General features: G+C 57.2%; 4 protein-coding genes and 2 long non-coding RNA genes across 20 annotated transcripts; all 6 read right to left on the bottom strand.

Annotated features, from left to right (window-relative positions):
• Window positions 1-5039: 5039 nt before the first annotated feature.
• Window positions 5040-6249, bottom strand: LOC130156251 (corticoliberin-like). The gene is made up of 2 exons (XM_056354573.1): window positions 6070-6249; window positions 5040-5656 (listed from the first exon to the last, which is right to left on the bottom strand). Exon 2 carries the CDS (start codon window positions 5630-5632, stop codon window positions 5240-5242), a length of 393 nt encoding a protein of 130 aa, XP_056210548.1. The 5' UTR covers window positions 5633-5656; window positions 6070-6249; the 3' UTR covers window positions 5040-5239.
• Window positions 6250-9430: 3181 nt separating this feature from the next.
• LOC130156568 (uncharacterized) lies at window positions 9431-13093 on the bottom strand. The gene is made up of 2 exons (XR_008824468.1): window positions 12880-13093; window positions 9431-9709 (listed from the first exon to the last, which is right to left on the bottom strand). It is a non-coding gene; the product is annotated as an uncharacterized LOC130156568 (long non-coding RNA).
• A 7653-nt stretch (window positions 13094-20746) lies between these two features.
• UCKL1 (uridine-cytidine kinase 1 like 1) lies at window positions 20747-43837 on the bottom strand. Of its 6 annotated transcripts, none has more exons than XM_056354061.1 (15): window positions 38903-39106; window positions 34889-35082; window positions 34161-34267; window positions 33774-33944; window positions 33462-33533; window positions 32074-32263; window positions 31532-31593; window positions 30149-30165; window positions 24173-24271; window positions 23698-23791; window positions 23161-23223; window positions 22673-22795; window positions 22220-22327; window positions 21685-21841; window positions 20747-21115 (listed from the first exon to the last, which is right to left on the bottom strand). In XM_056354061.1, the coding sequence occupies exons 1-15, from the start codon at window positions 38968-38970 to the stop codon at window positions 21039-21041; spliced, it is 1602 nt and encodes a 533-aa protein (XP_056210036.1). In that variant the 5' UTR covers window positions 38971-39106; the 3' UTR covers window positions 20747-21038. The 6 variants fall into 6 exon arrangements, with proteins under 6 accessions (XP_056210036.1, XP_056210035.1, XP_056210037.1 ...); XM_056354060.1 differs by lacking the exon at window positions 30149-30165 and adding an exon at window positions 26602-26621; XM_056354062.1 differs by lacking the exons at window positions 20747-21115; window positions 30149-30165; window positions 38903-39106 and adding exons at window positions 21122-21574; window positions 26602-26621; window positions 43747-43837.
• Window positions 39553-43389, bottom strand: LOC130156000 (uncharacterized). The gene is made up of 3 exons (XR_008824289.1): window positions 42406-43389; window positions 41940-42320; window positions 39553-41907 (listed from the first exon to the last, which is right to left on the bottom strand). It is a non-coding gene; the product is annotated as an uncharacterized LOC130156000 (long non-coding RNA).
• A 1887-nt stretch (window positions 43838-45724) lies between the features above and the next one.
• Window positions 45725-81427, bottom strand: ZNF512B (zinc finger protein 512B). Of its 8 annotated transcripts, none has more exons than XM_056353958.1 (17): window positions 81223-81423; window positions 76708-76830; window positions 72777-72856; window positions 71872-72000; window positions 71381-71553; window positions 70960-71213; window positions 70110-70181; window positions 67724-67858; window positions 66288-66412; window positions 63751-63843; window positions 62786-62884; window positions 61800-62087; window positions 60978-61169; window positions 54139-54240; window positions 53062-53124; window positions 50632-50730; window positions 45725-50300 (listed from the first exon to the last, which is right to left on the bottom strand). In XM_056353958.1, exons 2-17 carry the CDS (start codon window positions 76826-76828, stop codon window positions 50007-50009), a joined length of 2319 nt encoding a protein of 772 aa, XP_056209933.1. In that variant the 5' UTR covers window positions 76829-76830; window positions 81223-81423; the 3' UTR covers window positions 45725-50006. The 8 variants fall into 8 exon arrangements, with proteins under 8 accessions (XP_056209933.1, XP_056209934.1, XP_056209935.1 ...); XM_056353959.1 differs by lacking the exon at window positions 81223-81423 and adding an exon at window positions 78294-81151; XM_056353960.1 differs by lacking the exon at window positions 81223-81423 and adding an exon at window positions 80563-81151.
• A 9015-nt stretch (window positions 81428-90442) lies between these two features.
• On the bottom strand, window positions 90443-103800 carry SAMD10 (sterile alpha motif domain containing 10). 3 transcript variants are annotated; one of them, XM_056355147.1, is made up of 5 exons: window positions 100243-103051; window positions 97780-97964; window positions 94003-94171; window positions 92691-92831; window positions 90443-91836 (listed from the first exon to the last, which is right to left on the bottom strand). In XM_056355147.1, exons 1-5 carry the CDS (start codon window positions 100310-100312, stop codon window positions 91814-91816), a joined length of 588 nt encoding a protein of 195 aa, XP_056211122.1. In that variant the 5' UTR covers window positions 100313-103051; the 3' UTR covers window positions 90443-91813. The 3 variants fall into 3 exon arrangements, with proteins under 3 accessions (XP_056211122.1, XP_056211120.1, XP_056211121.1); XM_056355145.1 differs by having other exon boundaries at window positions 90445-91793; window positions 100243-103052; XM_056355146.1 differs by lacking the exon at window positions 100243-103051 and adding an exon at window positions 103696-103800 and having other exon boundaries at window positions 90447-91793.
• Between the last annotated feature and the right edge of the window lie 7776 nt (window positions 103801-111576).

Genomic DNA, 111576 nt, shown 5'->3' with positions numbered 1-111576 from the left:
CGAAACGACCGGCGAAGGCATCGGTGGAAGGATCCTGTTGTATAAATACAGGGGTAGTACAGGGGGGAGAGCTGTGCTGTTTGAACAGGAGGAGCAACCTGCTGCCAGGGTCTTTCCCCCCGTGCAGCAGTGAGCTCGTGTGCACAGTGCGGCACGCTTGCGGCGTCTATGTTGGTCGCTCGACTTACGGTGCTCGTGGGTGGGGCTCAGGCAGATTTGGAGTTATTGCAAGTCTTAAAAGATGGAGTTAGGTGGTGGTGTGTGTAAAGGCACGACTGGCCGGCGCCTGTGTGAGCACCAAACCCCTTCAGTGCGAGGGGGAAGAGCCACCGCCGGCCCTGCCCGGGCTGTCCTGCGGGGCTGCTCCCCGACACACGGAACGGGGGTTCTGCTTCAGGGCGCAAACAGGGCAGCGCTGCACGCTTGAAGTTGTTGGTGTCCGTCAGGTGGATGAACTCTGAGGTTTGCACGTCCCAAACACCGGCTGTGTCCGAGCCCACCACCGTCATTCCTCCCTTCCGTGTGTCCCCACCTTCGCTCCCCCGCAGCTGGCTGGGGGCAGTTCAGTTTGTGTTACTGCCGCCATCTGAGGCGGTTTATGTTCATTTTGCATGTGAGCAAGGCCCTGAACTAAGTAATTCATCGTGGGGTTTGGCTGTGTTGGCCTTTTCACAAAGCTTGAGGGAGCTGAGGACGCCAGAAGAGAACGCGCTCTGTGTTTGCACTGCACTTCAACTCGGGGGGGGGGGGGGGGGGGGAGCCCATCTTTAAAAAAGAAAAAAAAAATTGTAAAAAAACCAAAACCAAACCCCACCACAATCGAAGTATAAATGCATCTGAAAAACAATTATAATATAGACATATATATATTTTGTTATGTTACTAAAGGACCATACTTTGACTTGTATGTAAGTAGATGTGGCTGTCTGAACTCTGTGGATTGTAACACTCGATACTACTGAACTCCTGTACATACACGCAGTTACGGCAGAAGGAATTATTTTATGTTTTAGCATGGTAATTTGTGTATTGTATGTCTGAATATAAACTAAAATAAAGATTGCTAAGTTATCTGAAACCACTGTTGTAAAATAAATGTTTTCAATGCAGAAAAGTGCATCGGCTTCTTTCCTTGTTACTAGAGGAGGGACCTGCGTGACCGAGGGACACGGGTAGGTGGGATGTGGGACAGGTCTTTCTCCTGCTGTCCCCGGACGGACACGTCATGGTGCGCGGTGGCTCCCCAGCCATGGATGGGTGCGGGGTCCCTGGGGCAGGGGCTGCACGGCTCCTGCTGCCCCCTCGCACCACCGCTGGCTCCCTGCTGTGTTTTGAATGTTAAAGGCCAAAGACCTTTATATGATGCCGGACCGTGGCAGGTATTTGGGGTGTAAGGACAAGTTCCGAGCTGCCAGGTGGCGCGAGGAACCATCCATCGCCCGGCCGCAGGGCAGGGGCTGGCTGCTCGGGCTGCCGTGGTTGCAGCAGGAATGGCCTTTCTTGCAGGTCGCGGTGTTGGGGATGGGGTGTTCTCCTGGTGTTGCTGGTGGGAGAGACAGAACAAAAGGAAAAGATGTGCGAAGGCTGCTACAAGACTCGTCCCCAAGCCCTGCTGGTCGCGGGTGGTGGCTGCCCTTCCTGCATGGTGGCACCAGCAGCTTCTGTCACCCACACTGGCTTCCCAGGGATCACGCATTCTGGGAAGGTAAATTCTGTGTTTGGTGGAAATCTGCCGGGAGGAGGGAAGGACAAACCCGGCGGTTCCAGCTTGGCCTCTGCTCCCTGGCGGGACTTGACGTGGGCACAGCTGTGGTTGTGCCCGGTCCCCCTCCAGCCCTTGCCCAGCAGGACGGGATCCCGGGGGAGCTGCCTCCCACCTCCCGCCCCTCGCACCAAAGCTGGGCCATGTCCCGGAGCCACCACGACAGGGCACCTCGGTGACCCTGGGCAGCTGTGCTGACAGCCGAGGACGGGCCCCCATCGCACCGTGCCCTGCGGTGGGTCACCTGTGGCTGGGAACACCCGGCACGGCGTGGGCAGGGCACAGAGGGCAACGCTCCCGCTGGCAGCCTGAGGTTGGACACATCAGCAGAGACCATTCCGGCTGCCTTCTGGGAAAAGGGGTCCCGTCATCGGGCACCTCGTGGCTGCACTGCCCTCGGGGTGCTGGGGGAGCAAGCTGGGGGCTGGCTCTTTAGATAAAATGCCATTTTCTTCTGGTTATGTATTTATTTTATTTTATTTATATTGGGACTTTTGGTTACTTTTCATTGATTGTTTCCCCCTTGTAACAAATTAAACCCCTTTACCTGTCGCTTCGGGGTTTGCATCATGGGCCACTTCATCTTCACCCCAACTCGGGACAAGACCTGGCACCCGCCCGTGGCCCTTCGCTGTGGGCAGGCTCCTGGCTCTCACCCGCAGCGCAGCGGGGCTGTTTGCTCCCACCGCTGGGACTGCTGCGGCCTGCGAACCTTCGATTTCCCGTCACTTTGAAATGCTAAAGGCAAACGGCGGTCCCTGGGCTGGCGGCTGAAGGATGCTCTGCCCGTGTGCCAGCAGCTGAGTGATGTCCTGCCTCTGCCTGCCTGCCAGCAGCGTGTCCTCGGCTCATCCCGTCCGGCACAACTTGGGAATCACACTCTTAGGGACTGTGGCAGTGAAGTTCGGCACACATAGGCCAGCCGGAGAGGCCAGGGAAGCACAGGGTCACCAGGGAGGGTGGCTGGGCAGGGGCGAGGACGCCACGATGTGGAGCCAGGGCTGGAGCGGTCTCTCACTGAAAGCCGGTGTTTGGCTCATGGACTGCCAGCTGCTGTGGCCTCACCTGGAAAAGGCACTGCCAGGCAAAGGAAAATTGCTGCTGGGGCAGAAAATCCCTGGGGAAAGCCAGGCCCGGGTGCAGGGCCTGGGCTGGGCTCACAAAGCCAAGGCAAAGCTGTTCCGTTTGGGGACGTGGCCCTCGCCGGCGTCACTCTGCCGTGGCACCTCTCCCCTGCGCCCATCTTGGCATGGTCCGATCTTTTGATTTCTGTCCTAACCAGTCACCAATCCCTTACTGTCCCCTCCCTCATGTCCCTGGGGTGCCAGAGGTCTTCTCTGTCTGTCCCCAACCCAGTCGGTCACCCAGGGATAGGCTGGCCGTGGGGAGGGGACACCGAGGACCCACAGTTTGCAGTGGGCTCTGTGCACCATCCCAGGACACTTTTCACCCTTCTCTCAGGGGATGTGGCAGAGCAAACACCCCACCACCATGGGCCATGCCCAGGAGCCTTCCCCAAGCCCAGCTCAGCTCCGTCTTGCCCCAGTGCTGTAGCACAGCCCACACCGGCAGCACGGGCACAGCCTGCCGTGGGAACGGCCGCTCTGGGCACGGGGCTGCGTTTGGGGAGGGGGACTGAGGTGCTGGGGGGGTCTGTGCCCCAGTGCACACAGTGTGAGGAGGGAGGGGGCCAGGACCCCTTGGTGGGGGCTGTGATGCTCTTGCTGCTTGATGCGGTCAGGAAATCTCTTAGACGGATGCTCATCTTCCTCCAGGAGCCACAGGCTCAGGCTTCTGTAAACCTTGTCCTGAGCCACCAGCTGTGGCTCCGAAAGGCGCAGATGTGCTGCGAGGCCAGGACGCGGCGGTTTTTGGAGCCATTCGCGGCAGAGCTGGAGGAGGAAAAGCCCTGGGAGGGCTCTGCGGCTGCAGGACATGTGGCTGCTCTGGCCCCAGCTGGCCGGCACCCAGGGATGGGGCCGGATCCCCCGGGCACTGGGAGCCACCAGCATCTGCCAAGCCACTGTCCCCATGCAGTGTCCCAGAGAGAAATGTCCCATACAGCCCCCCTGGGATGGACCCACACACCCAGCTGTCCCCCCACTCGTGTCCCAGGCTGCCCCCTGAGCGCTTGTCCTGCCTTAGGCTGCTGCTGGCAGCCAGCACCCTGCAAGCAGCAGAAATCATCCTCCTCATCTTCCTCCTGCCAGGTCAGGAGCCTCAGCTGACCCCCATCCTGCTCAGCGAGGTCCCAGCTTTCTGGAGAGGGTTAAAGGTGCTCCTGAGCCGCTCTGGCTGCCCCAGGCTGTGTGCGGTTGCCTCTGGTCTCCGTTACCTTTTTTTCATAATGAGAGAAAATGCACCTTGGCAGAAACCCCCACCAGCCCAGCCCAGCCCAAAATGCCACTGCAGTGCATCAGCAGTGCGAGGAGAAGCTCCATCCCATGTAACCACCAGCTTCAGGGAAGACTGAACCTGCTTTGAGACCCAAGGCTGCTCTCCAGGATACTTTGGTTGTCGGCATCAGAGCTGGTGCTAGCACAGCCCTGGGAGGAGGATGAGGGACCTTCAGGTCCCTGGGGGATGCTGGTGCCTGGCTACATGGGTGATGGCAATGGGCTTGTAGACGATGGCGATGGGCTCACGGGTGATGCCAATCACTCACGGGTGATGCCAACGGGCTGTGGTGGGACACAGTCACCAATGCCACAGCCCAACCAACTCGAGACCCTCCTGCAGCAATGACCACAAGCCCCTCCGCAGCACGCACGGCCCTGTTCTGGTGCAGAGAGCTGTTTGTGCAACCGCACTTCTTATTGTGCAGCTGATGGTGGGTTTTCACATGTTTTCATGTGAAATGCGTGTGTTTTCACATGCATGCATGTGCACACGTGTTCATCCTGTGCTCCCATGGCTGCCGAATGGCGCAGCTTCTGCTTCTCCCACCCGAGAGGCACGAGCTGCACACTCAGAGCACTTTGTGCTTGCACCTTTCATGTAGGGATGCATCTGGGATTGCTCCGGTGGTTTTGGGGAGACCTGGTTTGGGTCCAAGGGTGGTGCTAGGGACTGAGCAGCTCTGGGAGGGGAAGGGGTGCTCACTACCCATGACTGCTGCAACACTGATATGTCAAAGCATTCCCAAACCCTGTGTCTGCAAAGGGGACAGATCCAGAGGGCTCAAAATCAAGGATACCCCCCGCCCCCACCCCCCACCCCAAAAGGGAGCAGAGGAAAGGGTCACCTTTACCAGCCCCACGTAGGATGCAAGAGCACGGCAGGTGCGAGGGCGACTTTAATGCACAACAGCAAGAGCAACACGCAGGACGCAGCAATTGGAACCCCGCTGGGCAATGGGGGGCTCCCTGGGCACGGCTCCAGCCCCTGGTTGGGCAGCAGCATCCCCCCCTCTTCTCTGCTCTGCCATGGCTGCTCACTATGGGGTCGGTCTCCTTCATTCCCCCCCACGACCCTCCCTCATTTTCCTATACTCTGCAGCAAGAGCTTATTGCTGAGCGCCTTCTGGGCCAGTCTCTCCTCCCGGGACATCTCCAGGAACTCGCGCAGGAGGTGGAAGGTAAGATCCAGCGAGTTGGGTTTGCCATCTCGCCTCTTGCCGGTTTGCAGCCCCCGTGCGCTGCGGGGGGCCGGGGTGGGCTCTGCCCCACGGGGCTGGCACAGTCTTTGGGGCAGGGGGCCGGCAGCAGGGACCGGGGATGGTGGGGTTCCCGGCCAGGGCTCCCAGATGGGCTGGGGGACCAGGGTCAGCCTGCGGGACGGGCCGCGGGGCCACTGCAGGGGCGAGCAGGTCTCCGAGGGCAGGAAGAGCAGGACGAGGACGGAGGCAGCCGAAATCATCCTGATCCGCATCGCAGCCGCTCCGGGGCCAGATGCCTGCAAGAGCCCCCCCACCCCAGCCCCCCGCACCCCTCCGCTGCAGTCAGGGGGCACCCGACAGGCTTCACACCATGGGAGTCCCCCGCCCCAAGGGTAAGACCCCTGGGGATAGAACCTCCCCGGGACGGGACCCCTACCCCCCACAGATGGAGACCCCTCCCTCCCTCAAGTCCCTGGAACAGGACACCCGGGCGCTGGAACCCCCCCACCCAGGTATGGGACACCCCTGCTCCCGAGTGGGACAGCCCCCCCACCTTGGACCGGGTCTTCCCCCGAGCATGCGACACCCACAGAAGCTGGGACGGGACCCCCGGGACCTGGGACCCTCCAACCCCGTCATGAGACCCTCATACCCCCAGGACCGGACACCTCCCGGGGGTTCCCTGTCCTGGGTCCCCGGCCGCGCTCACCGCTCGCCGCCGCTCCGCCCGGCAAGACGCACCGCACCGCGCCGCCCGCCCGCCACCGCGCTATATAGGGGCGGCGGCGGGACTCACGTGACCGCGCTATACCGGGCGGCGCGGGGCCCCGTGACGCGGCGCGGGGTGGCGGGAGCTGTCCGCGGTGCTGAACGGCCGCGGGGGTGGGGGGAGCCCGGCGGACACCGGGACCGTGGGGGGAGGGTCTGGGGGACGGGGGGGATCAGGGGGAGTGTCTGGGGGACACGGGGGATAGTGGGGGGAGGGTCTGGGGGACACGGGGGATCAGGGGGAGTGTCTGGGGGACACGGGGGATAGTGGGGGGAGGGTCTGGGGGACACGGGGGATCAGGGGGAGTGTCTGGGGGACACGGGGGATAGTGGGGGGAGGGTCTGGGGGGACACGGGGGATCAGGGGGGAGTGTCTGGGGGACACGGGGGATAGTGGGGGGAGGGTCTGGGGGGACACGGGGGATCAGGGGGAGTGTCTGGGGGACACGGGGGACCTGGGGGGAGGGTCTGGGGGGACACGGGGGATCAGGGGGAGTGTCTGGGGGACACGGGGGACCTGGGGGGAGGGTCTGGGGGGACACGGGGGATCAGGGGGAGTGTCTGGGGGACACGGGGGATAGTGGGGGGAGGGTCTGGGGGGGACACGGGGGATCAGGGGGAGTGTCTGGGGGACACGGGGGACCTGGGGGGAGGGTCTGGGGGGACACGGGGGATCAGGGGGAGTGTCTGGGGGACACGGGGGGACCTGGGGGGAGAGTCTGGGATGACATGGAGGATCAGGGGGAGAGTCTGGGGTGGGACACGGGGATCGTGGGAAGGGTCTGGGGGACACAGGGGATGCTGGGGGGAGGGTCTGGGGGACACGGGGGATCGGGGGAGGGTCTGAGGGACACGGGGGACCTGGGGGGAGAGTCTGGGATGACATGGAGGATCAGGGGGAGAGTCTGGGGTGGGACACGGGGACTGTGGGGAGGGTCTGGGGGACACCGGGGGTCGTGAGGGGTGAGTCTGGGGGACACAGGGGATTGGGGGGGGAGTTTAGGGTGACATGGAGTACCAGGGGAGAGTCTAAGGGGAACATGGGGGATCGTGGGGCGTGGGTGTCTGGGGGGACATGGGGATCACAGGAGGAGAGTCTGGGGTGACACAGGGATCCGGGGGGTGCAAGGGTAGGAGTCTGGTGGGGGATGCGGGGTTCATGGGCATGTGGAGAGAATCTGGGGGTACACAGGGTATGGTGGGGTGAGGGAGGTGTTTTGGAGCTATCGGGGGGGACATGGGGGGTGGGAGGTGTGCAGGGTGTGTAAGCAAGTGGGCACAGATGGTTCAAGGGGATTTCTCTGTGTGTCAGAGGGGTGGGGGTGTTCAGGAGATAAGGGGGTTCCAGGAGGGGTCAGAGGGGGTGTGTGGGGGTGTGTGTGTGGGTGTGTGTGTGCATAACAGACCCACCGTGTACAACGATGGTGCAACAGGACCAAACCCTCGTTCCCGCATCCCACTGGGACGTGTTTCCAAGCACTCTGCCACAAATTCACACTCAGTCCCCTGGAAACCCCCACGGAGCCCCCCACCCCCCGCAGGGCCATGCATGCCGTGTGGGGTACACGCATGGGATCAGCCCGGAGCTCTGCACCACTTTGTTTCACAGGGAAGGTTTTCCCCACTGGTGACCGCAGCTCCTTTGGAAGTTGCCCAGCAAAGGCAGCCCCGACACCTTCCCCAGCTCCTCCGAGTGATTTCATCTAGTGTTGTGCAGATGAAAACTTCACTTCAGAAGCGTAAATGTGTTTCTGGAGCACCTTTGGTGAAGCAAAAAAGGCACGCTCCTTCCCTGGCCTGATCGCCCAGCAGACGCACACCTCTGGGTGCAAATCGGGGTCCAAGGGATTCATGCATGTGATTCATTTGCCTTTTCCTCCCTCCCTGCTGGAGCTTTCATTATTCGGCACTTGGAGCTCAGCAATCACTTCATCTTGCAAAAGTGCTGCTGTCTCTAAAACTAAAATTCCCTCATGAGAAATAAACATTTCAAGAGAAGGGGAAAAAAACAAAGCAACCCACATTAAATAGAACTTGAATGAATAGCAAGAACCCCACGTCCTCCCGCAGGTCAAGAGCCACCCAAAAAACATAGGCTTTGCTGCTTTCTGGAGGGTCACTGGAAAGGGTGAAGGGGATTTGGGGGGGAGGTGAGCTGGGGGTCCCCCCCACACCCTCTCAACTCCTAGCAGAAGCAAAGTGGCCTTCGGGCAGGCAGGAGCGGGTAGCATCTGCCTCCCACTTGCTTTGTGCGTGGTGTATTTTCTAAGTCCTTTTCTTTACTGAATCATCGAGAACAGCTGTAATTTCCAGCGCTCCACCTGAGCCTGCTTTTCCCTCTGTGCCCCAAAGCCTGACCCCGTGCCGCAGCTGTGCCAGGCACTGAGCCGGTCCCCGCCGCGCTGCAGGAGCCCTTGGATGCGGGCTCCTGCTGCCCTGCCCACAGTTCCCTGGGCATCTGCCCAACCTGCTGGGAGCTGTGGGCAAATGTGACCCCCCAAATCCCATCAGGAGAGGGGAATGGCTCCACCAGTGACAGGAGCCCTGGCCCCGGGGAGTGCCAGCACAGGGGAATGGAGCTGACTTGTGGGGGTCCTGGCATGGTTTTAAGTCTTCTTGAAGCTGGGTCAGGACTTAGCGCATGCTGGTGCTGCCCTGCCAACCCAGCTGCTCCCCTGCCTGCCTGGTGCTCCCCTGCCTGTCCAGCTGCTCTCTGTCATGGGGCAGCATTGGTATAACACATGCAAGTGAATCTGCAGCTTATTTTTACACAGGCCAAGCACGAGGATAAGTGACCCCAGATGTCTCAGAGCTGCGGGAGTTGAGGTGGCAGAGCCAGGCACCGACAGCCAGGGAGCCCTCGGTCTTAGGGGCAGCCCATGCCCGGGGGTCCCAACAGCAGCGATTTTGGCTGCCCCCTGCAAGTGGGGCTGGGCTCTCTCTGCAAAACTCTTTTTGCCCCATGTCCTAGGGCTGCTCTGCAGAAACAGCACTCAGGAGGGCCAGGGGCTGCAGGGGGAGAGCTGCAGCAGGAGGGGCTGATGCCTGGAACGTCACCTGTGGGGCTTTGGGGGCCACCCTGGCTCGGGAGAAGCGAGCCAGTGGCTCTGGGCAGAGAGAGCTGCTCCTGCACTGACAACCTCACAGCCAGGTGCAGACATGGGGAGATGCAGCTCCGTTCATCTGTGACCCCCACGGCCAGCACTAGGGCTGCTAATGCTTTAGACTGTTTTTTCTTTCAGTTCATGTGCTTTAGGATTAGTCATTTAATTGTAGAAAAGTCAGTGAATCCAACAAGTGCGTCTTGTCCTTGTGTTTTATTTAGGAAGCTCAACTTGGAAATTTTTTTAAAAAATAGTATCTTTTTTCCTGCTCCCTTCATAAATTACTGACACATTCAGCACTGAAGGGCCCCGCATGCTGCCTGGGGATTTATTATCGTCACTTTTAGGGATGTCACTGTCTCTTCCTTTAGTCAGGAGTGCGAGGAGCGACGTGTTAATGATGCTTTCAAGGATGCCAAATTCACCCCTCAGCTGCGCTTATTGGCTCGCAGAGGCATGGATCCGGCGGCCTCGCAGCTGGTGGGAGTCAGAGAGGTTCCTAATTAGGCGCTTTTAACTCTCAGAGCCTTCTGTCTCGTGAACAGCAAGTTGCACGCGGCAGCTGCTGTTTCACCGACCATGACAGCTTTGGAACTAAAGCGTGGCCGAACTTCCAGCAGCTTCTCCTAGGGAATGGGTAGGATTTGCCGGCCACTTTCCTCCCTTTGCTCCTTGGGGGCTGGCAGGCACCCACCCCAGTCCTTCCCCACCATCACAAACAGCCGTGCTAGGGCTCATGTGTGTATCGGGGAAAGGCGGCAGACCAAGCTGTGGTGCCCCTCTGCTCCCCGCCGTGCATCCCCATGTGGCAGGTGGAGGGGGTGGCTGTGGGGTGTTGGTGGGGGCCAGCGCTGCCCATCCTTGCTCTGGAGAAGACATCTCATGGGCTGACGAACCTGAGATTGACCCTTATGTTTCACCATTCTCAGGTTAGACAGTCCTCGAGGTGCCCCTCGCTTGGGCAGCCACTGAACCCCATGCCTTGTGCCCTGTACCCCATGCCCTGTGCCCCACACCATGTGCTCACCCAGACCCCCCAGCCTTTGAGCAATTTGGAAGACAAAGCAGAGAAGCAGCCCCTTGGTTCTGCCTTCCCACAGTGGCACTTCAGCTCCTTTCCAGCCCGGCTCAGCCCCTGGACTCTCCATGGAGCAGCCCCTTCCCAAAGGGATGCTGGTGGGAGTTTTTCCCCTGGAGCCACCTTGATGCACGGGGTCAAGGCTGTTGAAGAGGGAAAGGGGTGTCTGGCAGGGCTGAACCCCTGCCTGCACACTGCCTGAGCTGGGCTGGCAGCTTGCTCCCCATGCTTTCACCTTCATTTTTGTTCCTGCCATTGCACATTGCTGGGGTGGCTCACAGCAGCATCCAGGACTCCTTCTGGGCTCGGCATCCCAAAGCAGGTGCTAGAGGAGCAGCAGGAGGGATATGTCCCCAGGCTGGGGACATGCAGCCATGGGCCAGCTGAATGGTCGCGTCCATGGGTTTAACAGCCAGCAGTGGATATTCTTGTCTGTGTTCGCAGGCGGCATTGTGACTCTGATTTTATGGTGGGGTTGCCTGTGGGACCTACTTGATCCTCCTAACATCCCCAGCCAGCTGGCCCTGCATGCTCCCATGGGGGCTTTGAGTTACTTGATCAAGCCAAACTGCTGCAGCACATGGGCATCTCCTGATTCAGACTGAACCAGCCAAAGGCCTTTGCTCCTGTCAGGAACTGGTTGTGGCCCTGCAGGTTTTTGCAGCTGCAGAAGGCAGGCAGGAGGGCTCATGCCGTGCATACAAGACTCGGAGCCGGGCCCCTCTCCAGCCACCGATGCAAATGGCAGGAGGTGCCCAGGGCCTCTGGGAGTGTGAGTTGCATCATGCAGGGACCCAGGGAGAGTGGTCGGTGCGAACCAGCTCCAGTCAAGCCATATGCATGGGCTCAGCGAGGTTGGGAAGAAGCAGGGATAGTCACGGCCTTCACTGCTGAGCGTGGGACCCCGTGCCGTGCTCCTGAGCAGCCTGGGATGCACAGGGTCCCATGCTCAGCGGTGGAGGAAAACTTCCCCCTCTACCTTGATGGGAGCAGGGAGGAGGGTAGCCATGTGAGTGCAGGCCCTTTGAAATCCTGGCCCTACTTCTCTCCTGTGTAGATTTTTATTTTTTTTTTTCAAAGAAAGGAGGTGCATGCCTGGGTGCACTGCAGCCATTGGTAAGCACATGATGGGGGCTGTACAGAGCGGGAAAGCTGCACACCTGCTTGAACAGGCATCGGCTGCATTTCAACATGCGTAATGAGTTGGGAACAGCCCAGCTCGCCTGGTGCAGAGGTTTGCATCTGGCTGTGTGGGGCAGAGCACTGGGCTCCATGAGCTGAGCTGAAATCACCCAGTGCCACTGTTAAATGGGGACACGGCAGCTCAGGGCTGCAGTGCCCAGGGTTGGGAATGTGCAGAACCACATATGGGGCTGCAGGGGACCGAAAAGGTTGGGCTCAGGATGGGTCTGAGCTTGGCACGGGCTGTGTGGTTAACTCTGCCTTAACGATTTTTGAGAGCTGCCTGTTCCTGGGAACACCACCAATGGAGAGTCTGCCTGCACCCCAGGAAATTCTCTAGCACCTCATTATCTTCAAATAATCTTCACTCCTAATGCACTTCCCTTGCTGTGTTTCCTTGGGCCATCAGCATCCGAGAGAGGGAAGACAGCTGTCCTTCCCCTCCGCAGCAGCCGCTCCCGTGGTTGCAGACGGCAGCACCCATGCAAGCAGCAGGAGCGGCAGGGTGTGCTTCTGCAGGGTCTGCCCTGGATTTGGAATCTCAGTAACACAAAAATCTTCTGCCCATCTCTGCAGGTGACAGGGTGGGTTTTTTTGGTTTGGCTTCCTAATACTATGGGATGGAAAATTGCTTCTCTGATGATAGGGATGTCTGGCTGCTGTATCTGGCAGCCTCACGGCAGAGTGATTTGCCGTAAGTGTGGAAAAATGAATGTTAAAAGCTCATCAAGTAAGATGAGTGAACTAACTACAAAGACAAAGGGAAGGATTTTTTAAGATCGGCACTGACAAGCTCCGTGCAAGATGTGAGCGGGCCTAGAAAGCTGTCAGAAAAAGGCACAGAGCAATCTGTGATCCATTTTCAACCCCTTTCCGGATTTCTTGCTTTGTTTGGATCCTAACACATTCCCACGTGTATGGTATGGACTGAACCAGGTGCACCTCTAGGTACCCCATACACAGCCAAGACTATTTCAACAGAATGATTCTGGATTTGCCCAGGAGCAAAGGAAAGAAAAATCTTTCAGGCAAGAACGAAGGGAACTACAGAGCCACAGCACAGCTTTAGCTTCTCAAATGCCTGTGTTGGAAATCTGTGATGGGCTTTTTTTAGGGGTTTTTAGGGGTTTGGGGTTTTTTTAAGCTTTACACGATGGGCTTGCAAAGACAAAAAAAAAAGAGGAAAAGCCAAACAGAATTAGTTTCTCCAAGCAAGGTTAATTTTTAGTAAGTTTGGGACAGAGCAATGAAGCAGCGGTAAACTGCTCCCAGCATCCCCCATTGCAAGAGGGAGCTGAGCAGAAACGCAGTAAGGCCTTCCAAGAATAATTAGAAATCATTTCTGCAGAAGGGAGAAAAAGAAGACGCAGGGCAGCACCTGCCTTACCTGCAAACCCACGCTGTCCCCGGGGAGGCGAGGCAGAAGCCAGCTCCCCTGCGCCAGCTGCCTGGCCCCTCTCGCCTGCTCTCCTCCACCCTGCCACCCCCATGCCGGCTTTTATGGCCTTTCGTGTCACTCAGCTGAGTTGAGCCGGGCTACAGCGAATTGCCGCACTTTCTGCTGGCTTCCTGTTTGTTCATCGTGAGCGTCTGTGGTAAAATTTCCATTACACGATGGACAGACAGGGCGGCAAAGAGAAGTGAAGCAAAAAAAAACCCAACAAAAACCCAACCAAAAACCCAACCCAACTCTGCGTTTTAGTGGTTCTCTTGACTCATTTGAAAATGAGAAAGTGCCCGGCCCCTGTTAGATAGAGAGGGTGGTGAGGAGGGATGCTGTGGCTGCGGGAGCTGCAGAGCATCCTCCAGTGTCTGGGTCCAGCCTGGGCATGAAGCTACTCTGCTTTCCCCTCTCTGTGCCCCTGAGAGGATGGAGAGGTCTAATTCCTCAGTTCAACAAGCAGAAGACCCTCATTTCCACCCAACCCACCAAAAAAGTGTGTTTCCTAAATGCTGCCTCTGAATGAAGCCTGAGCACAGGCAAAGCTCTGTCCTGCTCTGACCAAGGGCTGTGGCATATGTCTACATCCCCCTCCACCCTAAAGCCACGCCAGCTGAGGCGGCAGAGGCCAAACCCAGAGTGGAGAGCAGCCTCTGCACCTCACAGCTTTAAAGAGAGCAGATCTGGAAGAGGAGTGATTTATTTTGATCTTTCATTTATCCTTGGTGTGCCCGAAAGAGCCATTTTGGTTGTAGAACAGAGGAGAGCAAAGGATAAGGCGGAACACTGCCTGCCATGAAAATGGGGGTGCTACCAAAGGGTGCAGGTGCACCTGAGGCAGTGTCCCTTGGTCTGGAGGGGCACAGCACATTTCTGTGGAGCTGGAGCAGTGCGTGTATAAGGCAGGACACACAGCTGTGGGGCAAGCTGCGCTCCTCGCTGCCTCTGCAAAGGGTGGTTTCCATCGGCCACTGCAGAGTCTCTGACAGCTCCTGGTGTGCTCCAGCCTGTGTTTCTCCCTCAGCCCCACCAGTGCCCTGGGCTGCCCCTGTCTCACTCTGCTCGGTGCTGAGCCCTGCTTTTGAGGGTGTAAAGAACCCCATGTCCTGGTTTCTGAGCTGAAATGGGGCTGCGCAGGTGAGCAATGGTGGTGGTGGAGGGGGTCAGTCTGGTGGCTCAAGGCCCTGGGTTGGGTTCACCATCTTCTTCAGTGCCCCTTTCCAGGAAACCCTGTGTGATGGCAGAGGGGTTGTGGAGCTGCAGCCCAGCTCTTTCCAAGCTCTGTGTGACAGTGCCATGTTACCCCTGGGAAAAGCTGCGACACTGGGAGCTCGCTGTAGCCTTGGTGTAGATATCTGCACAGGATCTCTTTGGTGGGAACCATCTGCAAAACCCCCTCTGCTGCAGCGTGCAGTGTGTGTGTCCCTCTGCACCAGCAAAGGCAACGATGAGTGCAGGAAGTGCCTCAGTACCAGCACCAGTGGTATTTGAAGGGTATATTTATAAATATGAATAAATAAATATATATATATTTATAAATATATATAAATATACCAGCTGGCCATTTGAAGGGTATATTTAGCCAACCAAGTCACATCCTTCAAACTGGGCTCAGAGTGGAGGTCCTGGTGCCAGAGTGGCTCCCAGGTGCAACAGGCCCAGGGTCCTGCTGCAACGAGTGGAGATCTCCTCCTTGTCCCTGGCTCCGGCTCGCCTGTTCCCGAGGGACGGATGCCTGCAGGGAGGCTGTGAGCCCATCTCCTTCCCTGCATGCTCTGCCTTTCCAGTCTCACTGCTCAGGGCTCTTGTTTTCCTCCCTGTTTGTGTCACAGGGGGTTACCTCAGCCCGGGCTGCTCAGGGACTAGGCGATACCTGTAATGAACTCATCAGTGTGGCCCAGTGAGCTTGGAGAGGCTGCACTGCTCAAACCCTCCTTGTCTCTTACCGCTGCTATTGTTTGCATGAGAAAAGAAGGAAGGGGGGCACTTGCACATTCTTCTGTTTTTTCTTGCACTTAATTAAAAGCAGAAAAGGAATACTCATGATCCAAGATGTCTTCCTCTGCTCTGACTGTGTGTGTTTTAACACCTGTGCTTTCCCCGGAGCACAGCTATTTAGTGCCCGAACTCAGCAGTGGTGGGATGCACAGCAGATCCTGGCAGGGCAGAGACCTCTGCCCTTGGTGTGAGCCGACCTGCTCCTACCCAGCAGGGAATCTTGCATCTGCAGCCCGCACCCATGGGTGCTCCATGCTAAACCTACCCTTCCCCAGCACAGCTTGTGGTGCTACAGAGAAAACATGACAGTCACTTAAATAGCGCGACTCTCAGTAGCTGTCTGTCTTCCCAGCTACGGTGTGCGAGTGTGCTGCTGTTTTTGTACCTAAGACTGCAAGTTGTCATTAGCACAACAATATTTTTTCCCATTAATTAATTAAAACAATTGTTTCAGCAAGGAAGACAGGCAAAATAGCACAATTTTGCAAATGTATTTGCTGAGCACTGGGAAATGAAACAGTATTTGATAAACTGCTGAAGCCCTTGCTGCTGCTTCTCAGGGATGTTGCACTGAGTTTCAAGGTGTATGTAATTTTACTGGCTAACGAGCCATGTAAGACACTAGGGATAAGGCTTAGAAAAGAAAGCCAGATGAGCTTGGACCAGCTGCTAAAAGCTACCAGATGCACGCTGCAAAACTCTTGTGCCTGCCGTTAACCAGACCCCTGCCCCACCCAGCCTGCTGCGGCCAGAGCCCCAGGCGTGTGGTGTGGGGCAGCCCCCGGCCAGCGGTCGGTATGGCTCTGCCATGGTGGCTTGGCCACAGCAGAAATGTAGTGCAGATCATTGCAGCCCCCAGATGTTGCTCTCCACCTGCACAAAGCCACTGAGAACAGCAGGGCAGCTGCAGAGCCCTGCTCCGACCAGGGCTGAGACATCTGTATCCCTGGGCTTGTGAAAGACTCCCAAAACAAGGAGAAGGTTCCCAAAGTGCTGCACTGTAAAATCCTGATGGCTGGAAGCTTGAGCTGCAGCCATTTTTTTCAAATCTTACATCGGAGATCTAGGGCATATTTTTTCAAAGAAACACAATTCCTAGTTTGACATCGCGGACAGTTGCATGTCGCGTCTTTCTCCTGCGCTTTGGATCATTTTATTGAACTCTTTCCCAGCCCTTTCTCTTCTTGTTGCAATTGTTCCGTTTGGCCAGAGGGGTCAAAAAAAAGCGTATGTTTTTTTGAGGTCAAATAAAGTCTTCTAAATGTCTCTGATTTTTATATATGTCTCTGTGGTGAGCGAGCTTGACCAAGGATTGCTTTCAGCAACAGGCAGTGTGAATTTAACTTAAGGTTTCGGTGAAAAATTTTCCAGTGGCCTCAGGTAAACACGTTAGCTATAACGTGTCAGATGTATTGTCTGATCGCCGGCCTCAAATACTCCTCATACAACATTTCCATTGCTGTTTTGATAAAAACTTCTGAAAGAACGCCTCTGTTAGCAGAGCAGTGTTTGCAATGCGAGCCTCACCAGCAGTTAGTTGCAACACATTTTCTCGTTTATAACACGCAGAAATTAAGCTTTTTTTTTTTATAGTTGGCCAAGATGGTACCCTGCAGAGCTGCAGGCTGGAGATGCCAGGTCCGGAGAGCTGTGGCACGCTGCTCTGCCCAGATCCAGGTGCTGCAGGGTAGCAGCAAGGCTGCTGCTTGTGCTCGTCAGTGCAGCCCACTCCTGCAATGAATGCCAAGTTCTCAGATGAGTGGTGGGGCAAGCATGCACGTTTCAGCCCACAAGTTCTGCCTCTTTCTGTACAAATAGGAAACAAACGGTAGCAAGCTCAAAAGGAAAATGAGTCGTTTGTTCTGACCCGATTGATCACAGCATTGCTTTCCAGCCCCAAGCCCTGGAGATGCCTCAGGCAGTTACCTTTGGCTGGTGACAATGACATATTTCATCTGTTTTCAAAGAAAACCAAGCCCATCTGCAGCAGAAAGAGAAAATACAACCTGAAAGCTCTCCTCTCAGGTGCTCCTGCCTCAAAATGAATGTGTTTTCTCTTTGATGGTCAAGCAGATATCATTCTCGGGTTTTTGTGTTTTTTGGTGTTTTTTTTTTAACCGCTTCCATCTATTTTTAGTGACAAGGAGGTGGTGTTGAAGAGCCTCTGCTGCTGGTCAGATCAGCTGTGGTTTGGTTGCTCTAGACGCTGGGCAGGAAGCACAGCAAAGCCGGCCCAGGCACTGTGGGCACTGCAGGCACTGCGGGCTCTGCTGGGGCTGGCGGTCCTGCAGCAGTGGGGAAGGACCCCCATGATGGCTGATGGCGGGGGGCTGCAGCCAGGTTTGCAGGCACCTTGCAACAGCAATAAATCAAACACCTTTGGGAAGTTTTTTCGGTTATTTTAACAGGGGAGCTGGAAGTGTGGCATTGCCCTGGTGTGTAATGAGAAAAAAGGGATTTTTCCCCCCCTTTTGCCCTGTATCCCTGTGTTTCAGAAGGCTGTGGCTGCTGCAGGGGTGGCCGTCCTGCAAGGTGTCCCTGCTGCTGGTCAACAGAGGCATGAGCTGGGGCTGCAGCAGTGCTTGCCTCTCCCAGCTGTGTCTGGGAAGCATGGTGCTTGCGGCTCAACAAACCACGACATTTTCTTCTTTTTCCGCTTAATTAAAATGGCGTGACCCTCACAGGGCTGTTTGGGCTGGCAAGGAGGGCTGCAGTGGTGGTGCGGGCAGCACTGGCTGCCCTGCTGTGGTGTAACCTCATGGTCGGGGCTGCCTAAGAAAGCCTTAGATCGGTATCTTGGCAAAAAAAAAGTGGTTTTTTTGTTCTCGCTCTCACAGCCCCGGCACGATTGGCCAGCATGGCCGGCACTGGGGTGCACGTGTGTGTCCCGGCCAGGAGGGCAGGGCGGCAGAGGCGGGGAGGGCAGCCACCTGCCTCCCACGCAGTGTTTCCGACGTGGGATGTGGCGTGTTTGCTGCCAGCAGTTTGTCACAAACAAAAGAAATTAAATTTTATAGTGCTGGTAATAACAGGGTGGGAGACAGGGGCCTGGAGGATGCTCCGGACCGTGGCCACGGAAGGCTGAGAGGATCCAAGATGGTGCCGTGACCTGGGGATGAGGGAAACGGCAGCGGTGATGAGGCCACCTCTGGTGGAGGCCACCAGCCACAGCTGTTTGCTGCTCAGTTTACCATTGTCACCTCAAGTAGGGCGCAGAGGAGGGGAGGGGAAGGCGCCATGTTTTCAAGTGGCGGGAGCAGCACAGTGTGGGCACATGGCTGGTTTGCTGAGGTAAAATATGGCTGTGGTGGCAAAACCTGGGTTAGCCAGTGTGAAATGTGGATGTGCTGAGGGAAATGTGGATCTACTGAGGGAAAATGTGGATCTGCTGTGGGAAAGTGTACATCTTCTGAGGCAAAATGGGCATCTACTAAGGAAAAATGCACATTTACTGAGGAAAAAATGCAATCTAGGACAAAAGTGGATGTACTGAGGAAAAATGTGGATCTGCAGAGGGAAAGTACAGGTCTTCTGAGGCAAAATAGGGATCTACTTGGGAAAGATGCAGATCTGCTGAGGGAAAATGTGGATCTGAGGAAAAATGTGAACCTGCTGAGGAAAAAAGCAGATGTTCTGGGGAAAATTATGGAAGTACTGGGTTAAAAGCAAGAGTTCCCCTGGATGCAAAGTCCCAGAGACGTGTGGGCTGCGTGGTCCCTGTGGCCATGCCTATGGGACAGGATATGGGTCACTTGGACCTTAATGTGGTGGCAAGGAGAGCCGTGCCATGCTCTGCCGTGCCAGCCACTGGCCATGGGTGCTGGGGACTGCCTGGGTACGTGGGTGGCATTCAGCAGCCTGGAAGTGCTGCAAAACAAGATGTGGCAGTCTGAGGTTCTGGTGATGCCTCCTCCTTCCCACACCCTTCACACCAGGTTTTGTCTTGCCCTCCTGTGGCTGAGTATCCCACGGCTGCTGTCTATGCCTGCCGCAGGCTCACTGAGGCCATGGGTGCAGAACACCCTCTGATGGTGGTGGGTCACAGCCCCATTGCACCCAGAGCTTCTCCACCCACACGCCTCCCTGGGCCACTTCCTACATGTTACCCATCAAAGGCTGTATCCACCGTGTTTCAGGGAGTCTGGGTGTGTGGATTGGGATGAAGGATGTTGGGAAAAAAGAGATGCTTTGCCCTCCCATCCCCCCCAGGAAGTGGTGTGGGATCTTCACTCCTATGGTGGACCCTGGGGGCAAACCCTGCTCAAGACACACACATGATCTCGTGTCCCTCAAGGAGGCCAAGAGACTAAACAAGGTCTGCTGGGGTTTTGTACATGAAGGATGACGGTTGCATTCATTCATGGGGTTGAGCATGGTCTAGAAAGAAGACATCAGGCTCCTCCAGCACCAAGCTCTTGTGCCAGCGGCTGCAGCCCAGGGGAAGGACTGTGGGTGCAGACATGCTCCTCCATGGGCCTGGTGATGCTGCTGTCCCTTGTCCCACCACTGCTCACCTGGTGCCCCAGCCAAAACCCCCTATGTCTGCCTATCCTGTGTTTGTGCTTATGAGCTCTCCTTCCACCTACGCAAGGAACTATTTTTAGCAGACACTAATCAAGTGTCAGTGCTGGCTCTGAGCGTGGCTTTCAAGCCGAGGGCTCATGCTTTTGCCAAGCACTTGCAGGAACTCGGGCATGTGTTTTCTTTTAAATTTAGTTGAGAATTTATACAACATGCCGCAGAGCAGTGGCAGTTATTTTGGGCTCATCACACCTGAGCCCACACTGAGTTATCACCAGGCGACTCTCCACTTCAGCAAGGGCCTGACAGAACACCCCCCTCCCAGCCCCACTCCCCTTGCTGCCGGCAGTGCCTGCCTGCCTTGCCTAACCCCTCAGAAGCCAGGTCCAAGCCAGGGATGCCCAGCTGAGGGGTAGGTTTGCTCCTCCTGGCCCATCTCCAGCACAAGGATGTTGCATTGGTACTTTGAATCATGCAGGAATGGAAAACACTCTGTGCTCATCCACAGGGATCACAGTCTCCCCTGACTAAATCCACCTCGTGGGACTGGCCAGCTCCCCTTCCGCTGAGGTTACTCTAGCCTGCTAACAGCTTCCTGGAGACGGTTACGAGCCCCGCTCCTCACCACATCTCAAGCCGCTCTGATTCAGCCAGAGCAAGCTGGTGTTTGGGTGAGCTATGTTTCACTTCAGCGCTGAACTGAAACAGTGGCTTGGTGCTTTTAAAGCTAAAGCATGGCATGATCTGAGCTGAACTTCAGCTTCTTTGCAGACATGAACTGCCTCTCCTGTGGTACCAACCTTCACCGGGATCTAGAGCATGGTATTGCCTCCGCAGCGCATGGCAGCAAGAGCAGGGAGCTGGGGAATGGAGGCAGTGTGTTTTTCTCCTGCTCACAGCCCTGTTGCAGGCAGGAGACTCTGGTTTGAGTGGCGTTATCCTAGCCTTGCAGAGAGGCTGCAGGCTGATCTCTGTCCCCACCAGCTCCCACGGGGTGAAGGCTCCCTCCCTGCCTCGGTAGCATTAGACAGAGCAAGCGCGTCCTGTAGGGTAGGCTCTCCCTGGGGTGTAAGAGCTTCAGTGTTCAGCAAAGAGAAACACGGACCAGCTGCCTGTAACCAGCACAAAGATGGAGCCATAAAAACTGCTCCATGGCTGTAGCATCAGCCGCTCCTCAACAGCAGGGTCTCGACCTCCCACCACCACTCACAGCATCTCCCTTCCCAGGGCAGCAATCCCAAAGGGTGGCAAAACCTTCTGGGCACCAGTGGGAAGTGACAAAAGAATGGCTCCATTCAAGAAAACCAGAGAAAAATTTATTATTTTCCTTTATAAAATATCTCCAATAAGTTATATAGGCAAATATTTAAATTAAAATAAATTAACTCCACTCTACGCTGGGACATGCGACTGTCCACAATGTCAAACTAGGATTTGTGTTTCTTTGAAAAAATATGCCCTAGATCTCCAATGTAAGATTTGAAAAAAATATCTATGCTTGGTGAGGAGGAAGAAGAAATCTGCAATGGACAGAAGGGGTTAAGGTGCGGTGCTGAAGCTGCCTGGTGCCAGCGGCATCTCCACATCTAAGTGCTAAGAGCGTCTTCATCATCGCTCCAGTCCGGAGGAGCATCTGTCCCGAAGTACCGATCACCAAAGTTCCCTGCGGGGAGAAAGAGAGAGAAGCAGTCACAGCTCTGCAGGGAGCCCTGGGACCGTTCTCCAGCCTGCCCTGGCCCCAGCAGGCACGGAAACCAAAGCAGGTTTATCCTGCATTGAACAGCACTAAAACTCATGTAGCAGCAGATCTGGAGCAGCCTGGAGGCTGTTTTAGCACCCTGTGGCAGGGGTGTCTCCTGGCACAGCAGAGGTGAAGACAGAAGAACATAGTGAGCTTGTTTGGGATGAGCTTGTTTAAGGTGGCAGCTTAGGGAATGAGGTGAGCACAGGTCTGCTCCAGATGTCCCAGCTCAGCTTGTCCAGGTGGGGCTGGAGGAGGCTCACGGCATGTGGCATGGCTCCCTCTGCCAACAAGGCTATGGCTGCCCGACAGCTCTCAGAGCGTGTGTGTTGATCCCAGCAACCATGCAGCAGCAGGACCCAAGAGAAAGGCACTGTGTCCCTGGGTGAAATAACAACAGACCTGACCTGCTGCTGACAACCAGGGCTGGTGTGTGGGCCAGAAGCACCAAAATTCCCCCTGCAACAGGTCCTTCCTACCCAGATACTCACCGATGCCAGGGATTATCCGGAAAAGGTCATTCACCTTCTTGTCCACAGCTGTGGTGATGATCTTCACCCGGGGGAAAGCATAGGCGACAGAGTGGACACCCATCTCCGCCATAAGCAAGGACAGGAGGAAGATCTTGTCTTCTGGGACATCATGATCCTGCAGGAAAGGCACAGAGACAGCCCGGGGTCAGGGTATCCAAGACTTGTTATGGCCCGTTCCTCCAGGGAGCAGCACTCCAAGCACTCCCTTCCTGGAGCCACTTTTTCTCCTCTCCTCTCTGTGGCCAGCTGGGGTTACTGGGCACAGGACCAAGACACCAACTAAATCCAGGCTGTTGCTACACAAGGAAGGGGTGACTTTATCAGTGCCTGGTTACAGAGTCACCCCAGCTTGTGCTGTCTCCCATGACGCTCTCTTTCACAAGGAGGAGCCGGTTTCAGCACAGAGCCTCTCATCATGGCTGTGGCTGGTGTTTGGCACGTTACTTGTGAGCAAACCACCCGTCCTCTGCAGCGTGCCCGACATCCTCCGTACCAGCAGCACCCTCACTGCCATCATGGCTGCCGCGCCTGTGGAGACCGTGCAGTCCATCAGGATGACGTGGTCTTCGCTGATGTCCTTCGGCAGCCGCAGGTAGTGGAGCTGGGCAGGGGAAGAGAGATCAGCTCAGAAGCTGCAGATTGAAGGTGAATGGAGCAACCAGCGCCTTTCTCTTAGAGAGGTGAAGGATCTTTCATGCATCTCTATCTCTGGGACCCCAGCTGTCAGCTTGGAGCCAGGCACTGGTGCAAACACTTGGACAGCAAACCAGCCCCTGCATGCACAAACATGCTGGCAAAGCCCACTTCAGAAGCTTTCAAAGCACTCACTCCCTGCCAAGACCAGCTCTCAGATCACTGAAGAGCTCTCAGGGAATACCTGAGTCACCCCCTGCATGCAGGCTAACACCAGGAGATGCCCTCAGCAGGCCAGGGCCCCGGGCTTTACCTCTGGCTCGCCTGTGTTGCAGTTGGTCTGGATGAGGATGGTCCCGATGCGGACGTCCTTGCACACTGCTCGCAGCGCTGGCTCCATGGTCTCCCCCGCTCGCAGGATGGACACCCCGGTGATCTGCAGCACACAGCAAGGGTGAATGGGAAGACACATGGCAGGAGGTACACGCCACCCCAGTATGGCACTGGGTCTCGACAGTGGCGGACTCTAATGGGCAACCCCAAAGTGCATCCCTTCCAGAAAGGTTGTGCTGCTCCCAGTCTGAGCTGTCTCCCTCAGTGGGAGGGCAACAGTGGCACATTGCTGAGGACACCCTTGGCTGCCTGTCCCCATGATATAGGGTGTCATATTCACGAGAGCAGGTGCCAAATCCAGGCCTGATGGAAACCCTGAGAAGCCAGGATGTCCTGCTCCTGCACCCACAGGGCTTTCAGTGTAACCCCATGGGGCAGGTCTGAATAGTACTTTTTGCTTCCACTTACTTGCTTCCCGCTGTATGTCCTCCCTTCGTAGTCCTGTCCCTGAGGGGTCTGCACTGTGCAACTCTACAATGTAGAACCATGGGAGAAGCATTACCAGGAGCTCTGACGCAGCTCTCAGAGGAGCCCTGGCACCAGGGAGCCAGCCAGCTGCGGGCTGCTCTGGACCATTGGAACATGAGGCTGGACAAAGAGCTGTCATGCAGGGCCAGGCCATTCCTCCATGGCCTCAGCGAGCCCTGCCCCTTTTTATAGAATCACAGAATCGTAGAATCATTAAGGTTGGAAAAGACTTTAAGATCACTGAGTCCAACTGTTAACCCAGGACTGCCAAGTCCACCATTAAACCATGTCCCTAAGCACCGCATCTACACATTTCTATGGAATCACAGGAGAATCTAGGAGGAAAGGGCTGATATGTGGGGAAGGTTGGAGGAGCAGCACCAGGACCGCGCTGGCTCCCTGGCAGTTACAGGTTAGCAATCGGAGAGGAAACACAGCGCCCACTGCCCACCCTCCCAGCTACATCCCTGAACCCACCTGGAACGGGAGCAAGGAGAGCGCGTGCTCAATCAGCAACCGCATCAGCCTCTTGGAGTAGAAAATGAACTCATCCCTACTGGTCTCCTTGTTTCTGGAGGGGAGGGAAAAGCAATGTAAGCTGTGGACCAAAATGTACCCCAGGAGATGCTAACAGAGGTCAGAGGTTGCATGCAGGAGGGCAGCCCCTGCCCCTGTCTGGCTCTCAGCACCTTGTTTGCACAGAGGCCACTGGCTGAACCTGGAATTGTGGTGGCAGTTTTAAGGTAAAAAGCAGAAAAAATCTGGCAAGACCAGGGAGCACTTACAGCACAGCTCCTCTGCACATGGCCCACTACTGTCTGCCCTCTCCCATGTCCCCAAGCCACGAGGACAGGCACAAGTAAGATTCGGGACTCCAAAGCAAGCTGAGCTCACCCCAGCCATCAGCCAAGCCCCATCCCACCCCAGGAGGCTGCAGCGATGGGGGCTTTACCTGATGATGGTGTGCATGCCCCTCACCTGAGGGGTGCTCTTCAGCACACTGAGGGTCTGAGGAAGGGGGTGGCACTGGTGCGCAGAGGCCAGGGCGGCCCTGAAAACCAAACACATGGTCAGCAGGTCTCTGGGCAATGCTGCCCAAAGGCTGGTGCACAGCACATGGCCGAAGCCATCCTCCCAGATGTCACCTCACACTGCAAACGCACACCAAGGCCATCCAGCCAAGCCCAACAAGCGGCCAGCCCTGCCCAGTCCCCTGCGATGGCAAAGGGACCTGCTCCCATGAACGGGGCAGGCAGCGGGTGGTCGGTAGAGCCAGCAGGACCTCGCAGCCCAAGGACAGGCGCTTCCCTTCCCAGGCAGCTGACCCATGGTTGGCTCATCTTGGTTTCCACTGGTTGGGAAGAAAGCGGAAAATAAAATCAAAACCTTCTCCAGAGTCTTGTGGTGGATCCTGAACTGATGGGGTGAGGAGGAGCTGTTGTGGTTGCCTCTGTCCTACAAGTCAGTCACTGTCCCCATTCAGGGATAGTCAGATCGACACCAAATTGGGAACAGCTTCAAGACTTTATGGCTGAACAGGACTGGCTTGTGTGACTCATCTCAACATAACTAATAGGGTTGGGAGCTATTCTTGGATCAAGGGAACACCATTCATGGGGAAGTGCACAATGGAGCCCCATTAGTCACCTCTCTCTTTGACAGCGGCAGTAATGAGATGAAGGTCACATCTATTTGGCTTCCATAAGGCTGGGCAGGATGGACAAGCAACTTTGTCTGGGAGGAGGGCTGGGGTCCGAAAGCCACACATCAGATCACACACATGCCAGCAGCTGCATCCCAGTCAGAGAGATGTTGGGGAGGAGGAGAAGAGAGCAAACAAACAAAAGCTCCAGGTGATTAAGATTTCAAATCAAGCAGAAACCTGCATTAATTGCACACACAGAGGCACACAAGCGGAGAAGACAGAAGATGACTGGGTAGGAATGGAGGAGGGCAGAGCTAGATGACTTGAGGCCTCCATCCATGTAGCCATCTCCTGGTCTTGGCTGACCAACACCAAACGAGACATTCCCAAGGCCTGTGGGTACTTAAGGGCTCCTTCTGGGTTTTGCCAGCTCCAGTCTGGCATAGCAGCAAAGGGAACACTCCTGAATCCGAGACAGCTGGCCACGTGGAGTGTGTGGGATGGGTTGTGCTCCCAGTGCAGGCTTGCCCGCTGCTGGCAGAGCCTGGCTGGGCTGGGGCCGAGCCCAGCGTGTCCCGCTGCCCGCAGACCCCACCGCCTGTTTGGGACAAGCAGCCCTCAAGGCCCTGGACCTGTTGTCAGTGAAGCGAGCTCACTCTGTTAGTCACTGCTGCTTGGGTTGGCTGCCTTTGGAGATGCTCCCACGCTGGGGCTGTGCTGCTGGCAGCCCCAGCAGCTCTGCCCCCACAGCCCCCCGCCTCCTTTCTCCTGCCAGACCTGGCCTGGGGACAGATCCTGGGGGCACAGCCCCACCTAAAACCCTCCTGGCCCCAGGGGTGCAGACCCACATGGTAGGTGAGCACCTGAGCCCTGCCTTTGGCAGACGCTGGTGCCCGCGCAGGGGCTCCCTGCTTGCCTGCTTCTCGGGGGGCAGAGATCAGCCCCCCAACACAGAGCCACACACCCTCTCACGGCCCCAGTTGGGTTTGCCAAGGTGACAAACTGCTGTTGCCCAAACCAGAGGAGCTGTGGTGGCCGCACAGTCGTAGCCCACAGGGCTGTCTCCTACACACCACAGCCCACCCAGGGGCACAGGCCTGAGCCTGGCACGGCACCTCTCCCCTCTGTCACCACCAGGTCTGCCTCACAGCATCCCACCATGCCAGAGGGATGGGCAGCCGCTCTCCTGCCCTGCTCTCCATGACGCTTCAGGTGAGATGAGGTGTGACCTGGCTCCCGCTCCCTGCCGCAGATGCCAGTGAGTGCTCCTACCTCTGAGAGCAGCCCTGTGTGCCTGGGAACACCACCCCTGCACCCCGAGCTGTCAACAGACCTCCGGGAAATGCTGTCAGCATTTTGTCACCGAGCTTTCCGCACCTTTCCTGTGACACCCGCGCAGGGGCTGGTGCTCAGCGCAGGGATGGGAAGGTCTGGATGCCACCCCACTCGGCCCCTGTTCCTGACAGCAGAGAAGCCACTGAATGCTGTCAGGTCCCCATGGTGCTTTCTGGGGGAACTGCGGCAAGTCCCATCTTTGGGATCGGTATGAACATGCTTTCCCAAGCCCCCTCACCCCGGTTGGGTATGCACAGCCCCAGCAAAGCAGGACCCTGTGAGCTGCCTGCTCAAAGGCCCCCAGTCTGGGTTAGTAACGCAGCTCACCCTGCGCAGCCCTCGCCCCCATTCCCCAGCGTTAGTGTCACAACCAAAACACTGCCATTAGCATGTCTCCTCACATATCCCAGCGCAGCTTCCTCTGGTCACCAGGTGGGAGGGATGTTCAGGGGAGACAAGACAAGGAAACATGAGAGTTTAAGGGGAGAGGGACAAACATGACATGAAACAAAGGAAAAAGTACTGTCATTAGTCAAAGGGGGAAAAAAAGCGCCCAAATTGATCTATGGCTCCGAGACGTGCCCAGTGTGTGGGCCATCACTACACAGACCCCAGCACACCTCCCTCGGGGACCAAGCCATGTCACTGCCACACTCCACAGCACCGGCTCCACTCCTGGCTCCACAGGGAGAAAGCTCCATCTGATCTCACCGCCCCAGAGCCACAGCAGAGACACTGTCCCATCTCTGTCCCAGGTGGTACCACGCTGCAACACCAGCTGCAGCCCTCATAGCCCAGAGGAAACGCGCAGCTCTCGCCCAGCGCTCTGCTGCAATCCCAGAGCAAGCACAAAGTGTTCAAGGTCAAGCTTGCAAAACCTTCATCCAACCTGCCCCGCATGCAAACCGCTTGTGGGCTCACAGGGGTGCCCACCTCCTGGCACACTGGAGGGATGATCTGCTCAAGCCTCGGAGAGCCTGGAAAGCCGAGAGCGCTGGGAACACGGGGAGAAACCCAGCTCTGAACTGAACATCACTGCCCGATGGGAAGAGCTTCCTTCCCCCCAGTTCACCTGGACCTGCCCTCAGATCACCATCCCTTGGAGAGGGGCTGCAGGCTGAAGACGAGTGAAGAGCTCAGCTTCTCCAGCAGCTGCTCGGCCACAGCCACGTCGCCTGCGGTGGAACCCCTTGCCCATCTCTGCCGGGAGGGACAGAGCGAGCAGGGCTCTGCTGGCTGCGAGCAAGGCTTCCTGTCCCTCCCCCTGCCAGGCAGGACCGCGATGGAAAATTCAGACAGGCAGCCATGAGCACGTCAAGAAAACGTCTCATTTTGGAAACTTATTTTTTTGCCCCCTAGAACAAAAGCGTTAAAGGAAAAAAAAAAAAAAAGAAGAAAAAAAAAAGAAGAAGAAAGAGAGAGAAAGAGAGAAAGGGGTGACCATCTCTCAGGAAGGCTTCAGGGAACATCCTCAGCTCTTTGTTGAGCATGCTATCAAGCAGGAAGCAGACAAGAAACATCCAGCTACAAAGGAGCTAATGCAGTCAAGGCATTTCAAACACGTACAGCAGCTGGCTTTCATGGCTGACATTTCAAACAAGGGCTATTAAACTGCGCCACGGGTTGATATTTAAAGACACAATTGGCAAAGGGCATGCCAAGATGATCGAGACCTTGGGGGTGGGGAATACTGATTAGTGAAGGGAATCAGCTGAAAAGAACACTGGCTCCAAGAGCTGGGCTGGCTTCTGAAATCGCATGGCAGAAGGGATGGAAACCAGGCTCAGCTGAGAGCACTGTGCCTCGGTGGGCACGGGCTCACCGGTCTGGCTCCTGCTGCTGGGCTCGAGGAGAAATACTCACCTGGGCACGCATGGGAAGGGAGTGCCTGTATGTAATTACATGCCCAGCACACACACCATTAAACGCGTGGAAAGCAGGACAGGAAATATTCCAACTGCAAGGACGATAAGGTCTGACCTGTGCTGAGGGAATACAGAGGAAGGCAATGATGCTCCTCAGCAGCCAGGAGGAAAACAAGGCTTGCAGGTCCAGGGAATGGCACCAATTTCTTTAAACTCCTCAGAATTCACCCATCTGATCAGCTGAGAATTGGGGAGAGGCACTCCTTGCCTGTCCCAGCCACCTGCTAGGTCAGGAAAGGCAGCCCAGGGCCAGCCTGGAGCACAAGAGCCAGAAAAGCATCTCGGACTGGGGCCAGATCTAAGCATCCAGGTTTTATTCTACCAGCTACAAAGGCCTCATTGCGTCCCTATGGCCGCCAAAAGGCAGTGACATCAGAACAACAACCGTGACATTTAGATGAAGCCATTCAAGACAAGCGCATAGGGAACTGTTTTAGATGAAAAGCTCCGTATTTGCCAAGCGCATCTCACTTGACATGTGTGTCTCTGTCCACCTCGCTCCTCTTGTGAGTGCAGAGCCACAGAGGAGCTGATGGGAAACCGCCGCAGCAGTAAGAAGCACTGGGACACCAGGAGCGTAAACAGATTTTTTTCCAGGAAACTTTTTCCAGACTTTCTGGCAAAGGCATAAATGGGAACCATGAGCCTTAAACAGAACATAAAAATGTCTGTGGCTGTGGTCATCATGGAGTTATTTCTGGAGGTCAGAGTTATCTTTCCAAACACGCTATCATAAAACTACTCACACTTTCCTGACGTGTTATTAAATACCTGATTTTTAAGGTTCACAAAAGGATCACCTGTACTGAGTACTACTTTGATTAAAGAGTGAGAATCACTGGAGAGAAAGGAAATTTTATACATGTGTATACTTATATACATACACATGGACATATATACACACACACAAACATTAGTCTACTCTCTAATGTTACTCCCGTAATTTTTTAAACCAACAGACTTCTCTCCATGCTAAAGAGCACCTTCCCACCTGGACCTCCAGACACACAGGAAAGCTTATGCTGTCTGTATGGAAATGTCAGGCCCCATGGTATTAAACAAGCAAATGGAAATAAAATAGAACATCCAGCGCCTAGTCTAGGAAATGAATGGCTTCAGCAGAAATAAGTAAAGCAGATCCTTTTCCCTGCTCATCTTAGGTATTTTAAAAGCTTGTTGTATGTCAAATGTAAATTTTAGGGTTGCTTGCATTAAGTGTCTCCACGCAATGATGGAGAACTAAATGGAAACCCATTTGCAGTAATGCATCCCTTCTGCTTCCTACAAAAACACCTAGAAACTTAGCTGGCTGCTTAATGGAAGCACCAGCGCTAAAGTCCCATCTGGATCCACATACTGGAGAGGTGAAGGTAATCAGCATACACTTTATAGCATCCACCTGCAGGTACTGAGAAATTAGAAATCCTGCTGGATTAGGGTATAAGTATTTTCTTGGTCCCCAGGCAGTTGCTGTGTGGCCTTTAGATACCACAGGAAGGCAGGCACCTCCTGCCACGCCAAAGCTGCTACGCTCCTGGGGGCCATCAGGCTTGCAGCCGAGAGCCTCTGCATGCCGCAAGAGATCCAGGGCTCCCAACACCCTCCAGCCACTTTGGTTAATCAAATAATAGGTGTTTAATGATGTTTCATCATCAGGGATGGAGAGTGGCTCTGAGCAACTGTTCACCTTAGAGGATGAAGGGATATAAACCCCAGGATGCAAAGCCTCCCCTCTTGCAGATATTGGAGGTCCCCAGCTAACAAACCTGGTCCTGCCCCAGCTTCAGGGGTCTGAGCTCAAGCTGGTGGTACCCTCACAGGATGAACACATCCCTGGGGAGCAGCAATGTCCCTGCTGGTCCCAGTGCCAAGGACAAGGTGGCCTTTTGTCAGCTTCAAGTGTGATGAGGCCATGTGCTCTGCGAGCTGTCGGTCTCAACTGCAGGTCAGGGTTAGGCCAAGCAGTGCCTGGCATTGGAAATGCCTCGGGCTGCACAGACAGGACAGAGTTAGGGGCTCTTACCTGACACTGAGTTCACGCTGCGGCAGCAACACAAAGACACAATGCAACCGGTATTAAGCATTGTCAACACCAGGGTCGTTTCAAGATAAAAAAAAAGGAAAAATAGGAATATTTTCCTGCATTCACATGTAGCCTTTTCCCCTTCTTCCCCTCCCCAGGTAAATGAAAGCCCACCCAAGCCAACCCCTCGCCTGGCTCTCAGTGATGCCCTGGGGAGGAGCTGCCGTGTTTGCTCACTGCAGCGTCCAGCTGTGAGCTCTCCTGGCCAGATCCCAAGGGCTGGGAGAAAGAGCCATCTCCCTCCTCCTGGCCTGTGCCCTGCGGCTGCATGCCCTCCTGAGCCCGGTGCTAGCGACAGTGCCAGGGCTCTGATCCGTTCTCCTGTGACCTAGGGGTTAGAAACCAACTTCCCGACCTGCCAGAGCTTGGGGCTGTAAATCCGGGCAGCAGGAAAGCCCTGACTGCCGCCTGCAGCCCTGCGGAGAGCGGGGTGTCTGGGAGGGGGAACCTGCCAAGTCACCTTTGCTTAAAAGCGGTCCCTCCTAAGCAAGCGTAGGTGGCACGATGCTATCGTGTGCCAGCTCATAGCCAGGGCTGAGTGGCTCCTGCCACCTGGGAGCTCAGAAAGGCCTGCAGGAATTGAGCCTTTTACTTTCAGGTGCATCCATCCCCAGGTCATGATCCTTCCACCTCCCAGGACATCACTCTGAGCATCTCCACAACTTAACCGTCAAAGCTACAAACGTGGGGCAGGAGGAGGCTGTGCTGCTCAAGGAGCAGCAACACACAACAGCATCATTTGGTCACTGGCTCAAACCACTGGTCAGGACTGGCCCAGGACACCCAGAAGACTTGTTAAAGCTGGTGATGGGGAAGGGATGGAGCATGTGCCTGGATTGGGGCTCAGCCTGTGCATCAAACATAAGACTTTGGTTTTTGAAACCCACGGGCTGCATCCAACACAGAAGTGGAAAAATGGGCTCTGGACAGAAAAGCCTGTGCAGCAGTGCCTGCAAAGGGGTGAAGAGGAGAAGCCAGAGCCAGAGAGCTGAAGTACTGCAGGGTCTGGAGCTGCAGGCAGGGAGGACACACCACAGATCACTGCAGGATGGTTGGTTTGTCCCCGGAAGACTTGCTCTCCCAGGGAGGGAAGGAAGCTGCTACTGGACCACAGCTTGCAGAGGAGCCTCGTGCTAACCTGAGCACAGGGATAAGGCAGTCTCCCTCACTGGAATGGAGGGAGAGCCCTGCAGCTCACACCCCTGGAGCACGGAGGGAAGCCAGGCTATTCCCACCTTGGCACCCAGAGCCTCCTGCAATGCCACCGCTGTGCAGGCAAGGCTCACCCCACCATTAACACCCAGGGGACCAGGGAGCTCTTACCTCTTCCAGCTGGCTGTGGACGTGCTGAACAATCAGGTCAATAGCCACTGTGTTTCCGCTCCCTGGAGTGAACCAGAAGTGAAAGACAGCCTGGTCAGGACCACAGTGCTAGCGGCGCCTGAAACAATCCTTCCCCACGCTCCCTGCCATGTTCAGAAACACACCGTACCCCTGCTTCCCCAAACAGCCCTTTCCTAGCAATGCAGGAGACATTCCCGCTTTTATTAAATTCTTATTTAGTATTCTATTATTGAGTATCTACAAGTTGCCTCTAGCTTTTAAATTGCTAAGCTGCAGGAGCCGGTAGGGCAGGAGATGGGTTAAGGGGAAGGGCAGACTTTCCCCTAGGAACCTGCTTTTGGCCCGTGTTTGCAGATACTCAGCTAGAGGGACCTTTGCTTCGGCACGGGACAGCCACTCTGTCCTCATCAGCTGGAGGGCGGTGGGAATGGCCAGCAGAGCTGAGGGTGGAGGGACAGGGTCTCTGAGGTCCCACTAAGGACTGAGCCCCGCGGCAGCTTGAGGCAGCCCTGGGCAGGTACCTCGGGGGACGACGATGTCGGCCAGTCGCATGGTGGGCTGGATGTACTGGTCGAAGGCGGGCTTGACGAACTTGTTATACTGCTTGATGACACCCTCAATGTCACGACCACGCTCACTGATGTCCCTGCGCAGGCGACGCACCAAGCGGATGTCCGAGTCTGTGTCCACAAATATCTTCAGATCAAGGAGCTGAAACGTGAGGGGAGGGCACAAACCCCACTGGGTCAGGTGTGTAACTCAAACCGACCTTCTCCAGCCACAAGAGAAGCTGAGCCCTGTGCACAGCACACCACCAGTTTAGCAGAGCTCGGCTCAGCTCTGCTGCGGCCTGGAGGGAGCTTTTCCTCCGCAGCCCCTGAACTTGAACCTGGCTGGCACTGCAGATGCTGCAGCCAGTCCCTTGCTGACACCATGCCCCTTACTCTCATGCCCCTGGAGGCCTGTCCGGCTCCAAACCCTGTCTCCACTTCTGTGCAGCTCCAACACTTTGTCTGGATGTTATTTAAGAGTGAGGAGGAGCCAAAGGAAGTTAATGCCACGACGCAGATGAACAGGTTTAACCCAGGAGCACCGGCTTGTTAACGCTGGAAGGGAGCCAAGCACAGCAGGTCAGCTCATGACACTGCCCTGAACTGCCCCAGACAAGAGCAGGGATGCTCAGGGAAACTCCAGGGGGATCTACCCAGCTGTCCACTGGAGGTCACCGTTGCTCCAGGAAAATGCAACCCAAATGCTCGCTTGGCAGGGAAAGAAACTTTCTAGACCAAGCTCGAAGTTTCTGCATGGCTCACTCCCTCCCATAGCATTTTTCGTGTATCCAAATAATTCCCAAGAAAGCCTCCACACTAGGAACACCAGGCTTTGCGCAGTCAAGTGACAGCAGACTTTCCTTCTGGCTGCGCGAGCTGTGGCATGCAGCGTGGAGGTGGCTATTTCTAGTCATATTTATGCAACGCGACTGCCAGGGACCAGGTCACCACTGGGCTCCTCGTTCCTGGGAATGAATGGCTGAGATCAAGGTCCCTCATGAAACGCCTGATCTCCGCCAGGGGCTCCTCCCTTGCTGCTACAAAAATCTGGACTATTTCTTCCACACGGCGAAGTGCTGCAGCAGCCACTGTAACCTGGAGAAGGTCACCTCCCTGCTGCTGAACCTCAGGAGAAAGCATGCTCCCACCATCTCCTCGCGCTGGCTATGGGGGTGGAGGGCTGGTTTGTAGAGGCGATGCTGAAGCACTGCTGGCGGACAGGGTCCCATCCAGCGCTGCACAGGAGCCCCAGGGCACCCAGGAGTCTCTCTGTGCTGTGACATAAGGCTGCAGAAGAGGGGATTGCAGCACTCGCACCTGTCGGGCTTCACCAGAACCGATTCTAAGCCCTTCCTCACCTTCAGGAGCTCCTTGTCTGCGAATGCCATGATGCCTTCAAAGATAATCACGTTGGCGCCATACAGGGTTTTCTGTGGAGTCAAAATGGATGGGGTTAGACACAGAACATGTTCATCTCGGGGAATCTCTCTGGGTTGTTAGTGACTGCAGCAGCTCAGCCAAAAAATGTGTCCTGAGCCAGTCACGGAGCAGAGGGCAACTGCATGAGTCTGACTGCAAAAGACAGAGGCTGCAGAGGTCTAACTGGCACCCTCCTCTCCTGCCTTGGCAGTCTCCCCACCCTGAGTCCCACCCTTCTCAGTGTCCCGTACCCATTCCTTCTTCCGGCTGTGGGTGGTAAAGTCATAGATGGGGATCTTCACGCTCTTGCCTTGCTTCAGCTTCTTCAAGGTGGCAATGATGAGGTCAAAGTCGAAGGCATCGGGGTGGTCAAAGTTGAAGTCATTGCTGGCTGCCTGCTCCTGCTGCTGCTTGGTCAACACCTGCCCACAGAGAAAAAGTTTGTGCACACAGCCGTCACCACCAGCAGCATTCCCTCGCCACTGCCCTGCTCAGCAACCTCTGCCCCTGCTCCAAGAACCATCTGAAGGGGAAACCATGAGGCCATCACTAGATCCACGCTGCGTTTTCCCATCAGGGGGTTATGCCAAGGACCATGGCAGCCCAAGGAGCCTGGCCAGGATGACACACAGCCTCACCTTGTAGAAGGAGTCCATGGACAGCAGAACCACCCAAGGGACATCAAGAGCCTCAATGATCATGGTGGCCACTGTGGTCTTCCCAGAAGCGCTGCCTCCTCCCAGGCCTGCCAGGGAAAAGGGGATGAAGTCACCAATCCCACAATCTGCCTTTCTAGCCACAGGCTAGAGCCCAGGTCCTGCTCCGTTACACTAAATTGGAGGGACCTCCCAAGAGGGAGATCGATAGGCACTACAAGAGCAAGATTACCCTTGAAAATGTCAAATGGCACGAACTGTAACTGCCAGCAATGCGCACAGCAAAAGTGGGAAACCCATCGTTAGATGGCTGTGTAACAAGGGGAGAGCTGACGTGAGAACCAGCCTAGACTAAATCCCTGGGAACTCGTGACAACACAGACAACAAGAGTTGAGGGAACAACAAGCAAAGACTGCGGTCTGCTCAGTGCCTGCTATAATCGATCACCCGCATCTGCAACCTCTGAGCTTCTGCCCGACCCTACAGCCTGCCCAGCATTGGTGACTCTCCCTGCTCCTGGCCAGGCTGAGCAACTCACAGCTTGGAGTCTGGAGCCAACCTCAAGTTTCCAAAGAGGCTGTGGGGCAGGATCCCCCCAGGATCCCCTGGAGAGCCATGGGGCAGGCAGCATCGACACTGCCTGCGCCAGCCTGCGCCAGCTGAAGTGCAGAGGTGGGACAGAGCCCGGACATGTGCTGCCTCTGCCTACCTATCACGAAGGCCTCTTTGGACTGCGTCCCATGCTCGTTGTACCATGGTGGCCGGCCAGCTGTGTAGATGGTCCTCTTGCTGGTCCGCAGCAGAGGTGGCTCAGACTTGCACTGGCTAGTGGTCCGTTTTCGGGGTGGCTTGGTGGAGCCCACTGCAGGGTACAGCCGGTCTAAGGATTCGGCACTGCTGTTGCTGGGGATGGGGAGAGGAAGGAGCTCCGTTACTGGTGGTGGGGAAGGGCCAGCATCCCTGGTGCGTGGGAGTGGGGCCTCTGGGGGATCCCACACTGTACAGGTGAGGGATGCAATGGAAAAGGGGGAGAGACAACCACAGCCCTGCTGCGGCACTACCAGCACCCACACCTCTGTGACCCCAGGCAGTGGCCAACATCGAGGAATTCTCCCACAGGACCAATTTTAATCTGGAAAAGGTGTAACACAGGCATCGCTTCCCACACACCTACTGCTTGGGGAATGTCTGCATTACACAAACACGCCAGTGAGCTCTGGAGCACTGAGGGGTATTACTACAGAGGGCAATAACCTGTCCTAACGTGCAGAGGGACCTTGCTGGTGGATGGAAGCCAAACACAGGGGCTACAGCTCAACCGCCCTTGTTCCCCCATGCACAATCCCCTTCCTCTCCCCACTCTGAGCGCTCTGCTCCCACCCAAACCTCTAGTTCTCCCACCCTTTAGGCCTGAAACCCCTGGGGACGAGCCAGGCCAGAGCCCAGCAGTCAAGCCATTTGCATCTGCTCTGTGGTGCAGCCGAGCGGAGCACGCCAGAGCCCCGGAGCTGCTAAACGCCTCTCTCTTATCTCCCCTCCTGCCGCAGCCCTGGGGAGGGAGAGGAACAAACCACCCTCTGGAGCCCTTTGCGAGCAGCGCTGGAGGTGATAAGTGGCCCCTGGCCAGGAGATAAGCCGCAGCCGCGCTGCTCGGCCAGCACAGGGATGGGGGAGGATTATTTATACCAGCTCCTGCTCCTCCCCGCTAGCTGTTTCGCTGCCTCGGGAGAGATGTCTCCTCCCTGTGAGAAGGTGCAAAGGGCTCTCCCTGCTCATTCTTGCTTCTCTCCCTAGCCGTGAACCAGGCTGGAAATGAAACCTCTGCAAGGTCAGAGAGCCCCCGGCACTGAACGCTCCAAACACGGCACCGTTTGGTACAGCCCAGCCGAGCTGGCGGGGCTTTCCTCCCTCTCTGTTATTTTTGCTCTTGAAAGGGCTTAAACTGCAGGGCTTTACAGATTTTGGTTTGATTTTAAGCTGTTTTGGTATGAAGACTAATTCCCTTCCTTCCCCTAGCCCTTTTTAGAACAATTTAGATAAAGATCAAAATATGAGGCCGACCATCTGTACGTAAAGTGTCCCAGCAAACCTCCCCCGAGCACAGCGGGATGCCCCTGGCACACCATCTCTACCTCCAGCACCGGCACATCCCTGTGGAGCCGGCAACAAGACAGCAATTTGCCTGGCTTTGCTGGACCCCTTAGCGAAAGGTGGGCTGCAGCCTCTGTCTGCCCCTGTGCCCGGTCATCTCACACCGATGCTGACCTACACGTGGGCACCTACAGAGCCACCCCGCAAGAGCCACTAACACGCCATCCCTTGCATGAGCCCATCGGCACGCAGGGCCGGCATCGAGCACCGCCGGCCTCCAGCTCACCCGAGAGCCATAAACACCCCAACCACTGCTTTTAAAAAGCAACATCAGGAGGTGAGACCCGTCGGGAAAGTCTTCTGGGGTTTCTTTCTGTGCAAGGATGGCTCCTTCCACCAGAGAGGCAGGAGAAGCAAACCCAGATGGGGTATTTCGGTCGCCTCTCCCACCAGTGATGCTGCAGCAATTAGCCACCGCGTGCTATTCCCAGAGCTAGGCTGACATCAGCCGACAGTGCCGGTGCATAAACAAAGTCATTTTGGCTTGATAAAAGCAGAGATGACAAAAACACAGTTGTTTACCAGAAAATAAAACGGTTCCTTTCATCTATGTCCCAGCCCCTCTCCCGGGACTGCGGTTACTTGCGAGCCATGCCGCTGGCGCTGCTGCTGAGGGCTGCTCAGCTGGCTTTCCTCTGGGGATGCACACCCATCTCCATGTGACAGGCAAGTTTTTCAGGATGCTCTGCTCCTTGGTGGAACGCAGTAACTTTGGTGTAACCAAGCTCTCCTGTGCCAGCCTCCGCCCACAGATCCGCGCACTGTGATGCTGACCGAGGCCACGATTCCCAAAGCGATTCAGAGTTGGGCAAAACTCTGGGTTTTGGAGCCGGAGCGAGATGCTGACCTCTGCAAGGTCCGCTTGCTGCTGCCTTCAATCAGCACCAACATGACCCAGCTCCTGGCAGGGACGGGGATGTTAGGACCATGATGACTCTGGCTGTGCCCAGAATTACAGGCTGTGGTCAGAGCTGACATCCCACTTTCCCATGTGTCACCCGTCCGTTCCCTGGGGTGCCTGCAGGACACCAAGTGTGCTGGCACAGAGGGAACCCACCCTGGGCACTGCCGTGGGATGCAGGGACACACACAGGGATGCAGCAGCAGTGCAGGGATGGCCCTTGGTGAGGAGAGCTGTCCCCTCCGCGCATCTGGGGCCACTCTTGGATGCAGCACTTGAATCCTGTTCCAAGAGTTGGCCTGCTTTGCCTCTTTTCATCCAAATACTTCTGGATTTTCACCTAAATCCTGTTTCTATAGATATCTATCTATACCGTCTGTATCTACACAAGAAGTAGATACTCTACACCTCCTAAATCAATGTTTCCCGTGATTTATTTCCAATAAGCACAGCCGTGGGGAGGGCTGTGGGGCTGTCCTGGAGTTCTGCAAAGGTCATGCATTTTCTCCTAATGTTACACTTCAAGATCTGTAGATGTTTTCCGTTGCTGCCTTTGCCAGGAAGGGCCTGTCCTCCCCTCTGAAGGAACAGCTGATCCCAGCCCTCTCACAGCCATCTCACTTGGCCATTTCTTCCTACCACTTTTTAAAAATTCCATGCAGCAGCAACAAAGCCCATGCAATGCCCCTACCCGCAAGGCAAGGCCCCCAGAGGAACGGGACTCTGTTTATTGCCAAAGTTAATGCCACTGCTCCAACCAAAGGATGTTCTTGCCCCACGCAGACCTGCCTCAGCCTTCCCAAGCACAGCGCACCCGCTGGGTTTCAGGGGCACGATGCCATGGTAAGGTGAATATGAAAAAAAACATTGCCCTGGGCTTGGTAACCCCTCTCCTGCAAAGCCTTCCTGGAGGGCTCGGCTGCCACCAGCTCCCCGCACACTGTCCCCAGCTTTTGGGGACGCGTTGCCTTCCCCACAGCCAGTGCTGGAGCCTGCCTGCGCCCCTCCACCAGGAGGAAGCCTGACACCGCAGGGATGCCCGGCGCTGGGGGCTGCTCCCCGAAGGAGCTCGCCAGCCCCGCAGATGCAGTGGCACAAATGAAGGAAGTGTTTTACTCCCACTTACCCCAAGCACAGATTTACTGGGGTGAGAGGGGGACCCCTCTCCCTTCCCCACCGCCGCTCCCATCCCTGTGCCCTCTGTGCTAAGGCTCTGCATCCTGCAGCCCTCTGGGACCCCCGACCATCCCGGATCCGTGCTGGGCTGGGAGGGGAAAAGCAGCAGGTCCCAACAGCTCCCACAGCCAGCAAGGAAAAACGGGAAAGCCCCAAACCTGAACCTGGAAGCAAAAAGGAGAGCACATCCTCAGCCCTGGCCCCGTAAACTACACGCCAACTAAGCACCCGCCCTGCACATCCCCACGCCAAGCCCCCTGCAGCCTGCCAAACGGCGCCAGGCTGGCTTCAGCCCATGGCCCAAGGGAAGCTGATCTTTCCCCCAGCTGCTCCCTGCACTTTTGAAGCCCTCAGCTGGCTGCGAGCTGGAGACTGGGACCGGGGGACCAGGACCAGGGCTAGTGAGGGCTTGCTCCAGCAAGCCCACGGACTGAAAGCAAACAGGTGAAAAAAAAGTAAAAACCCACCCAAAACCAAAGGAAAGGAGGAACTCACCTCCCATCCGGCCCGAGGGCCCAGCAGCCTGATATACGGACGCTGGAGAAGGCTGGGGGACTGCTCATGGCCACCCCGCCACGGAGCAGGAGGTGATGCCGGGTGTCACCCCCTGTCCCTGCCCGTGCGTCAGCTCCTGTCCCCCAACTTCCCAGTGCTACTGAGGCGAGGGGGCAGCTGTGCCAGCGGGGCTCCCTGGGCGAATCTCAGTGCCAGGAGCCATGCATGGGAGTGTGTCCCCTGGCACAGGGACGGTGGGCTCCCAGGGGGACAGGGAGATGCAGACCCCCTACCGCAGCAGATCCCGGGGGGCTCCGGGCTGGAAGCTGGAGGAAGGAGAAAAGAGCGCTGCCAAGGAAGCGTCTTTTGCTGGGAGCTGTGGAGCGGTCAGCACGCATAAGAGGATAGCTTAAGCTAGAGATTACGTTCATTACCTGATATTAATAGCACTGGCTTGATTAAAGAAAAAGCGGGGGGGCTGGGGGGGCGAAGTGACACCTCCCCTCACCGCCCCCTGTGCAGGCAATAAACACTGGCCCCCTGCGCCTCTGCTCCCTGGGACGGGGGCTTGCTCTGCTGCCTCGGAGGCGGGGGGCTCGCCAGGGCAGCAGGGAGGGCAGCTCTGCCGCCCACCCGGTAAGTGTGCGGCCGTGAGCACCGGTGAGCTCCAGCACCGGTGGGGAGGGGGCTTCAGGGGGGCAGGAGGGGACGGCCACGGGGCAGAGATGGAGGGGGTACCCAGCCAGAACGCTTTCAGCCGATGGAGCCGGCTGGGGCTTGGGGCTGGGGTGCTGCTGGCCGTGCCAGGGGTTTTGGTGTGGGACTCACCCCCTCCCTTAGCACCCAGCGGTGGGAGGTCTCGCCGCGAGCCCCCCGGTGCTCAGCTCCCCTGGGAAGAGTTGCCCCTTGCCGTCCCCTCAGCCCTGGAATAAACAAGTGGATGAAACTCAACACCCCGGGGCTGCGGGAGGCTAAGAATAACGTCCCTGCCTGCTCGGCCCTGCGATCTGCGCTCTCAGCCTTCCCCCTGCCAGCTGCCCGCTGCCCCCCCGGCCGTTCCCGCTCCTCTCCCAGTGCCAGGCTCGCCAGGGAGGGCAGGGAGCCCGGGCACCCAGCACCCCGCAGCCCTGTGAGGAAGCCAAGCAGCAGCCAAAGGGCAGGACACCTGGCGAGGGGTGGGAGATGGCCGGTAGGTTGGCAGAGGGGGTCCCAGGCGGCCCTGGAGCACAGAGGGCAGAGCGGCACCCACCGTGCAGCACGTGGCTGGTGTGGAAGGGAGGAGGTAGCAGAGGACACACCAAAATGCCAGGACTCTGCCAGGGATACGGCCCATCACAACCAGGTCCTGCTGCCACCGAACGAGCCCCCAGCCCAGCCCGGCACTGCAAGATGAGAGTTCAGCTTTGGTACACCCACCTCCGACGGGGTCCAGGGAGGATGCTCACCCCACGCTTAGCATCAAGCAGGGCTGAACGTCTGGCAGTGGGGCCAGAGATGGGGAGAAGATCCCTTCCTCCTCCTCCCTGAACACCAGGGCTATTCCAGGGACACGTGCTGCATCCTGGCGTCCTCAGCAAACCCCGGCTGAACACTGGGCATGGCCACAGCAGCCCCCTCCTGCTCCTGTCCAGCAACGGGACCCACAGGACAGCAACACCCTGGAACGTGTCTTGAGTGACTACAGCACTGATGGGAACCAGGGACAAGGGACTGGTCCCCAGACGGGGGCCACAAGAGGAGGGTTTCAGAGGTGACCCGTCCCCAGTTCGAGCCGCAGCTGCCGCCCCAGCAATGCCAGGGAAGTGAGCGATGATCAAAGGAACCGTTGCCATCCTGTGATTCCAGCACGGACTCCCCTTTCTCCACAAAAGCTCTTTCAGAAGTTTAAAAATAAAATTCTCTTCCGCAGCAATTTCTATTCTTTCTCATTAAAGAAGCAAAAAAGAAAAGGGACAAGGAACTTGGCAGTGAGGAGCCCTTGCCCTCGCCAAGGTGACGTTGCTCCTTATCGCACCCTCCCCGGTGCCTTTTTTCCTGCCTTTGTTTAAAACATCCAAGCGACGGGAGCAACTCTCCCAGCCGCTCACCCCACATCCCAGGTGGGACAGGAATCGCCCGCAGCGGCTCTGAACCCCGGCAGCAACCGAGCCTTCCTCCCAGTACGCACTCCTCCACAAATCCCCTCCGCTTCCCAACTCCCGGTTTCTGAGCTCTTGCACAAGCCAAAACTCCTGGGTTTTGGACTTTTTTCCTTCCAGATGATTTTTAAGCACAAATCCCTCCTCTGTAATTGCAGCCTGGATTTAAAATTGGGAGAAATAGGGGTGCAGGCGCAAAGGCTGGGGTGCCCTTTCCCTTCCAGCGATGGAAAGCTGCTCGGTGGGTTTTCCTTGGGATTTAAGGATGGAAACCGAATTGCACGTGGCTTTTCCACGTTTGGGTGCTGTAACTTGAATATTGTCACTGGACCTGTGTAAAAGCCCAGGACGTGCCAAACCCACAGCAAAGGGGTGTCTGGCCCTGTGGGAGAGGGTCCTTGCCCAGCTCCCACCCCTGCGGGCAGCACCCATGGGTGCGCAGAGGCCAAACCTGCTTCGCTCCACCTTTGAGCACGGCCTTTGTTGGGCCAGACCCATGCGTGCCACCTCAGCCAGGCCCTTCACCTCCTACTGCACCTTTTAACTTAAGCCGAAAGCGGACGCGCTGCAACAGCCTGGTGGTGCAACAGCCACGTGGGGCCCGGCGCCAGGACTCCCTGGCCAGGGACCAGGTGGGCAGCCCAGGCCGGGGGATGAGTATCGTGCAGGGAGTGCACAAGGAAAGGCTTCAGGAGTCCCAAAGCCTTGGAATGAAGGGACCTGCACAAGGGATGGAGGAACCTGCACAAAGGATGGAGGAACCCATCCAAGGGTGGAAGAACCTATGAGGAACCCATCCAAGGGATGGAGGAACCTGTCCAAGGCATGGAGGAACTTGCCCAAGGGATGGGGGAACCTATGAAAAACCTGCCTGAGGGATGGGGGAACCTATGAAAAACCTGCCCAAGGGATGGAGCAACCCATCCAAGAGATGGAGAAACTTGCCCAAGGGATGGAGGAACCTATGAGAAACCTGCCCAAGGGATGAAGCAACCCATCCAAGGGATGGAGGAACCTATGAGAAACCTGCCCAAGGGATGGAGCAACCTGTCCAAGGGATGGAGGAACCTATGAGAAACCTGCCCAAGGGATGAAGCAACCCATCCAAGGGATGGAGGAACCTATGAGAAACCTGCCCAAGGGATGGAGCAACCTGTCCAAGGGATGGAGGAACCTATGAGAAACCTGCCCAAGGGATGAAGCAACCCATCCAAGGGATGGAAGAACCTATGAGAAACCTGCCCAAGGGATGGAGGAACTTGCCCAAGGGATGGAGGAACCTATGAGAAACCCGCCCAAGGGATGAAGCAACCCATCCAAGGGATGGAGGAACCTATGAGAAACCTGCCCAAGGGATGGAGGAACCTATAAGAAACCTGCCCAAGGGATGGAGAAACATACAAGAAACCTGCCCAAGGGACGGAGCAACGCTCGCAAGGGACAGAGGAGCCTGCTGGGATGGAGGAACCCGCCTGCCACCCCACTACCAGCAGCTCCAGGTGTGCCAGGACGCTGCCCAGCGGCCCCACCACGCCGTGCCCACACCGTGCTCCTCTTGCAGCCCCATCAAACATCGCCCCTGGCCCTCCCCAGCCTGGCACCCAGCTCTCCCACCGCCCCACCCCGGCCAGAGCTGCCACCAGGCACCCCGGGCCGCCGGCACACAGGCTGCTCTTCCTGCTCCGTGAAGGACCCCGATTCCCCAGGAGAAAAAACATTTCCCTCTTCAAACCCAATTATCTCGCTGCTGTTTGCCCGGCGCGAGGGCCTAACGAGCCAGCCCCACCGCTCCGCGCGGGAAGGGGCTCGGTTCAACACCCCCGTTCCGCATCTCCTGCCCGGCCAGCGTCACCAGCGGCAGCTCCTTCCTCCCCTGCTCATCCTCACCCTCGCTGCTGCCTCACACGAAGGCGTCGCCATCGCCGCCCGCATTCAGCTGCCGAAACAGGCGGGTTGGTTCGGCATTGACTCGGTTGGTGCCGCGGGGATGCCGGGGTGCCGGGGACCACCCCCCCCCCAAGGGATGCTCGCACCCCTGCAACCATTTGCCACATCAGCAGTGCTCTGGTGATGCTCCGGGGCTAATTCCCGGGTTTTTGGCGTTTGGGAGCGGTTGTGCTCCTCCATGCCTGAGTGTTGCGCTGGAAAAAGTGGGAAATAGTGGGAAAAAGCTGAGTGTGGGGAAAAAAAAAAACTAATCCCGAGTGGGTTTTTGGGGGGAGTAAATTTGTAGGTTTTGCTTGCCGGTGCTGATGTGCCGGCTGGGTTGCAAACGGGGGTGCCTGTGCTGCGAAGCGAGGGTGAAAAACAAAAGGGAAAAATAAAAGAAAACGAAGAAATTTACCAAAAAAAAAAAAAAAAAAAAAAGAGGAAATAAAAAAAAAAAGGGGGGGGTAAAGAAATTAAAAAAAATACGAATGAGGAAGAAAGCTAGTTTGGAAAAATGATGGGATGAAGGGTGATGCTGCGCGGTGGGATGCAGGAGTGTCGCTTGCTGCGGGGAGGGGGGGGAAGCAAAGGGATTTTGGGGGGGGGAAAGGAAGGAGCGATGGGATCGGGAGGCCCCACTCGCGGAAGTGGCTTCGTGGGACGGGACCGGTACCGCAACGCCCCGGAGCCGCCGGTCCCGGCGGCTCCGGGGCGTTGCGGTACCGGTCCCGTCCCCGGGGGTGGGGGTGTTGTAACGGGGGTGGGGGGGGGTCTTACCTGTCGTGCGGCTCCGCCGGAGCCCCCTCGGCCACCGGGGCCGCGGCCATGGTGCTGCCGGGGAGAGGCGGGGGCGGGCGGGGAAGCGGCGGGGGCGGCGCTGCCGCGGGGCTCCCCGGGACTTGTAGTGCGGGGGGCGGGGCGGGGGGAGGAGGAGGGGAGGGGGTGCCGGGGGGGCAGGTGGGTGCTGGGGGGTATGAGTGGGTGCTGGGGGTGCTGTGGGGGCAGGTGGGTGCTGGGGGGAGAGGTGGGTGCTGTGGGGGCAGTTGGGTGCTGTGGGGTATGAGTGGGTGCTGTGGGGGGCAGGTGGGTGCTGTGGGGGGCAGGTGGGTGCTGTGGGGTGATGTGGGTGCTGTGGGTGCTGTGGGATATGAGTGGGTGCTGTGGAGGGCAGATGGGTGCTGTGGGGTGCAGATGGGTGCTGTGGGGTGCTGTGGGTGCTGTGGGTGCAGGTGGGTGCTGTGGGGGCAGGTGGGTGCTGTGGGGGCAGGTGGGTGCTGTGGGTGCTTTGGGGTGCTGTGAGTGCTGTGGGGGCAGGTGGGTGCTGTGGGGGCAGGTGGGTGCTGTGGGTGCGGGTGGGTGCAAATGGGTGCTGTGGGGGGCAGATGGGTGATGTGGGTGCAGGTGGATGCTGGGGGGGCAGGTGGATGCTGGGGGGCAGGTGGGTGCTGTGGGGTGCAGATGGGTGCTGTGGGTGCAGGTGGGTGCTGTGGGGTGCTGTGGGTGCTGTGGGGGGCAGGTGGGTACTTTGGGGTGCAGGTGGGTGCTGGGGGGGCAGGTGGGTGCTGTGGGTGCAGATGGGTACTGTGGGGTGCAGATGGGTGCTGTGGGTGCAGGCGGATGCTGTGGGGTATGAGTGGGTGCTGTGGGGTGCAGATGGGTGCTGTGGGGTGCTGTGGGCGTGCGTGAGTGCTGTGGGTGCGGGTGGGTGCTGGGGAGCAGGTGGGAGCTGTGGGGGGCAGGTGGGTGCTGCTGGTCAGGTGGGTGCTATGGGTGTTGCAGGGACGGGTGGGTGCTGTGGGGTATGAGTGGGTGCTGTGGGGTGCAGGTGGGTGTTGCAGGGACAGGTGGATGCTGTGGGGGGCAAATGGGTGCTGTAGGGTATGAGTGGCTGCTGTGGGGTGCAGGTGGGTGCTGTGGGGCACAAGCGGGTGCTTTAGGGTGCAGATGGGTGCTGTGGGGTGTAGGTGGGTGCTGTAGGCCTGAATGTGTGCTGGGGGGGGCCGATGTGTGCAGTTGGCACGGGAGGGTGCTGTGAGCACGGGGGGGTGCTGTGGGGCAGCTGCCCAGGAGCACCCATGCCCGGGAGCCAAGGGGTGCAACACCCAGCACCCCACACCCCGCAGAGCTGGGGGGCTGCGGGTGGCCCCGGGCTGTGCAGCAGCCCCTGGGTGTGGGGAGCGCAGAGGTGGGGGGTCCTGGCACCCCGGGTAGCAGCAGCGTCCGGATTTACTGGGCATCACGCTCCCTTCTCGCTCCTGGGGTCCCCCGGGGCTGGGGTTTGGGGGGGCCGGGGGTTGGGGGCCTGGGCAAGCGCCGCTCCCACGGTCCCCATCAGGCCCTCGGGATCCCAGCCCACCCCTCGGGAAACGCGGGGTTCACGGGGTGACCGGGCCACCGGCCTCAATCCGGTGCTTACGTGGGGTCGACGCCAAAAAAGACATCAGGAAGCGGAGCAGGATCCATTCCCACGCTGGGGCAGCCGGGGGGGCCGGGTCCCACAGAGCTCCCCAGAGAGGGGAGGGCCCGTGCTGGATGCGGCCCCTGGGGCTGGGGGCTGCTGGGGTGCATGGGCACCTCGGGGGGGATTTTTGCTGTGAGAGTGGGGGCAGCCGAGCATCACCGGGGACCCCGCGCCCCGTCCCCACACCCGGCTGTGCCGCCGGGAGGGCTCCTCGGCCACCACCAGCCCCCCCCGGGGGGAAGGACAAACCTGGAACCCTCCCACCGAACTGCAAAATAACGATGATAATAGTAATAATAAAAAATCAATAAACATTTATTCGATACAGCTGTTTTTAATACATACAGTACATCGAGTTACCCCTCCGCGGTGCTCGGCGGCGCAGCTCTCCGCGCTGCTGGTACAGTACTCTCCAACTGAGGATTTGTCAATGATTAACAAAAGAACAGATCGTCACAAATCGGGAGTTTATTATAAGATAGTTTACTGTTAAAACAATTTTATTTTTTTTGCAAATAAACACTTTTTAATATATATATTTATATATTTATATATATGGTTACAAGTGATAAATTGAAAATTCTTTTTTTTTTCTTTTTTTCCATTGTAATTTTTTTTTCCCCAAAATACACTTATGCACTAATAACTGGCATCGATGAGAAACATTCGGATATGCCGTGGGATGGGTGTCACGAGGAGAGAAAGAAAAGAACAAAACGCTCCCAACATCCGTGGGTGCGAGGGTGCTCTGGGCTGGCCCCCCCGCTGGGGCTGGCCATGCCGTGCGGTGCCGGGGCGTTCGCCCGCCCGCGCAGCCCCCCACCATCCCAGCCTCGGGGACGGCTCCACGAGGCTCCGCCGTGGGCTTGCAGCCCACCTGCCCCGACCCCATGGAGGTTTAGCCCTTTCCTCAGGGATGTGGCCAACAGGGCGGTGGGGTTCTGCAGCGGTGGAGGCGTGGGGGCTGTGGGGCCATGGTGTCATGGTCCCCGGGGTGCTGTGGGGGCAGATGCCAGTGGGGGACGCAGTCGTAGGAACCCCACACACAGCCTCCACTGTGCCCCGAGCCCCCCTGCACTCCCTTTTACCTACCATGAGCACCCCAAGCCCCCCTGGGCAATGGGCCGGGACTGGGGGTGCCACCGTGCCGCAGACCCCTGCCCCCCACTCCCCTTCACGGGGCTTTACATGAACCGTAGGTTATTCCCCGCTGCCGCAGGGGGTGCCCTGCAGCTCGGGCCCATGGCAGGGCAGGGGGTGCCAGGCCCGGGGGTCCCACGCTGCCCAAGTCCCCGTGGGAGAGGGGATGGCAGGGGAGAGGGCACGCTTGTCCCCCGTCTCGCCCCCCCCCCCCCCCCCCCATTAAGGTGAGCTGCTCCCCTGGCCGCCGCCTCGCTGGGAGCACCTGAGCCGGCACAACCCACCGGGCTCCGGCGATGCCACCCCGGTGCCGCGGGGCAGGCAGCTGCCCGTACCCCCAGCATCGCCCTGGAGCCTTCCCGGAACAGGCAGAGAGGAAAGGATGGCTCATGGAGAAGGCGGCAGTGGGAGAACGGATTCCTCTCTGAGTGATGACTAGTAGGGGAAAAATACTTTTTAAAGGGAGGGAAAAAAAAAAAACCCTGAAGATTTCACTTTTTCATAAAAATTTCCATGTGCCCAAGGTGCTGCTGTCACATCTCCCAGCTCTGAGGGTGATGGGGGACAGCCCCCGCACCGGGACTGCCGTGCCCACCACCCTGAGCCCCCAGACTGTCCCCGTGGTCCCCTCTGGGACGGTGTCACCCCCGCGAGGCCACCATAGCTGTCCCCACTCCTCCCAGGACACGTGTGTGCCGCTGCTCCCGTTACTGGAGCGGCAGGATGGGGTTTGAGCTGGACCCCACGACGACCCCCAAGCCGGCCCTTCCCCAGGTCTCGCCCACCCCCAGCAGCCCGCGGCCGAGCTCCTGCACCGGGGCTTGCCCCCAGCACGGAGCACAGTGCTGCCTGAGAATTTAATCAATGAGAAGCCGATTAATCGCACGTTAATGAGAACTGAGCCCCGTGCTGTCCCCGAGGAGAGGCAGCGGGGATCCTAAGGTCAATGCCCAAAGCGGCAGCCCAGGCCACCCGCATCCCCCCCCCGGGCCAGGGCTTTCCCCCACGGTGGGACATGATTTCAGGATCCAGTGGCTCCCTCTGTCCCTCTGTGGCCATTTTGGTGCTGAACTCTGTGCCGGGTCCCCAGCTCTGCCTGCTCCCCACCTCCTGCCGCTGCCTACACCCCCTGCCAGCCATGGCGCGTCCCCCGCGCCACCCGAGCACACCTCAGGCGTGGGGTCCCTCCTCACCAGCCCCCAGCGGCTATTGCTTCGGCCGGTGCCATCCCACAGGCTCAGCACAGCAGGATGCCATCGCCCAGGACAGTGTCCCTGCCATGACATCTGGGAACGCAGGTCCTACAGTTCCTGGAGCTCTCCACCCTTCCCCAGGGAGGCAGGATTTGCACCGGTGACACCACCAAAACAAAGATCGGTGACACGATCAAAACAAAGATCGGATGAAGCGCCAGCAGCGAACCGGCAGCGACTGATTGAGCGTTCTCACTAATTGCTTCCAAGCCCGGCACAACCAGCAGCACCCAGGCGGGTCCCTCGCCCCCAGCCCGTGGCCAGCTGGCGGCTGAGCACACCGGGCCATGCCGACGGTGGCACCCGGCTGCCGGGAGCCATGGCCGGAGCAGCGGCACCCACTCCCCGAGAAGCTGCCCTGGCTTTGGACACCGCTGTCCCCTCCCTCCCTCCGGGGCTGTCATAACCTGCCAGTGGAGAAGGACATTAATTATTACTGAGCGGCAACTTGGAGCAGGGAAACGATACTGAGCCTGCAGCGGGCGGTGAAGAGCAGTGAAGGAAACCGAGGGTTGAGGTTTTAATTGATAAAAGTAAAAGCAGAAGCTCTCCTCCCCCCGATGCCACCTTCCCAGCTCTGCACAGGATAAAAAAAATTGAGTTAAGGTTTTCTGCTCTGTTACTGAGAGAAAACATGCCTGTTTCCCAAGGACCGAGGTAGCCTGGTTTTTGTCTGGAGACAAGACATATCCCGGTCTGGGGATGGTTCCCTCCAGGCCGGAGCGAGGTGTGACGACGGGATTAGTACAGGTGCAAAGAAAAGCCCGGTGCAGGAGAACAAGCAAGGGACAGCGACAGCGCACCATGCAGGGACGCTCCGTCCCCCGAGGAGGATGGGCACAGGCTTGGATGCATCTCGGGGGAGGCGAGGCTCACCCTGTGGCGGGTCCCAGCCTGGAAGGACAAGGTGAGTGCAAGGTGCCTGAGCAGCGGCTGGGACTCACCCGAAAGCAGGACCCATGATTGTCACTTGATGCTGCCCACCGTCCCCGCTACACACCTCCTGCGGCCACAGCGGGGTGACCAAACCCCACTGCTCCTTCCTGGGCAACCAGCACCTTTGGGACGGGGCACGATGGGGACCCTGAATCTGCCAAGTGGACCCCCCGGTGCCGGTCAGGCGGCTCAACAGCTGCTGGCTCACCCTGACCCAGCGCTGCCATCGCAGCATTGCCGCTCCTCCGTCTCCATTTGCAAAGACAACTCGAGCACCGAGGCACCGCTCCCCCACCGCACCCCCTCCCCGCGGTCTCACCGGGATGCTCCCCGGTGCTCACGGCATGCCAACGACTTTCGGTTAAACCCTCTGACCTGACCCGCCCTACAGCAACCCCCTCTCCCACTGACTCCCAGGGGTGCTCACACACCCCAGCCCTCGGAGCCGCAGCCATCTCCGGGCGATGCTTCGCCAGCCCTGGCCACGCTCCCTGCCCGCTCCTCTGCCTGCACCTGGCACCGCCGAGACAAATCCCTGCACCGAGCCGGCCGCAACGCCAACACACCACGGGCCCGTCCCTGCCGAAGCAAGTCTCCTCTCTGCCCCAGGCCGTGGGGAAAGCGCTACCAGATGCCCCACAGCATCCGCTGCCAGACCCTGCTGTCCCCCTGCCCCTGCCTGGCCGCTTGCTCGGTTCAAACATCTTTGGAAACATCACCCTGGGAGCAGGGATGCAGGCGCTGCCCACACCAGGAGGCTGGACCCACCGGAGGCTGCCCGCACAGGTGGCAGCGCAGGTGCAGACAGCCCCCCGCCCCGGCACGCAGCCGCAGAGAGACCCCGGCCCGGGGTCCCACTGCTATTGCACTTTTCTTTCGCTCAAGCGTCACCAGTTTGGCGCAGGGGCTATGACAGGGGGTCACGGGCAGGGCAGGGGGGACAGCAGGGTCCTGCCGGGCAGGGGCGCGGGCAGAGGGGTATGTACAGGGGCAGGGGGCGCAGAACGGTCCAGCTTGCTTGATCCTGTTTGTTTTCCAGTGTGAAACAAGGTCCGTAACTTGTTTAAAGTGGTTAATTGGTAGTTTCAGTCTCTTTTTTTTTTTTTTTTTTTTTTTTTTTTTGTAAAAAGGGGGTGAGTGGAGGGTGGGGGGGTGGGGGGGATGGGGGAGGACAGAAAACCAGGAGAGACCCCCACCCTGTTACCCTGGGCTGTAAACGAATCCTCGGAGATGAGTCTCTGAGCTGCTCATTTCTCAGGCATCTTACTGGCTCCTCCCTTCCGCTGGCTCGGGGGCTTGGGGACAAGCTCATCCCCATCGGGGCTGCCTCGGGGGCCTTCCCAGTGCTCAAGGGTTTTCTTGTGATTAGTCTTTGCTGCCACGCTCTCTTTGCCCTTCGGGGACATTTCTGGAGGCCTCTCTTTGGGTTTCCTCCCCCTTTTCTTCCCGCTTGTGCTTTTCTTTTTCTCCTCTTTGCTGGAAGAAAGCTGTTCCCTGCTTTTCTTTTTCCGGCTGGCCTCTGCAGAGGTTCGGAACCAGTTCTGTGTCCGCAGGGTGACACGGGGGTTAGTGACCATCCTGGGTCCACGCACCAGCACCGGCACGCACAACCCATGCCCGAGCCTGGACCACCCCATGCCCTGCTAGCATCACCTCCCTGAGGGCAAGCTGGCCAGCTGCAACCAGCCTGGAGGTGTTGGGGACCCAAAGGGGGACAGGGAAGTCCCCCACAAGGCTGCCACCGTATTGCTGATGCTGCTGGGAGCTGCTGTGCTCCGCGCTTGGCAGACAGAGATGAATGGAGCAGAGCAGCCCAAGGATAGGCGACTTGGAGCAGGGACCAGCCCAGACCAGCCCCAGCTGCTTCCTTACCTCCGAGTGAGCCTTGATGATGTGGTACTTGACCCCGCTCTCTGAGCTGAACTCCTTCTGGCACAGGAGGCAGCGGTACTTGCCCACTGAGTGGTCCCCCTGCAAGACAGAAAGAGCATCCTCCTGCAGCCCCAAGCAGAGCTGAAAACGCCCTGGAGGGGTGGCTCCCCCCACCCTGCTCCCCCCTGTGAAGGGACGTTGATGCAACAGAAAATAAATGCTCGTTTCTAAACCACCAGATCTCTGCCGGCCCTTGGTTCCAGGCCAGGAACTCACAACTGCATCTTCTGCTCTGAATTTCAGCCCGCGCCGGTTGTGTCACAGCAATGTTGGTGGTGCTGGCTGTCGCTGCACTGGGCCAGGCATCAAAGCGCTGGGTCCTACGAGCTCGGAGGGCGGCGAGCGGCAGGTTTTGCTGCCTGTGCATCCCCAGCACCGGCTGGTACGTTACCACTGACACCGTGTGTGTTCCCGGGCACGTGGGAGGCTGATGGGGCCAATTGCCCCGTTTCTTCACTGTCAGATTTGTGATCTCCTGAGAATGAACCACCACCTAATTTATGTCCAACAGACTCACCTAATTTTCCTTTAACGCTGTCAAAGAGACGCAGCAACTGCTGGATTTCTGTCATTAGAGCCCTTGTGGGGATGACTGATCTCCTGGCTCTGCCACAGTTCACGGCACAGGGGAGATAATGTGCTCTCTACTGATGAGGGGTTTATGGATGGGCCCCTCCAGGCGATATATATGCTCCCTGGGAATTTCTCCATAGCTGGCTCCATGCTGTAAATCTGGAGTTAGACAGATCTTTCATTTCGGGAACAGGCAGGACGCAGGCAGGCCCGGGCCGGCTGCAGGTTGGCTTCAGAAATACTCATGCAAAAATCACCTCGGTGCATCAATCCCCGCTGAGGACAGGGTGCTGCCTGGGAGCATCCTCCGCTTTCAGTAAGGCTTGATGTGTTTCAACCAGTCCTGCAGGATTTTACAGCAGAAATCACAGGCCAGCTCTGGAGGGGCTGTGATTTACGCCAGACTTGGTGGTGCATGTGTCCGTGGCCGAACTAAATCCTCTGTAAGGGCAAGAGCCCCGCTGATGGCCGTGCCGGCGGGACACAAAGCAGCAAACTCCCCCAGTGCCGATCCCCAACACCCAGTCCCGGCTACGCCAGGCTTGCCGGACCTGGAGGGTGCAGCTCTGCGGTTAAAAAAAATGCTCGTGCAATTGCCCAGCTGCTTTCTGAGCACAGAACCAGCCAGAAAATGGCTCCGTTTTCTCTCAGAGACCGTTTGCTGGTGGGCTGCCTGGTGCTGCACGCTTTGCAAAGGAACTGCCCTAGTCTCCTGTGTTTGCACTTTTATCCTGCATAAATACAGCTTCTTCTGCCGGATCTCTGCAGCCTATTTTCTAAATGATCTCATTAAGGCTTGATGTTCCAGCTAGTGTTGGAGGAGCGCGGGAGTTTGTGTTTTTAATAACCACGGGGTATGTATTGGAGCTGCCTCCTGGAAGCTCCATTCAGTGGAAGCTGCAGCTGGAAACGTTTCAGGGTATAAAGCTTTACCAGCTCTTACTCAGTTCCAATTTGAGGGACCTACGCTGAGCTCCCGCTGCCTCCCCCGTGGCAGCTGCAGGCCACCAGAGCTCACTGCAGCCAGCAGTGTTGATGCTTTGTCGGGAGAGAGGGACTGGTCCCTGCAGAGACAGGCCTCAGCTCCACCTCCACGAGGCACCGCACCAGTGTCCCTCCAGCTGGGGAAGCTGCTGGGCTTCCCGAGGTTCTGCAGGGCTGCCCAAACCAACAGAAAGACTCTCGATTCCCACCTGCCTTTTCAGCTTCCAACGCTCAGCTCCCTGGTTCTAAGCTGCCGCAGTCGATGTGTGGCTGCGTGCAAGGTGCTGGCCACGCTGGTTAGCCGAGGGCTTGTGTGAGCGACTCGGGGCTGCAGGAACCACGCTGGGTGGGGGCTGCTGCAGGATGGGGATGCCGAGGCGGGAGGATGCGAGGCAGGCAGGCTTGCTCCCGCTGCCCCATCTCCGAGGCACTTTGTGTCAGAGGTCTGGGCTCTGGGGTGAGAAATCTGCGCTGCAAGACCTCTCCTCCAAAGCTGGGGTGGTAGCTAAATCCTCCCCATCACATCTGCTTGGCTCAAGCCTCTCTGCCTTCATTTGTCCATGGCTGTGGATTTGATCCTGCCCAGGAGGACGATGCTGAGGCTGAGCAGCTGGACCGGGATGGTGCAACAATGGGGCTGAGCAGTGCTAAACTCAACAGGCAGCAGCATTGCTCGCCCAGCCCTCCCAGCGGCCACGATCCTTTAACCTGTACTGTTGTCCCTTGGCCTGCTGCTTCCAAACGAGCCAGGGGGGAGAGAAAACCAAAACCCAAGCCCACACCTGAGCCGAGGCTGTAAAAGGAGGGACCCACCTTGTTGCAGTTGGCCAGGTGAGCTTTCAGCCCTGAGACGCTGGAGTAAATGGCTTCACAGCACTGTGGGAAGAAACAAAGCAGGGTTTGCCACAATCCCCCCTCGTCTCCATGCCTTCCTCTGTGCCGGGGCCAGGAGCCCACTGCGCCAGCAAGGCCACCGGTCCAGGCTCAGCAGCGTGAGGTTAATGCTCTGTGAGATGCGGAGGGCTCTGGTCACACGTTTCCTATTAGTGCTAATGGGAGTCATGTGGCCACATCCCTCTGCAACGGGCTGAAAAATGTCTCTCCTCAATGTCTCCGTGGAAAACGTACATTTGTGAGCAGTCGGGAGGTCCTGCTGGGCTACAGGAGTTCTTGGAGCCACAGCAGACGCTTAACAGAGAAGAGAAATCACCCGGGCAGCAGCATGACCAGTTTCTGAGCAATGTCTTTTTCAAAGTGCCTGTGTATGACATTAATTAGCCAGCGCGTCTCCCCCCGGCCTTGCGGTAACAGCCTCGTTCAAAACTCCCATTAGCAAGGCTTTGTTTCAGATGATAAATCAACAGCCCAGGATGAGGGTGGAGTTCACCTCCCCGCCAGCTCAGGCCAAGGCTGCGTTTTACAGCAAGATGAAGTGCACGCACCACGTCCCCAAGGTCTTTGCCTGTCACAGGGCTTTAAAAAGAATGGCTTAAAACCAGCCCCAGCTTTAGTCTGGGAAAAGCAGGTTCTCTGCATAAAAAGGCTCTTGAGCACAGAGTGTGCAGCCTGCGCCTCGTCCAGATCTCGGGAGCTTCCCAAAGGCAGCTTCAGAGCCTGAACCATCAGCCCAAGGGCACCCGGGGACAGGGTGGCCCAGTCCCCAGGCCCGGTGGCTCAAGCACACCAGGACGGTCCCAAAGGTGGGACACATTTCAGCCAGGCACAGCAGCAACCCCAGGGAGAGGAGGCGGAAGCGAGGGTCTGAGCATCACTGCCAGCTTCATCTAGGGCCCAACAAGAACCTGGCTTTGGTGGGCTTCTGCCCCAAAACCTCCCCCCTCCTCCTGCAGACCGAGACCAGCCAGCCTGGAGAACAGAGACAGTCCTTACGTTGTTGGGACAGTTGATGCGGCCCTTCTCCTTCACTTCATTCTTCCAGTTTTCCAGCAGCCTTGGATTGAGCTTTGGAAGCCCAGGTCGGGTGTAATTGAGCTGCAAACAATAGAAGACATTAGCAGAGCTGCACACGCCAGCCCAGTCCTTGGTGGAGTCCTCGCTCTTCACGTGGGTCTTGCCTCCCCCCAGGAGAAGTGAATCGGAGCCGAAAACTAGCTGGGGGGCTTCCCCCAGCAATGCCACCTCCCCCCCCGGGCACTGCAAAGCAGAGGGGTGGCTCTGCCCGCCGCTGTGCCCCTGGCCAGGGGGCAGCTGGGCTGGGGGGCAGGAGCAGGGCAGGAGCCCCCGGCACCGCAGCCACTCCACACAGTGCTGGCAAACAGGAGAGGGGCTCCTGCTCCCGGGTCTGCACCCCACCGTGGGACCAGGCCTGCCCCCGTGCGTTTGGTGCATCGTGTCGGTGTGGCCCTTCAGCCGCGTTTCATAACCGGGAGAATAAACAACCCCGCGCGCTGGGCAGAGGGGATGGACGCCAGGAGCCTCCATGGCTGCCTTCCACCCATGAATGGGCACAACCCGCTAAACAATGAAAGGCTCTTGTGTCTCTGCCTCTCCTTCTGGCAGGGCTGCTCTTTCCAAGTGCTTTTAATTACCACTTTATTAGCGACTTTGAGGTTTAGCATAGCAGGCCGGCCTTCCCAACTCCATTTCTGCCTGTTCAGCACAAGCAAACGCGGCTGCGGCATCTCTGTGTCTCCCGCCTGCCGTGCTTGGCCCTACCTGCGGGCTTCGTCCCTGCCTGCCACCGTGCCACCACGCCAAGGTCTGCAGGGGACACCAGGCTGCTCTGCCTGCAGCCTGAACTGCCAGTCTGCCTGCTGCACCATCAGCATGATGCCCAGCCCAAGCCAGCCAGCTCTGCCAGAACCGAGGGATGCTGCTCGGGTCCCAAGGCCCAAACTTGCCCCAGGGCGAAGCAGAGCTCGCACACAGCGAGGACAGGCGCAAGGACCACGGATGCTGCTTTCCATGGGCACCTCTGAGCGTGGGGCACAGCTGCATCAATGCATCCCTGCTGGCCAGGGAGGATGCACAGGCAAGCAGTGCTCCCAGAGGTGCAAGCCCAGGCTCTTGTTTTTGAAATGTGCCCCTAGAACTCGGAGCTCACCGTTCTGACACGGTGGAGATGCAGCTGGCTGGATTTTTTTTCCAGCTATGAGTTTTCCTGAACGTGCCGATAAAGCTGCAATTCGCCTTTGTCCAGCTCTTCCAAACAGGCAGCTCCCAAACCTCCCTGCAAAGGGGAGCGCCCACTGAGGGCTCGGACGCCGACCGCTCTTTTCCACTCAAATTTAAGTGATCCACAAGCCCGTGCAGCCCCCACCTCAGCACGTGGCAGGGACCGCCGGAGAAGAAGGGATCCTGGGGAGAGCCAGGGTCCGTGGGAGTGGCAGGGGCAAAGGACCTTGCAAAACGGTGCTACGAACGCTGGTAAGGACGGATGTGGAAAAATCCCCCAAGCCCCAGTGTGCTGCTATTCCGTCATGCTTTGCGGCTGGGGGAAGATGCCAGCAGAGCTCTTTGAAGCTCTGGGATGGTGCATCTACCAACTGCTTGGTCCCCCACCCGGGGAAGGCAATGCCACCTCCAGGGGAGAACACAGGAGTCTTTTTTTTTTTTTTTTTTTTTGTCATTGATACTGAGAGCTGGGATGCCAAACGGCCTCCTTAATTAAAAACCAATCAATCCCATGAATGAGCAAACACTAATGGTAACCGCACACAGCCCCAGCAACAACCTCTCCCTCCATGCATCCCTGGGGAGCAGATGAGGGGGGATGTTCAGAGATGGGGACTCTGCTGCTCTGGCTTCCCACTCAAGAGAAAAATCCCTCCCCACTCTCCTCCAACAGCCCTGCACAATAACATGCAAATCCCATGTCTTCCCGGGGCGCTGCGGTTCTGGGAATGTCAAAGTCATCTTTATGTCTCTATTAAGAGGGAGCCCCAGGCATGGAATATTTTTTTTTTCCATTTATTTTCCTCAAACAGCCTGTAAGTGAAAATCTTCATGGCCAAATCATTAAACGACTACAACTGGTTTTGGCTGCAGCCCATCTCTTCTGAACAGTCGAAGGATGCTGGGGTGGGAAGGCTTGTTTTCTTTGACTGACGGTTTTATTTAATTAACTTTCATATTTCAATCCTCTGCACTCCCTAGACAGCTCTCCCCTTCCCCAAAATATATCGCGGTAAATGAGAACCATGCAGGCTGCCTCGGCCCTGGCCAACAAGCACCCCTGGAAGCTTTACCGAGGTCCCCAGTGCGAGGCACAGCTCTCCCATCACCCTGTGGAAACCGCAGCTGGTGCCGGCCGGGAGACGAAGCCAAAGCACACCCAGGGGTGCTGGCCAGCAGCCGGGTCCCATACGTGGCTCCGGGTGGCTGGGTCACACCATGCCGGTGCTGCCGAGCCCAGGGAGGAAGGGCAGACATGGCCTCCCTGAGCTCCGGGGCTGCAGCTGGAGCTGGGCTCCGGTTTGGCCCACCAGTGACGTGAGTCCGCAGGGCTGAGGCTGGCTCCCGCCCCATTGCAGGGCTATCGTCTTGGGGGACAAACCTGAGCCAGGCTCTTCTGCTCTGGAATTTATCCTGGATCCAGGATGGGGTTTTCTTAACTCGAGCCTGGAGGTGGCTTTTCCCCTTTAGCTTTATGACTGGCCTATGTCAGCCCTTTGCTCCAGGCCCCTGTCGCCCTGCCACGCGGCAGCCAGGCTCCATGGGGATGCGCAGCCTCCGTGGCTGGCCTCAGCCCTGCAGCTACACTCAGATCCTGAGCTGTGGGGAGGTGACCGGGACTCCCTTGCAACCCACAGAGAACCTCTGCATCCCTCCCTGTGCAGCACGGTGGCTGCCTGGGCTGCGGAAGTCCACCACCATCTCTGGCACAAAGCTCGTGGCACCTTGAAACAAGCAACCCCTGCTCGACCTCTACAGGGAAAGCATCACACCATGAAACTTGGGATTTCCATGGGATTTTCTCTCCTCTCATCCCTTAGATGCCTCTTCCCTCTGCTCAAGGAGGTTCTCTCAGTTCGGCCTCCAAAATGGGGAAGAGCATCACCCCCCGTCAGATCCCAGAGTCCACCACCGCCTGCCCACGCCACCAAGCTGGGAACCTGTTGGTCTCTCACTTCTTCTGCGGTGGCCCCAAGACTGCTCACGGGCAGGCGATGGCCCCAGCGACGGCCTGAGGAGGTTGAGGACCGGATTCATCTTCATGGAGCTTCTGGAAAGGGGATTTTTCCCAGAAAAGCAGCAGGGGTGTGCCCTTCCCCATCTGACATCCCCAGCAAGCAGCCGTTGTGAAACACTCCATCTGTTTCAGCTTATCCAGAGGCAAATAAAGATCGGAGCGAGAAAATAAGACTCCAGTGTATATTTAGAAATGCTGGATTTGGTTAGTGCAGAATGAAGGCAGCGCAGGGCCTGGGATTGAGCAGCAATCGTTTATTCTAATGCCATAGCTTTGGTGCGAAGGAATCCGTCCTCCTGGGGAAAGGCGAACGCATCCCACCATGGGCCACCAACGGGATCCAAACCCAACATCCCTCTCCCCGGCTGGGACTGGTTGCCACGTGGCCATAAGGGCAGGCCACGGTGCGGGGGCTGCAGTGGGACCATGCCTGCCGGGAGGCTGTGAGCCCCTGTACCCCATCGGCTTGCTGAGGAGCTGTTTGCCTTCCCCTGTGGAAAAGCTTTGCTGCCTGGAAAAGGGATGGAGAGGAGGGATGGCTTTCCTCATCAGCTCCCTTAAAAACCACGTTAACTGCTGGGACCGTGGCGGTAACTGGACAACTCGGGGACAGAGCGAGTCCTGTGCTGCAGCAAGCCCAGGTTACAGACCGAGCTGGAAAGCGTCTGTCCCTCCAGGACCCTGGAAATCCCTTGGTCCTGCCGAGATGGTGCAGAAGCAGTTGAAATCTGCTGCCGATCCCTGACATCCCACCTCTCTCCAGGTCCAAGGCAGTGGCAGAGCAGGGGGTGTCTGTGTGCCTGGCAGTGTACTCCCAACAGCTGGATACGGCCCGTGGGAAAAAAAGAGGTGGTGGCGTGGCATCTCCTCTGGGAACCATCAGTCCTACTGCCCTGGTCACGGTTAACTGGCGCTTGTCCTTCTGCCACTCTGGTGGCTCTGTGTGTCCGCTCCCTTGGAGGGATGGCCATCATGCATGCTCAGCAGGGTGGTGGCACTGGGCCACGGGGATGCTGCCCACTCCTCCGAGCCTCCCACGCTGCCTGGGGCTGGACCTGCCACAGAGCTGTGCTGCCAGCACGGCTGAAGCCAGTTCTGAGGGAAAGGCTATTTTTGGGGCTGTAACAGGGTCAAACTGGGCGCTTGCTGGCATGTTAGAGTCACTTGCAGTTGGGAGGTTTTTTTCCACACCCTGAATTAAAGCAACTTGTAAACGCAGAGCAGTCCTGAGCGATGCAAGATGATGTTCAGCAGAGCAGCACCACGCGTGCTGAAGTCAGCAAGCTCCCACCAGCTTCCCCAGGCAGAACCTACCTCCCACCTCTTTCCAGCATTGCTCGTCGAGAAAAAATGTCATAGACTGAACAGATTATATTTTAGAGTGTTGTCAAGGGAACGTGACAGTCTCACAGCTACACACATTCGCCCACCGCACTGACCTCCCCTGAAATCCATCTGTGCGACACACAGCCAGCACAGCTGGGGAGAGCAGCCCATGCAGGACCCAAGGTCCCGATCCTCCAGCCCAAGAGCCTTGTTTTGCCACCTGGAAGCCGGTAGAGCTCCTCCCTTGCCCACCTTCAATGCAAACCTGCTTCCGCCACCCTCACAGCAATTCTCTTTGTTTTTCTAACACCGAGATGGAGCTCAATTAAACTCTGAACACAAGAAGTCTCATAAAAAAAAAACAAACCACCACAAACAGCATTTCACAGAGCAATTACGCCAGCGGCTGAGACCTTTACGATGCCTCTGTATGTCAGCTTGCACATGGGCCCCTTTGTCCAGGCCTGGGAGTCCTGGCTGCTCCCTCAATTCAAACAGAAAATACCCAAAGTAAGGGGAGCTATTCAAAGAGGAAAGAGAGGAATGCAAGTGCTGAGGCTGGAGGGGGGAGAAGAGAGCACCACACCTCTTCTCCCACAGTATTTGAAATGAAACAGCTACTTTGGGTTTGAATTTTTTATGTTATAAATGCATTGCAGCTGAAGTCATCTGGAAACCAACAATGACAACACCAAGCATTGAGGAAACAAAAAGTTTCCAACCAGTTCTAGACCTAAAACCCCCAGCTCTGCTCCAAGGTGGATGGCAGCACCATGTCCGGATCCCCTTCTGTGCCAGCTGCCTCACCGGGATGCCAAGGCGGGTAAAGAAGATACTGGTTTGTTTGTGTGCTGGTTTTTCATCTGCCCACTGCGTGCAGACTGGGAGCTGAGTCAGGCTGAGCTCCTCCAGGTCTCTGCAGGAGGATGGTGGCACTTCTGCCGAGAACATACACGTGCCAGGACAGTGTGGGACAGGCTGCGGCAGTGGAAAGGCATTTTGGCTGAAGCTTTCCTGTTTTGCCACCCATTTTCCTGGAGCGAGCCACATCACTTCTCTAGGCTGACTCTGGGACTTGGGCTGTTTTCCTGGCTTGAGGCAGGTCCTTTGGGCTGGGGCTCTCCTGCACTCTGCACGCCCACGGCAGAGGCACTGCCACACTCCCTGTGGCAAAGCTTTAACCTGCTGCCCTCCGCTCCTCACTCCGATCTTTACAATGTGCCCAATTATCCCACCCAGGGTGAACTTCAGAGCACTGGACAAGAGATGCCCAGGACTGTTCAGAGCAAGGAAAACAGCTGGTACCTAACCGCAGAGCTACTTGCTCAGGAAACAGGCTGCAGCTTGTGCAGAGACTTGCAGGATGGCTCTGCACTGAGTCCTAGCATGGGCCAAAAAGTATCAACCATAGGATTATAAAACTCTAGCCCCCTCTCATTTCTCACTTTTACACTGAAAAAGTTTATGACTTGCTGCTGCTTCATTCATTATATAGTCCTGAAGGAGCACTCCTGCAGGGAATATCAGCTCTGGGACATTCCCAGGAATCACCACCTCCCACAGCCAGGAGGGATGTTTGATTTAACATGTTACTCCAATGCCTCCATGAAGCTCAAGACCGCCAGGGCACCAGCGTTCACTGCACAGATTCCGCAGCACCAGGCCATGTGTGCACGGCTGCTGGAGACTGCAGGGCTCAGCCCTGCCTCCACGCGCCGGCAACGCTGCAGGCCCTTTACCTCCGGCAAAGCATCTCCCAGAAATTAAGGAAGAGACACAGAAGGGAAGAAATTCCGCCTGGGGCATCTTTGCTCTCTGACAGTGCAAGGAAGATGGTTTCAGATCCAACCTCTGCTCTCTTTGTGTGCTCCTCTTGGCTGCCAGCCCCTGCTTCACTCCTGAGCACAGACCAGAACTGACCTCCCTCCACAATATCCTCTGGGCTGGACTCTGACCTTCCCACTGCCCACAAAGCACCACCTTTTGCTCCATTTAGACTTGCGTCCTTGCAGCGGCAAGGGCAAAGCCGCCTGCTACCAGGCTTGTACAGAGCCTGCAGACCTCTGCTGGGTGGGCTCTTTAGCAATAAATTTGCCATCACATCTAAGCGATTTAAGGCACAAAAAATGAGACACACGAGCTCTCAGCCAGCTGAGGCCACACTAGCATCCCAGGATCTCTGTGTACAGCTAGTGAAAAAAAAAAAAAAAAAGGAAGAAAAAAAAATAAAAGAGAAGTAAAGGCTTCTCACCCGCTTCGTTTCAGGCACCAGGTCGTCCTTCATCCTCCGCTTGGTCCAATCCTTGGCAAGCTCGTCCTCCGCTATCTCCTGAAGGTGGAAGACGGCTACTTGGGCTGATGTCCGACGGATGCGGCCACTTGGGGTCCTTTCAAAATCTTCTACGGGGCCAGGCTCCGGCTTCACCTCTGGCTCCTCCGAAGGCTGCAACAGTCAGGAAGGGCACAATGAGGGGAGAAGAGGCAAGCTCTCTGGCCCCGGGATGGGCATGTGGGGGCTGGGCTTGCGTTTGTAGACCTGCTTTGTGCAGGCAGAGGCTGCAGAGACACCAGCGTGGCTCTGCACCTGAGCAAGGGAACAAGGGGAGCACCCCTACCTCCCCCTGCCCAGCAGACAGCCATGTGTTAAGACTGACTGTGTCCTTTCGCACTCCCACGTGTAAAAACGTCTCGATTTATTAGAGTTGGGGAGTTATTAGCGTCAGATGCACTGTCATTAGGAATCAACAGAACAGAAAAGGATGCTCCCTAGGGACAGATCCTGCCACCCCAGAACTGGCAAGCAGCCGGCACTTGCTCTCTGCCAAGGGAGCAGCCGGAGCTCTGTGTTTGTTCCCTGCAGAGCATGGATGCAGGGTGGGCTGCAGCACAGCCCTGTGGGCACCAGGGAAGGGAAACGCTGCCAACCACTTCACTCCCGTAAACGCAGCGATTCAGCTTTTCTGGAGGGGTGGAGGAGGCTGCAGCCCATTCCCCACCCCGACACCGCATGGTACAACACACGCGCGTGGTGATGCGAGGGAGAAAACAACATCAGTCCGACATCTGCACCTGCCTTGCCCGGCCCGGCCCTGCCCGGCTCTGTCCTGCCCGCAGGCTCTGCAGCTCTGCAGTCACCCCCAGGGGGGGATGGCCCCACTCCTTGGGCTGTGGAGGCGTCCAGGGGGCTCACCGAGGCCATGTGTTCTGACCGCACATGGTAGTCGTGGCCAGCCTTGGATTTGTACTTCTTGCCACAGTGTGGGCAGCTGAAGACAGGCTTGTCGGCCTCGGCGAGCTGCTTCCCGCACCGCTTCTGGTGGTACTGGTAGCCCATTAGGCTGGAGAAATTGGCCACGCAGCCCTGCGGTGACAGGGAGAAGGGGAGGGTTTTAAGGAGGGCTGGGGCTTCATGCACCCATGTCGAAACAGTCGGGGTGCCATTGCTCCAGGGAGGAACACATCCCAGGGAGACCCCTCCACAGAGCAGCTCCGTCAACCCGTCCCCTCCCAGCGACGGGGGATCGCTGGCCAGCCCCTCTCCCCCAGAGACCCACACAAAGGCACAACAGCAACGGAGGGGTGGGGGGAGTGGCCCCCACCCCTGGCGCTTCTCGCCCCAACACACCAACAGAGTTCTTGGGAGAGAGGCATGGTGGGCAGTGGGAGGAAGGCATTGGGCAGGCACTGCCTGCAGAGAGTAAAGCATCTGTGGGGACAAACCTCTGCCACACACCTCCATTACCTGGTCGTGACTTGTCTGCAATCGGTTCGCAATTTTACCCTGTGCCCAGGACAGCGCCGGCCGTGCCCCCTCCTGAGCTCAGGAGGCAGAACCTGCCCTTCAGCGCTCCTCAACCTGCCCTATGCCCACCTGCCTGCCGGGATGGCCCGCTGCCGGAGTGCACAGAGCCAGCAGGACAGGGATCGGGATGGCGGTGCTAAGGTGAAAAAAAATCGAGCACATGCCAAGGGATGCCTGGAGAGTGCACGCCCCCCTCTGCATTGGGACTCACTCCTTCCACCTTTCCACAGAACGAGAAACAGGAATTGTTCTCGTACCTCATTGGGACATTTCAGTTTTCCCATCTGCTTTAGCACTTTCCTCAGCCTTTCCCGCTCTTCCTGTTCACCAAGTCCAGCGGTTTCCACAGGAACAGGCTGGAAACAAGGAAGTAACAGAAGCGACAGAGTCAACCATTCACTCATGTCCTCTGTGCCAGGAGTGGGTGGTAAACCTCTGTCTCGCAGGAGCTGCCCTTGCCCAGGGGGAACCTCTCGTTAATGGAGTTGGATCTCCCACTGCTTTACTGCACGCCAATGCCTTCGCTGTTACGTGCCAGATCTGCTCCTGCCTTTCCTGCATTTGCACCCAAAAGGCCAGCTGAGAAACCCAGGAGCAGCTCCTGCACGGAGGATTCACCAGCCAGACTGAAGAGCAGGAGGTTAATGCACAGGTAAAAGACAAGTCACAACTGGTAAGCACGGGACACATAGAAATGTGGTTATGCCTTGCCCCGTTATCTCGGAGATGTACATGACCAGATTATTAAGAACAACATCTAAATTAGTGCCTGCCAGATTTTATTCAGGTAAATTTGTGGCTACTTCTCACATGCACGGTGGAGAGCTGAAGCCTAGATTTTGAGATTTGTGCAAGGCAGAACCTATCAGTCCCAGATTTGCAGGCACAGTTTTGGAGGCAGAGCTTTGCCACTCAAAATTCGCCTCACTGTACTCACTGAATCTTCCCCCATTCTGGGATTTGAAACACTTTTATTTTTTCAGTCCTCTGCTCTACTCCCCAGGATCAACATGAGCCTAACTAGCCACCTGGGAAGGGATGGCTTTCCTTGGCAGGGACGGGGGAAGGCCACCGTCTGCATGAGCAGTATGTGAAATGCTGCAAAGATGGTGTTGTGAATCCTTCCTTTACAAAGACAAAGGAAAGCGGGCTGCCGATTGCTTCGCCTTCTGCAAGACAGAGAGAAACAAGGTGCGAGACAAGAGCAGCCCAGTGCTCTTACCTTGCTGACGTGTTCAGCCATGGTGTGGTAATTCAGCCCAGCCTTGGACTTGAACTGCTTTTTGCAGTGCTGACACTTCAAGGCATCCTGCAGCTGAATGAATTAAAGGCAAGTCACCGTGGAGGCCACAGTCCACCGCTCATTTTCCAAGGGCTGCTGCCGCTTGTCAATAAGCCCCATGGGTAGCTGTTGCTGCAGCAGTACCCGGAGGTGGGACCCAGCAGGCAACGCAGCGTCCCCGTCCCCCATCCCAAGCCCAGCCTGTTTCTCTCTGTTGTCCTGGATACTGATATCAAACCCACATGCCCCGTTTTTTTGGAAAACATTCCACTTTGGATGTAGATTTAAAGCCCCACTGGCTGGAAACATCTGGCCCTGGTGTCTTAAGTCTTCCTGTTAAAGGGTTAGGAAAGAGAAGAAGCTTTGATCTACCAATATGTCAGCGGACTGTGCTCTGCAGCCCTATTAACTACAACAGATGCTGGCGTACAATACGCTTTCTGGGCGCCTGGGCTGTTTGAAATTAAGACGCTGCTGGACACGATCACAGCAGAATGCTTCCTGCCTCATACTGCTCTGCTGTTTGACCCAACTTGGCCGCCCGAGTGACTGGGGAGATGCATTAAGTGCACACACCGACGTACAAGGGGAACTCGCAATGACAGTAACCAGATCATGACTTTTGCTGGGGCAGGTACCAGAATTTATTGACTCAGGAGCTGAACGCTCTGGGAGAGACAGAATGTCCAGACAGGGAGCCAGTGCCTGGATGGCCATGGCTGTTCCTGCTTCTCCGGCCCAGCTGATGCTCCACTTCCCCTTCAATCAAGCCTGGACTAGAGGCTGGAGAGGGAATGAAGATGGAGCTGCAAATCCCTCCTCATCCTGGAACTCCGGGAAAATGAAGAATAAACTCACTGCAGCCAGCTGGGCATGACTCACTTGTACCTGAGCTCCCATCAGTTAATGTTGTTCCAGACCCAAGCGCTTGAACCTAACAAGGTGGATGCTAAAAGCTCCTTACCTCATCAGATACCAACCTCAGCAATTTGGGGTTTACTCCTCCGGTCAACACTGAAGAATGTGCCATGTGTATATTCTAACAAGCCCTCCCACCTGGGATGCTGGAAGGATATACCTGCCCTCTTCTCCTTCAGGCCCGAGCACGTTGCAACTGTCCCCATCCCTTATTTCCTTTCCAAAACCAAAGGGAACAGGGCAGACTGCTTAGTGACAAGCAAGGAATGGAGAAACCGATTTCTGTTGTTTTGTAAGAGTTTCAGGGGCCTGCACATCCTTGCTTCATTGTCCAACTAAGAAATACTTCAGCCAAAGCAGAGAGCAAGCTGAGAGGGTCACTTCTGATGGAGTCTTGCTAATGATGTGCCAGGTGCTCATCTCAGAAGTGAAATGCTGAGAGCTGGACCTGTGGTCACACACCCAGAGCTTGGGGACTGTCCTCCCTGCACCACAGGCTGCTCTGGCAGGGATTCTGTCAAGCACCCCAGCTCCTGGAGTGGCACAGTGAGCCCTGGCAAGGACCGTCCCTCCCAGGGAAGGGTGACGGAACACCCATTCCTCGGGCTGGAGCCCTGATTCCTCAGCTGAACACCCACTGGCCTATTTATAGCAGGGAAGACATGCCTGACTGCTCTGGCAGTGTCGTGCTCGGCAGGCTGTCTGGCCATGCAGCTCACGTGGAGCCTGCCTGGTCTGGGAGATGCTCCAAAGCACAGGAGATATAAGCAGCAATGGCCAAGATCCCCACTCCACTGAAGCCAGGAGGAAGTCAGAGGAGGCAGGACTGCCCGGCATCGATGTAGTAGGGGGGCTGAAAGGGAGAGTAGCCTCCCACTGCTGTATAAATAGCGAGGCAAAAGCTGAGGAAGCATTTACAGAAAATGAATGTGGAATCAAAGCCGAGCCACATATTTTCAAAGCAGGAGGCATCGATCCCACGTTGGCTTTCTGTGGCGATGGCTCTGCACCGCGCCAGGTGACAGATGAAGATGTAATCCTGTGCTCTGATGCATGGCGGTGTGGCAGAGAGACAATTTTTCACTGCACCATTACTGAACTCCTGCGTCTTGACAGCCTGCCTGAGCACATCCAAGCTCAGTGTCTCCCCGCGATGTGCTCTCATTCAACCACAATTTATTTGGCCTGACGCAAGGCATGGCACACAGCGAGATCCCACAGCCAGGGCTCTGGAGGAGGCCAAATTAGAGACAACCCCAACAATCTCTCCAGCCTTAAACCCATTCATTTAGTTACCAGAAATACCTGACTCTGCTGGAGACACTGGGGCAAGGGGCCCAGACCACAGAGGGATTCAGAATGGCTGAGAATTAGGTGTCCAAATTCCTCTGAATCGATGTGAGGCAGCCAGCTCTCTGAAGCTGACCAGCAAGAGCTCTATCAAACACAGCCCAAAACTGGTTTTAGGAGCATCAATAACACATTTATGAGTGGCACATGTACACATCCCTTCCCCTCCAAAATCCACATGTGCGTGATTGAATAAAGCAAGTCCTTACCTTCTGGCAGACATCCATGTGCTTTTTGAGCCCCACAACAGTCTTTCTGGTTATAACACTGCAGGTTGGACAGGCAACTTCTCCCTTCTCGCTGATCTCCCGCTGCCACTGGTCCTCGGGGTTTGCTGGTGAGGGAGAGGAGAGAGACGTCGCACCGAGCTGCAGAGACCACACGGCCTGCCTGGGCTGCTGGGCACGACAGCCCTGTCGTAAACCTTGATTTGCTACGTTGAAAAGCACTGAAGTGGGAAAAGTTCTTGATGTTAAAACCAGGTGTGCCATCCCGGGCATGGGTCAAGCCAAAACCAGACACAAACCACACAGGCACCTGCAGCTCTGCCTACCCCACAGCTGCCTGAGCGAACTGGGTCACTGGGCCACTTTGCATGGAGCTAGCTGACCTGCTGGCAGTTCATAGGGAAAAGGAAGTCTGCCTTCCCAACCCCACTGGTATCTTGTGCACTGGGAGATACCCCACGTGGAATAACTTGCCCCGGCCAAATGAAACAATTAGCAGGAATGAAACAAAGGTGAGCATCTCGGCTCCATCTGGATGTGTGCCTGGAAAACTTCCCTGGCAATCCTCTTTCCCAGCAGACACACAGACAGCTAGGGGAGTGCTAGCTTCCAGGCATCTGTTTATTTGAATGGCTGCGACTGGCTAAAAATCCACCCAAAATAAGAGATACGTGGGGCCAAAACCTGCTCTCAGGTCCAGAGTTCACACCACACTCTCAGCGGAACAGTGCTGGGCTTCCAGCAAGGGAAGTCCGGTCCGAATAAAAACTGCCAAATCTGTTTATTTGGATGCTTTTACATGGCTGTGAGATCAGAGTCATTTATTTGAATTTGAAAGCAGTGCAAGGCACTGCAGCTGTGTTTATCTTGCACATCCTGCGTTCCTCCTGCTGTCAGAGCTCCCAGTGAAAGTCAGCAACCTGCACTAGGGTGTAAGCTGCTCCTCGGAGGCTTCGGGAAGACATAATCACACCCAGAGGTATGCACTGGCATCATTCATGGAGATTATGTTAGAAAAATGTCATCACCCCAGACATCGACCCAAACTGTGGTCACAGTGAAGCCAGGGGGAATCAGGATTTGGCTATCAACTCCCAATACTAGCAGCGGTCTGTCCCGGCAGTGAAGCCAAGGTAAGGAATCCCCCTTTCAGGGTATCAGTTGTGCCTGCACCAATATTTTAGGAGCAGTAGTTGTTCCTACATCTGAGCTACACCTCAAAAGCTGTGTGCTCCTACTGCTGATTTTGTGCTGCTGCTGCTTGCAAACCTGCTAGAAAACAGCTCGCCGGGCCAGGAGGGGTGTGGAACCACAGGCGGTGGGTGAAGTGGGGACTGTGCAGGCTTGGAGCAGAACAGAGGATAAGCAGCTAAGCTGCACCCAGAGTTGCTGCTTGTGCTTTGCCTCCACCAGCTCACCTGCTGGTAGATGTACAGCTGTTTCCTTCTTCACACCAGCTCCTGGAGGTTTCTTTTTCAGCTCCTCTGTGTTGGTGTTACCCTCTAACTTCTTGGCTCGATGAGCTTTCGCTTTGTCCTCTGCTTTAACAAGACCTGTAGAGGTAGAGAGGATTTTTTTTTTATTTGGTACTTGCTTTAATACCCTCAGACCAACTTGCATGTAGCAGGTAAAAAATCTCTACCTCTAACCCAGGGACGCTGAGCTGGCTGTAGGTCTGCCACAGCTGTATGTGTAAGATCAGCTCTGTAATTATGACAAGCAATATCGTAACAGCTTGTGGTGTTTTATAAACAGAATCTCTTCCCCCAACCCAGACAGTTTATGAACTATGGAAATGCCATGGCAAAGCAGGGCAGGATGCTTCTAGCCAGGCAGACTGTGGGAAAGGCAGGCTGGGGTGAAAGCAAAAAAGCATTTTGCAAGAAAGTGAAAAGGGGAACTGGAACAGCAAACTCGGGGTATAAAAGTGGCGTTCTTGCTGATGCTCCTGCATCAGAAAGGCTTTCTAACCGCTTGGGCCAATGAACTGGGGTTCCCCTTAGAAAACCAGGCAAACTTTGGGATCCCGGACACCAGATCCCACAGGACCTTTCATCCCTGGATCTGTATGATGACATACCATCATCGCCACAACGAACACAGGTCTCTCCAGGGACTGCTGGGTGCTGGGAAGGGTCAGGAAACAGGAGGAGAGATGGGGTGACTGGGTGACAGGCACATGGGGAGCAGCTACCCTGGGTGGCTGGTGACTGTCACCAAGCCTGCCTGCAAAGTGGCGAGGAAATTGAAGCCAGGACTCTCCGTGCAGGCAGAGTGCCAGGCTCTCAGCCAGCTTCTCCCAAACACATCCATCCTCCCACCTTGTCTGTGCCTCACCCCCGCACGCTTGCACCAGCAAAGCGTGTGCTTCCCATTCAGCCTGTTAAATAGATCGCTGCTGACCACTGAAGCTCCTCCCTGCACTGAGCAGGCCAAGCGAGCACATGCTGAAGCGAGCACATGCCGAGAGCATGCCAGCAGCAGCGATGCGCCCGAGTCCCCTCTGTCACGCAGAATCTCTCGGCAGTTCCTGGGCTGAGGTAAGAAATGGAAAACCTGACTTGTAAACGATGCTTTGGAAAGGCTGGCAAACAGAGGAGGGGGCTCTGCCCCAGGTCCACACCCTCCCTGTGCTTCCACAGAAGGTGCTGGAGGCAACATGGTGAATGCCAGGGTCAGATCCACACCTGCCCCACGAGGGTCCACGTCCCCCTGAACTTCTGGGTTGTGACCCTTGCAAAGCCAGGGTCTGAATGGAGGCAAGCACCCCGTGACGGGCTGGTGTCACCTTGTTTTTGGGGAGCCAATTGCCACATTGAGCCCAGGGGATGTAGGCAAAGCCTGCCTGATCTTCAGTCTCCATCTGAGGCAGCAGGTCACCAGGGGCACCAGTTATATTCTCAAGGAACTCACAGATGTTTCAGCCTACGGCAGTGCCTCTGTGGGGAAGTTAAGGGAAACAATCCCGACTTCCCAGGAGCCAGGGGAAAGGAAATTGCAGATACCACACTGAGCCTGCCCTTCAGGAAGTGTGTAACTCCTTCAAAGCCACCAGTGCCTCTCCCTGAGCGCCCCTTGTACTAGAAGGTGCTGCCTCCTGCAGCGCCTGGAAATCTGCTTTTTATGTCCCTGATAAAATGTATTTCATAGCCAGTATGAATCCAGTTGCTCTCACACCGGGGATACTCCAGGTTTCTTCCCTCCTTTCCAGCCCAATTGGGTGTATTTACAGAGCACGACCACAGTCCCACTCACTCCTGCTTTGCCAGGCTGAAGCAGCCAACTCGTGAACCTCCTCTCAGAAAACATCCCAGTAACGCATCTCTTTTCCCCTGAATTCATTTTCTTGAATGTGGGCGACCAGCATTGGAGACAGTCTGAGGGATGGATGCGTCATCCAGCCTTTCTACGCAGCAGAAATCCTCCTTGACGCCATTGGAAATACTGTGACATCCCTGGATGGTGGGATGACGATAAGATGATGCTTCTCATGTCTTGCTTGTGCCAGCAGCTCGTTACTCTTGTGTCACAGCTGGACATACCTGGATCCTTTCCTCTCTTCTCTCATTTCCCAGTGACAGGTTCCCAAGCAGAGCAGACAGGGTGGTTCTCAGTGCCAGCTCTGCTGCTGCCTTTCACTGCCTTTATGACGCTTATGGTAAAAGGCACCAGCTCCTCCAGTGTGATATCCCCAGGCTGCAGGTGGCTGCCATGCATCTCCACCACAGAGAGGGCTCTTGGGGCCTCACATGCCCCAGGGAGAAGCTACAACCCTGCAGGTGACCAGAGTTGTCCCTGTATTACCTTTCAGTCCAAACGTCCCCGAGATGGACGGCTGCTCCCCCGTAAATTTCTTAGGAGTTTTCTGTTTCCTTCCTGACTCAAAAGAGAGAAACAGAGAGAGATTTGGTCAAATAACTGTACTGCCAGGGGGCCTTCACCAGTCCCAAGGCATGAGGTGGGCACACGCTCCGTGTCAGGAGTGGATCACCTTGAGGAGCCTTTTACCAGTGTGAAATACAGGGGCTGTCAAATGAAGCACCCGCCCACCAAACAGTAACAAGATGCTGCTTCCCACTCCAAAAATACAGGAGAGATAACGGTATCCAGGGCTAATTCAATGAGTGGAAGTGGTGTCTCTGTCTAATGCCAAAAACTGCGTGGTTTCCACAGTCTCAGCAGCTAAGGTGGCTGGTGGTGGTTCGCTTTGGTCCTGCAAGCAGTGTAAACCCATGCCACAATGGGGACAACCATGGTCCTGCCTGCCAGCCCTGCAGTAAAGGGGCAGAGTGCGCCTCCTGACCCTGTCCCAATCCTCCAGGAAAATGGGTTTGCCAGAACGACCCTAGTTTAAACTGCCACACTCGGTGAGGACAGATGGGCTGCCACAGCAGCCTGCTGTGCTGCAGGGAACTCAATCCATTGCCAGTCCTATAGGTCCTATAGAAATACCTCTACCACAGCTACAACTGGTTTTTAACTCCCAGTGGAGCTGCAAGAAACTGGGGGGGGCAAATTATCAGGATGCTGAAACAAGGCTTGGATGTACATTCAGAGAGACACTCGCAGCAGCGCTGGCTGGTGCGGAGCCCCTTCCTGCGGGACACCCCTCTCTGGGCTCCTGAACCAGCACAGCCCCAGGCTCTAATCTTACTGTGCTTCATCCTCTCGGGGTCTTCCTCCTGCAGAGAGGCCTGGCTGCCCCGCTGCTGCACAGCATCCTTGCCGCTCGAAGACTTTGCCGTGGGGGTGGCGGCTGCCATTGCCTCAGCTGCTGCGATCTGAAACTCCTTGCTCTCCCGGCTCTCCGCCAGGCACTCGCCATTCTCGGCGTGGTCCTGGGCCGCAGCTTTTTCCGTCTTTGCCTGTTTGGGATGGATGGTGGGGCAAGCTGAACTCTCAGCAGCTCTAGGGCAAAGCACAGAGGGCTTGTTTAAAGAGGGGTTGTTAGACAAATGTCCTGACACCTCTCCCCCCTCGCCAGCCCAGATCGTGGGAATGGAGGCGGGCACATTCCCCCTCTCCCAGCCATCCCTACACCACCACCACCACACAGCCCAGCCACAGCCTGCTACCTTTTCTTGCCACTGCTCTTCCCAATGGCCTTCGGCACTTTGTTTTCTGCTTTGCTGGTTGGCACTGGCCGGTCCAAGTGATTCCAGAGCCGATGCTTTTCTAGCTGGGTTTTGGAGGTGAAGGCAGCTTCGCAGTACGAGCACGAATACGTCAGCTTCTCTGAGATTGCACCCTGTGTGGAGCAGGCATGCAGACATTAGACCACAAAAGGGACAGGCTTTTTCTGACACAGGCAAGAAGACAAACTGTATGTAATCCCTTCTGCCTCTCTGAAGAGTTACCAATGGTCCACAATCCAACCAGGCCAGACCTTACACTGAGCTGGAGGGACCCAGCTCCGCTCATACATACCCATGAACCATCCCTGGCCCATCTGTGCCCTCCCCATTTTATTCTCCTGGGGTTTGACACCTGAGAGGGCCTTTACCCTGTAGATGGTAACGTAAGAGCTGGCCACTGGGGAGGACAGACAGCCCTCCAGTCTCCTTACCCCTTGGCAGCGTTGATAGTGGTACTTCAAACCATAAATGCTGGGGAACTCCAGCCAGCAGCCTGAATTGGGACATTTCACCCTGGAGTGGGCTTTGAATTCGTCCTTCCACTGGTTCATCAGGGGGAGCTGGGAACAGGAGTGACAACAGGTATAGCTAAGCGAAGACCCACTGCATGCCCATGTGAGTGCCAGCGCATCCCGAGGGGGCCACATGGGACCTCCGATTATTCCTGTTCACCCCTTCCCAGCAGGCAGCTGCAAAGTGGACCCCAGGGCCGTGCTTCAGTGCAGCGGTGCTCCCCACAGCAAGAGGTGCTGGGACAGCCTCTGCAGGCTCTACAGGCTAATGATTCCTTCTGAGAATTTCCCTTGCTGTGCCTCCCAGAGCACACACGTGCTCCCGGTGAGGCTGGGGAATAAATCAGGCCAGAAGTCACCTGGGTGATTTAATCACCTCACATTTCATCTAGTCAGTAAATCACCCCATGCCCATGCTCTCATGACAAACTGCTCTGTGTGTTGTCCCCGCTACCATGCAGGAATTAAACTGCACAACTCCATGGGGAATAAATCATCCCTTTGCCGGTGCTGCCAGATCATTAGCCAAACCTGTCCTGGCTGTGAAAGAATCCAGCTCATCTGGGCATGGCCTCAGCAAGGGGAGGCTGGAGGAGGGTACTGTTCCCTAACCAGGGTTTCAGAGGATGCTGCATGGAGGGGATTGACAGGCCAAGATCTTGCCAAGCCCAAGACAAGGCTGGTCTGAAGATTAAACCACCAGGAAGGCAGGTTTAACCCTGGAGCGGGGCTGGCTGGAGCACGCAGCACAGCAAGACGCAGAGGGCAAGTCAGAGGGAGCGAGGCAGGGAGGGCATCAGGGATCAGAGCGTGTGGGGTCTTACGGGGATGTCTTTCAGCGCCTGGTTCTCGGCCTTGGGTCGTCCTTTCTTCCTGCCCTCAGTTCTGTCACTGGTTGCATTTCCTGCAAACAGATGCAGTGCACGTCACCCGCCGTCTGGCCAGCCGTGCCAGAGGAGCCGCTGTCCCGGCAGTCCTGCTGCCTGGCCCCCGCCTCCCCCCACCCGGCTGGCTCCCTCGCTCCACACAGGGTCTGCCTCCACCCTGGCAAGGACAGAGATTCCCCTTTGGAAGGCAACGCCAGCTACCCTGCAATTCAGTGCACAGCCCCTACACCTGCAGATATGTGCACGGAGACGGCTGCTTCTCCTGGTGTCTGCTGATCCCTCTCCTTTCATTTACACGGAGTGGTCTGAGCACAGCTGGGGCTTGCCTTGGAAAACTGACATTCTGCTTGGGTTGGAAGAAATCTTTCAACAACTATGCTACTTAGCAAAAGAAATCTGCGTCTGGGTCGGCACGCTGGGCCTTGGGTAGGCTGTCCAGCACAGAAATCCCCCATGCTCTTTGCTCAGCCAGCGTGGCTGAGCAGCCCCAGGGCTCGAGGAAGACACTGGCCCAGGAGATGTGTTGAGCCCATGGGGAGCAGCAGGGATAGGGATGGCTGGGAGGCAAGGAAGGGCAAGTCAGTGCTTGGGAGACTTGGGTGGGGAGGAGAAGCCATGGGAACACCTTCATGAGGGACGACAGCTCTGTGTGTGCTCAGAGAAGACTCTTGAGGCGTCCCAAGCACGAGCTGAATGCTAGCAGAGCAGGAACGTGCCCAGTTCAACCAGACACCACAACCAGGAGATACTAAGAAGCCCCTGTTGTTGTGTGGTGGGGCACACCAAATACAAGCACGCTAAACTGCCAAGCCCCAGACCAGACACTTTGGCTCACAACGGCAGCAAACTCCCCAATTTCACCTAATTCACACCCAAAATGGATTGTGCAAAGCGGGGGGCTGAGTACAGTTCACCAAATCAATCCACTTTCACATCCAACCTCCCATCACTCCAAGCAGGAGCCGAGCATCCTGGTCACCCTGCGGATCTGGAGAGCCTTGGCAAGACTCCGCTCCCTTTGCACAGCGCCGTCCCCCCAGAGCTCTGCACTCCTGGCAGGCCTTGAGCTGCATTTTGAGGGCTAACCTGTAATTTTAAGTGATGCTGGAGTCAGTGTAAGCCAAAACCAAACTGGACAGATGTGAGCAGCCAACGGGAAAAGCAGTGTACCAAAAACTGAGACTGAGATCTGTGAGGGCTTAATGAAAGCGGCTGGGAATAAAAGCCACTTGCTACGAGAACAGAAACAAGTCAAAAAGCATCCCTGAGAAGAAAACCCAAAACAGTTACAACAGGAGAACTGAGATTAAAAAAGCTAAACTGAATCTGTAAAACGCCCTTCTCTGGTGAAAATCAGGTAAGAATAAGAGGCTGGAAGCCGAGCCAGCAATCCCTCTAGTTCCTGAGAAACTGAAGCTCAGCTCCAAGCCTGGCACTGGCTGTACTCAGAAGCCAATCCAGGATTTTTTTGGAACAAGGGAGATCAAACAGAAAGCCAACCAGTTACCTACAAAGGCACTGCCAAAACCACACACCCTCTCCCTTTTCATGCCTTCTTCCCCAGCAGCCAGGGGTAAAATAGTGAACAAGACAGTTGGCTCATTTATTTCCAGTTGCCTGAAGTGATGCCAGCCGGTTTGCTCCACTTGGATACCCATAAAAGCATCCACTGGTGATGTACCATCCTTTGGGAATCCCTCTAGCCCAGGTGGCCTCATCTGCAAAAGGTGGTGACCTCTACGGACTACAAGAGAAAGTCCAAGAAAAGCCACTTACACCCCCCAGCCCCCGCAAGGCAGCCTCTAAGCTGTCCCTAAAACACCCCGTTCAGTTTGGATTCCTACCTGCCTGGCTCCTGCCCCGAAATGGCTCATCGTCCTAAAGAGAGTGGAGGGGTTTGCAAGCTTGGCCCCAAACCATGCTAGTTCTGGAGCAATAGTGATCCAGAACTTTCAAAGTTCTCAGTGAGTGCCCAAGAACGATGTCTGTGCATCACAGTTTCCCTCTGCATTTTGTATTTTCTCCAATGCTCCCACACACACACTCAGACCAGGCTTTTCCTCCACACTTCAGGTAAGCGAGGGCCTCCCCCTGCACATGAAACGGAGCTACAGCTCTTGCACATCAAGGGACTGCAGGAGCTGGGAGTTTATGAAAAAAAACCCAAATTATGCAGAACTTGAAGCGAAAGCTCACAACACTGCAGTTACCTGCTCATTACTCTCCTTGGTTTTCACTTTTTTCTCCTAAACACTTCAAAATATTCCAAATTTGAATGTTCCACAACAGCACGTCCCTGCCCCTCCAGGCAGCTGTCCCCGGCACCCCGGCATGTCTGGGGTCACGGCTCGCACAGAAGCTTGAGCAAAAAAAGCTCTCCTCTCCTTTTCGCAACTTGCACAAGTTTCAAAACTTTCGGCAATGTTTCGTGCCAAACACAAGAGCTCCCAGTCCAGCCACCCCTTATTCAACTGCTGGCTGGGGACAGCGAGAACAGTGATGGGAGGAGCAGAAAATACATGTCCTCTCCCGACACCTCACTCCTGGCTACCAGCTGCTGTCTGTGTGAAACCCTGACCCTTACAGGCACCTGCAGGAGACACAAACCTGACAGTGCTCAGCGTTACGGCTGGTACCGTGGCTGGGCACCTCTGCAGCAGGTTACTGCAGTTTTAGGCTAAATCAGCCAGGTGAAAACATCATGCTCTTCAGAAACAGGGACTGGAGGTGGCCTGCCAATAGACTCGAGGCTTCCCTGGACTAAGACCTGGCTTGGAAGGGATGCTGCATGCGCCAGCCGGGCTGCTGCATCTGAGGGAGGCCAGCAAAGCGACTGCAGGAGGCCCCTGTCTTCACCCCCAAGAAGTGAACCCTGGCGGACATTTCCACCTCCAGCACTTTCCCAGGGAAAGCAATGAAATACCTTCATCACAGAGTGTCCTTTACTCCATCACTTTCAGTCCACCTAAACTGAAGGAAGGGAAAAAAAGAAAAAAAAAGGGCTTTTCTACTTTAGAAGGTGCTGATAAGATGTGGCGCAAGGAAAACCACTCTCCTGAACACAGGTATGTTCATACTGCGGACAGCTGGAGCTCATTCCCCTTAGCAGTAAGTTACACTCCTCTACGAGCAATTACGGCTTCAGCGCCCTCAGGGGAAGAGTGGCATTTGGGAAATATTTAGTGCACAAGCATTTCCCCGCCAGGCCACTGATTTTGGGTGCCAGGTCTGAGATACACCTCTGAAGTCTGATGCTCGCCCTGGGTGCGGGCATCCCTCAGCACCCAGGGCTGCCGTTAGCAAGGTAAAGGCAGCGAAAGCCCCTCCGCACCCACAGAGGGGATCTCCCAGCATAAGCACACAGGAGAAAAACAATCTCCTTGGGCCTGGAGATTCCTGGATAGAGAAATCAGCTATCCATCAGAGTGACAGCCCTTAGCAAGCGGGTCCCCTGGGGCTCGTATGCTTGCAAGCCTCCATCCCGGGGGCCGCGACACGGGAGACAGCAGATGGTCTGAACTCATTTAAGCCTTTCCATCCTTTGATGTAACACTTAGCTACCAACACGATAAATAGGCGGCGAGACACCCATCTCGTTAAGCCAGACGCACGCCTCGCGAAAGGGAGAGACCATCTCCATCCCTCCCCTCCAATTCCCAGGAATCGGCTCGCTGCAGCTCCAAGGGCCTGGGGCTTTTTTTGCCCAGCACAGCCCTCACCAGTGGGTCGAAGTGAGGAGCAGAGGTATGTTGAGACTCGGTGCACTCACAACCCCCCCATTTTGGCAGCTGCCCCCCAACCCCCCCCCCACCAGGTTCATCCCCCCTGCCCCATCCAGCTCTGCAGAAACTAAAAACCAGTTCCTTACCGAGCTTGGGCAGCTCTGCCGGTGGGTTTATCCTTGTCTCTGTCCTGCTTTCTTTGCTGGCAGCGGGTTTGTTAGAGCCTGCAGTTTTCCTTCCACCTTTAAAGGTATAGGAATCCGCCATCTCTGAAAGAAGCAGGGGAAGCGTTAAAATTCACTCCTCGGAGCCAGGAGCAACACATGCTGAAAGCAAGGAGAGCTGCTGAGGAGGAAGGGAAATTAAAAAACTATCATGCAGCTTAAAGGTTCCCACAAAGAGAATAAACGGGACGTGCTTCCGAGTATTTGTTCTATGGTCGAGCAACACCATGGACATGGCTGAAAAGCTGCTTTCATTATATGCTGGTTTCCCCCTCCACATATAACTGCAAAGACTTTATTAAAAATTATGGGCTGACTTTGCCCAGAGAAGTAGCGAATAAATGGCTTTTCCTCTTCGTTTATTTCTCTGCTTTCATTTAAGACACCAAAAGAAAAAAAAATAGTGAGTTTTAATGAACAGATGTAGTGATAAATTTCCAATTTTCCTTATTAATGGGAAACTGTTATAAACTGAGAATTGTTAATGTTATCTGAATTTTCCGTATTAATAATTCAATTTGGCTTCTCTATAAATAATGAACGTGAGGAATTATCGCAGAAGGTCCAATCTCACTCCTGACGGAAGCCGGTAGCAGGACACCCCTCCACGTCAGCGGTGCCAGGAGGAAGCCCATGGTGCGGCTGGCTCTGCCCTGGTTGGTTTCAAGCACCTTCCTCCCCTCCTGACAGCACAAAGACACATCTGAGGACAGCAGCTGCATCGGGAGATGCAGCTGGGCTAAAGGTGTCCTCCACAACAAGAGCATCAGGCCCCTGGGAGGTGATTCCCTGGACCACCATGGCCTTGAGACCCTGGTCGGGATATGATGCTGATCCTCAGCCAGGTACTGGCAGCGTGACTGAAGGAAGTGCCAAATGGTGCTTTCTTCACTTTTGCTCAACACTTCTCTCCCACACACACAGGTTTTTTAAAACACATTTGACGCGTCACTCCCAATTCCTCCCATGAGATCACGTCCAGCATCGCTTAACTCAATGGAGTTGATGCCCTGAGCGTCCAGACTCATCCCTCCCATCCTGGCGCCCAGAGACAGCAAAGGTCTGGGGAAGCATCTCCCGTGTGCCCAGATCGCTGGCCAGGCCATCGACACATGGGACACAAGGGCCCAACAGCCCTGTCTGAGGCGCCCCCAGGGACTTTCCATGCAGCACTGGGCACCGTGCATCACATGCAGCCCAGATGCTCCGTGAAGAACTGGCAAAAGCTTCCGGCTTGTGTTCGGCTGGTGACACATATGTGGTTGTTTGCATAGACACAAAGGTTAATCGGATCAAGTGAGAAATTCCAGCCTTGGCAACAGGTTCTCTAGCATTTGGTGCTGAGCACAGGGATCGTTTATTCAGCTAATTTGGGTTCTTTTGGTGGGAGACCTTGGTAGGAGCTGCAGCCTGACTGCCTGTGGCTCCACTCCTTCCCAGAGACAGCTGGTCTCCAGAACAGATGGGGGTCCCTGCAGCCCCTTCCCAAATCACAGCTCCATTCTCACCCACGCAGGCACTGCTACTGTCCCAGATCCGCCAGGAACAAACTTGCCAGTCCCCTTCCTCCCTGTGCTGCCTCCTGGCACCTCTGAGCAATACCCAGGCGAGTTGCTCAAAGGAAAAAAAAAAAGGGGGAGGGGGAAGACTCACGAAAGACTAGTGAACGGAAAACTAAAGACTACAAGATCTCTGTGCTTTATAATGTGAAAACCAAGGGGAAACCCACCCAGCTAACACATTTACCCAACCAGGGCTAGCACCAATGCAACCGTGCCATGGCTTTGCCCCCTGGGCCGGCACATCCCAGCGGGAGGGGAGGGAGGGCCAGCGCTGGGGCGAAGGCTGAGCAGGGCCTCCCACACCAAAGAGCGACCACCAGCACACTTGCACCCCGAGCAGCAAGATACCCCGATGCAGGCAGGCAGGGCTGCTGTCAGATGGGCTACAGACCACAAAACCTCCGTGCCCGCCTCGCTAGGCAGCTCAAGGACGACTTGCAAAGACTGACAGGCAGGGCAGACCCCGCTGTTGGCCAAGGTGCCCACCTCCTGCGCCCTGGACCCCCCATGGCAGCGCACACCAAACCATGGGAGCTGGGACGGTACCGAGCACCACCCTGCAATGCTCCAATCCCAAAACCACTGCAACATTCCAGGTGCCCAGCTCAGTCTTGCTCCCACAGCTGGACACTCCTCATTCCTCTTAACTCATTCATCCCCTCAAAGGGACCCTTTCTGGCCAGCTGAAGAGGTTTTGAAGGCCTTTTTGTTTTTCCACACCAAATACTTCTTTGAGTCCTCTTCCCTTCTTATTTTTCGGCTAAATGAAAAATAAAAATCCCATAAGCCACTTAGCGAGAGCCAAATTCTGCTCCCTGGCCACCGATACAACCCCAGGGATCCCAGAGGAATTGCCCCGGAGCCAGAGAGCAAAAATCAGTCCATTGTTGGTAGTTGTTCTTTTTTTGTAATGTCCAAACTTCTCACTCATTTTTGAGTTACACACGCTGAAACCCGGCAACAGCCCACACCCTCCCATGCTTTCGTTATGTTTTTGGTGACAACCCTTTTGCAACAGGCAATGGGAGGAAAAGACTTTGGCGGGTCCTGCCTGCGAGCGGGGCTAGGATGTGGTACAGGAAGGTTGGGATTGGCAGCATCTTTGCTGATGAAGCCTCCAGCTCTTTTTAGTTAACTTTTTAGAAGTTCGTGGCAGCATTTTTGAAGTGTCCAACTCCAATTCCAGAAAAAAAAATCCCGTGTCAACACAGGAGCCAGCATGGGATGAGCAGAGGCCAAGTCGGTGGTGCCAGGAGCAGGGGTGAGGAGGAAGCCCGCGGCTGTGGGAAGGGGGGAGCGAAGCCTGGGAGCCCACCATGCCAAAGGCACCGCTCCCGAGCCACTGGCAGCTCTGCCCGGCCAGCACAGCCACACGCTCCTCTGCCGGGTTTGACAAGGGACAGCAACGTCCCAGCCACTCGCAGCCCCAGCAGGCTCCTTCCCTCCGGGACAGATCCCTCCCGTGGAGCTGTTGGGCTCTGCGGGCTGGGCACAGCCTGGAAACTGGGCATGAACTGGAAAAGGGGGAATAACTCCACATATAAATGCCCGTCTGTGACATTGGATTAGGTCCGTGGGAGCACGCGTGCAGCCAGGGATGGCCTCTCAGCCCCATGGTGTCCTTATGGCTACAAGGGGGAATGTCACCTGCGGCTCCTGACCACAAACTCTCCCGCCAGGATTCCAGCCCCAGCCCCAGTGCTATGGACGCACCGTGCTGCACACCAGCCGGCTCCATCACCCATCGACCCGCTCATCAGTTACCAACGGCTCCAGATGTAGGCAATGCCAAAAAGGCGAGCGAGCCGCCCGCTCCCGGCCCGCGGTGCCCGGGCATGAACGGCGTGCCAGGCAGGCTGCCGGCAGAGATGCCATGAGGCCAGTGCAGGTGACAAACACTGAAGGGCACCGCCGCCACTGCCCGAGGAGCCACGCTGCCTCCCACCGACTCCAGGCCAAACCAGAGCCGCAGCCACACACTCGGAGAAACTTCCCAGGAAGGAAGATGAGGAAACGGCGGGAAAGACTTCCTCGGGAGGAAGCGGAACTGCCCTCGCTGGAGGATTCCCGGAGAGGGAAGCACGTGGCAGGTGAAGCCCCACGACCCGCTGCGTGCCCGGGCCGGGCGCGTGGCTGGGGGGACAGCGTGCAGCACAGCCCCGCGCCATCGCCAGCCCGGGGCAGCCGGGTGGCTCTCCTGGGGGGAAGGACTCACCCCGCGGCACAAGGCCCCGTGCTCCGGCCGCCCAGCGGGCTCCGGGTGTGGGCGAGGCGTTTCGGCGCTGTGAGGCTTCTGTCCCGAGCACGTTAGCTGTCCCCTGTCCCTGTCGTCCCCCCCCCCGAGACACAGCAGCCAAGGGGAGAAGCCCCTGCTCACGCCTGGTGGGCAGCGAGGCCTCGCCATGCCGAGGCAGGCACCCAGGCGGGCACCGGGGCACCCCCCCCGGGCATCCCCGGGGCCGAGCGGGACCTCAGCCCCGCCTGGTGCTGCTGTCACCCCGCCACGCCGGCCCCAGCCCCTCGGCCGCGCCACCTCGCTGTCACCCCCGCTCCCGCCACCGTGCGGGCTGGGCCGCCCCGGGCCCGCCACCCCCCGGGCCCGAGCGGGGGCCGCCGTGCCGCCCCCCGGCCTGCCGCCGCCCCCGGGCCCGGCCGCCCCATCGCCGGGAGCCGGCCGGAGCTCGCCGCCCGCCGCTCGGGGCCCGCCGAGGAGGGCCCGGCCGGGCCGCGCCGCCGGGAGGGGAAGAGCGAGCGGCAAAATGGCGACGCGGCGGCGGGCGGAGCGGAGCTGGGGCGCGGGGGCCGGGGGGTGCGGGTGTCCCCGCCGCGGCGGCGGGCCGGGGGGGCCGGGCCGGGCCCGCGGCTCGGTGCTTACCTCGGCGGCGGCGGGCCGCGCTGCGGGGCGCGCAGGGCCGGGCGCCCCCCGGCCGGCGAGGCGGTGCCGCCCGCCGCCCCCGGCTGCGGGCCGCCGTGCGGGGCTCCCCGGCGCGCCCACACCCGCGGCGGCGCCGCGCTCCGCTGCCGCGCTCCCGCCCGCCCGTCGCCGCCGCCGCCGCGGCTCATGCGCGCTCCCCGGCCCGCCCCGCCCGGCCCGGCCCGCCCCGCGCCCCGCCGCCGCCGCCGGCCCGCGCCGGCCCCGCGCCGGTGGATCTCGCGTGGCTCCGCCGACGGGGCCGGGGCCGGGGCCGGGGCCGGCGGGAGGGCGGGGGGGGGCGGGACCGGGCAGCGTCCCCGGCGCGGTGCGGTGCGGGCAGGTGCGGTGCGGGCAGGGCAGGGCCGGGGGCAGGGCAGCGCTGCCCCCGCGCCGCCAGGGTGCAGGCAGGGATGCTCTGCCCGGCAGGGGGTGGGCAGCGTGCCCTGCCCGTTATCTTGCTGTGCGTGCTGCAGGCAGGGTGCCCTGCCCGTGGTCCTGCCCTCCAGGCGGCAGGCAGGATACCCTGGCTATCTTCCTGCCCTCCGGGTTGCAGGCAGGGCATCCTGCTTGTCGTCTTCCCCTGTAGGGTGTCATTCCCATCGTCCTGCCCTTGAGGGTGCAGGCAGGGTGTCCTGCCTGTCTCCTCTCCACGTTGCCCTGCCCGTCATCCTGCCCGATGGGGTACAGGCAGGGAGCCTGCCCACCCCCACCCCCCAGCCCCGGGATGCAGGTAGGGGTGCCTGGTCATCCACACTCCCCAAACCCCGGGGTGCAGGCAGGGTGCCTGCCCATCCATCCCCTGCCTCAATCCCAGCATGCAGACAGCTGGAAGGAGGCTCCAGGTCCCTTGCAAAGCCACCCCAGCTCCTGGAGTCGATGCTGGGTGCCAGGCCAGCGTGGTGCCTGTGGAACAGTTAAGTTTTCCCAGCTCCCAGGCCTGGGGTGTCACCCCTGCAGAGCCAGCAGCACCCAGCAAGCAGAGCCAGCCTCAGTTACTGGCACAGGGGACACACAGCCACACCGGGATCCAGCACCACCATGCAAGTGGCCACAGCAGCCCAGAAATTAGGGCTAAATGGACAAATTTTGCTCTACGAGAGCAAAGCCCAGACCAAGTGTCGCTGTCAGGGCTGCCTTGCGGCACCATCACAGGCACGTGGCTCACGCAGTGCTGCCAGGAACTGGGAGGCCCCGTGGCATGGCCACGCAAAACCAAAGCCAAAAAATCCCCAACCCAAGTTGTGAGTTTCCCTGCGGTTCCCCTCTTTGTCTCCGTTGCAGCGAAAGAGCTTAATTAATGTCTGCAGCGAGCAGGGAGAGCTTTGTGTAATTGCTAGGTATTATTATCGGCAGAGCGGAGGGTGATCAGTGGGGTGGGAGGGACAGGCACAGCCCACCTTCTTTGTATAAAATGAGGCATATCCGAGGCAGCTTTGCTTCCCAGCCAGCGAGCTGCCTGCCGGGAGAGCGGTTAACCTGCGGCAGGCAGGGAGGCAGCTGCCTGTCGGGCTGGCAGGCAGCTTCCCGTGCCTGCACGGACCAGGCAGCATCTCCAGCACCTTCACAGTCTCCTCCACCACTGCAAACGGTGCCCAGCTGCTTTCGCTCAGCAGCATCCCAATGGCCACCCCGGTACCACGTGCATGCACGCACACTGTGTGCAAAGCGCCACCGCCTTCATTTTTTGTACCTGCAAAGGACAATTTTGCATTTGGAGGAGCAGGGTGAGGGTGAGAGGGAGATGCTGGGGAGCCCAGCCCCCGGGAGGTTGCACGGAGGCTTGCAGAGTGGCTGGCCACGGGCTGGCTGAGGCACACAAACTCTGAAATACTGCAATATAAAGGCCACCACAGTTGCTACCTTCAGGCCCCGCTGAGGGGAGGGGGCCAAGGAACGTGCTTGAGAACAGCAAATGTTGAACAGATGCTGAGGAGCGCTTTGTTTCACGTGCTTTGTACCAGTGTGGAAGAGCCGTGCTGGAAAGAGCGGGAGGAGGAGGAGGAAGAGCAGTGAGGGCAGCAGTGCTGCCTTTCTCCACGTGCTCGTGGGAAATCATCGCACTCCTCTTGCATCGTGGCTTTGTTGCAGGGGTGGGTCGTGGATGAGAGCTTGTCCTCGCAGACGGACATGATGCCGTGGGGGGGACAGGGCCACGCGTGCCAAGTGGCGGTTGCGTTGGCCCCTGGGTCACCGCTCCCACCGCACAAGGCAGGAGGAGGCAGCCCGGCGCACGCCGTGGCTATAAATGCCGGAGAAGGCACTTGGCAGCAGGGATGAAGCAGCCCAGGCCATTGAGCATGTAAATTAAATTGATACGGACCCCAGGAAGAGGTGAGGGGGGAAAAGCAATTAAATAGCCAGGATCAGATAAATCTTGGTGTGCAGACCTAGTTGCCAGGCTTCCCACAGAGGCCATTTCACTTGGCGCGGCTGCTCCCTTGCATTGCCTCTGCCCCGCTCCCACATCAGGCTGTGCAGAGGGCAGGGGCTGCAGGCAGTCGTGCAGGCAGGGGGACACCCTCTGTCTTCTCAAGAGGGCAGGGAAAATTCAGGTGTATTGAAGGCAGCCTTTACCAGTTCTGGCAACCCCGGCCTTGTCTCCCCATGAGTGATGGAGGGAGTTGAAACAGGGCAACCCAGCAGGGTGTCACCCAGGACAAGCACACGTGTGCCCTCCCTCCTCTTGCTGCTTATCTTGGTTGGTGACACTTGACAGCCAAGTGTCACCAAGAGGCCAGATCCCTGTGGCTCCACTACCCCCAGGGAGGCACAGACCAGGCTCCACATCCACCCAGGGACCCCAGCTCTCTTGAAGACCCCACTGCTGCCATCAGAGCAGTCCCCCGGCCAGGCTGTGTGCACAGAGAGGTGCTGCCATCCTACGTGTGCTCCGGACATGGCTTTCCCAGCCTCTCGTGCTGGTGTCAAGCAGAAGGTCTCCCTGAAGCTGCCCCTGTGTCTGCCAGGATGCAGCTGGTGTGGTGACACCCACCCACAAGCCAGCATCCATCTCAGGTACCCCTGGCAAGGGTCACTCTGGCTTGTAAAGATACCTGGCCCAGAGTTAAAAAGCACCATAAATGAGCAAAAAACCTCTTACAGGAAAGATGGGAAATAATCTGGTTTTCTGCCTGCAGACCCTCCTGGGGTGCTGGGACCTGAAGGCAGGACCATGCCCCTCGCCCAGCCTGGGGCTGGCTGATTGGGCACTTACTCGGTGAGTAGTTTTAAAACACATATTAACCCAAGCAGCTGCAGCAGCACTTTTCAGACCATTAACTCTGTTAGAATAAAATGGATGCTGGGTTTGCAGAGCCTCTTCCACATGCCGCTGCTCTGGAGATGTCTCAAAAACTCCCGCAAAGTGCTGTGCATGTGAGGCTGCGCAGGGCCAGAACCAGCATCTCTGCCGGGGGTGGTGGGATGCTCAGTGCGCGGGACTGGGAGGGACTGGGTGCCCAGCCTTCAGCCCACGTCAGCTAAGCCACATGCACCAGGCACAGAGGTGAGGGACCTGGCACTTCCATGTCTCCCAGGCCTTTATCCTAGGATAAAGGATCCCAGCTGGGTCCAGAGCATGCAAACCTGCTCAGCGGCTGCTCCATCCTCTATTATCCTCAGAACTGGAGCGGGGGGGACACACAAAGGCCCTCAGACCAGTTCCACGCTCCCGCACCCGCAGGATGGGCTGTGTGGGGGGCTGGCTGAGCTGAAGCAGAGCGATCCCAGAACAAAGAGGGAATCGCTGGTGGTTTGTGAAGCAGCATCCGGGCCAGCCCCAGCCCTCCCCGGCACGGCTCCGCAGTACGGGCCTCTGATTGGAAACCGGAGCCCACGATGACTGTGCGAGCCATGAATTATGCTGATGGATTTTTTTTATTATTTTTTTTTTCCTTCCCTGTGCTGAATGCACTCAGCAAATACAAGCAAAAGGGGGAGAGGGAAAAAAAAAAAAAAAAAGAGCGACAGAAAACCCTAACAGATTTAATTTTAGATATGGCGAGAAAGCAAAATGGCTGCAATGCAAAGAGAGAAGGTTAACGGAGGAAACGCTCCTGCCTGCAGGGAAAAATGAAGGTCCCAGCAGCTTTTTATTATTTACAGGTTTGTATTGGTGTGCGGGGCAACTCCTGCCAGAAGCCAGTCCCAGACTGGGGGCGTCAGGTCCCTGGGGCACCCCCAGCCCCATGCAGTGCAGCGGGAGATGCAGGGCGTGGGACAGGACCGAGGGAGCATAGGCTTGGTGACAAAGCTGTGTGGCTGCAAAAAACCCACACAAACCCCCAAATTTTCCCTAGTTTTACAAAAGGCATCCTCTGATGGGAAGCCGAGCAGCTCAGTTTGGTTGGAGGGGTCGAAGGTTTTTACATGAACCCCCCAGCTAACGGCCCGGGCTAATTCCAAACCCGAAACTTTCCCTTCCAAAAGCGACCCAAGTGAAATGCTGCCAATATTTCAATGTGTTTCTGCAGGGCTTGTTTTTGCAGCAAGACTACTTGCGCACCCAGGCTGGGGAACACCTCTGGTTGACCCAAATGGTATTAATTTTGGGACAAACTATCTATCTCATCCCTGCCCCAGTGAAAGTGGCAGCACCGCAGCTGTACTTGCGCCCACCTCCCTCCCTCCTCGCTGGCGAGTGTTTCTGGCTCCAGGGAGGCAGTGCTCCCAGCGGGTATCCAGGAGCCATGAATGAGAACCCAAAAATGAAGGAAGTAATATAGGGGAAAAAATTGAAATGAAGCAATTATCCCAGCTCCGTTACTTTCTAATTAAGGGAACTGTCACCCTTATTAAGAGGCCATTAATTCATTGTCATAAGTCACCACCAGAGTGCAAGTACCAAAAATGCTCCTGGGCCATCGGGAGTGGAGCAGCATCCCCTCCTCCCCGTGCTGCAGACCCCAGAGCCGTGTGAGAGCTGCTCCTCAAGGCCATGGGGCTGCTCACAGCTTTCTGCAAGCAATGCCTGGCTCCCCACATCGTGGCAGTCCTTTAGGAAGCCGTAAGCTCTGCCATGGTGCTCAGCTTGTCCCGGGCAGTGTTGAACCCGTCCATCTCCACCTGCATCCCTGTGCCCATGTGCTCTGCCCTGCACAGTCCAAATGCATCTGTGGTGCAAAGGTTGCAGCGATTCCTCAGCAGAGATCAGCTTTTGGCCGCTCTGGGGGAACCAAAGCCCCAAAGAGTTGCCAAAATACCCTGAGCCTTGTGGTTAAGGTTGGCATTTCCCCCAGCATCACCTCCTGCTAATAGCCAGCTCCATCTCTGGCAGCCTCTCATTATGCATTCTGCATGGAGGGCCCCACATCAGCTTAATTAACAAGGTAAGAAAAACGGGACCTTTGAGGAAATCTTAATTATATTATCCATCTCACCCTGAGTGGCACCTGATCCATCCCAACACTGTTCTCGAGTTCATTAGCAATGAATCAAGATTGATTAGCCCTGGGTATGCAGCGAGGACATGCTGGGGCAGAAGGCTTCTGCCGAGATCGCCACGAGACCCTGCGTGTCCCCATGCCCCGTCTTGTCCTCTGGCACCAGGCAGCCAGGATGGCAACCGGGGCTCCGGGATAAGGCAGCTAGAGGTTCGCTAGTGCCGGGATGTCGCTGCTGGAGCATCCCAGGAGCAGCCACATGCCAGTGCCTCCCCCAGTTCACACCTCCCTGGGATGCTATAATTTGCACCAGCACCCGTGTGGGCCCATCGGGCTGCTGTCCCCACCACCACCCACCCCCTGCCTGCCTCTCCTGGGGCTTGTGAGGCCCCGACACACGACACGTGCCAACAACAACTGGGATTTCTCCTTTTTGATGGCCGTGGCACTTCGGGTTCTGCAGGTCTCCAGTACAAAAAAAAAAACCCAACTCATAATGAGCTGCCTGAGAGCACCAAGAATGCAATGATTTGGGGTGGTTTATATTTCCCCCTGGACAACTGATGGGAGGACAGGGTCCTAATTAGATTGAGCATGTAATCTACTGGGAATGGGCATTCAGATTCAAACTGGCTCCAGTTCAGCAGAGCGCATAGCAGGTGCTGCCATCCCTCTCTGCTCAGCAAATTGTGTCCTCACACCCCCTGCAGCCAGGGAAATCGCAGGCTGCGTTCATAGCCCAGCATGAATTTCAATGTTGGGGGAACAGGGCTCGTTTCCTGAATCAGAGACGCAATCAGCAGCGTTTCAGAGCTGGAGGTATCTGTATCATCGAGCTGGGCTCAGTAATTACTTGGACAAATTAGGCATGCATTTTCGATGTGCAATTGTGGTGGCTCGATGTGCAATTGTGGTGGCTTTTTTTTTTTTTCCTGCTTGAAAACCTTGCTAGAATCTGCAAACTGCCTCTACCACTGAGAAGGGATTGCTGCATTTTTCCTTTATAAGACAAGAAGATGATGAATGTTATTTCTGATGTCAGCAGTGTACTGTCCTGCTTATTGCAAAAAATTGCCACAAGCAGGAAAAGTTAATTAGAGACGACAGAGTCACCTGCTCTCCGGTAGCTGCCATTGCCTGCCCCTTCACCCTGGTGCTGCTGCCTGCATCTCTTGCCTGCTGCAAGGGATTGATTGCTGCCTGTTGGTGTTTTCTGTTTACTTTAATTGTTGTCTGGTTTTAATATTGCATGAAACTACACCCGATTCATCTGCGTTTCATTGTCTGGTGCTGTTTGTTTTGGGGCAGTGCCTGAAATACCACTGGCAGGTAAGTGCTAGACAAATAGAAGGTATTTTTCTTGCTCGGCAAAAGCTGAGGAGTGTCTGAGCTCTCCCTTGGTCTGGACAGGACCCCAAGTACCCGTCTCCCTGTAGCACCTGGGGATCCCAGTGCAGTACCTACTGGCCCAGGTGCTGGCTCAGGAGCCCATGGGGATGATGATGCTTCCTCGCTGCCACCATGCAGAAGGATTTTGCTGCATGCCTAGAGCCACTGGAGGCAAAGCCAAGATCAGGGCTGCTCTGGATGCCTCCGTGCTGCCTGGGCAGAGTCTGGCCCTGGGTGCCCCTCAGATGAGCCAAGGGCATTAGATGGCACCAGACACTGGTCCAGAGCCAGCCTGGAGGGATGCTCTGCTCTTACCATCACCATCCTTACCGGGATGAAGGCGCAGCTGGCACAGACCCCGCTAGGGCAGGGGGCTGGGCATCAGGATGGCATCCTCCTGCCTGCTCTGTGAACACTGTTTCACCCGGCTCTTCCAGCCCTGTCCTGCCAGGTCTCAGCAAGCCCGGGCAGTCTCAGAGGGACACCCCAGGATGGCTGTGCTTCGGGCTCCGGCGAGCACCCTGGCAGGGTTTCTGCTTTCTTCTCTGCGGATGAGGAGCTGGCATGGACATGGCACAGCAGAGGGGGGACCCACGGCCACACACACCCTCGGGAGCACAGTAAAGGGCAGCCAGGCTTTGGGGGGCACCTGGGGGGCACCCTGCCTTTGCATGGGGTCAGGGGCAGCCCCAGCACCGCTCCATGAACCCCAGCTGCACTACAAGCAAAACCACCAGCAGCTGGCTGCGTGAGCACAGCCCGGAGCTGGGGGAGCCTGGAGAAGCCGTTTCTCCCCGGTGCAGCTCTGCAGCTCTGGAGAGAAGCTCAGCATCTCCCTCTAACGATGCGCCTCACCCGCAGCCAGACACCCAGCAGCCATCCTCGGCTCTTGGGGGTGCTGCCCACTCCCCGGCCACCCTCAGCCCCCTGTACCCCCGCCACTGCTCCGGCTGCACCTCCAGCACCCACCGCCAGAGCAAAAACTAAACCCATGGTGGCAGAATCAACCCGGCTCTTGGCCACGGGTTGTCTTGCTTGGCCTTTATTTAACTCTGATCCATCCAGGCTCGAAGGTTTAATAGCTTGCTATGGAGCCGCATCAGGAGGGGATGGGGCCGCATCCTGCGCAGGGCTCTGCTCTCCACCTAAGGGGGTAACAAGGAGCAAATGTGGCTCCTGCACTGGCCAGGGCGGGTGCATGGCTCCATCGTGGCCATTGATGCGGAGCCCATGGCAGAGAGCACCGCCACAGCAGAGGAGATGGGATTTTTTTCCCTGGTTTTTTTTCTTTCCTTTCCTTAAAATACAGTAAATTCTCCCAGCTTTGTCGCTGGTGAGGTTCTAGCGAGGCAAAGAGAGCCAATTTTGCTGCATTTTTGAAAAGGTCAGTACGGGCAGAGGAGGAAATTCCAATTTCTGTGTCCTGGGGGAGATGAGGGCTGCGCACAGCAATGCCCCAAAGCTGGTTCCCTGAAGATGGAGCTGGGGGGTCGCAGCCCCCCTCTGCTCCACCACAGCAAAGCTCAAATGGGAATTACCTGCTGGCAAGGTCCGGCCGAGCCAACACACACAGAGCGAGGGGGGAGGCGGCCGCCACGGTCTGGGTTGTTCTGCTGCAGGCATCGACCTGGCAATGCCTTTCTCTGGGCTGGAGAAAATTTTGATTTTGGAAATTTGGAGGCTTTGCCTACAGCCCAGCACCAGACTTCTGCTCCAAGGGTGGCAGATATGAGTTATCAACTCCTTCGACAGTGCCAGTATCGTGGAAATCACCCTGGTGCAAGAGAGAGAATTCATCTGCTTGGATGGAATCTGAGTAGGATTTGGTGTTTCCCTTAGCCAAACCAAAACGGTTTGGGAACAGATTTTGTCTCTGAGACCCTTCTATCACCTGGGCCTTGTACAAACCCTCCTGGGGACCCAATGTGGCCACTGCAGCCGGAGCCCGTGGCTGCTCCGTGCATCCTGCATCCTGCCCAGGCCCCACCACATCCCTCCCTGAGCCTCGAGCCACGTGCTGGCTTGAAACCCTGTCCAGCCTGGGGGGTCCGAGCCCTAGGGGGTTCCTGCCCTCCAAATCCTGGAGGCAAATCCCTGGGACATTGCATCTTCTCCTGCCCCACTAACACCTCCAGACTGCCTGGAGGCCTCTGGGGACAGTTTCCTTGGGGATTTCAAGGGGGTGACAAAAAACGAATGGGTGCAACCCTGATTTCTTGCTAGCTGTGGACAAACAACTTGTTTTCAGCTCATCTTTGATCCCAGCCCCATGGAAATCTCCCAGCTCCTTCACTGAGGAGCAGTGTCACTGTGATGGGACAGCGATGGGACAGGGATGACACCAGCTGCCGCTGCACCTCCTGAGCATCCCTGGGAAGGGCTGGAGGGACTAAACCTATGGCGCAGGTTCATGCATGGGAAGAGTCAGAAGAGCAGCACGTTAAAATAACAGTCTCTTGTTTTATTACCAGCAGAGGAGCAGGTGGGTGGTGGATGGGCACCCAGGTGGGGGGCCACCATGACCTGCCTTCGCATCCCTGCCAGCTCTGATTCCCCAGGGGCTTTGAGGTGCTGCTGTTTCGGGACCCCCCTGGTCCCATACCTCTGCCCTCATCACTGGAGGGGGAACGTGGGGAGGTGACAGCACCCACCCTGCCCCAAATCCTTGGTTTTATGCACCGTTGTTCCTTACCTGCCTGCACGAGCGATCTGTGGCTCTGGACAGGGGGTTGGGGGTGGTGGGGGTGTAACGGCAAACGTTGCTTCGCCTTAGTGACGAGCTGGGTCATCGGGACGGTGCCTGGGTTTGGTGGCACCATCATCAGCCCCTGGGCAGGGGGTTGGGTTGAGCATTTGCAAATGCCTGGAGGAGCAGGGCTCTGTGGAGAGCTGGTGGAAGCACAGAGGGTGCAGGAGGGACCACGGCTGGGCACCATGGCCAGGGGACACCCAGAAATCCCCCACCTCACCCTTGGCAGCACCCAGCACCACCCGGCAGCATCCCCGGCTACTCCCACCCAGCTTCTGCGTTGGCTTCCCCGTCTGCCCGCAAACGAGGACAGATGAAGGGTGAGCTCCTGGCACAGCTTCCTGCAGGCCACGGCAACCCCCGGCACATCCACCCTGCCTTTGCTCTCGGATTTTCCAGCTCTGATGACTCAGCTCCCTTTTTAACTCAGCAAGTGGAGCCAAGTGCTGGTGGCTTGGCCCTGCTTTTAATTTTTTTTTGGCTGGTTGGGTCATCTTATTTGCTACTGATAACGTGACCTCCTAGGATGCTGGAAGACAGCCCAGTCTGAAGAGAAAACTAAAGCTCCCTAAATAAGCTCCGAGGTACAGACATGAGCTGCCAAGTGCTGGGATGTTGCCCACGTGCATAATGCTTCACCGTCCTGTGCACGGCTCTGAGCCGTCCCGGGAATAACTGTGCTCGATTTGACCGCAATGCCGAGCCCTGCCCATCGTCATCCCCTTTTTTCCATCTCTTTCCCTGTGAACCGACAAGCTCAGGTGGGCAAAAGCTCGTCTGTCCCAGTGGCTGTTCTGCTGATTTCCCTCTAGGCAGGAGCCATGTCTGCTGGAGGAAACCTCCCATCTCGGCACGGAAATGTATTCATAAAAAAGAAAGAGAAAGAAGAAGAAGGAGAGGAGCCCGGAGTGGCTGGGAAGCTGTCTCTTCGTATTCCAGGCATATGGTTCAGGTCTCATATCGGCGGTGCACAGTCCATCCCAGAGGTGCTCGATTCACAGTGTTGGTGCAATCTGCCAAACAGACGGATCAGCTAGGAGACATTTCCAAAAGAAGCTGGAACAAGGCGGGAGAGGAAGGAATAAACAGCCTGCAGGGTGGCACGTTCCAGCTCACCCACTGCCAGCCCCGGAGAATCCCATCCCTTCCATGCACAATGCCACTAATGGATTTGGGGCTGTGCACCACAGCCTGGCCCTGTGCACCACAGCCCATCCCTGTGCACCACAGCCCATCCCTGTGCACTATAACCTGTGCACCACAGCCCATCCCTGTGCACCACAGCCCATCCCTGTGCACTATAACCTGTGCACCACAGCCCATCCCTGTGCACCACAGCCCATCCCTGTGCACTGTAACCTGTGCACCACAGCCCATCCCTGTGCACCACAGCCCATCCCTGTGCACTATAACCTGTGCACCACAGCCCATCCCTGTGCACCACAGCCCATCCCTGTGCACTATAACCTGTGCACCACAGCCCATCCCTGTGCACCACAGCCCATCCCTGTGCACTGTAACATGTGCATCGCAGCTTGTCCCTGTGCACCACAACTCATGCCTGCATACCACAACCTGTGCACCACAGTTCATCCTTGAGCACCACAGCCCATCACTGTGCACCCTACAACTCCTCTCTGTGCGCTGCAACCTGTGCACTGCAACTGATCGCTGTGCACCAGTCTGTTCCCACACACCACTACCTGTGCACCACAACTCATCCGAGCGCACCCCAACCTGTGCACTACAACCCCCTCTCCGTGGTCCCCAGCCTGGGCTCCACACCCCATCCCAGCCGCGGCGTGGGCTGCATTTGCACCTGCTTGTCCGGCTGGCTGCAGGAGGGGCACAGCCTCCCTGGGGCTGCGCTTCGAAGCCTCTCACCCTGCTCGGCCTCCCGCCGGCCCTACCTTGGCTGAGCAGCTGCAGGTTTCGGACCTCCTCGCGCACCTGGAGCTGCAGGACCTGCTGCAGGACCTCCTGCCGCTGCGCCTCGTGGGCGATGCCCATGCGCTGCAGCTTCTCCCCGTTCAGCCGCAGCAGTGCCCGACCTGCAAACATGGCATAGCTCAGCGCCCAGCTGGCAGCACTGCGTGGTGGGGACACCGACAAAGTGCAACTCAAACGGGAGCCCATCTTCATGCGAGAGCAAGAAGGAGGAAAGGGAGGAAATCCTAAAATGCTCTTTCACCACTTGGACCCATAGGGATGGAGAAGCCTCACAAGGGGCCCCGCTTTTGGGGAGTGCTGGGTGGCAGCTTGAAGTCCCCAGCCTCAGGACAGTCCTGGCTCCAGTAATCACGTAACTCATGCCTGCAGGCAGGAGCTTCCATTTCTCCGCTCCACCTCCCGCATCAGGAGATGTTTTTCTGAGCGCACAGCCCCCGCGCAGGCTGGCCATCCCGGGGGAATGGGGGTACCCATCAAAACACATTAGCATTGCTGCCACCGTCCCCGGCGAGCCACTCTCCTCCAGTCCAGGGGCTATTAGACAAGGGATTTACAACCAGCTTTTGTCCTTGTTTCCCAGCGTACATTTGCTAATGCTGCCTTTGTTTCCCATGCAAGGACTGGCTGAGCTCTTGCATTAGGGTTCTGCATCCCTCCCGGGCTGCTCCAGCACTCCCTTCCCCGCTGCTTTCTCCTGGCTGCTTTCTCCTGGCCTTGGCAGAGCTCTGCCCAGCCATGCACATGTTGCAGTCAGACTGGGATGATGGTCATATGTAGAGGTCAAAGCCACTATCCCCAGGGGGCAAAGGGGAGGAGCAGGTCTGAGGGGTAAGCATCGTCCAAGGACTTGGTCAGGAGCTGGATTCAGACCTGGATGAAAAACATTTGCAACTTGGACTTCAGCCAGACAGAGATCTTCTCTCTTCTGTAAAATTTTTCAATATTTAAAAAACTATTACAATATTCTTACTATATTAATCCAGGTGAGGAGAAGACTCTTCCTCATTTTATAAACCACAATCTCCCCTGGGAGATTTATGCTCATTTTCAACAACCTCCAGCCTGTGCTGGAGCTCACCCCGGTGGCAGATGCCTCCAGGTGTCCCCATGCCCAATGCCACGGTGCTGCTCTAACCCTGGTTGCATCTCCATGGGGTGAGGGGACAGAAATGGGGGGTATACCTGCCTTCCAAATCACGAACCTCCAAACAGCTATTTTCCAGGAGCTAATGGCAATTCATACCAGATGTTAAGCGGGGGTGCCTGCTGTACCTGTGATGGCGTGGTGGGAGAACGCCTCAACGTAGATGAGATAGTTATGTGGGCAGTGCTTCTTCAGCCATTTGCACACATCCTGCTGGGTCCAGAGCACCACCGGCTTGGCCAGGCTGCCCAGTGTGGGGCTGGTGTGGTAGATGCCATAGTGGTCACAGGCACGGCCCTGTGGGGAGCAGGAAGGGAGGGGATTAGTGGGATTCAACCCTGCAAGGAGGAAAATGCCTCAGCCAGGAGGACAGCCCACGGGGACAGAAGGATGCTGGCCGGTGGCACAGGACCCCGGCGATGCTGGCAGACTGTGGCTTTGCACCCTCTGGAGACCCTGGGCTCATCCTGAAACAGCAGCATCAGAGGAACCAGTGAGGGACGCGGTGGGAATGGGGATGGGATGCCAAGGTGGGGGTCCTGCCCTATATACACCCCACACCCAGGAGCTCCCCAGCCTTCCTGCTGCAGGCAGGAGCTCCAGCTCCCACCCCTACATCTCCCAGCTCCACAGAGCATCACACAGGCTTGGGAGACATCCCGTGGGTCCCCAGCGTGTCCCCCCCCTCACTGGGCAGAGAGGGGCACTTGATGGCAGCTTTTAGTGGGGATGGAGCCAGCAAGGTCCTGGGGGGCAGCGGGGTACCATGGCAAAGCCACCCCCATCAGAAGCTGGTACTGGTGCAAAGCTGTCCCTACCAGAAGTCCCCAGGGAAGCAGCGAGCAGCCAGCTGGTGCCCTGGAGCAGGACAGACTCTCCCTTTCTCTCCATCTCAGCCTCCTTCAACCCTGAGCTGCCCAGCCACGATGAGGTCCTGCAGCCTCGCAGGTGTCTAGAGCACCCTCTGAACCCTGCAGCCCTTTCTTGGGGTGCTGCCATGCTGAGAGACACCCAGGATAAACTGGGGGTCACAGTCCTCAGTACCCCAGCATGCCCTGGCCACACTCCACTTCCCAGAAAGCTCTGCTATGTGCCCTCTCCCCTTCCCCAGACCGTCTGGGTCCCGAATGCAGGCTGCTCCTTCTGGCACTGGCCACCCGCCTGGCCTCGGTGCCTGGCAACAGGATGGGACCAGCACCGGCAGAGCAGAGCGGATGGAGGTGGAGAAGCAGTGCCCACGGGGAGACGGGGCTTGTCCGATGGCATCCCTCCTTCCACCCCTTCAGCTGCCTGCTGCAACGGCTGGTCTCGCCCTGAGCCACCCAGCAGCTCCATTTCCTCGCCCACATCTCAGCAATTCCAGCCTTGCGAGGTCGTTGCAGCCTGGATTTATCTCGGTACAGAGCAAATCAACGCCTTGAGCTGTAACAGCACAGGGGGACGAGCCTGCTTCTCCCTGGGGGATCCTCAAGGCTGGCTGGAAAATGGGGCTGGGGGATGCAGGAATCCACTGTTTCCTGGGCTTAGCACCCAGGAGAGATTGTGAGCTCGCCCACTGCCAGCAATGCCAAGAATTCATCCCTGAGCAGCACCAGCAAACACCATTCCTCCAAAGCAGCTCCCTGCACCCAAGCTGCCAGCACTGCTCTGGGCTGAACTACAGCTGGGTGGGGATGGAAAAGGGGTCCCCACTGACCATGACACGGGGGAACCAGATTGCCAGGATCCCTGCCAGCATGGTCCTCACCCATGCCCGGGACACAGTGGGGCATGGTGGCAGCAGTGGCTGCTGCGGGGACATAGTGACACGGGAAAGGTCGACAGCGCTTGGGCTGTGGTATGCCAATCTCAACCACTGCGTGCAAGCATTGGCTAATTAAGCATGCCTAATAGAGGAGCGGAGATAATTAGTGTAACAGGGACTCCAGACATCCCGTGTAACCTGAAACTAATGACGTGTCCCTGAGAGATGCCAGAGAGGAGGCAGTGGAGGGCAGCGGGGTCTGGGACATCTGTCCTGGCCCCATGCCGGGCATTGCTTGCCCCACGGAGCCTGGCCAGCCTGGCAGGGGCTGCTGCCTGCGCCCACAGGAGCATCTGGGCTTGGGAAGGGACTTTTCCTCAAGCAGAGCTCACCGGTGACAGCCGGGGATGCTCAAGTGAGAGAGAAGGCGGCCAAGTTGGGGAGGCTGTGAATTAATAACCAAGGAGTCCGTCTCCAAAGCAGATGGAAAATGCAATAGGCAACACACAGGATTTGGTTTCCCAACCAAACCCTCACCTTTGAGGGAACCCCCGGCAGCTGCCCACCCCATCAGACACATCCAGGGAGCTGCCTGCTGGCGGGAGCAACCCCAGCTCCTTCACACTCGCCTGAGTGTGCCAGGGCACCTGCCGTGGGGAGGGGGAGGCGATTCGCTCTGGATTCACTAACGAGCAGCGATGAGAAATGGGGGAAATAACGGCCAGCTTCCTGCGAGCTTCCCGCAGCTATTATCCTCCTAATCCTCCGAGACACAAGGGAAGAGGTGACAACACAGTTTCCCTGGGCATGCTCAGGTCTGCAAGCGTTTTGCCCATCAGACACAGCCCCACGCTGGGGACCCATCTCAGCATCCCTAAACCCAGAGCTGCCAGCTCGGGGTGCATCATCCCCCCTGGTGAGAAAAACCTCCTTGGTGGGTCCCTGAGCAAGCCCCTGCACCCCCCGGGTGGGCAGGGGAGGTGTAATGAATTACGGGCTCATTTTCCAGCTGGCTGAGCTGGCTGTCTCTCTGATAAACTCTCAGCCATGAATATCGAGCACCGGTGCGGAGAGCGGGCAGGAGGCATGGTGGCTGCTCCTGCGGGGAGGCAGTGGGTGGCTGGGGCGATTTGGGTGGTGGGAGCCATCCCTGGGAGCTGCCAGGAGCAACTTCCCTTCTCTCGGGCATTTTTCCTTGCTCACAGCAAAATTAAAGCCTTCCCCCCACGCTGCCAAACCCCCCTGGGAGACAGCACACGGAGGCAGACGAGGCAGAGCCATGATGCACACAGCTGGCACCCGGAGAGCGGTGCCCGTGCAGGCAGCACTGTCCCTGTGTTTTCTGCAGAGCTGCGAGAGGGAAGGAGCCATCGGGGGGTGTCTGGAGGGCTGATGGGGACAGTGCCACCAGGACAGGGTACACCGCACCCCCGGGGCTGCTGCTCCTGTGAGCATCACAGCCTGATGGTGGGACTGTGCCCATCCCCGTGGGACCCTGCTGCCCGTCGATGCGAAACCAGCCAGGCCCTCAGGATGCAAAAGCATCTCCATGTTGGCCGCTGGAAGCCAGGCTGTTTGATTTCCCCCATTTTCTTTCAAGCAGTCACCAGGTGGATGTGCTGCCTCTGAATGTCACCCCCAGGGCATTGGGAAGGGGTTAGGAACCAGGAGCCATGCTCTGGGAGGATGCTCCTTCCCATGGCTGTGCAGAGGCAGGGCAGCAGGAGAACCGCTGGAGACCTTCAGCTCACAGCCTCCTTAGTGCCAAAAAGTTCCGAATTTTAGGAGGACCATGGCCCAAACCTGGCTAAGAGGCACACCCAAGTTCTCAGGGATTTTAAGGTGTTATAAGGAATTTGGTTCTGGTGCATTTACTGTAAAATTGTATTAAGTCCCAGCTCAAAGTGTGGAGGGGAGGTGATGCATAGAGCTCACCCCAGCACAGGCCCCAGCCAGATGATAATAATTAAATTATTATAATTATATATATTACTATAAATAAAAGCCAAATAATCATGAGGGCTTTCAGCAAAACAGGATCTGAAGGCCTGCTCCTGCAGAGAAGGAGAAGATGCTCCTGTGGGGAATCGATGGGGTGGGGGACACGGGGAGCTGTGTTGCCCTGGCAGCCTGGGGCAGGGGCCGGGGGTACAGTGGGTACCTGCGCGCCCTCGGTGCCCGGCTGCCGCAGGAGCTTGACGGTGCGGCCGCTGTCGGCCCGCTGGCTCCGACCGTCGTGCCAGGTGAGGCTGCTGCCCGGGTTCCTCTGCAGACGGTAGTTGAGGTTTTCGGCCGAGACCGTGTGCTCCAGGAGGCTGCGGCAGAAGCTGAAGTGAGCGGCGGCGGCTGCAGAGGGAAGGGGGGTGAGAGACAGCCGTGGTGCCCACCCACCCCACGCTTGGGTACCCAAACCCATCTCTGCTACCCCACAGGACCTGCTGAGGTCGGGTTGTCCCCTCCACTGCCAAAATCCACCCCTTCCTGCCTTCCCTTCCCTTTGCCAAGGAGGAAATCCATGAGCCCAGACACCCGCCAGCTGGCGCTGGGAACCAGCAGGTGCAGACAAGATGTTTGCCCACACCAACGCCTCGCGAGCGATGCTTGTTTCAACACCCACCCGCCAAGCAGCCATGGGGGCCCGCAGCTGATCTTCGCCATGTGGTTATAACCTGCTCGTCACCACCGCTCTGCCGGGTGGGACGCTGGGAGGGGGTAAAGAGCCACTTTCCAGGGACCAGGCTGATGTTAAACTGCTGCCACCGAGGGACAGGGAACAGATAAACCCCACCCTGGGCACCCTGATGGAGAAGGGGACACAGGTTGGTCCCCCCCAGGGCAGACCATGAATGCTTGGGAATGGCTGCTGCCCCATGGGTGCCCAAACCTGCGCATCCAAGCGACGGCTGAACACGTGCCAACCCATCAATGACAACTCGTGAAGAGCCATTTACCCACAAGTAGTTTTTGTCCCTCACTCCTTGTGTTTTAATAAGCTGGGAGTATTTGAGTTGCAATAAGGATGCAAAACTTTCCTTTGTGGGGGGGGTGGTGTCTGAAGGGACCCAGCTGCTGTGGGAGGGGGATGCATGGGTATTAGGGCCTCACAGGCTTGTCTGCTCCAGGTACAAGCTGTCTGGCTTGACAGAAGCAGTGCTGATCTGCAGAAGCAAAGACCAGAGAATCTCCCAGCTCACCTGCTCCCACCACAGGAAGCCAGGCAAGGCACGAACCACCACCGAAAGCAGAGCAGCACCCAAAGGAGATCCACCTCCGGGGATAACCCACTCTGGAAGAGCGGAATGTCTGAAGAGAACCTGCTGCAGCTCATTTTCATCATTAGTGGGTTTTAAGAGGAAAGAGGTTTAAAAGAGACCTCTCGAGCACACCCTTGTGCAAGAGGAGGCCAAACGGAGCAGGAAACGTTGTAGATGTGTCTGTGTGTCCCAGATTATCCAGACCACATCACACCATGTTGCACACCCAGCAACAAGCACCACCTTGGGGAAACTGAGGCAAGGGACCTGACTGATGGCTGGGGAAGTGATTTTAGGGAAAATAAGCAGAAGGGAGAGCCACGGAGAGGCTCGGTGTCGAGCAGAGGCAGGGGTGGTCTCTGCCCCTGTCTTGGTGATGGGGATGTTTCCAATGGCTTCCTACACACTCAGTGCCGCCCCCCCCCCCCCCCCCCCCCCAGACCCAGCGGGTGAGGACCACAGTGGGTTGTGCTCCCTCCAGCTAACGACACCCAAGATGCACATGCACCCAGCTGTCCTGTCCCCGGCACCCTGAGCACCCAGCCCTGCTGCATCTGTGCTGAGCTACCCCTGAGCTGAAAACAGCTTGTCCTACTAGGTGTTGGGGGCAGATACGGACCTGGCAGGTCCAGAAGGGTTGATGGCAGAGCTGCGCTCTTCGGCTGTGCCAGGGCTTCCCCAGGACTCGCTGTAGAAAGGCTCCCTTAGGGAGCGGTGGGGAACGGGGCTCTGGCCATCATCAGGACCTATATCCATAGGGGGCTATAGAGCATCTGCCACCAGCAGCAGGATGTGGGCATCTATGCTCCTCCAGCAAACACAGCTGCAGGCAAGAGAGCCAGAGCGAGAGCAGATGGGAGCGGGGAGGTAAAGACGAAGGGAAAACAAGTGGAGAAGAAAGGCAGGGCCGGGGGCGCCTGTGGGGGCAGGCAGCTGCTGCCCTGGAGCCCAGAGCCCCCAGCAGCTCCTCCGGCAGCTCCTCCGCAGCCTCCTGCTCCACCAGGCCAGCCCTTAGGTCCCAAATTTCCCATCGCCCGGCGGCACATGGGTGAGGGTAGGGGGGTGCTGAGCTCAGGCACGAGGGAGCATTTCAGAGCAAGGGAAGGTGGGGGGCAGAGGACCCCCATGGCAGGGCAGCCCCCAGGCCAGCTCCACGTAGGGACGTGGAGGTCGTGCTCTTCTCTCCTTTCCCTGCCCTGCACAGGAGCAGCCACAGCAACGCCACGAGCACCCAGACACCCTCCATCCCCTCCGCTCCTCTTTCTGCCGAGCTGGAGGCTGTGCCCGCCAGCCAGGGATACACATGCAGCATCTCCATGCAACCCTGCTGGCCCCGCAGCCCCCTGACCATGCCCTGCAGCCCCCCTCACCTGGCTCGGGTGGTCCCTGCGAGCTGCGGATGGAGGAGACGCAGCAGAGGGACGGCCGGCCCTGCTGCATCTCGGCGGGAGGAGGGACGCGAGCGAGCGCTCGGCACCGGCTGTCACGAGCGCAGCTCCATCCCTGCCTCCCTTCATACCTCGTCCACACCTGACTGCCTCCCCCGATCGCCTCCCTCCTGCTGCCAACAAACAGTGGCTGCACGCTCACCCCGGCTCCAGCGCTGGGCAGCCCCCAGCTGGCCTCACACGGGGAGGGGGAGGATGAATTACACCCCCTCCCTGCTGCCCCGTGGGTGTTTGATCCGGAGAGATGCTTGGCGTTTTCCCCATGTGCTCCCGCCTAATCCCATGGCAAAGCCAGCTGGCACCGGAATGGACAGGAAGCCTGGGGGGGCTGCTGCGGGGGGACACCAGACCCACTGGCCACCAAAGCACCCGGGGGCTGAGCGGAGCTGTGGCAAGCTTGTGTGTGGCAGCACCGGGGGCACCGGGGGCTTGGGGCATTCAGGATGCAGAAGGAAAAGAAAGAGGTAGCGCGGTGGTAAGCATCCTTCCTGCCAGAAGGTCTCAGCATGGTCTGCTCCTGCACCCGGCAAAGCTGTCATCGTCATGGCCACATTTGGGGTTCGGGCAGAAGGGGGGTCACTGCAGCTGGCGGTGCAGGTTGGTGAGCAAACACTGTTCTGAACCGTGAAACGGGGCTGCGGGGGCCTTCAGGCCGGCTGAGCTCGAGCTGGAGCGGAGCGGGGAGAGCTTGCCTCTGGTACCCCAATAGCCGCTGTACCCCCATCTTCCAAGTTCCCCACAAGCTGGTCCATGGTCCCTGTGCCTCATCTGGCAGCCCCGTGTGAGGGGGCTCGCAGGCTGGGGAGTCGCTGCCAGCTCATTTTCTCTTGGTGGCTTTTTGATCCATTTTGGGCAACTCTCCAGCCACACAGGGCAGGTGGAGGAGGACTCCAGGGGCTGGGTCACCGCAGGGGGACCAGCAGCCACCTGCCCTGGGCGGTGGGACAGGGTCTGCGGCAGCAGCAGGGACAGACACCGCTCCCTCCCCTCGCCCGCCGCCGCTCCCTTTCCTTCTCCAGACACTTTTATGGCTGGTGAAACGTGAGCGCTGGAGAGGCTCAGTGCAGCAGCAGTCACTGCTGGGGAGAGGGATGGGAAACCTCCCTGGGATGGGGACCTTGGGGCAGGACGGACAGCATGCACCGGTGAAAGCATCCCTGGAGGGTCCCGAGGTGGGCACAGGCTGAACCGCCTTCGAGCTGCCTTTCCATGGGGGCTGCTTGCCTGTTCGCCCGAGAGCGGGGTCTGCCCTGCGGGAAGCAGCGGCAGGCGGCCAAGCTGCAGGAGGAGCAGGCAGGGGCACGGCGAGGGGAGCCCAGTGCCTGGACAGGCAACACACTGCCTGCATCCAGCTCCCCCCTCTGACACCACTTCCCAGCATGGCCTCGGGGACATCCTTGTGTCTCTGACACCATCACACGCGTGGATGACCCACAGACCTGCCCTCCCGCTGGGGATGTGTCTGCAGGCAGCTGCGCTGAGGGGCAGCCAGGCTTCCCGGGGTCAGTCAGGCTTCCCAGGATTAACAGCAGGCCCTGGGAGAAGCTTGGAACAAGCTTCTCAGTGAGTGAAATCCCTTTGTCACTTTGCCCAGCACCCAGCGTCTGGGAAAAGAGACATGTGGCACCTAACAGGGCCGGAGATGTGTCTACAGCCGGAGAAGGACTCGCGGGGAGCTGGCTGCCCCTCTTGTGTTCCTCCAGGCAGGTGAAGGGTGGATGAGACCACAGTTCTCTGGGGACACCTAGGATGAGAACCCACTCTGCTCATGGAGCAGCTTTGTGAGGGGCTCATCCTGCTTTTAGCGGCATCTGTATAAGCCACCAGCTTGGTCGGCATCACCATTGCCCTGGTTCCCTCCATCCCTTCCATGTGGCTTCACCCTGGTGTGGGACACAGCTGCTGCTTGCCCTGGGGAGACAGCAATGCTCTCTGTGACCCCCCAACATGTGTAATCTTTGAAGCTGTACCCATAGGATGTCCTTAGGGACCAGATTCTGCCCTGAGCCATACCCTAAGACCTGTTGGTCCCAAGGAGGACGAGACCCACATTCAGAGAGGACTGACAACCCCCCGAGCCTCTCCAGGTTCCCCTGGGGCGGCATACTCAGCCCAGGCCCTGGCTGCGATGAATGTTGCCCCAGCGTTCCCCTCTGAATTCTCTGCTCGCCGAGATGAGACGGAAGCCCCATGCAGGGATGGAGCTCAGGCCGGCGGCTGTTCACTGCTGGTCCTCCAAGGAAGAAGGAGGAAGGGAACAAAAGGCAGATGCTCTTTCTGTCCTCCCGTGCCCTGGGTGCACATCAGGGGAGTGTGCACAGGCGCTGCCTGCCTGCACGGAGGGGCAGGCAGCCCTGCCACAGGGACCCCTGGGGCACAGCCTCGGGGGGGACTGTGCATGTCTTTGGGGGTGTCTGTGCTCCTGATCCCCCTGTGTGTACAGCCAGAAGGCCCCTGAGCACCCCAGAATGGGGGATCTCTGTAGGGTGGGCACCCAAGGGAGTGTGGGGTGAGGGCAGCAGGCAGGACCGTAGGATGGCTCTGGGCAGGGCAAGGTCTCCGGGCAGGAGGCAGGCACAGGAGCCCAGAGGAATGGACACCCCTGCCTGCAGGGAGCCCCCTACCACAGTGACATGCTCTTCCCGGGGGTGCTGCCCTGACCCAGCACCCCCAGCCCTGCCCTGCCCTGCTCTACCCTCACACCTGCACCCCCCCGTTCCAGCCAAATTTCCCTGTCCATTTCACCGGTACCCCATAATACTGGGGGTAGGGAATGCAGACAGACCCTCCCCGGGATGTTGAGGGGAGAAGGGGGGATGTGGAGGGGCAGCCCTCCGGAATGGAGGGAGCAGCAGCAAGGAGGGGATGGAGGGGGCAGCACCGGGGAGGGGAGGGAGGGCAGCACCCCGGGATGGAGGGAGCAGCAGCAAGGAGGGGATGGAGCGCAGCACCCCGGGATGGAGGGGGCAGCCCCGGGGAGGGGATGGAGAGCAGCCCCCCGGGATGGAGGGGGCAGCGCCGGGGAGGGGATGGAGGGCAGCACCCCGGGATGGAGGGGGCAGCCCCGGGGAGGGGAGGGAGGGCAGCACCCCGGGATGGAGGAGGCAGCCCCGGGGAGGGGAGGGAGGGCAGCACCCCGGGATGGAGGGGGCAGCCCCGGGGAGGGGAGGGAGGGCAGCACCCCGGGATGGAGGAGGCAGCCCCGGGGAGGGGAGGGAGGGCAGCACCCCGGGATGGAGGAGGCAGCCCCGGGGAGGGGAGGGAGGGCAGCACCCCGGGATGGAGGAGGCAGCCGCCCAGGGATGTGTCCGCCGCGTTTGGGGCTGGAGGAGGCGCGTCCCGCCGTGCACCTGAGCCCCCCGCCCCGCCCGGTACCTTCCATGTCCTTGGGCTGGCCGCAGCTCATCCTCCGCGCAGCGGGGCCGCGCTCCGGCGGGGACGGAGCCCCGTGCCCCCAGCGCCGCCGCCGGCACCGGGCGCTCCCGGCCCGCCCCGCCCCGGTGCCCGCGCCGGGGGCGGTGCCGCGCTCCGCCGCCCCCGGGCGCTCCGCCCGCCGCGCCGCCAGCCCTCCCCGCGCGGCCGCGCTCCCTCCGCGGGGGTGCCCCGAGCATCCCCCGACCCCCGCGTCCTGGGCAACATCTTCCCGATCCCTGCCCGGAGGCTGTGGGCATCATCTCCTGGATCCTGAGCATCACTCCCCATATCTCTGCCCGAGGCCACCAGGCATTATCCCCTGTATCCCTGCCCAGAGGCTGTGGGCATTAGCCCCCCACATCCCTACCTGGAGGCCACTGGGCATCATTCCTCCCCTGGATCCCTGCCCAGAGGCATCGGACATCACCCCCCAGATCCCTGCCCGGCTGGGGAGACAGGTCCTGGGGACACCAGGGTGCAGCGGGCACCGTGCACAGATTTTTGCTCGTTTGCAGCTGGCACAGAGCGCAAAACAACACCTGGCTCTTCCCTCCTCCCCAAATTTCCCTTCTCCCCCTGCCCTGCAGCTTCCTGGATGGGTGCCAGCAGGGCAGGTGGAGGAGGCTGCTCATCCCTGGGTGTGCTACCTGGGTTCTAGTGGGCGGCCTAAGCATGACTGGGCACCAGCCAAACCACACCGGAGCAAAGCACACTGGCATGGAGCTGAACGGCATCACAGTGCCTGTCACTCCCCTGGGGTGGCAACCCCACGGGTATTTTTGGAGGCACCTTCCTTCAGCTCTCACACCTGACTGCCAGCCAGGGGCCGTCACTGTCAGCCTGTGCAGCTGCAGGGGGGGTGGGGGTCTGGCTGTGCACCCTGTGGTTATCCCGCGCTGTAGTGGGACAGGGAGAGGGACACTGCTGAGCGCCCAGGATGAGGACAAACAGATGCCTGTGCCACAATGCCTCACCCTTGCAGGTCATCCCCTGACACAGACCGCAGCACCGGGCAGCATCCTTGCTCTTGTTTTAAGAAGAGGAAAATTCAGGCTTGTGGGATGCTGCTTCCAAGACCCCGCTCCCTTCTTAGCGGATGGCTCCAGCAGGGTTAAGCACATCATGGGGTGATTAGCCGCTGTGGGCTGGGGCTGTAAAGGTGCAGTGGGTGGCAGTGACCTTGCACATGGCCGCGTGCCGAGTTTGTGTGGCTGTGCATGGTGCTGGTATAGCTATGGCATAAAACCGACTCAGATCCAGGCTACGCTGCTGTCTGCATGCGTGCAGCACTTGCAAAAGATAAATTCAGCTCCCCAAATTAATATGAGTTTTCCAAAATTTTGGATGCTGGCTCAGGAGCTGCTCTGCATGGGGCTCAAGCCCCTGACCAGGCTCAATGCCAAGGACGTCAGCTCAGCTCTGCACTGCAAACTGACCAGGGCTGCTGCTCTTGGTGAGCCAACCCTGCTGCCATGCAAGGAGCAGGGACATTGGGCCATGAATCGTGTGTGTAGCCTGCCAACAGTCCACTAGCAAAATACTCCCCAGCTCTGGTGTTAGCATTCCTCCTCCTCCCGCTGAAAGAGAGTGGTCAGGGCAATACTGCTCATTGCAGGCATCCAACTCCATCAAATAAAGAAAGAACCTATTTCCATCACTGAAGTTCCCAGTTCTCCCTCAGTCTTTGTCTACACACAAAGCTTTCAAGCTGTGGCAGAAATCTTCCAAGAGAAATATGGTTAAAGATGGGCCTTGGCAGGAAAAGGCTAATGTTGCTTGAAAAATGTGTGCAGATTACGCCAAGCTGTTATTAAAAATAAGTGCTGCACTGTTTCCAGCCTTTGCTTTCCCTGATTTTTCTGGTTGTAATTGCACTTCTCCAGGAAAGGTTTCACATGTCTGGGGGAAGGAATTTGTTTCCTTTTTATCATCTGAAAACAGGTCAAGTGCCCACCTACCATCCTGAGGGTGCCCGGTGATGCTGCGGTGGGGTCTGGATGCCTGGTGAAGCCCAGGCTTCTCATCCATCTGGAATTCCAAAGGATTTTCAGAGAAACTGAGCCTTGGGGCTGCCCAGGGAGGGTTGGGGAGATGGTGTAGTCCCACACATCCCCATGCCTGCTCCCTGCTCCAGCCATCCTCGCCTGTTACAGCATCGAGCGTCATTCTTGGGTTATCAACTCAACTGCTCCCATGGTGCAGCATCTCCCCACCAGCCCCAGCAACAATGCCTTGGGTTTTGGGCTGTCACTGGGCCTTTTAAAGTTTAATTGAGGGCTTTCCATGGTTAAACAGGAGTTAATTAACGGGGAGGGGAAAGCCCTAAACCCAGAGTCTAGCTTGGGAAGCTCAAAGCATCAGTCAGGGGCCCCTTATCCCCACGCATCGATGGGGTGGGAAGGGGATGAGCCGGGGACACCGGCTCCAGAGGGCCGTGGAGCTGCAGGTTTCCCCTCCACGTGCATATGGATTTGGGAAGGGAGAACACCAATATTACTGTGGGCCCTGTCCCTCCCCTTCGCCAGCCTCTGGAGAGGGTGCAAGGATGGGATGATTCAGCATGTTAATTTTTCAGAGAATAAAGGAAGTAATTAAACATCAGCTTTCCTCCCGCCGCAGCCCTGCGAGGATGAGAGGGAGAAGATAAAAAGACTCCAGACGGAAGTTATTTGTCTAAGGAGAAAAGTGGCTAATTTCTCTGTTGCTTTGCTTGTCTGCTCATTAATGAAAACCGCTCGTCAGCAGGAAAGAGGAGCACCCAGCAAGAGGGAGGAACTGCATCATCCATCAGTGGCCGGGCAGGTGGCTGTCGCTGGCCTCGGGATGTCCCATCCCCATCGGGTTGTCACCTTTGCAAAGTCCCCTGCAGCTCCTGATGGTGGGGCTGGGGGCTGTCGATAAAGCCGGGTGTTGGGGAGCCCCCCCTTACCACAGTCCCCTGGGCTGGAGACCAGCGCTCGCAAGCCGAACGCCACGGAGAGGTTTTCCAGATTCCCCTCCTTGATTTTTTTGTGCAAAGAGCTTAAAATGAGTTTGCTAAGGCACTTGCAGGGAGATAGAATCACAACCAGCTTTGTGCCTGAAGCTTCCTGCCTGGTGCAGGATGATGGATGGTGTTTAGCTCAACTGGGCACAGAAATATTTAGTGTTATGAAAATCTCTCCCTGAAAATAATTTATTTTCATGCTGATAGTAAAGCACCAAACCTCTTCTCTGAAGGGTGCGGGTTGCTTCAGGCGGCACCGAAGCTCCAGCTGATAAAGCCCAGGTGATGCCTGCGTCTCCCGTCACCCCTGGCCCATGCAGTGCGAGATCTGCGCCTTCCCCGGGATGATGGTTTACTGGCAGAGGACAACCGACAAACATCACTCCCTGTTTTCTCTTCCCTGGGACACAGGGCAGGGCTCAAGACTATGGAAGCTTTTTCATTTGGAGGTTTATATAGATATATTTCTAATTGGATTTTGGCATGTCACGGTTATTTTCAAGGCAGCCTGTAATTATTTGAGAGTGTAGCCCAGATCGCCTCCTTTCTCTCAGCACAAAGGTGTTTTTTTTTTTTTTAATATTGTTTCCCAAAATGAAATTGTGAATTTGCAACTTAATCCAATGAGAGGACACAAGGGCACAGCGAGGCGGCGTGATTCACGTTTCCCAGCTTCATAATCAATTCACAGCAAGAATAAAAAAGTAAAAGCAATATTTTCATTCTTTGCAACAAGAAAAAAGAAAATATGTATTTTAAGAAGCTGTTCTATGCTTGTGGGTATTTTATGAGCTGGGGAGGTTTTGCTGGTCCTGATGTACCTCAGCCCACCCCATGCAGAGATGCTGAATACCGCGGAGATGCAGAGGGATGCAGGGCAGCCCATGCATCATCTTAGCACGGCCGAACCTCCTGGCAAACCCGGGGCTGTGGCAGCGGAGGGCACTCAGACACTATTCTCAGTCTTTTCCTCTCCCAACTGGAACCTGATGAAACTGCCCTTAGTTTTGTTTGTTTTTTTTTACATGTTGCAATTTTTTGAGGCCAAAATCATTTCCTCCAGCTCCATCTGCTCTCCATTAGGTAAGTGAAGCTCAAGCAGGTTGGATCCTGCCGTCCTCACCAGGGATACCGCCCCAGGCCAGGCATTGCCGTCACCCCAGCGCTGCAGTTGTTATTCCAGTGCCCAGAATGGGCACAAATAAAAACCATCATCTGAGCAAAGTTTTCCAGCATCTAGCAGCTAACCAGCATGAGGAAGTTAATGACCGTACCACGGCCCCATTATGCCTTAGCAGTCTGAAGTTCTTGGTTTTCTTCAAGCCCGATTTCAGGGCTCGCTAGCTGTATTCAATTGCTTACGGAATCCAATTTATTATTTACGTTGCAAGGTACAGCCCGGCTTGAATTGATTTGCTGTGCTCTGATTGCCACTGCACGCTGGTGTGGCATCTGGAAACTGGTTGCTCACACAGTCAGGCTGCAAAATTAGCGAATCAAAAGCTTGGGAATTCCAGGCTTAAAACTACCTGTGCGTGCCAGTGCTCTGCGTTCTGCTGCCGCCTTTGGTTGTGTCTCTCAGGATGCAAGGAGAGCTGGTCCTAGTGGGGGGCAGTGGGATGGATGGTTGGTGTTCCCCAAGGGTTGTCACCCCGGTGCTATGGAGAAGATCAGGCGGCTGCAATGTGTCACCCCTGTTTAAGCATCCCGAGTCTGGGGAACAGGAGGGGGCAAAGTGACACCAGGTTTTAGGGAGGAGCTGAGGATGGAGCGCAGAGCAGACAGTGATGGGAAATAACAGAACTGGGAAACAACTGCGAGCCCTGGGGTTTCGAGAGATGCTTAGCAGGCCTTCACCTTCATCATCACCATCATCTTCACCTTCACTTCCACTTTCATCATCATCTTCACCTTAGCCTTCACCTTTACATTCACTCCTTACCCTGCCCATGGTCGGACCTTGCAATGCCTTGGGCATCAGCAAGGAGCAGAAATCCCACAGACCCAAGCCTGTTGCTCTGGGGCAGTGCAGACCAGGGGCAGCAGGGGCTCGGGCAGCCTTACTGATGGCTGATCCATTGGAGATGGACCTGGACCAGCAGGCTGGTGGGCAGGACCACGGGCATGCTGCCCTCAGCACAGGAGCCCTCTGCACCCGCTTCATCCAGCTGCCCAGACGTGCATCCCAGTGCCATCACCAGGCACTCTGGGAAATGTTGGTCTGTCTCCATGAGCTTTTGACTTTAGACTTCCCCTGATTAAAAGGCGATGTTAACGAGTGCTGTTTGGGTAGCATCATTAGCATGCTGCTGGCAAGCAGCACATGCCCTTGAGCTTTCTCCCATGTGGGGATTATTCCCAGCAATCCTCCAGGTGACACCAGCTCCGCTCTCTGGATTGCCAAGGGTGAGAGCTCCATGCTGAAGACCCTTTAGCAACCTCCGCTAATTGTCTCTGAGATCTAAGACAGCTTCGGGGGAGATGTTCAAAGGCACCTCGCCCCCTCCCAGCTGTGGTGAAGCTCCCTGCTGCGCATTGGTGCTCAGCTTGGGGTGCAGAGGGGAGCAGATGCTGCAGACGTGTCCTCGGGGTGCCTCTGCACTGTTGCATGAGACTAATTAAAATTTCAGGAAGTATATTTACCTAATGCAGAGTTGATTTCGTTAAGTAGGACATCCTGTCTTCAGAGGATTTCACGGCACGGGGTGATAATCAAGTGACAACAGGCTCCAAAAGTGTTAATTTATAGCTGAGCCGACAGGGATTAAAAAGGAGCCCCTGTTTTAGTCTGTTCTTGCACTTCCGCATCTGGAATCCAAGTAGTCATCCCATTTGGAAGTGCAAAGCAGCAGCACCTCTGCCCAGCAAGCACCGGGCCAGCTGCAGGTGCAAATGTGCCAGGGGCTGCTGAGGCCAAATTTGGTCTCTTTTACCTTCCAGGGCTCCACCAAGGAGCTTGCACTGCTCTGGCTACCCCTGGGATGCCCTGTCCCCATGCACAGCACTGGCCTCGGCACCAGCACGCAGGCAGGTGATGCTGGCATGGGGCTGGGTTTCTGCTCCGGGCCTGCAGACAGGAGTTTTGCAGGCAGGAGTTTTGCAGGCAGGAATTTTGCAGACAGGCACTGGGAAATAATGCTTGGGAATGAGCCCTGCCATTGGTCCTGCCCTGCGGATGCATTCTTGCTGTACTATGTGATATTTAAAAACATGAATTTCCAGCCTCTGGAGAACCCTGGGGTTTGTTTTCCCGTTGTCCTGGGAGAAGCCGCTGCCGCCTCCGCTCTCCCCGGGGACACAGAAGTGGCTTTGTGCAAGCGAGGGGGCCACGGTGACCCCTCCGCAGCAGCCCCAGCCACGGGCTGGGCAGCTCCACACTTGGCTTTGGCTGGATCCTGAGCCGCCTGGCCCTCAGTACCATCTGCAGTAAATCAGCTCATCCCTGCAGCCCCATCTAAGTGATTATTTTTCACTTTCAAGCCTTTGTGAGCAATTACGTGTCGACGTGCCCCGCATCCCCTGCCCACCTTCGCAGTTCTTAGCGAGGCGTGTGGAAACTGCTCGGCACATCCCAAACCCGCAGCAGGGGGATACGGTGCATCCAGGGGAGAGGAGCCACCATCAGCGGCTGCTGTTGGCGGCTCCGTTCCTCCAGGGTTGTATTCCCCTTCCACAAAAATGCTGTTGTGGGAGATGAGATGTGCTGTGCTGACATGCGGACCTGGCAGCGGGTCTGTGTGGGTGGTGCATCATATTTGCACATTTAACAGGTGCCGCTACCCCTTTGCCCCTTTGGATTTTGTTGCACCAGGGAGGAAACCTCTCCTCCCTGCTCCCCGCCTCGTTTCACGGTGGGTTTGCACATGGCAGATGCCCCGCTCCTTCCCACCGCCACACCGTGGGGACCAGCCACCTCTTGCTCGATGCCCACAGTCGCTTTGTTGTGTCCAAGCAGGAGCTCAGGGCTTTCTCTCCCACCTTGCTTCCCACACCACCACCCCCCAGCTGCATTAATCAGGATAACTGCTGATTAATAATCCCGCAGGGCTTCTGGCCAAGTCTCTGCAGCAGCCTGGTGCCAGGGCTTGGGTAGCAAAGGGAAACTCCAGAAGAAGCCCATGGGGGTGTCCAAAGAGCAAGAGCTGGGCTGGTGAGGATGCTTGAGGACCAGATCCTGAACTGCTCAGCCCTGCCACACTCCACCACCATGAGAAGATCAAACCAGAGCTCCCAGTGCCTCTGGTGCACAGGCTGAGCAGGATGTGCAGCTGCTGCCGGGCTGCTGGCTCTCCCCTGCACTCTCCAGTACATAACAAATCCCGGGTCCATGCACACAGATGATTAAAAATCATTTATGATTGATTTTACTCAACCTATAAATTATTCTGAGTTTTCTCCTTGGTTGGAGCATGTGTGTGCTGCGAACACCATCCAGCCGTGGAAGAGGGGAAACCTTCCTGCATATGGAAAATCTGGATTTGTGCCGGCCTTGTGTGAGGAGAGAAGATTTACAGCCCCACCGCCAGCCAGGGCTGGGGTCACCCTGCCACCAGCTCCCACCTCAGCACTGCTCCTCAGGGACCAGCCCCCAGCACGAAATTCCCGCAGCTCCCACAGGCTCAGCAGTGTGGGCGCTTCCCTGCTCTCCCCATCCCTTCCACCGCTTCCCTGCCGGGCTCCGGGGCTTCCTGGGGGCTGTGCCAGGCAGGATGGCTCCCCTTCCTCCTGGCAGGGACCGGGATTTACCCAACACCCAGTGAAGACCTGCTGTGTGTCACCCGGCCCTCCATGACATGGGATGTGCTGGATCATGGATGCAGCATAAAAATGGCCCTTGGTAGATAGAGGAGGCCGGG

The sequence above is a fragment of the Falco biarmicus genome, chromosome 10 (genome assembly GCF_023638135.1).
Source record: "Falco biarmicus isolate bFalBia1 chromosome 10, bFalBia1.pri, whole genome shotgun sequence".
In the NCBI taxonomy this organism is placed as follows: Eukaryota; Metazoa; Chordata; class Aves; order Falconiformes; family Falconidae; genus Falco; species Falco biarmicus.
The sequence above is the reverse complement of the archived record's forward strand: the minus strand, read 5'-3'. Positions and strand labels throughout refer to the sequence as shown.

Excerpts from the sequence above, each read along its gene's own strand:
- ZNF512B (XM_056353958.1), bottom strand. The coding sequence starts at position 76,828 with ATGGCGGATTCCTATACCTTTAAAGGTGGAAGGAAAACTGCAGGCTCT. Across the intron at positions 71,554-71,871 it reads ACTATCAACGCTGCCAAGGG|GGTGCAATCTCAGAGAAGCT; the intron begins GTAAGGAGACTG and ends TGCTCCACACAG. Across the intron at positions 71,214-71,380 it reads AAGAGCAGTGGCAAGAAAAG|AGCTGCTGAGAGTTCAGCTT; the intron begins GTAGCAGGCTGT and ends GCTTTGCCCTAG.
- UCKL1 (XM_056354058.1), bottom strand. The coding sequence starts at position 38,970 with ATGAGCAGTCCCCCAGCCTTCTCCAGCGTCCGTATATCAGGCTGCTGG. Across the intron at positions 33,534-33,773 it reads ACAGCCGGAAGAAGGAATGG|AAAACCCTGTATGGCGCCAA; the intron begins GTACGGGACACT and ends TTGACTCCACAG. Across the intron at positions 22,328-22,672 it reads GCAACACAGGCGAGCCAGAG|CTCCACTACCTGCGGCTGCC; the intron begins GTAAAGCCCGGG and ends TCCCCTGCCCAG.
- SAMD10 (XM_056355145.1), bottom strand. The coding sequence starts at position 100,312 with ATGCAGCAGGGCCGGCCGTCCCTCTGCTGCGTCTCCTCCATCCGCAGC. Across the intron at positions 92,832-94,002 it reads CTCCCACCACGCCATCACAG|GTCGGGCACTGCTGCGGCTG; the intron begins GTACAGCAGGCA and ends CCATGTTTGCAG. Across the intron at positions 91,794-92,690 it reads CCTGCAGCTGCTCAGCCAAG|ATTGCACCAACACTGTGAAT; the intron begins GTAGGGCCGGCG and ends TCTGTTTGGCAG.
- LOC130156251 (XM_056354573.1), bottom strand. The coding sequence starts at position 5,632 with ATGCGGATCAGGATGATTTCGGCTGCCTCCGTCCTCGTCCTGCTCTTC.